General features: G+C 39.1%; 3 protein-coding genes and 1 long non-coding RNA gene across 7 annotated transcripts; 2 read left to right on the forward strand and 2 right to left on the reverse strand.

The window, feature by feature from the left end:
- Positions 1–529: 529 nt before the first annotated feature.
- Positions 530–8,768, forward strand: LOC124407366. Its single transcript, XR_006929307.1, has 3 exons — positions 530–790; positions 2,005–2,010; positions 8,757–8,768. It is a non-coding gene; the product is annotated as an uncharacterized LOC124407366 (long non-coding RNA).
- Positions 2,911–25,645, reverse strand: LOC124407363 (protein unc-93 homolog A). Of its 2 annotated transcripts, XM_046883437.1 has the most exons (8): positions 10,224–10,680; positions 9,518–9,829; positions 8,214–8,847; positions 7,728–8,122; positions 5,870–6,002; positions 5,292–5,549; positions 4,545–4,682; positions 2,911–4,079 (listed from the first exon to the last, which is right to left on the reverse strand). In XM_046883437.1, exons 2-8 carry the CDS (start codon positions 9,710–9,712, stop codon positions 3,859–3,861), a joined length of 1,974 nt encoding a protein of 657 aa, XP_046739393.1. In that variant the 5' UTR covers positions 9,713–9,829; positions 10,224–10,680; the 3' UTR covers positions 2,911–3,858. The 2 variants fall into 2 exon arrangements, with proteins under 2 accessions (XP_046739393.1, XP_046739394.1); XM_046883438.1 differs by lacking the exons at positions 5,292–5,549; positions 10,224–10,680 and adding an exon at positions 25,485–25,645.
- Positions 25,646–28,961: 3,316 nt separating this feature from the next.
- On the forward strand, positions 28,962–52,782 carry LOC124407365 (D-xylose transporter). 3 transcript variants are annotated; one of them, XM_046883442.1, is made up of 10 exons: positions 28,962–28,997; positions 44,904–45,015; positions 45,242–45,365; positions 46,100–46,252; positions 46,749–46,859; positions 48,031–48,193; positions 50,034–50,232; positions 50,376–50,654; positions 50,736–50,933; positions 51,816–52,782. In XM_046883442.1, exons 1-10 carry the CDS (start codon positions 28,977–28,979, stop codon positions 51,995–51,997), a joined length of 1,542 nt encoding a protein of 513 aa, XP_046739398.1. In that variant the 5' UTR covers positions 28,962–28,976; the 3' UTR covers positions 51,998–52,782. The 3 variants fall into 3 exon arrangements, with proteins under 3 accessions (XP_046739398.1, XP_046739397.1, XP_046739399.1); XM_046883441.1 differs by lacking the exon at positions 28,962–28,997 and adding an exon at positions 30,756–30,814; XM_046883443.1 differs by lacking the exon at positions 28,962–28,997 and adding an exon at positions 38,073–38,335.
- Positions 52,783–64,756: 11,974 nt separating this feature from the next.
- Positions 64,757–109,072, reverse strand: LOC124407362. Its single transcript, XM_046883435.1, has 3 exons — positions 108,899–109,072; positions 71,142–71,313; positions 64,757–67,516 (listed from the first exon to the last, which is right to left on the reverse strand). Exons 2-3 carry the CDS (start codon positions 71,291–71,293, stop codon positions 65,047–65,049), a joined length of 2,622 nt encoding a protein of 873 aa, XP_046739391.1. The 5' UTR covers positions 71,294–71,313; positions 108,899–109,072; the 3' UTR covers positions 64,757–65,046.
- Between the last annotated feature and the right edge of the window lie 4,742 nt (positions 109,073–113,814).

The raw sequence follows: 113,814 nt of genomic DNA on the forward strand, positions 1-113,814 counted from the left end.
TATAGTCACGGTGGTAATATGGAAATATTGTTTCGTCTTGTTGGAGATATTTGATTTTTCATCACAATTTTAACTATGGCAGTTTTAATTACAGGTCAGGCTGACAGTTACCGATGTATCGATCACTACGAGTCAAAAATTATTTTTTTTCGTGCAAAAAATATATTCGTTATATCTAAGCCTTCTATATGTTATTTAACAGAGATATTTCACGTCGCGTTGTCTCGATCAAGGTCCAATCACTTTCAATTTTTATTAGACGTATCTTGTATATTCCGAAATACATACCAAGTAACTCGAAACGAAATCTACGTATTTGGCATTTGATCAGCATACAATCATTGCACGAATATTTTACTCCTATATCTGGTATAATGTTCCTCCAATGACACAAGTAATCGACAAGTATTATACATACATTTACGGCCCATTGGTATAATAATATATACGTAGAAACATTCAATTAATACAAGAATAATTACCGGTACATATCTACATATTAATGATTTTTTTTACAATCATATTGCAAGCCGCAATCTGAAAGAGTGCTAGAAACAGAATGTGCGAGCTAGTATGACGTTTAGAGCAAAAAGTCATCAATGCCAAGGCTTGTACCCACGCAAATGACAACAGATGTCTGAGGTACCGGTTTGTGATCTGCACTAATTATTATAATTACGTAATAATTCTAGAGCTACATAAACGGCTGTACACAAGGTATTTAAATTGTTGATAATAAACTCGTTCCGACTTGCGAAATGTACGTGTATATATAGGCATTATACATATAGTGTATATTATATAATACGAGTGTATATGTATACGTATCTGAGAGATTGTCACAAAATTTTTTCTTCATTCTCCGTTTATACGCTAACAAGCAATTCGATGTACTAGTTTGAGGGTTTGTCAGAGTTGTTTGGTTGTATTATGTAATGTTGATCGTGCACGTGGATAGCAGGGTATTGAATCGGAAACGGGGAAGCGAACCCAGTAAACCAAAACTAATTGAAAACGGGGAAGTGAAACCAGTAAACCAAAACGAATTAGAAATAATTCATCGCGACATACTCCAATCCCGTTCTGCCGGAAATTCGAACTGGGAATTCTATCAAATTTTTTCTTCAATTTTATGGATACTGGAAAATTAAATGTTGCACTTGCTTTTTTCATTCACGATAAGTTCAGGTAAATTTCAATGGCCTACATTATTATTGGAGTTATTAGGAATAATTATTGATTAAATTCTATTTTTAAAGAAATTTTGTATTCTTATAATAATTTCCATATTCGAATAAAGGAACGGGATTCCTTGGAATGCAGAATTTGTAAATCGTCTCATTTCATTTTGGTTTACTGAGAAATGTTGCAAAAAATCGAAGACTATAATAACACAGGGTTCCAAAAATTGGTAAATGACAGAATGCAAATAAACGCGATGAAACCATTAATCGGACTCGAAATAGAGTCAAGTATATCTAAATGTTTTCTAACTCCGAGCGATATTCTTCGCAAGAGTTAACTATCGCTACTGAGACTATAGATGAAGCAATGATTTAATTTTTTTTATTTATCTTGGGTTCTGACTTTTTCTTTTAATATTAATATCACAGGTCTGTTTGTATTTCGATTATAACAGCGAAACAGAGTCTGGATAATCCGATAACGAGCTCAAGAACGTTTTAATTAATGATACTTTGCTACGTCTCTACATTTTATAAGAAGGCTTATGTGCTTTATTTTCTCACTTTCAATTAGCGATTATTTACATTCTGCTATATACCTGCAGAAAATAAGAGTTAATTAAAAATAGCTCGACCGATTATTTTCAAATTTAATTAAAGTCGGATACTGTAAGTGTCATCGCATGTTCAAACGCTGATGCTGAAATGATTACAGGGTTTACCGGACGAGGCAACTGGCAGAAAGTTTCAATGGCCACAGATTTACGTGCACCGTTGAACAGCCTGTTACTAAATTCGTTTCTTTATCAGAAAAATTCAGAGAAATGTACGAATGTACTGAAAAAGATTGTTGATATCTTGAATTATCTCAACAGTTTTGCCAATCGCCAAGCTTCAGCTGCATACATCCAATATCCTACAACTAAAGCGGTCATTTACAGGATATAATTAAGGATCAGCTGTATTGATGAATTAGTTCCCCTGCCATCTTAAGGTTATCTTCGAATGATACTATAGATTTAAAAAAAAAACTAATAATAATTGTTCTTTTTTTTTCATTATTTTTCATCGAGGCACTGTCGTATTTTGTCTATTCTAATACGAAGTCTATTCCACATGATGCCGTGCTACGGTAAACTTTCATCGTTATTGAGAAGAAGTATATAATTATATAATGTATACCTATTAAATATTTCATTTACAATTCATGACGTTGGGCTCCGTTAATAAAATACTATATTCAATTCCATCTTCACCTTATTGACTAGAGTTTAGATCATGTATAAGTATTAGGGTGGTGGTCCCTGATTTCCAATATATAATTCTAACCCCTGGAAACAATAGATAATGACGAAAAAATAGTATGTGAATTATTTCACATTTTTAGCTTAGTTGGAAAGGGTGCTGAAATCGATTTGTAGTTAAAAATAAAAAAGAATCCTCAATTTTTGAATTAGCAGGAACAATACTATTGGCAAATTCATTTCATTTGATTCGAAAATTTGAAACTGGAAAAAAAATCTGAATCTTCGAGTGAAAAAGAATAAAACTGTTGTTTAATTAATTCTATTCTGAGTTTGCTCGGAAATTCCCCATTTTTTCTAATTGAATAGAACGAATTGAACAATAGCTCACTTTGTTAAATCGAAAAATGTTTATTAAAAATCATTTTTACGTAGATTACAGCACCTTTTTCAATCAAGCAGAGATACTGAATTAATTTTCGGCATTATCTATCGACTCCAGGGGTGAGAAGTATGTGTTGGGGATACCGACCACCCTAATAAGTATACATCCATGAGGGCGTAGCTACTTTGGCTACGACGTATCTGTGTGTAAGATCATCTGGATCATATCTTTGCAAATGTATTCTTCGAAAATGCTACGTGTTCTTGGACGAATCCTCTTACAAGAAATATATCTGCTTACATGTGTGAATATAAACCATTTGAACACGAATTTTGAAAGTCAATCAGAGAGTTTTATATAATTACAGACTGTACTGAAATTGAAATTACATTAATTCTGATTATTTTATTAATTCTTCTTTTCAACCACTGTGCAAGGCTGCAAAAAAACAGAGAGTCAAGGCTGGTAAATTGAATGTCAATTTTTCAGCCATCAACCGAGTTCTCATTAACAACCTTATAGAAATATGTTCACTGCACATGCATATATGGCTGGAACTTAAGATTAGCAATACCATGTAACATATATATGACGTGGTGTACTACAAAAATCGTACAAATGCGTTCTACGTGAAAGAAGTTCGACATTATATTTAGGTGGCTATGTGACTTCGATTTTCTAACGACTTTTCACATGGTACAAATTTTTTCGGCCTCGGTCCATCCGGCATCTCAAGTTTCTCTATACACACATACACCTATGCAGATACAAGTAATTGCCTTTCTGACTTCAGATGTTTCTCAAACAAGTAGATTTCCAGGAGAGCTGCTCCGAGTCACGCATTATGAGAAATTTCCGAATTTCCAGGCTGCTGACTCGAACTCTGAGGTGAGCGTGTGTGGCAGATGAAAATGTTATTGACGTTTCTCGCCGTGTCCCGGATGTTGGTCAAACGTCTTCTCGCTCTGCAGCCGGATGAACCGAGCCCGCCTCAGCCACTGTGCGAATGCTTACCCCTGAATAATTCGGATCCCATTCTGCGCGGTCACAATGGTGCCAAGCTTTTGCCTCTCTTGGCTAGTCGGATTTCCAACCAAGTATACGGGGTCACCGATAACAGCAGCATCGACGCCAAGCCGAGAATGCGAATCCGCGTGCAGACAAGTCCGTGCAAGCCAAGTGCCAGAGCCAATCCCAGCCATCGCCAGAACAGCGAAGTCGAGAGAGGGGCTTGCCACGTGCTGGGATATAGTCTCTGCAGTAGAGCTGGAAGCGACAAAGTTGAGGAAAGTTGGAAAATTATTCGTCGTGCAGAGCTCTTCTGTCGTTGAGGGAAATTTCATTATTTATAGTTACTATAAGATATGAGTAAAATTCACGTTGTTACAATAACGGATGAAAATCTGTTGAACTTACATGAACATGTGACATATTTTCGGCTTATTGCAACATTGAATCTCTGAAGCATTGGATCAACACCAACTTCAAATTATAAAAATATTGCAGCACGAGTCAACATTGTCGAAAAGATTATTTAGTAAGACATACTTATAGATTTTCTGATTACAACTGCAAAACTCATTTTCATTTTGTACTCCGAAGAATTGTATGTCTCGATTGTGGAAACAATGATAATAATCGAGAACTGTGAAGCAGCCACGACATTTCCCTCGATTTGATGATCTCTGAGTGTAGATCATTTTGATAAATCTTGCACGTATAGTCACTTACTGTAAATCAAGGTTTCCCAAATCGCATTGCAGACGCCCCAGGCAGCGGAAATAACGTGAAAAAGAGCCGGATCGTCGCCGGCAGGTCTCCAAGCCACGAGGACGAGAAGCAGGCAAGCATGAAATGCTAATCCGACCACTGTAATGGGAAATGGAAGTCAGTAAACGGGGAAACCGGAGGCAAATCGGTGGAGGGTGATTACCGCGATTTACCTTCGCGGATGGAATTTTTGTGCCGGATCTTACCCAGCTGGTTTAATGAAGCCTGATACTATTAATCGCTCATTTCCCGAAACGGAAATTACCTTCCCTCCAAGAAATTTAATACCCGGGTTATAGAATATAATTTTTATCTGATCCCTCAGACTTTTTAGGAGTTGCCATAAGAATGGCAAATAATTACGATTCATCATTACCCACAGATCACCATCGTTAATTAATATTCATACGGAGCCTCGCAAATTCAGTCAATCAGGGTATTCCAATCCTGAACGCGGTTACTTAGCGTAACAGTGATTTTTTCAGAACGAAGATTGATACCTTTCGTGACAATCTAAGAACCTCCTGGAGATTATACCTGTGTTTATGTACAGAAACAAAAACTGGGAAGCAAGGAAAGAATTAAAAAAGGCTTTCACGTTGATGGCAGATTAGTAAAAAGACCGAAGCTTTACTTTATTTTAACGAATAATTAATACACGGCATTAACTCATTGCTTTCACCATTCAGCCTAGAGAATTTTACTTACTGAAGAACTCGTTTTCAGTGATGAAATTAGAAGTATCCCGGAGTTTGAAAACAATACACCGAGGATTTGAGAACTGCAGATATTTTGTCACAAAAGTAGGTACAAAGCGCCAAGTCTTTGTCTTTTGGTCGGACATTTCATCGTTCTCATTGTTAGATATAAGTATTTGAATTGTTCCGCACAATACACCACAAGCTGTGCAGAAATTAACTCTGCAAAAAAATTTCAAGAGCTTCGGCGCAGCCATGGAAGAAGAGTCTGTTTCAAAGTGCGTGAAACAAATATTATATCTGCAGTTGAAACTTGTGAATCGGTTAAAGCAACTCCATTTCACCAAGAGTATCACATATCGATGAATTCTTGGTAGGAAAAAAACTGGACAGCGTATTTTACGAATGCCCCCAAAATCAAGACTAGCTTCAGAGGGTGCATGAAAATCAGTTTAACAGTAAGTATAAATTATACTTTTGATAAGCCAGACATGTTTTGTCATCGTACCCCATAATTATTACTTACAGTTCAAGCAAGGCGGTGGAAATTTGTGTATGTGAGTATCATAAATAGCTGGAAGCACTTACCAACGACGAAGTATCTTCTAATGTGTCTGAGCAGCATCGAGAGTGTGACCCCAGCAATCGCCTGCAGCAGGGCCAGACTCAAAAAACTGAGAGTGACCGTCCCTGCACCTCCCAGGGCGCAAACGACGTAAGCCTGCCGGTGGAACAAGCGGATTTAACGAGTACTTCGAAAGAGGAAATTGGCAGGAAAGTGCATTAACTTAACGCTTGTAACGTTGCTCGATGTATAGATTCTATATTGGACGAAGGGTTGCAGGAACGCAACCCTTCTGTTGATCCAAATGCGGAAAGCTGTTTGGTTTGATCGGCCGTTAAGAGTGAGAACCATTCAAGCATTATATGCATCTGAAAACCTACGATTCGATTTTTCCTCGCAAGATTTAACTATGTACTGTGACGTGGCATTTTCTACCCCGTCACATGGTTTAAATATCGCACTATTTATTTTCAGAATGTCGCTTAAAAGTAACGAAAAGACGTCTGAGGCCAATACTCCAATAAGAACGACTAATTAATTTCTAAATGAGACCTATTTATTAAGCTAATTCCTATCTTTTTTTATGATCTTTGTATCGCACTACGAGAAATATCTTCAAAAACATCGCTTCGAGGTAACCCTCCCACATATCGCTCGACAGATCGATAATTCAATATATGTCAACGTGGGGGGAGAAGACACTCAGAAATGGATTAACGCTCGTCTATACCTGTTGACCCGTACCACGTGACCCTCTGGCCCAATTATAGATCACCAAATACGGGAAGAGGATCACGTGACAAAATCTCGCCGAAAATTGACCGGGATCGTCAGGATCGCCGCTCGTCTCTTCTCATTCTACGTTCAGCTAGTCGAACCTACAGACGTGCTTTCGTGTATTCTAATATCGCTATTTTTCGCTTATTCTTTCGATTCAGTGCTCTTCTTCTCTCTATCAGCTTTCTTCTATATTGGTAAGTGAAGTTTTCTTTCTATTCTGTGAAACCAGGAATTTACTTGCATTATATCTTTTTCTTTCCTTTTCTTACCTATTATCGATTCTTTCTTATCTCGCAGTTTGCTCTGCGTGAGCCACGTGGGATCATATCGTATTCTCTTATTATCTCACATTTTATTCTCTTTTATTATCTAATATTGCAAGTAATTTCGCAACTGGTTAGTTTAGTATTAAATTGTAGTGACTATTATATATTTCCTAGATTTCATCCTGTTTGGAAGGATTTTCTGATGTCGCTGAGTAGCAGCGCTTTACTTATGCTTGAGTAGAATATCTTTGATTACATTGTGTTATTTGAATTTTTTATCTATTGTTCTCAGTAGTGATTGGTAACTTAATTAGCTTATAAAGACTCTAATTTTGTCTCTTATTCCGTTTCTAGTTATCTGATCACTATTTTCTCTTTATCTCGTTTATAATTTCTCAAAATCGTTTCTTTGATTTCCTAATAGTTTGTCACGTTACAGTACATTTGATGAATATTCATAGAATCCTTATCTCGTAATCGTCTGATATGCCTGTTCCATCTGTAAATTATTAGTATAAAGTGAACTAAATGAGGGAACGAATTACCAAGTTTCATTATTCTACGGCCAATCGGATATCGCCTATCTTTGTTTTGGTCAGTTATCGCACGGCACTTCATATCGACGTGAGGATTTTTGGTCACGTGAATAAATTGGTCCCATTTCGCTGGGATCAATGGTTCAAAAGACATACCCAAAAAAGGAAAAAATCTTTCAGTATAATTTCCTCGACTATTTATCCAATGATATTTTTCCTGCATTTATCTGTCGATCCCAGTTACCGTAGCAATGTAAGTACTCGAGGTTCTTGGTCACAAAGAGCACAAGCATACTCACCTCCATAAAATCAGCGAACATGAAGCCTTGCTCGAGGCCAATAAAAAGTGCCAGGGGGGTGGCCAACTGGAGTCGAGGGTCCTGGAAGGCAGTCTTGATCGCCCGGAGCCAGTGCTCGGTACTCGAGTGTTCGCTGACGGTCTGAGGTTCCTTCATCCGCGAGTCCAAGAGCCCGCAAGAGATGGCCAAGGCAAGTACGCTGAGGCCAAGCCAGACACTGAGCATTATGGTGGAGGTGCTATGCGGCACGGTGGGAACGAGCATCATGCTCTCGTTGTAGAAGTAATTCTCCTCGGGGCAGTACTCGGCCCCGCAAAAGTCCTCGATCTCGCCGTCGATCCCCGCGGGAGGTGTTGGGTCGGTGATCTTTACGAGGATAGCCGCGACCAGGCAGCCTGTTGAAAAATTGTAAGAAAATGGGTGGAGGTGGTAGAAAAAATTAAACTAAAATTGGATTGCAGAAGAGGTTGAAATCCCTGCACCGACCTACGGCGAGGCCCATGTCCTCTGCGAGTCTCAGGCCTCGGCTGAGCCGCCGGAGATGACATTCGCGCCTTGTCTCGTCGGGGTCCTCGGGGTCCGAGCTGACCAGACTCAGTCTCGCCGCTGATATGTTCACCTGAGATGTTCGCGCCAGAAAACAGGGGCTTACCCAGGCCCCGAGCAGCACGTAGCCCGGTACCAGGAGGTACCACTCGGGGTAGAGATGCACCCCGACGAAGATGCTCGTCACCAGGTGCCCCAAGCACAGTGTCAGGTTCGTGTTCACCCGCTGGACGATTATCGGGGCGAAACAGGACGTCAGAGTCGCCGTCGCGAAGAGGAGCGCCAGCAGGACCGGACCCAGATGAGAGTTGAAGGCTCCCAGGCCGGCCTGCAGGGGGAACATCGGCAGCATCGCCGCTGATGCGGCTGCGTGACCGAGGAGGAGTGCGGCGCAGTGTCTGAGCACCGCCTTCCTCGGGGGCCGCGGTCCAGCGGGGGTCGAGCGGACGGCGGCTATCAGCCTCCGGACCGAAGACGCTCCAGCGGAAGAGCTCATCGACTCTCGGCGACGCCAAGCCAGACCGGAAGTCCTCGCCGAGCGGCAAGAGATCGGGGAGTACGTCGCCATGTGCTGCTAAAATGAAGGGGATTTTCTTCATCGTGCGATTACAGGTGTAATAACGTTCTTATGGCTTGTGACTGTGGGGATGGAGACGCGATTTCAACCGTTAACAATGTTGGCTTTCAGCTCCCGAAGCGCACCGTTCAGGCAAGACAAACATCTCGTGTACGTGATATTTTCATCCTAAGAGGCTCAGGGAGCAATCGACTCTCGCCTCTACGCTATAGATCAGAAATTTCCTGTTTTTGTACAGGATTTAACCCCTTTACGCGGAAGACCTCAGCCTGGTTATTTCGGGCAAAATATTTTCCCTCGGTCGAACAGACGACGAAGGTTGTCCTTCGTGAAAAACCAATTATTCGAAACTCTTATTCTTCGCCAATGTACTTTTCAACAATTCCTGCGCGATGCATATTCAACTTTAATATTGAAAATCTCTCGGTATACTTGTGAAAGTGACTTATTTCCAAATAGGTAATGGGTAATACAGGTAGAAACCAAAGAAAGTTCCGTTGCAAAGAGGCTTTTCCCTGGTGATAAAAAAAAGCAGACACCATCCTTGTTTCACGTTGCTTGTTACTTGGTGCTGTCGCAACGGCACGTGACGGTACAACAATAAACCTGAATGGGATGCTGAAAGCGGGTGGGAAACCCTTGTAATTACTTGCGGCGAGAGTCGCACCTCGAGCATCGCGTCGTTGTCCCATAACGCGTTGTGATGGTGGCCGCTGCTCCTCGCCCGTCGGTGGGTATGCATTAAGAGTGGCGGTTGCGGGGGAAGCCTTATGGGTCCGAGGCCTCCAATGGGAGCTGGCCGATGTACGGGACTCTCCAGCTTCTCCCTTGACAGCTCATGAAGATTCGGCAGTGACCCCATGGCGTGATTCGATTAGATTATTATTTTCCTAATGGTCCCGGAAGCATCGTGATCAGACTGGATCGTCGAGGAAAGTAGTTGGATTATTTCGAATATCGTGGCTCGACATTGCCGGACCTGAAACATACAGAAATATCGAGAAACGTTTTTGATTGATTTGAGTGATTCGAAATATCGGCCCGATTCGAAGCACCGCATATTATTTACTATTGCAAAAGGAAAATATGTATGTCTGCAACAAAGCAAACGCTATACGCATATGTACCCAGCGTGGGTGCGGCGAGAACTTCAACGATTCAACCAGTCATGTCGATGAAAAAGGAGGCGTGGAACTTAGTTCAGCGGATACTTGTTCGCTCGGCATGCAAATCGGTTTCACGAAGACATGAATAATATCGGGGCTGAAAGAGGAATTAATTGACCTAAGAGATAAAGGGAAATATTTTTCATAATGACCATTCGCATTTTCCTTTTGTTTTTTGTATAGTATAAAAAATGTATAAAAATTTACGCGAAGGTTACTAGTTGACTAATATTTTACGCAATCAATGCAATTCTGGTGCTCTTAGAAAATGGGATTCCTTATATAGCGATTGGTTGATTCAAAATTGATCAACCAGGCTTCTGGCTTACAGCGTAGGTGCTACCAAGCCTTAAAAATTGCCAGCTCCGGGAAACCCTTCGTGATATAACATGTTCGACGTGGGTTTTTTCCACGTAACACACAGGAAAGACACGAACCCAATAAATAAATGCAATGGAGTATAGCTGTTGCCGCGATAAATCAGATCACGCGGGTGAGAACCTTGGCAGAGATCTTGTTGTTAGGCGATCGTTGCAGCTGTACTGTCGGGTTTTTATCAGAAGTTGTAAAACATCTCGCAGCGAATGGAAAACTGCGGATAGCCTTGCTTTTAAACATTAGCGGCACTACTTGCATAGACCATTTGCAAATTGCGATATATAGGTATCTGCAGGAGTTACAGTTTCGATGCTCGGTAATCCGTATACACAAGGGTGGCGCAAAAAAACCGAATTTTTTTTTTTTTTTGAGTCTCGTGTGACAAAATGTTAGTTTTTGATGTTTTGAGAGCCCACTTCAAAGGACAGCTCAAAAAAAAATTTTAAGAGGTCGCTCTAAGTTTTTTAAAATGTCAAAACTCGTAAAAAAAGTAAATTAAAAAAATTATATTTTCAGTATTTTGTTTGATTTTTAATTCATGTCGTGGTGTATTGTTATCGATTCTTTCTTAATAAATTAAAGAAAAAAAATTTATGAAATTTTAATATGAATATTAAAAGGTCGCTCGAAAAGATCTAAAGAAATGCACTAAAAAATTGAAAAAAAACTTATGAGCGACCTTTCAAAATTCAAATTTCGAACTGAAACTGTCGGAAACTTTTTTTTTTTGTCTTTAAAAGTATACCGTAACGAGAAAAAATTTAAAAAAAAAATCGATTTTTCACGATTTCTGACGTTTTAGAAAATGTGGAGCGACTTCTAAAAAAATTTTTTTGAATTGTCCTTTGCAGTGGGTTCTTAAAACATCAAAACACCCTAATATACACACATATCAACAACTCGAATCTCGAGATTTCACGAGGTGAGTGATAAAAATGGTCAGTCGCACGACTTCTTTGTAACACAGCAACAATATCACCGCACAATTGAAAGCAAATAAAAATACGCATAGACATCATCTTCCACCATTCTCTGAACCAGCTTACACGTATAATAGTCGGATTCACCAAATTATTGACGCCTGTTACAGGCTGTTGACCAGGACAACGCAAAGCAGACAATAACGAGCACGTTTTCAAAAGTTTTTGCGCACAGTAAGTCGGAAAAAAGGGTCTAGCAGGCTATACGGGGGCGCGTGTAAAATGATGAAAGCTACTGGCTGACAGCATCAAACAATTTCATAGGTGATTGCTTTGCCTGAAGCGAGACTGCGTTGAGGTATGCAAAATTTTTTAACTTGGGGCGCAATCCAGTCAAGGTAGCTGCGGTGTAGACTGATATTTTCTCAACTTGATATATTAATTATTATTCCAACCATATTCAGAGGCGTTTTTGAGCGGTCGGTCAGTTTGAAAGGATTTTTTCATCTGCAATTCGCTTTTATTTAGCATGCTGAAGTCTTGTTCGAAGAATGGAAATTTGGTTATCAAACTGAGACTTATATACAGAAATGCCAGAAGTAAGAGTATATCAGAGTTTTTTCAACTCTCTTTGAAGAACTTAATTTTCGGAGCTTGATTATCCAGAACATGTACCGGTAAATATCCTTACTTATTTCAATACAGACTTTAATTTCTTCTCTACAAAATAATATCAAATTCGCATCTTTGCGCCCGCTTTTATCCAAGTCGTTCGAGCGGCGACGTACTTCCAATCCTGATTAAATTTTGAAATACCGGTGAACCGGGGTAATAAAACAGAGATATTAGAATATCTTCCGGAGCCTTTCGTTCGGGTAAAGCAAAATTGGGCGAGGAACATTCACGTCATTCAATGTGAAGTGAAGCGATATTACACCCCCACTTGTCTGTCATATTTCTCATCTCCCATGAAAATCGTATCGTCGAGGACAAGTAAAATGGTCCCAACGCTTCGCCTTAAAAACTTGTTTGCCCTACCCACTGAGCCAGGAACAGGATGCATAATTGATTTGTTACGGTTGAACGACACGTTATGATCTCATTAAATACCGTCGGATCAACTTGCGAATATTATGCAATAGAAAAGAAACATTTATTTGCTCAAAACAGACCATATTTCGCAATGAATAATTTTCAACAACGTTATAACCTTTTCATAAATTGATTCATAATGTATGAGTATGTGAATAAAAAATAGGTGCCACTACCGAAGTTTCGATTGACTAATTTCCGTGACTGTGTGCTCTGATAAATATTACCGTGAGATCGTTAATTACATGCTTATAAATCATCAGTGACGCGAGCGCAAAATACACGGTAGTGTTAAAGGAACGATTACACCGCGCGGTGACAAGTAATCGCAGTAAATCACCAATCTATATCCCACCTCGTGACAATGCGACCTTGACTCTCAACTGTGAGCTTCTCACGGGAACATGTCGATCCGCGCTTTAGTCACGCAATTTTGTCAGCGGAACATTTAAGCTCGATATTAATTTCCTACCCCTTGACTGATGTGGATACCCTACTTGAGCCCCTGCCTACCAGAATCGGTATGTGCAAAGGTATATATAGGCGGTGGTCACATATGAGAATATCTTTTCAGAAATGGTAATACCTACATTGCAGACGTGAAACGTAACTTCGGTTACCTGTCTGCTGGCGTTGAGCCACCAGTTTCACAGAAAGCTCCCGGGATCGTCTGTTCAAGGTACGACTGATTCCCGGGAACAAGCCGCACCCACATTGATTCTGATTTAGAACCGAGCAAGCGTTACGCAGGGCCCACGCAACGTCGTTTACTGTGAAAATATCACCCTCACGTCCCGCTTGAAAAGCACCCTTTGGAGGGACCTGGGGGTACGTCGCTACCGCGTACGAGGAAACTTGTCAGATTCTTTTTATCTCGTATTTCTCCTCTCACGGAGGTACGTGATGCTTCTAGGTTGAGATCGAACATCTGAAAAATATGGACAAAGGTAGAAGCTTTTTTTTTCAAAGTTATTGCCTTGCAGTGTCACTTATTGTCTGTATGTGACAAGTTATCCGATCACTTGAACAGAAGAAGATTATCGCATCATGGACAAAAGTCCTGTAACTAAACCGCGAACAATTTTGACAGTGTTTGGAGATATGCTTGGCCTGGGAAAACTGGTGTATTCCATAAGGGTGAGTTTGACTCTCTCATATCACTGACGGAACTATCTGCTTGGCATTTTTCATACATTACCACAATCCGAGGAATACCCAACAAAATATCGAGGACGTCATTGCCAGACAAGAATGCTATGGACTGCCCTTATAAAATAGAGATACGAACCGCGTAATTTCGCCACGGACTTCCGGACTCGTAGGATCTTCCGGAGAAAAAGCAAACAACGTCTGATCTCTGTAGTGCGAAACAGTTTTTTCCTCGTTCAAAATTCCACCGGCTGTTCCGGTTCCGAATGAATTCCTTGCCTCCGGCTGTTACACGTATCTCCTAACGACGAATACGACTCGGATCGTGCGACCATGAACGTGGACTACCGGGTGACAGGCGTGAAATAAAAGGCCCGAAGCCGGCGTCGACGTGGAGTAAAGGCACGTGCAGACGCTGGAGCTGATCATCGCCGCGGTTGCGCAACACCTCGTGTTCGGGGTTCTGCTTCGGCTGCCGGCCAATCAGGATCACCCGATTTGAATCGAGCACTTTGAAGTGCTCTTTTTAGGTGAATGAGGACGGCGGAATGCTTTATTCGCCCTTTCCGGCTCATCAAGCGATCCGGCAGTTTTCGAGGATCTTCGAAGGCTGAGTGCCTGTAGTTTCATTCGACGCCGGGTCTGAAGCCGTTCTTCTGAGGAGCAATGAGTTCAACGCTTTTCAGAACTTTCAATAAAAATTCCGGCTGATTGACGTTCCTCCCAAACTGCTGCGGCAGCTGAATTGATATAACCAATTCATCGCACGATCACCAGGATAGCTTTTAGGACCTGAGAGTCAGCTTTTGTCGCCATCGTGTCATCCATTGTCGGAATCCACTATGACATTCGTTATAACGCGTGTTGATTAATTGAATTCGCCATGTTTTCAAACAAAGCACCTGCCGGGCTAGAGTGACAGTCCAATCCGTTGTTCCAGACTCGATAACCGCTGTGTTTTTCGATCCAGTAGCCGTAATAGCTGCGAATACCAAGGTTGTAATTGGAAAAAAAAAGTATTGCATTGTCATCCGATAATCAGTATAAACAAAAGGTGAACAGCGGTTATCGCGATAAATGAAGCGGTACAAAACGTACAGCTTGAAACAACACGGTGTTGTGTTATACACGATAATTGTAAATACGTAACACTTTTTCTTGACGTTTTTATACCGCTCTCATCATTACTATAACAGTCTACACCAGCGACAAACGCATTGGAGCGAGCGATTCGTAATTGGTCTGATCCCGCAAAAGTCGGTATTAATATCGCCACGGAATCCACCACCAGCTGCTGTGCACCCTCTCGAAAATCATGACCCGCACGTCGTAAAGATTCCCGGGATTCCCGAGCAATTTAATACACTTCGAGGCGAATGGCGGGCTCGAATCCCCCCTTAGGGAGCGTTCCGAAGACCTCTGAATCTTCGAGGACCTTCAGGGTATACCTACGTATATCGATTGGGGGGGGGGGGGGGGGGGGGGGGGGGGGGGGTGAAACGAGCGTTAAGTTTCTAGGTAGGTAATTTGTTCTCCGCTTTGGCCTCGCTCATCACGAGGGCGAAGGAACCCTAATACAAGTCTCCTTGCCCTCAGACTAGCTTTTTCCTTATACTTACCGGATATGAGAGAGGGTGACTCCAGAATATTTAAAGAGGGCGTGAGCAGACGTATCTCCTTATAATCAAACGATTTGCTCTCGTCGAAGCGTAGCGCGTCTTTTCCGACACGTACCGAGGTGGTGATTTGCCTTTATTGAAGAATGGGTTCCTCAGATTTTGTTTAGTGTATGTGTGTTAATATGTTTGTTAATGTGTGTGTGTAATTGTAATTGCATAGACAATGGATGTGTGACTGGTCACCTGGAACGAGACACCGCGGGCTATGTCCTCAGTCACGCATCAGCTTAGATATAGATCCGACGTATTAGATCATCAATAAGACTAACGATCGTTTATTCATAACGTGAATTTCAAATATTACAAATTGGCTTTCACTACTTTTTTTTTTTTTGCCCTCTCAATTGCCTTAATATCCCCTTCGTTGGCATTTTATAACGTAGTCTAGTAACATTATACCGACTGTTTTGTAGAATAATGTGATAGGATCTAACTTGTTGACGAGTATTCGTTCGGGAACAATTATCGCGTGCAGGTATTGCGTTATGGGCGTGGCAAGTTTGTTCCGCTTGATGCATTCGAGTGGTAATCAATTGTAAATTATTTAAATTGAGGAAATTTTTCTTCCGAAGTAAAGTTGTTTGCTGAGATCGGTTTGGCGCGAAACAACGTCGGGCATACTTCATCTGCCATTTCTTTTAAACAAACTGAAGAAATGAGACACGGGATTTATCGCCGAAGCGTATGACGTGCCGTGAGGTTTGAAAAAAGATTCTTGAGGGGTGTTTCAAGAACCGTATAAACAGTTTGACAAACGGCACCTTAATAATTGCCTAAAACTTCTTAGGTGATTGCGTAGTCTACAACCCCGACTATTTTGCAGACTTTAATCCGATTACCGAGGCGACATCTTCGTTACAACTAATGGCACAAAGTTCTGGTGTAGCTGCTTGATTCATTATAACTTTGAACAAATACGTGTACGAGAAAAACAAGAGTCAAGTACAAATCGATTGCTCACAACGTCACACGAGCAAAGTGGCAGTTCTCGCTTGTATTTACGGCTCAGACAATTTGATACAACCTCGGGCAAATTTTTCTTCTTGATTAGCATCAACGCTGGCTTGACATTCCGCCTCAGGTATATACACCGCTATTGTTCCTCCTACTCCTAATGTACAGCTGAAATGTGAACGAGTAATGGCGGACATAACAGGCGCCACAACAGTACATGATATAATAAATGTATCACGTGATACTTTTGCTCGAGAAATCTTGATCCTTCCGCATACCGCAACGAGGCGGCAACGGAACTCTATGTAATATAATTAATTCTTAGTATAATGAAGCGTGAAATTCGCATGCGGCTAGAGAAAATTTACTTTGTCGGTTTATAGGGGAAGTATTTGACCTTGTTTGGTCGAGTTTCGACTGTATTCTAAATTGTATCAACCCACCAATTGCACGTTCTAAATTGTGATTATTTGCCTTTGAAAATTACACCTTGAGCAACCATCGTCCCGTCGATGTATAGTTACGATAATTCAGAATGGCCATGGCTTGGCTGTACGAGATAAGTTCATAAAATTTTTCCATTGTAGATCAAAACAGCATAAGTATCAGTCGTGATATATCGAGAAATGCAGGAAATAAGACAATGTCTTTATTGAATGATCCCTGAGGTCGCCCTATTTTCAAAACATGCTAAACTCAATTTTGCCACCTCATCCACGAAGTCAACAAAGTTATCCATCTCAATTTACTGCAATTTACTTCAATTTCTTCCATCGGCTGTTTTTAGCTATAAACCAACTTCGTGACTCGCATCGGTCTGAAATTGAACGACATTCAGGGTTTATTACATATACACGCGAACTGATGAAAAAGAGCTCACATTCCTGTTGCAACGCCTCTTTGAAGTCGCACGACAATTCCACGCGTTTATTTTTTCATTCTCTGTAATTTCATTTTTATCTCACAATTCAACAGTTCATGGCTGCCTCCGTATTTCTCACACGCAATGCTCATGTGACTAGAGCTCTGTCATCTCATCGTGGATTACGTGATAAATTGTTCGTGATTCGGCAACGGCCAAGTCTCACCCGAAACTCCATTTCAGTTGCCTGACTTGATCTAAGGAAACCGTCAAACGTATGAGTTATTTCTTCTTTTCCGGTGAGACTCAATTTTTGAAATCATCTTTTCGCCCGTCTAAACAAAGTATATCATACCCAGTGTCTCGTTTTAACTATATGACTTCGTTTCTTATCATACGCTTATAGCCGAACAATGCTCTCTCCTATTATAAAGTTGTCGTTTTGTAGACAGTTGAAATGATCGTTAAGAGTAACACGTTTTTTCTTTTCTCAGCTAAGGCAATGTAACTTTATTACATTCTGGCTCACAGCCGGTTACTTTGCTCATGTAAGTATCTACGCCAAGCACCTCAGCGGTATCTTTTGATGATGAGAGACTCACCCAGCTATGAGATTTTACTCGTAAATGAGGCTGCGAGCTTGTTCGCACAATGAATGTGGTTCAAAGCCAGCGAGCTGTGGGTGGTATACAAATTGTGCCACACCTCTAAGTACGACGTGTTAATTTTATGCGCAAATTTTGTTCATTGTCACCATTTTTTTCCCTCTTTCTTCTTCAGGATGAAATGTCAAGGACTTAGTGACATTGCGAATTGAATCAAATACGTGTACCAGGTCGAAATTCACTTAATAAAATGTAATACGGTAATTCAACGTAATAGTGTTGAAATTTTGTTTACAAATCACGAGCTGCTATCGCGATTAGCAGTCTTATCGTCAACTCCGGAGGGCTAGCTAATGACGCGATTGCATACTCGACTCTTCCGGGCTTCAAATGTCAAGAGAAAAGAACAAAACTAATCCCAATTAATCAAGCAGAAAACCTCCGATATCACATCCGGAAATTCAAGGTTGGTGAATTTAAAGAGAATGAAACAGCGAAGCACTGATAGGACTCCGCTGTTGTGGGTGTAGCTGGAGCCAAGGTGGACCAGTTTTCATTTTCAGAAGGAGATATCGAGTGGACCAGCGGGTTTATTCATGACGGAACGTGGCGGATATTGATTGTAGTAGGTACGTGTAGCAGTAACGGAAGTGCTAACAACCGCAGCACCGGAATAGCTTCGGGCGATTAAACAATACGGCGCACGATCCGTCCATGGATCACAGGTTTATACCGAGATAACCGACGTGCCGTTGCTCGGACACGAATCCTGGTCAGTCTCAATTTGCTCACTTAAAGTCCGGACGGTGTGCTAAATCCTGGAGACGACCTCCTCAATTGTTGTTCGGAATTTATTGGGGACCATCCCCATGGTCTGGAGAATTTCCAGCGCGTTATTCAGTTCTAAAGACACTTTGTGTGTCCGAACAACGCTCTGTTCGGGGTGAAACTATAAGTAAGTTTAGAAACAGCGTGAAAATTCTTGCAACGATTTGGTGTGGAAGCCGGCTGGCTAAGTCGTCATAAAGTTTTCTGGAGATGGCTAAAGTTGAACGGACTAACAGGAGCTTGGGTTATTCGGTGCAATTTCTGTTGGGAAATTCTTCTTTGTCTAACTCCATAATTTAATGTACCTACAGCAATTTTTCTTTCAGATGACCGATGTCACGGTGCAGAGATGAGAAGGGAAGTTGCTGCTGTGACGGCAATGTTTCACTGAAGATTTAAGACACAAGATGACCCCGTACTATATAGGACTTTGTCTGCTTTTATAGAATCACATTTTATCACCGACTACCCGCATCTTTCCCAAGACTAATTGCGAATATCAACAAAAGCTTTCAGTTTCATCGAGCAAAAAGACTTGCTATACAACCCTATTAATTATACATATATTCACCGTTGCTGTATAATCAAGCTAATGTGAACAAACAACGAATTAATTACCAAACGTGATTACGAACCGTTTGAAACTCTACATTTCCAGAAACCCAATATCACGATTATTTCACTGTCTCTCCACCTCTCTTGATCTCTCAACAGTTCGTGTAGTAATAATTATTTACCTAGGTACTTACTCGTTGCGTGAAAATTATAATAAATATGTAAAGATTAATGGTTTTACTCGCTCTTTACAGCGTGCGGTGTGTAAGTAGTTTATGATCGTAACCCCGCAGTGTTAACGTGCGTAAATCTTGATTGATTCATGTGTTAAACGATCGCGTAGCCGCAGTAAAATCATTGTCATGCATGACTGGAGAACGAAGGCTATCCGTCGATGAGCAACTTCTAGGATGAGATAGATAATGTTGTTTGTTTGTATCAAGTGCGAACGATCGAGAAGAAACAATGTTATTAAGCACTGACTAGAACATCCACAGCCCCGCAGTGAAGCCATCATGCCGAGAGTGGTGGAGGTGGGTGGGCTAATGCATTTCCCCCATTCTTATTCCTACCCTTATATTGACCACTCAAACCTCATTGCTGAGGCCGTTGATATTCGCCATTAACGAACAGCTAGTTTACAAATAAGTCAGGCAGCTCAGTGTCAGCCGAAGTATGCAAAGGACAAACAGCATCGTTATAATAAAAATCGAAGTGTCTGCAGATGCAGGGTGAGAATTTTTAAGATATAACCAGTATTTTATACGCAATAACAAATCAATTACAATTTTCGTGAATTCGACAGATTACTCACAGTTCGTTAAGGAATTAAATGTCTTTTTCGTAATGTGTAATCAGTTGTGATTGCAAAGTGAGAATTGATGCTTATACTTTTGGCCCTCACGCCTTGAAAATAAAAATTGTTCTTCCGATCGAAAAATATTGAATATCCTCGAAGGTTCGATCAGACCGAATACCCGATGCCTTTTACTCCGTCTATTTTTTTTAAGTATTCGTAACACTCGAATGATGCCTGGACGATCGCGTATTTCGTTTGGACGCGGTCAATAACTTTGTTTGAAAAAGTCATTCATTCTGGCGTCGCTTTTTTTTATCCTGATAGGAAATACATTTAACTTCGTATTTGTTCGGTGCATCGGCTTCCGTCAATTACGAGCGGAATACTGATTCGGGGTAAAAACGCATCCATTTATCTCTGCGTTATTCAAACGACACAGCGAATCCCATCCATATTAATCCATATTCTTGACTCGGAATAAGCAGAGCTGAACGCTGCGGTCAATATGCTTCATCGTAATTCAGGATGAATAATTTTTGCAACATCACTAATATTTCTCGAGATTCTAGCATTCGCAATTTTATTCTATTTCCGATCCCAGCAACGATTCTTCTCGAGATAAACGGTTTACTGACAAAGATTCACAATTCTAATCAGGACTTGAAGTAGAATAAACAAAATTAGAAGCAATCGTAGAAGCATTTCCTTATTTTCAAAAAACTCTGCGTATCGGCAGAGGTAGCTTAAATTAAAAAAAAAAAAGAGAACTGCAAACAACATTGATGGCTGATCTCCGAATATTTTTAAACACATGCAACAATTGAAAAATTTTAATGCCTACGCAGTCGATTAAAAAGTAAAAAAATTAAACATATCTAGGATCGGATAAAAAGTATAATTAATGTAATAACAATATCACTTTTCTTCCCTCTAAGCGTGGGTGAAAAATTAAATCCTCGGGGTGTAAAAATTGACGGAGATTCAGGTTACATTTTTTATACTTAAATATAAGCTCACTCGACGCATCAAGATTAGGTATAATCTCCTCGAATTACATGGAACAAATTTCGTCCAAAACGTGTTTCCGCGCTCCTCAGTGAGATCAGTAGCTCTATATGTATAATATACATTAGGCCTTAAAATTTTCGCGGTATCTTAAGTCAATAATCCCAGCATCTTGTACTATATAAAACCGCGTCCATTTCAATGAATATTTTGCACTCATAAATGAGTAAGTGGGCTTAATACATTTGCAAGTCAGTCGACCTCCGCTAATGATTCTTTTCGTGAGAGACCTTAAAAGCAAGCACCGAAATTTGCATTCGTCGTTACTTGTTTGTTGATGGTTTTAACCACTCAATCCAATTTTTACCCAAAATATGAAATATATGAAAAATGACCATTTTTTCACAAATTTCATTTTTTCATGAATATAAAAATTTTAAGGAATTTTTTTTGATAATTCAATATTTCTGAAGAGGAATTTGAACTGCGGGAATTGATTTTACAATTTTAAGGAATATTTAAAAATACGCCTTTAAAAAAAAATATCGATTCTATTTATTCAGTTCTAAAAATTCATGTCCACCCTTGAAAGCCTAAAGATCTATTTTAAAATCTCGCCTACAGAAATTTCTATTCAACACTGCGTGCTTCACGTCGATGTAACCAATTGCTACTATCTAGAAATATTAAGTAAAAATCACTTACATCACGGATGATTTAGTTTATGGATAACAAGGTCATGAAGCCGCGGCCTCGAACCAACGACCACGTGACAGTTCAAGTCGCGTCGTTTACCAGTTTCCGATTATTTTTTTTTTTTATCATATATGACTATACTTGTACCTGTACCTAATCTTCTGACCGTTTTCGTGTAAACATCAACAATGCAAGTCAGGAAGAAAAAATCCAATCTTAGAATAACATAATAGCGAAAGAAATGAGCAGAATGCGTGACCGTTTCCGCGCATTGCAGGTGCGATATTTGCGCTCAGCAACCGCGACGGGATCCCGGATAAGACGTTTTGCGGAAAGGGAAAACGACGATCGAACAAATTAGTCACGAAGGATTATAACGCAGATTCAGACGACGAACCTTCGCTCATTGTCGCTCACTCGTGAACTGGATTATCGAATGATTTCCTTCCGCGTGTAATAATTATATTTAAGGGGGAGTAAAAAAGTTCATATTAATCCAATAATGAATCAGCAAAATTTAGAATCGGTAAATTAATGCCAGAGATAAAGCGGATCCTGTGCTGCACGATGGACTTTCTTACTTTCCGCAACTTTTTACACGAAATTAAGAGAAGAAACTAATTAATAACTTTTTCAGTGAAACTTTGTCGCGGGAAGCGTCAAAGTTTGTCGGGTGAACAGGATTAGCTGATCATGTTCTCGTTATGTTTTACGAGCCTTAAACACCTTTTCCACCCAATGATCACTCTGCTTTGGGAACTTTTTTTTATGAGAACATAAAATGAAATGGAAAAAAAATATATATATTATCCGCAGATAGGTAAACTAAAAACCGGCTAGTCTATCGAGAGCAACTTCAAAACCACGAGAAAATTTGTATACATCAAAGCATCTTAGGAAGTATAATTATTGGATCATAGAACTTTTTGGACGTTCCGTCTCTCCCAGTTATACGTGATAAAAATGTAAAACACATTTTCCCGTGATCAATGGCTGCCAGAGTTAATTATTGGGGACTGGCTGGTGACTTGTAGGCGAAAAATTTAGCTGTTGAATCTGTAAAGTGGAAATTTATTCGACTCTGTGAGAATTAATCTTGTTAATCGCGGTTCTTGCTACTTCTACGGAATTTTAAAACGAATAATTTTCAATCGTTCATTTATCGACGTTCTTTTATTTGATAAAATCAACCTCTTTGTAAAAATAGAGCCAACGAAAATACAATTCCACACAATGAGCCTTTTTGATTGTAAATCCTGCCTAATGAAGAAAAAAAAGAAGAAAAACTCAAAAAGGAAGAAGAGAATTGAGTATCATTAAGCATAATGAATGTGCAGAAAATTGGGAAGTTTTTGTAATCCTTAGGCACAATTTATCCCAGTTTGAGGATGTTGATTGATTGTGTGAACCGTTGATGTAGTAACAGTGGACCGATTCTGCGCTCAAGATTTCGTCGACTTTGTCGAGTAGAATGAATTGTGAATTGATCGCCGGCAGCGTGCAGGGACAATAACAATTCCTTGTCAAACGCACGTCCGCAGTTGTCAGAGCCAGGTTATATTCCGTAATTCGCAAAGCAAATTATAACGGGTATTATATAAATTTTCACTCCGTTATACGAATCGCGGTAAGACTAGGCGCAGCTTAACGTTAAACCCGCGTTGTACGATGACAATTCCTCATTAAAAAGCTGTCCGTAGTTGCCACTTCCGGTTTATCACATCCACAAAGAAAATGGTCGACGCGTAGCCTCGAGAGCGAAGTGGACGAGGCCGCGAATATGATACCAGAAATTGTTCACTCGAAAAAGGGAGCTAAAATGAAAGCTGGATTTATTCCGCCACAGTTCTGCCGCTACTGGGACAGTCAAGAAACGTATTTTAGCACGAATTCTTTCTTCAAGCATATAATAATTTCTATTCAACTGTAATAATAAAGCCAAATAATTCAGGGAGGAAGCCCTCGAGGATTGTTGTTCTGAATTAACTCAAGCCACGAGGGCGATTTGCTTGGGTGGAAATATTGCGAGTTGAATATTTATAAATTGTGAAACGAATTCTGAGCTTTCCGCATGTCGTTGGAGGTCGATTTTTTATACTCATTATTCTTCACGTTGAATAAAATTAGATTTCCGAATCATTTGAGAATTTTGATACGAACTCTGAAGGAACGGCAGAATATTCAATGCCGTGCGATTGCTTTCATTTTGATTTATACCTTCATGGCATCGAAATACGAAACTGTTGATCGTCAACAACGATAAATGCGGGGTAAAGATATTGTCGTAACTCAAGCTCCGTCGTTCGTCCACTGAACGCTCCATTAACCAGCACTATCGTATATTCACTCTATAGTGTAAAAGAGTTAAACCATGGGTAAATCGTGCAGCTGAAGTCCAGCAGTGAGGATGAAAGAAAAATCTATTACCCACGTATAATATCGCGACTATACAATCCAAATTTAAATTCAATCTGTAGCCGGTTTTCCTGAAATTCGAATTGAACTGATCCACCTTGCGCGTAAAGTATTCTCCGAATGAACTGCAATCATTGCAGGTTTCGCGACTTCGTCCAATTAAGCCAATTAAATTTTGCGTATCTATACAGCTCGAGTTACCGATGAAGTAAACACGCGTTTTCATTACATACTTCAAGTAAGTACATAGATACTCGACATCTATCAACCTCGTTAATCTCTTTCTAATTGCGAAGTATCTCAAGGACCTGTTGAATTAAATTTTCAAGAAAGAAACAAATTCGGTTACTTTCGAAGGACGCATCGCGCAGTTAGGATCATGCTTAAACCGAACACGCAGTATTTCTAATTGGTGTTCGACCTAAAAGATAAACTTCAGGATGTGCCCGGAAATGGAAGGATCAGATTTTAGGAATGAGAAACATCGGATCACCGAATTGCCCATTCCGTCCAGCCGTAATTGTAAATAATCTGTGTCTGAGTTGAGGGATAGTGACTGCTTGCCTAGAGGCTGGGTCAAGGATTTTCACGAGCAATTTCGTTAATCCAATCTCACTGTCACACCAATACTACGTGCTGCAAAGGTCCCGGCGCCAATACACAACTGCTATAGAAGCAAATGTGAAATATAGACGGAACACTGAAGCGAGGTTTGCCTATCGATTGCGTCTACAGGTGTGTCCTGCTCCTTGCTTGCCCTTGTAAATACGGAGTATCGTGGACCAGCCGACTACAAGTAAAGATAATTATCCCGCCGTACAAGTGAATCATTGAATATCATCGCCGTGCTGGACGTATGCTAAAAATTTTCAAAGTTTTACAGTTTTACTGCTCGAAAAGATTTGATATGTCTTTTTTTTTGTTTTTTTTTTTTTATCAGTACCAAATTCGTCAAGTTGATTGTTTTTTCTTTTGATATTCAATGTTTCAGACATCGTTTTTATCGCGGCATTTATCTTCATGCTTTGTTACAATAATATTACAAACACACCATATCGCCAATTTCTTCTCGCAGTTGTATCCTGAAACGTCGCAGAATTTCGAAGACAATTTACCGATTCCCTCTTATTGGTAGAATCAGTTGAAACCAAGTGCATGCAAAACTGTTTCTGTGATACAACCAGTCACGTGGTGTAAGTATTCGACAGGGCATACATGCTGCATAAACGTCCGTTCATTCGATGACGTAGCCGACGTGGGACAAACCAATTACCTAATTAACTGCAAAAGTTATCGATGCGGATTTTTGACTAACAAGCATGTTGACTTATGCAAATTGGAAGGTAAAAGGTAGAGAAAAAGTAACTAATGATTAAACCATGCTGTGCTAGATGTTCCTAGAACATTTATTGCAATAGAATTGCAACGTGCAATCAAGTGAGTTGAAAGCCATCGAATTGCATGCTGAAACTGTTGAAAAAAAAAAAAAAAAATTGTAGATGATGTGATAATGCTGCCTTTTATAACTCACTCTGATCCTACGCGGTCTGCAAACTTTCAAACCACTTGGCTTCTGTCAAACTTCGGAAGAGTTTCAAGATTTATGGTTGAAACTGGGATGAACATTTCATCGCAGAATCTGCTCAGCGATGTCGCTTAACCCTTCTTCGCCACCTCCTCGATCAGATTTACGCTCGAGATTTAAATAAATTTTTTCTTTTTTCTTTCTTTTTCCGTCTCGCGTTAAAAAGTAGCTCCCTAGCGTATTTCCGTTTTGATTTTCTACGAAAGGCGAGCTACCGCCATAGAAAAAACTGCGGTTATTCCGAAGAGAGACAAAAATAAGTAATACGACACATAATGTAGCAGGTAATTCGAAGTTTGAAAAAAAAATATCACAACGAGACACAAGGCTGAATTTCTTTTGAACAATTTTTACGGAAATACTTGCTTTACGTAAGAGTGTTGTTCGCCTCAAGGTAAATCTGTCCAGTTTCACGTTCACCGTTGATGTTCTGGACGCTGTATATCAGGTCCTCGGAAAAAAATTTATGACAAGAAAAAAATAAAAAGTGATAAAAAAAAAAAAAAAAAAAAATACCCGTCAGGCAAGACGGTATGCGAATTTTGAAATCTTCACCGTCGCCACGCCGCGTTCCACGCTGAAGAGTAAGAATCAACACATCGACCCCTGCAGACTCGGGTAAAAAATAAAGTTGGGACTTTGATAGCGATTAATCTCTATACGCACCGACGATGTGCTTGGAATTACCGGCGTGTACCGGAGGTCTCACCAGCACTCGCGGTGCCGAAACAAGACCAGTTTACCCGCGACCGCGACGAGAGCGAACAGCACGGAGCGCAGACCGAGAATCCGCGTGTTAACTGGGTGAGGGTAGTTTCCAAACAGAAGAGGAAGAGAGGGCTGAAGGCCAGCTGGCCCAGGGGTGGCTAAGGGAGGCTGCGGGTGGTCGTTGGGTTCGTTCGGCAGCCCCCGTCCTCCCCTCTTTGCCGCCTCTCGGCTTCTCCTACTGTGCCTGCTGTCCTCTGCCTCCACCACCACCACCATCTCCACCTCCTCCCACGGGTCGATATCGACGAGAGTGCGTACTCCCGTCCCGATCCTTAAGGCTCTGTCGCGCTCAATGAAATCGAGCCGTCCGGGTACATAGGTGCATATTCTGTTCCCCAGAAACGGCGAGATCCAATGAGTTCCGATACGCCTATGCTGCGGTAATCCGACATGGTAATTTTCCCCCCGGCTATTCGTGCGTGCAAAGCCTGCGGGCTTTGTTACATACATGCGGAAAATCAGCAGCTGACGACACGGTAAGCCGAATTTAAAAAAAAAAAATTTTACAGCGATTATATGGTCGTATAAATTGCAGGATATTCATTGTGGGTCGCGTCATGGGTTTGAAGATGTATAAAAATAGAGGATCATAGAAATTGTTGTGTGGACGGACAAACATCGTTGATGACCAATCACCGAAAAAACACTGCAGAAATAGATCCCGCAGGATTATTCGTGGATGGTGTAAATTATGATCCGTCTTATGATCCACCTTAAGCTCCTTAATTTAGACCGATATTATAAATATAGCATAGACCGCAAACTTTGGTGGGATGTGAAAAAAATTTCATGCAATTTTTGTTCGCCGATATATTTATTACAATATATTTGCAAGGATGGAGTACTTTTTAAACTCCTCTCGAAATTAAAATTTTGCAGTTTCAGCTGATTTTCAAACAGCAACAATCTTTGAAATTTTTTTTCTCAATGTTTATAAGTTCTTTAACTTATAACTGCCGGTATACTTATTATCGTGATAAAACTTTTACATTTCATCAATCGCAGAATTTTTCATTCGGCTATGCTTGGATGATATTTGTAGAAAAGAATCCGATGGATTGAAAACGCTCGCTGTGAAACTCATAGCCTTATGAATTTTGAAGCCGTCTCTTGGATATCTTGAATTCGTTCCTCGTAGTTATTCGGACAAGCGAACGAATTGGTTTCTGCATATTTGATTCTTTTCTGGCAATAAAAGCGATGAAAGTTGACGTCGCTGATATATGGACATGAGGGACATGCTCGTTGACAAGATTCACTAAATAAACTATGACTACTCCCTCTTAGAAGAGTTTTTCGCAATACTTAAACGGAATTTGCAGCCTGACCATCAAGTATGGAGAAACTAGAGAATATTAAACTTTGTCGCAAAGCACCGAAGAGGACGAGTGCCGTAATAATTCAACAGCTCAAGGTGCTGTGTACTTGAAGACAAGATTTATTTGAAAAAATTGTACATTTTTCACCACCGTGTTTAGAGCCGAGACTAATAAATTAAAGAAATGAATTTTTTTACCTAAGGTGTTTTTGTCCCGCGAGAACAGGGTTTACGGGAAAAAGTGAAAAGTACACAAAATGGCAAAAATTTGCAATGTCGTAAGCACGTGACTTTGTTCCCTGTCTTGAGTGCAGAGGCGGACGTCGCCTTTCGTCAAACAAATTAAGTTAAAAAAGTGCAAGAACCTAAAAGCATCAGGGAAGTAGCGCTGCGGTCATCCCTTCGTCGAGAGTCGTCGATACTGAAGGCGAGGAAATAAAAAGCGTCCGGTGATGCGGATCTTCTGCACGAAGTAACTTTTGGTAATTGGCAGTTGGCGTGTTTCGACATTTCAAAGTGAACGAAACAAAGCTGCTTGGGAAGTGAAGTCGCGGGTACAGGACTGGCAACTTTGGCGCAGAATTTTTTCGCCGCCAGCTGATTTCGTTAGCGGAAAGTTTGAGCTCTCGTGGGCTGCACAACAGTGGCACAAAGTTGGTGATTCGTTAGCGAAGGGTTTGCGGACTATCCTCTTTCGCTTGGTTGACTCTTGTTTTATTAAGGCCGAGAGAGCGGCTCTTTGTGGCTCTATACGGCTCGTCGCAGATCGTTATACGTTTAAAAGTGGGCCCAGCGAACTTCGAGTAATGAATAGTAAACATAGGCATGTAAGTTTACTCGCTGCTCTTGGATCTTCCATCCCGAATCCGTTGCACCAACTTTTACGTGATCGATGACTCCCGCCTTCATGCTGCCATGGAAACAGTACGGAATAGGTATGTATATTATATAACTAGTTTTTGCGAAGGGATGGATTCACCCCTTGCGACGCGTGATCGTGATGCACGCGTAACAGTATCGGTGACTTGAGTTGTTTAAAAGTCTGTTGCAGTATTGTAAAAAGAGTCTCTGGAGGGAAAAAGTTTAACGATAGCAATTAAGAGGCAATGAGAGTGGTGAATTTCACGCAGTGAATTCTCAGCCTTTAAGATTTTATCGGGGGTAAAGTGATGACTGATCAATTCTTGCCATCAATGTACTTGGCGTTAAATAGCATTTTCCAAATGGTCAGTGTTAGAAACTGTTTTACAGTCGAAATAAAATTGCAGGTGGTGAACGGCAGCCATGTTGATCCCGTCGAAGTGTTCGCTAAATCTAACCTCGTATGGGATACGTTAAAGTTACCATGATGAATGATCATTACGGAACCAAAGGTAAGAAAGATTCTATAGTGGTTTAATCCAAGCGTACCGTTTATAAATTTATCACCAGCTCTGCAGACGTGAAAAACTTTTTTTAAGCTTATAATGAAATATCGACGGGTTAATATTCGTATTATATGCCAAACTGCGCCCGCATCATGATAATGATGTACTTTATACGAGCGCTGAGTTATTTCGGTAAGCATATTGTCACGGGAGTTTATTGAAAAAATTTTAACCAAGAGTTGCTGAATTAATGTTGTCTCGGTTTCTCGGTACAGAGTTGGCTAGAGCCTTTCCCAACAATTGAATTACCGTCAAAGTCAAACGAGCGCGGTACAGATTAAATCACGTAATCCAATCTCAACCCCGGAGCTTAACACTGCGATTAAACCTAACCTAAGAACGTTATTCGAACGCGTTTCGAATTCATCATATATCTGATTTAGTGCCTCAATGTGTATTCACGCGTATCGTTGAAAAGGCATTTTTAACATCAAAAGAAACTGATTCCCTTTATCCCCCCGTTTTATGAATAATTGATTTCTATCTTTGAATATATAACCTGAATACGTCTACTTTCCCATGCAGCGATGGTGCGGTGGTTTGATTACGGAAATTGTTCAGCTACAAAAACAAATTGACCACATTATATCTAGAATAGGAATGCAGCTTAAAAATATTTGCCATGAAGTTTGCGTTGCAGTTGATCAAAATTTCTGGAGGATATAATAGAACGGGTATTGTATGAAATCCTTGACTGGTGATTACCTGTAATGCAAATTGGGACTCAGACAATAATTGGATTTGAGATGACGTGCAGCTAGATATAGTTTTGCTGACAGTATAATCGGTAAACAAAATAGGTTCCTTTGAATATATTATCCGAGTCATCTTCCCACATCCAAATTATTGCAGCAAGTTGTTTATGTGCGGTCTTGAGCAGATATTTCTCAACACCTATATACGTATGTATACTCGTATATCGTGTACTCTAGGGCCCATGTATACTATCACTTTGGAGTCCTTCGCGTTTGACATCTTTACTATACGTATTCTGTATACACACGACATAATTAGAGGTGGAATATAGGATGTAGGTGGCAGCATGAATGTCAATTTCAAATTATTTACCAAATCGATTTAACCTTCGTCTGAAACTCCGTTATACCGATCAGATTTCCATCGACTATCGCTCTTAAGCGAGAAAACAATCAAGGCCAGGTTACAGGCTGCTGTAGCGGATTAAGCATTCTTACTCATGCGCATTAAAGCTCGCCTCAGCAACTTGCACTACGTAATACGCTGTCTCTTCGCAAAGGGGTTAGTTCGCTGGACCGTGAAGAGATATATTTCGTACCCAATTTACGTCACTGACCAGAGTCAACAGCTTGCTGAATATCTTCACACGTTAATCACAGCCCATTAGTGTCATATGCTCCAGAAGAATTTGCACAGTTGTTATATTACGAGTCGCTGTTCATGAATCTCCCGTACCAAAGTCATCGAAATTTCAAATGCGGAATCCTCCAATGATTAAATCGATATACTCGTAGAATCCATACACAGTAGTACCAAGATTTATAGCATAATAAAGCTGGCAACTGGTACAGTGCTTTTTCATCCTTTAGTAAGAATGTCGTCATATATACCAATCTGGATAAGACGAAGACCTGCAGCCTTATTTTATAGTAATTTATATCGTTTTAGAATTATTTTACAAAAATTTCGTGCTGCAACAGTAAAATCTTGAAGAAAAGAATTGCTATGCTTCGTTCATGGATTTAAGCTTGGTGACATTTCTATCGAAGTCATCATCGCATAGTCAGGTAAAGTAGAACAAAATTTAAATTATATTTTCCAAACCGAAACACTCATCGGAGTTATTATTTAAACGGATGATGTGAAATCAATGCCATCATCTCACAAGCATTCCACGCAGTCTAGGAACTGCGTAATAGTTTATAATATACCTACGAATACCTACGAGTCTGGCTTCTTTACACAAAAGTATTTCATCGATATCGCCACTTGAGCGTATGCGTACATATCGCGCGTAATACCTTCGGATGACCCAATTTGAAACCTGATCTGACACTAACGTGCTCATGTATATGAAACGTACAGCTCATAAAGATGAGGGTTTACACGAATCTTCAAATACTCCAACAGCGATTAATTTAAGTGATTCAGTTTGCCAAAGCTGGCGCAATAGTTATGAAATTTTTTACTGTGGATCAGTTGCTTAGGTAATGAAATTTACATGATACTACCGACTACTTTTGGAGCAATAAAATCACAAAAAACTCGAACAATTTCAATAGTGTCAAAGTATTCGCTTCTATCCTGTATTTCGTTTTTCTTTTTTTCATCCTTTGCGAAAGTACAGTATGTATAATTCAAAATTGCTTCAACAGAACAAAGCTTATGCTAATTCTTCTCGCCTCAAAACTTTTCATAGAATCACAATAGGAAGGTTGTATGTGAGAAATTGTTTTTTTTTACTACCTTGCAAAGGGAAATTATGTAAAAATATAAAGAAAAATACTTTTTCTTTCATCGTGACGAAGAAATCTTGTGGTTACATGGAATTTCTTGTTCATAAAATCGTTATTCATTCGGTGAGCGTTCTTCGTGTTGAGCTTTGTTATTGAACCGTGCAAAAATTGGACCAACTTTTTTTTTCGAATGAGCAGCCAACTTAATTACCAGCAGCCAAATTAATGTACGCAGTGTCTAAAACTTGAATTTCCAAGAACATAGGGAATCTGAATACTTTGTTTACTCCAGGTTTGTGTTACACATTTTACGATGATGAATTATAACTTATTTCTGCAGAGGAAGATACAGAACCAGAGTTGGAGAAATGCGAAAGTTGGGGGCATACAGCAGTTCTTACGTTTATGTAATTAATGGAGAGAAGGTTTAAACAGCGGAAGTTAGATAGACGTGATTCCGAGTCGCATCTGGAAATTATATAATAATAAAAAAATTTATTCTACCTCATTTATTCAAACTTCAGTTATGAACAACGATAAAATTTGAGGAGTAACCATGCTTATGGAACACGAACGCTATTTGAAGATTTTAGAATTAGCCTAATGCTGTGAAGTACTATTCGGACGAGTTAATTGATTTGCTAATAACAGTAATAATCATTATTACGTTCAATTCGCGTTAGAATTTAATGAGTGTTAGTAGCGTGTCGTGTGTAAAATTTGCTAAACCATAATATTACGACCAACTGGAAAGTTAAGAGGACCGGTCTTAATGATGAATGAAAAGTAGCACCTTCATCTGGGTGAAAAAAAACCTTGGACTTTATATTACGGATCAAACAGTGTTATTCTTTACTTTTTGCGGGTTGAGTGCAAAAAGCATTCGGTGTCTGCATGCCAAGGGATTCAAATCTTTGATCTCGAATACAGAAGCGTCGGTATCGGCGAGGTTTGAAAGCGAGGAAAATAATTTGAAACTGACGGACCCTCGTGAAAAAAACACAGCTATGAGTATTCCTTACCACGGGATGAAAACTCACGACTTCGCAGAAAAAGACTTTTCGACCCGGGTTCAATATACGGACGACCTCGAGTTAATAGACTTGGCGTATCGCCGCACGCACCGAATCATACGCAACTCTCGCAGCTGTCGCGAGAGTGGTTCATTCGACCGTGAAGAATGAAACGAAATGGTTTAACAGCTTCTCTTCTGCAACCGACGGCAATGCGTTCCAGGACCACATACATGGCCAATACCAGCAACGACGAAAGTGGATGTATGCGGTTTTTTTACGATTTTACTAACGATGGCACAAAAAGATTACAGAAACCGGTTGATCGGTTACACCAAACTTATACCGAAAAAAGCAATTATTATAAGATGAGAATGATTTTTTCAACTGATAAAACGAGTTATAGCCACGCGAATACAGGCTGTACCGTTCTGAAACTCATTTACGATTATTGGTCATCGGTAATTGATGACCTTAGCATAGAACTGCGTTAGTAAGCATATTTCACGATAACGTTAAGCCGATTTCTTGTAGTCTTTGACCTTATTCTTATCGTCTGCAGATTGCTGATGATCGATAAACCAAAATCTGCATCAAATGTAGATTTTTTCTTCGACTTGACCATTAATCAGGGAAAACGAATAAAAAAGTATTTGTAAAAATCCTACGCTTTGCTTCTTGCGTTGCACTTTCACTCGGCTAACTCTTGAATCACCAGCTGACTCGAGGTTACACTATCTATACAGTTTCGTTACGTTGTTCGATAATTTGAAAGCGGTGATTGAAGAAGCGAGAAAGGAATGCGTAATGGTTATAAAGTATAATCCTACAGCCGTTTATTACCCGCTTATATAGCAGGTTCGTAATCGTGTATGGGACTTGGCTCCCAGTTCAGGAACATCGAAGTTATCCTTACGGTGTAATGATCGTCGGTCAATTAGCCGAGAAAACCTTGGGGCTCGCGACTTGGTGGTCCAGCGTGGGGCGGCTATGACGCGACCTTGAAAAAACGGAGGACCGTAAAAGAGCCGGCAATGCGGAGATCGAGAGTAGATGGTGTCAGCTGTGGGTCCATCATCCCCACCACGATCAAACGCAAGTCAAGACACGTTCCCGGGACTTTAATTAAGGCTCGAGTAGTGGGGAGACCGAGGAGAGTTGTGACAATTTTTACTTTAATTATTATATCTCAGTCAAGAAAGATTGTAAATCTATCAGTTGTATGAGTTAATGTAGCTCAATCCATGCTCTTTTAGAAATAATAATAAAAATTAATGAAAGTATTAAGGTTTCTCAGAAAATTAAAAAAAATTGAGACTACTTCCCGTGTCACAACTCTCCTAATACCGAGGTAAGTTGTGACACCCATGTATTTAAACTATTTGATAGTAAAAAATAATACTATCATCTTATCGATAAATAAATAAATCATTTCTTTCGAACAGAACACTATAATTATTATTTGGCATATTTGGACGTATTAAAATAACATAATAATTAGTCATAAAAATAAAATTTAATTTGATAAACAATTATGGCAGACGTATTGAAACTCGCCCTCAGTGCAAGCTTTGTAAGCCCAGCCTTTGCATTCAAGGCACTAAACCCACTTTTCTTTGGATTTGCTATTGGAAAAGGTCTCAAGGCAACACAAACAAAAACAATCATTTTCCGCTTCTTCTTCGGCTTCGTCCTCTTCATCATCAACTTTACCCTTTTTAATAGCCTTCTTTAATTTTTAAGGGTTCTTCTTTTTTTCGCTTCAAACACGTTTTTTTTTACATTTTTAATTTTTTTACTCGCTTCTATGGCAGCAATTTTGTCCTTGGTAGGTGTGTCAGTTAGCACAGCAGATTTGATCTTGCGTCTATTCGGTTCGTTTTTTTTTCTTGGTGGAGCTTTGGGCAGCGGCCTAAGTGACTCTGGTAAAAACACGTTAGAAGTTGTGGCAAGAGGACTACGGGCTGCAGATGTGGAGGCAACGGGCTCTTCGATGTTAATGCTCATAATACATGAACTGCTAGAAGATGTCATGTTTTGATCTGTAGAGAGACTTGGAACAACGGTCCTTGCGCCTGTATTATATTCACTGATAGCAGTTCCATCGTTTTTAGCTGTACCGATAGTTGGATTAGGAGTTCTTTCTTCTGGGTTTCCCGTGATTTGTAGAACACTTGATGATTGCTCCGTTTCTGGATTGGGCAAAATACGATCAGTGACTTGACTAGGCAGAAAATCAGCTTCTCCAAAGATATTTGTATTAACAGGCCATATTCCTGTTGCAGAAAAACCAGCACTGATATTTTTTGCAGTGATCGCCACGTCAAATGCTGATTTAGTTATAGATGGAATATCATAAATGCTCATAACTTTCCCAGCATTTGAGCGCATCCAATTAGGGGCCATTCATTAATTACGTAAGGATGATTTTGACGATTTTTGACCCCCCCTACCTCCATCTAAGCATACATAAGATGTCTCGAACCCCCCCTCCCTTTTCTTACGTAAGATTCAATCTCGTTTTTCTGAATAATAAAACGTTGTTAGAAAAGGATCAGTTACACTAAAACACACAGTTTGACGTAAATCAAAGATTTTTATTTTTTCGCAGATAATTTAGGTTATGCTTTTTCATTGCTATCAGATACAGATTATCTTTATATTATTAGATAACTATCTAGTCTTTGGAATATTATTATTATAATTAAAAGTAAATAATCTTAAAGTGAACAAACATAATCAGTTAAACAATCTTTAAACGAATAACACAAGAATCATTTTTTATTTTCCAAATGATTAAAATAAAATTAATACGCAGGAAGAATTCACTATAATATAATTATTATTTATGACATTTAAAATGGATGAAAATGAACATATTTAAGATTTTTAAATTTTAATAAACAATAAAAATTTATAAAATAAGATGTAAATCGAAGTGCACATTATGGAATGAAGAAAATCATTCAGCATCCGTAATAGAAATAGATTTTTAATAATAAATTTCGACTTGTAAAATATTACGTAAGAATAGGTTTTACCCCCCTCCCCCCGAGATAAGGGCATGTATAGATTTTCTTAACCCCCCCTCCCCCTGGGGACCCTTACGTAATTAATGAATGGTCCATTATCACAAGCTGTGTTAATAGCTTTCTTTAGAGGCCCAAAGATAGCATGATCCATTGGTTGTAGCTTGTGGGTGCAATGTGGAGGGAATGTAAGCAAAATTATGCCGTTGTCTCTGCAGAACTTAATATTTTTTAAGGCCATGTGGGAAGAATGATTATCCAAGAGCAACAGGGCTCTTTGCTCTTTTGATGGCCTAACATGATTTTCGAAATGCTCAAGGAATAAGTGAAAATCATCCTCCTGCATCCATTCAGATCCGTTAGCTGTTCCTACTGAACCAACTTGGCCATCACGAATGAAATGTTCTAGGAATCTTTTTCGTTGAAATATAAACATAAGCGGTACGTAATTACCAACAGCGTTTCCAGCCAAAGCCAATGTCACTAATGTTCCTGTAATGTACCTGTAATGTTCCTGTAATGGTAATGACCTGTTTTTCTCCACGTCACGCTATTATTCTATCAGGCTTCTGAACAGTAGTTATGCCCGTCTCATCGATGTTCCAAATATCTTTTGCGTTAAGATTATATTTGCTTAAGACGCCCATATAATTATCAAAAAAAGCAGCCACATTCGTTTCATTAAAGCTCGTGGCGCGAGCTATGCTTGTAGCTTGTGGCAATCTTAAAGATAAATCGGGATTTATCTTTTATATGTCGTTGCATAAATAGTTTAAGCCACACTTCTCCTGCTTTCTTATTTTCTTCCTATGACTGCGGAAATTTTTGGTTATATTTTTTCCCTAATAAATACGCCAAACTTCTTGTCTCCTTTGTTGTAAGCCCATAATTAGTTGCTGCACATGTCAACAAATACTCACATAATATATTTTCTTCTTCTTTTGTGAAAACCGTTGGGCTAACATAACCAACAGATGGAGCTTCGCTTGTTAAATTAGCTTGATATGAGTTTTTCTTCTTAATATATCTTTGCAAGATAGATAGATAGATATATAGATAGATAGATAGATAGATAGATAGATAGATAGATAGATAGATAATGCTTTTTATTAAGCGCTTTGGGAAAACCCCCTTACAGCGCGACAGTCTAGTACATTGGTCACAAAAAATAAATAAAAAGAAATTATAGGTAGTGTTTGGAAACGTAATACCGAGCTCCTTTAGAGTTAGAATTAAAATAAAATAAAATAAAATAAAATAACTAAAATAAAATAAGATAGAAAAAAAAAGTAAAATAAAAATAGGATGAAATAAAGTAAGATAAGTAAAATGAAATAGAGTAAGATGAAATGAGGTATAATTAAATAAAATGAAATGAGTGCATGTGTCGTGGAGATATAATATGTGGATTGACTAGAGGCATTGAGAAAATGTATGCTGACCGTTCCCGTATTTACTCAGATTTGCCTCCAGCGACAGAAACCCCGCAGGTGAAAACCGTGTCAGGAAAAACAAACCCGAGTCAGGAACGGTCAGAAGCTCAGGAAAAACAACTTTACAAATTTCCAGATGTTATCTACGCGTCGTAGGCCAACAGGCCTGACCTAATATTTAGCCCAGCCTGTGTTGTTTACCATGAAAAGTTACCAGGTAGAATTTAAGTTCCCGTGGAACTGAGTAAATAAGCAAATAAATTCTTTTTGAAAGAAACCGCTGTCTTGGATGTCCGAATTTGTGCAGGGAGGTTATTCCAAAAAATAGGCCCTATACTGTGTTTTTTTAGACAACTCAGTGCGACAGTTAGGGACGAAAAGATTGGTTGGATCGGCACGGCTACAACGTTCAGGAGGACATATAGTTGAGATTTTAAGAAGATGCGGCATCTCTAAGACTTTTACCTCTCAATGAGACTTCTTCAAAGGCAAATTCAAAAACTTCGGCACTACTCATTAATACCCCAATCAGTTTTTCGTTTGTATTTATTTGGCATTCTGAAACGAAAAAATAACAATTTACTATGCAATATTACAACACAGAGCAAATAACATAACCTTGCTACAAATACTAAGAATAGTAGGTGTAAAAAATAATTTTTAATTCCAAAACAAGATGTCAATACAAAAAAAATAATACTACACTAGAAACTTGGAAGACCAAAGCATGTAAGAAAAAATATCACAACAATACAAACATAATACGTGTAACGGTATATATGCAATCAAAATTTTTATAAAAAACTTACTTTTTGCACTTTTTTGTGTACGAATGTTGTACACTCACAGCCGCTTCCCGTGTACTGTTTTCGCGTACTGCACCACATAGCGAGTCTCGAAAACAACAAACGTGTACGCTGTTGCGGGCTAGCTGGCAGTTATCAGTACCGAGAAATCGACTGTGTCACAACTCTCCTCTGTCACAACTCTCCTCGGTCTCCCTACCATACGGCGAACCCCTTCTTTTTCTCTCCCGGTTCTCCGGTGGTCCCAGTGAAGGACTTGCTTCGAAATTTGTTATAAGTAGAGGCTGCCACTCGGTAGATCCCATTTAATTTTGCACCCCCGATCTCGAAGGGGCCTTTCTACATTATCCATCTGCAACCGCGTCTCTGCAGTACCGCGTTCAGTAGTGATTGTGTACCCGGGAAATGTGTCTTGCAACGAACGACGATCGTCACACGTGATTTTCAGACAGATTTTGGGCTGATCATTTTCATATTTTTTTTTCACTCCTAGATAGGCGTAAAAAAATTGTTTATCGATTATCAATAATTTCGACACAGTTGCAGTTCGCACGGATCGTGCAACTTATCTGTAAGTACAAGTCAGCTGTATATATCGTTTGCATGCGTTGATATAAGATTGAAAAAGTAGTTTGATATTTCAATGGAACGATTGAACGTGTTTATCTATATACATACGTACGTTAGTTACAGTTCTACACACCATACGCGTGATTACATAGTCGGGTAAACGGTTGTTTTTACCACGTGAATTCTCACACGATTTCCTGCGGTAAACCTCACGATCATCGGATTGATTCATAAAAACGATTGAATATATAAATAGAGATACTTCTAATGAAGTTGTCATCGTAACAAAAACAAAATTACATAAAACGTTTGGACGTGAAGATATGACCGTAGTATGTGTATCGTAAAGGTGAATAACACCGGTATATCGGCGCGAATCGACCATGCCAACGAGACTTGCAGGTTAATAATAGATTCATTCAAGATTCACGGTCAGGACTTGTTTCATACTGTATATATTTTTACTTTTGGTAGTGCGTAAATAATTGCAAATGAATATTCATGTGTGCCAAAATCTAGGATCGGTGCACCTTCCTTTCAGACTTGAATGTATCCAGCATGTCTATATACATATATATTCATAATACAATTCCTGCTCTAATAAGAATAATTTCACATAGTAAAGATTCGAAAATGACTCTTTTACTCAACGAATTTTTATATATATATATATACAAACATATATATTTTATAAATAAAAAAGTTGGAAGTGGATTTTGAGAGAAAGCTCGACTGCAGCAACGAAATCGGCACGGAAGCAAAGTGTACCAAAGAAACAAAGGTTATAAAGGATATAACAATAAGATAGAATGGGAATAAACGCAAATGGTATTTGATATATCGGAATATATAGGCTGAACCAGCGTGGGTGTGGTCTGGCTTTTACTTGATCCGCGTGCTATAGCTAGTATGGCCTATTTGTGCAGTGGCTGTGTCAGAAGCAATGTAAATGCTGCACGCAGAAAACCAGGATGTCGATTTTTTTTCTTCATCCATTTTTTCCCCCACATTTTTTTTTTCCAATCCAACCGATTATTTTTTTCTCGTCGCGTCCAGATCATTATGTCTCTGCGTATTATAAATGAATGTTCAGCTGCTCCACAACCAATGTCGCATTGCGGGCTATCTCGACTTTTTCTCGGTCCACGTACGTTCTCAAATAAGCCCGAATTCCGTCCTCTGCTTCTCTGATACCTCATCCTCAAATCGCCCTGATCTGGTCATCGTTAAATCTTATAATAATAATGGTACAATGGGAAAATTGTCTCGGGTATATGGCGCTGGTACACTTGAGACGTCGATCGATCTTTCGGGCAGTTGTATATACACCCGAATTATTGTTATTGTTATTTATGATTGCCCACCGATGTTATTCCGCGAGTGTATAAATCAGATCTTTGATCTTCGATAGTCTCGTTCTTATACGTAGGTTCCATGGTAGGAGTACATCATAAACCTCGGTTTTACTTCTTCTGAACGCAAGAAATGGCCTGTCCAAATAACGAGAAAAATCACTCGAGAGAGGTAGAGCATACTTGTGAGGTTCGCCCAACGCATAAAAATAAGGCAGGTCACCTTTGAGTGCTTGCAAAAAGCAAAAAAGAAAAGAAAAAAAATATGAAATTCATATCAGAAAAAAATATATCACGACACGTAAATTGTGCTGCTCTGTTGCAGTAACGTTTTCCCAAAAACTGGTTAAACATTTGGCGAGTTATTCCAATGCGAAATCTCATCTAATCATATTTTCTTTATACTCAACTTGTTTCACGTAGGTATACGATTGTTTGCAAGGTCCTGAAATTTTTTTAAAAGACAATTTCTTTTATTACCTCCAATAGTCTGTGAGAAAAATTTGCTCAAGTTATTGCGCGTATTGTTTTTTTTTTCTCTCTTTCTTTTTTACTAAGAACAAAACGCTTTCTTGATACGTAGATGAAAAACCCTGTAAAATTATGTCTAGGTCATTTTCAGAGCTTGCCGGCACCGTCAAATGATATATGAGAGTATATAATTTAATGCCTTGGGACAAAAATATGTGCACCGCGATGTATGAATAACTCGTGATTTATTTTAGTTATGGATGGATAAATTTTGTTGCAATGCACGCAAAAGAGGACTAATCATTCTTCACTTGTACTTGACATCCACAAATCTTGTCGATTTCTTTGGAAATTCAAATGTACAGTAGTGGCCTCCAAAGGTAATTCGGTTGAAACAGCGGCGTTTTTTACCAGTTCTTTTTTTCACGGGTCAAAAGAAACCTACTGACATGTAGGTACGCGGACTAATTAATCTTTATTAAGTCCAGACCACCCACTTGGGCATATCCACTCAAATGAAATTAAAATGTAATAACAATATTATATCCAACCAATCGAGAAGTCAATTATGCTTATTCATTGTCACTAGAGCATTCGAATCTCAGATGCGGCAAGAACGGGACTTTGCATAAATATCGAAGTAATCTCTGCGATTCCCAAAGAAAAAAGTACCATCAGGAATTGCACCGTCCGCGTAGAAGATTCTTAATTCCACCAGCAATCGTATAACATGAAAACTTTTACTGCTGTTCTGGTCGAATAATTATGTCCAGCCGGTACTTCAGCAGATTCAAGGATAGCTACTAGACATACAGATCAGTCTTACTACATTATTTGACAGATTTTAATGACCGGCAATTTATTCATAGACATTTTCATATAATGAATAATATATGATGTGAGACATCGGTGCCATTTCTCCGACGATATCCGACGACTTGGGTAATTGTTAACAGCGGGTGTCGTTTTATTTTTTATTTATTTATTTATTTATTTTTTTAGTTTCTTTTCTTAGCCCCGAATATCTTGAATAAATTTGTCAGCTCACGCATTTCTGAGTATAAGGTATAAAAAAGGATCACCTTGGTGCCTTTTATTTTATCGAGTAAAGCCAGCCGCTTCCTTTATCACGAGTCACATCGCGTCGGAAGTTATATTCCAAGTTGTAATATGTGCGTACAAGATGTAGTGACGTTATAAATTGGTCTCATTAGGGCATATTATTTCGAGAAGCAATGCGATTGTGATTCAATCCTTCGTATACACGATGCATGCGAAAGGTATAACAACTGCGGGATACAGGGTAAAAAATCGAAGGCTACCAAGGTGATACAGCTGATCGGACTCGGGTGGTGGAAAGGTGCCGCCTGCCTATCGAGAGGAAATTATACAATTCTAATCAACGTGATTTATTATACATGCTCTATATTTGCAAAGGAATGCGTCATACGTCGTGTATCATTGCAGCCGCAGGGTCTTCCAGGTATCAGATAAACACCTGTTAACTACTTCCGACACACAATTAGATCATAATGAACTTCTTGGGGGGCGATATAACAATTTCCGGTATGCACACTGCGCGCTAACAGAAAAGCGAGTTTTTCCTCCCATTTTGAACGAGGCCAACGACACCCGCGGTGAAGCTAAGAAAGCACCTTATCTCGGCCTTGCAGCGAACGATATCTTGTGCAGACTCCGCAAAGTGGTTCGTGTCCCCAACTTTTAAAAACTGTATGCAAAATACACGCAATACGTGTACCTACCTTTCACAGTTGTGAAACATGTCTTTACTCCGGTTTAAATAAACATTTTATATGCACACATGTGCATGGTATGGGAATGACAAAATTTGAAAATCAACGACGATACATGTGAGGAAGAAAAATATCAACGCAAAGAGAAAAACGGTCTATTGTACTGATAAATTTCCGAGTTAATTAACCAGGCAAAGTCTTTGTTTGAACAGATTCCCGCTAACAATAAATGTAGCGGGCAACCGTTTCGGCTATTAAATTATAGTTACTTGCTTTATATTTCTAGGGTGTTACGGCAGCTCGTGTTTGTGTGTCGGTTACGGGTACCTACACCTGCTACTCGCATTGTCGCTTTTTATATCAATTTTTTCACTGTCAAGTTCACGTCTGCTGCTGCTACTGCCGCTGCAATGAGTTGCCGATTTATATCTTTGTTTTTTTCTTGCCGACTTGGCCTCGTCCGGGATCGACGCCCGTTTGCTGAAGGAACGAATCAAGCATGGAATCGTGCACGCACGGATACAACAGTACAATATTTTACAGTCACGGTTCCATGCAGTGGCCAGCTCCACCATGTAAAGCACGATTTTATTCTGTTTTTTCGCCAGCGTATAAACATATTACGGAACAAATTATTTGGGAATAAATCGGTATCATATCAATTAATTTCAGTCAGAAATTTGCAGCTTTAGGTTTCAGTATTTTTGCGAATCGTTGATAATATTGTTAGCTATTTTTTTTTTTTGTAAAATTTTTTTGTAAAAAGGATCGAGTTTATACTTCTAAGTATGTTAGAAGGTATAATTAGTCAATTATTTCGGAGGTCGGGAGGCGTCGTAGTGATCATATCTGTGTGAATTTATTACATTATGAATTTATTACATTATGAATTTATTACATTAATAGTTAGATAGAAACTTTTCTGTGCCGGTAACTCGAGGTAGGCGTTAAAAAATGAATGAGATTCGAGAAATTAACATTGAAACTGAGCGTTGCACGCGCAATATTTACACACACATTTATAATTATTCAATGAAATCTCAGAAACCATGATTACAACAGCGGACAAGGTTGAACAGGCGATAAAAAAAAATATTGAAGAAGAAGAAGAAGGTATGATCTAACGTCAAGAAGACGAAACGCACCTGGCTATATGGCTTTGCAAACCAGTCTGTAAATAGGTCAAGTCCGTCCCTCATCTGCAGTGATGCGGACCACACTGTCCCTTTCGTTTCCATCACGGCGTGGCATCTTCTGTAAACTTAGGTTGATCACGCAATGACTGCTAGATGCTAGATATACGTCGGTGTGTATTTCGCATTCTCTTTCTGCAAGCAGACAATGCATAGGTCTGTGTACGTGTGGATTTTAGGCACTTATCTCAACGCTTTCGCGAAGCATAAGGTGAAGTAATTGTCGATGATACGCGGTTTGTGGTATTAATTATAATAGTCGTTACCATAGGCTGTTATTATTATCATCATCGTTGATATCATGCACACACGTTCAGTTCCGCCTGAGCGCTTTGGGCTCAAGGTGGGCGACCCTAGTCGTCAATCTGTACGCCAACTCTGGAACTGGGATTGCGATTCGTGTTGTTGATATACAGCTGGTAATGTGGGTAATGAAGTTGGTCTCATAATCAGATCCTGTTTTGCCATATAATCAAGTTGGGAATTTGCAATGATTTATTGTACCGCTATGAAAAGATTGGTCAAATCTTTCCTTCCCTGTCCACTGGACTGCCCTCTGATTTTTGCCGTTCCCCGCATCCCATTTCGGAGGTATTATTATTACACGTTCGCATGGTACAAAGAATTCTTAAGAAACAGCCGCATAAAGTTGCAAATAGCTATGTTAAGTGTGTGTTCTGCCTAACAAGTAGTTGGATTAATTGTAAGCCACACAAGGAACAAATAAATAGTGACGTTTTATGGAGAAAAAGGTCACATGGTTTCCACTGTAACTGAAATCAGAACAAACACTAGATTCCTCTTTAGATTCTCGCTAATTGACCTGTAAATGCTTCCCGCAGTTCCGTCTCAATTCTCACCAGTCTCTAAGTAATCTCTGCATATTAACTCGTCATACTTGATTCGAAATGTTATATATGTGCTGGAAACACGGGAGCGTCACGTTTGCTGTTCGCTGATGATCAATCAACGGAAATGCGCGGATTGTCCAACGCATTCAACATTATGCAAATTCGCAAGTCCTTGAGAGATCGATGTGTAATTTATGTAATCAGATAGACGAATCCTGATGTCAACTCGTTGCGTGGATCGATGGAGGCTCGGCACCTGATCCGGCATTCCTGTATTCCTTATTGCTCGATGTTTTAAACGACTGCTGCAGTGTATAATTATGTACAATAAATTACCTTCCTAGTTTCTGAGTCAAGCCGGTATACAATTTACTAATTTTACGGCTCTCCGACTGCAACGTTGCTTCGAAGATGCTGTTGGTTATGTGAAATAAACACAAATACGGAAGGAATCTGGTCAGATATCCGTGAATAGCTGCAGAGCAACCCTTTCCAGGTTTATTTCCTTACTCTCTCAAACTAATAACACACGGATAGACACAAGCGATGGAAGGTCGTTTTTCAATTAGCATGAGTCTGCTGCTGCCTCTTATCGCAAGGGTTCCTCTAATTTCCGGATCCATACGTCATTCCGCGGGCCACGAAATGTACACCGTGACGGCGACACGATTTATCCGATCGAATAACCGGTTCTATACGTACCAAGAATTCGCGACCGTTTAAACGAGCCTTTGCAAAGCAGGAAGAAAGAACCAGTGTGTGTATTCAAGGTCCTTCTCTCGATCCTGCCAAGGTGTGCCGAGACCTTGGCAAGGGTACGTTAAACGTGTATAGGTTCGAACATTAGTTTGGTATACGCTGATGACGTTAGCCCTCATAGATTTAAAGATCAACTCTGATGTTTGAGATTCACGGATGATTAATTTGGGTGTTCGTTCTTTGTTTCAGGCCACGATGTTCAGCACCGTTTTCCAGAAATTAAAATTTCTCTACAAACCATATGCTCTTGCGATAGTCTCACTCGGCTACGTTCTTGGGGAGCTGGGACATTATATGATAGGTAAAAGTTGATGAACTTGTTATACTGGCTGATTGATTCAGAGGTAAGGAGTCGCTGAATGTCTACGGAGGCCTTTTCTTCCAACAGTTTTCACATCATGCCACTAGTGTTATTTGCAGAATAATGTGTAACAAATACACATACATGTTACGCCGTATTGCGTTATGTGTATAATATATACCAGCACTGAAAGCTGCTCACCTCGGATTTTTTAAATTCATTTCAGGTGTGACCAGCAAAGCGACTGCAATAGATCTACACTATGGTGACATCTCGTGTCAATTAAACTCCACTGAATATGCGTTGACTGATTTACCTGTTCAATGTGAATCCGCAAACAATACTGAATAGTAAGTGCTGTATAAAGCTATATATATATATATATATGTAAATGCGTGTATATGATACTTGCCATTTTAGTTCTAGGTGCTCTATTTCCAACAAAAAATTTATCCGTACCATTCCCGCTTCTAAAATTAAAATCCAGGAAACGGATGACTTTGATTACCGCCGGGAGGCACTAATTTAAACGTGCGCTCCAAAGTAGTTCAGGTGTAGTGGCACGTATAAACATATGCGTAGTTGAATACTAGAAACAGACAGTGGTAGTAATTGGACTTCTTTCTTGAGCCGGTGGAGTGTGACAATCTTAAGTTAGCGAGAGTCGCAACAAGCGGAGAATAACTATTAACTAAGTGTTATGCAAGCTACTAGTCCCAGTTCTCTCGTCACTATCAATGACTATAATAAGGCGTTTTTTCACTTGCTCGTCACGGCTCACTAATTGCATGAAAGAATTGAAGAATTAGCCGGTTCAAGGATTGTGAGAACGGTGTGCGTATCCACTCAAGAATTATTCAACCAAGCAGTTCACGTGTTCTTCAAGTACCGTTAATTATTATATCATTATTTATTCAAGCTCACAATGTAGCTTCGAGTTCAATTCCTCTCCGGGAAATTTCCATAAAGTATAGATTCATACAAACATCAACCGATGCGATTCGAAAGCAATAACACCAAAAAATCCGTTTCATTCAACCCTAAACGTTAATTAATCCGAAACGATGATCATTTGCTTCCACAGCTGCCTGTCACTCGATCTGAATGGCACCAATTACTGCGAGTGGAATTACAATGGATTGGGTTTGGATTACCAAATATTGGCTGGACCAAGCTTCATCGCTGTATTCACCGTTGTCGGTGTAATTCTGGGTGTAGCGGCCGACAGATTCAACAGGTAATTAAGAATACAATGGAATTATTCTTGAAGAAGAATCCTTACCCACCGAGAGCCTGATCAATTCTAATCAAGAATAACGATTCAAATTGAAAATATGTAGAGTTGATATTATAATATTTACTTTCCGATGAAAGCATATGGAAACGAGTCCACTTAAAATAATCTGCACGTGTGTCTGTCGTCGGTTTTGGCGAGACGAACTTTTACTACTGTGCGCCTGAAACTCGGCAACCACAGCGCGTTTCGGACAACCGGTTGCAGTGTATAAGGCGCTTTAACTAATTTTTGTTCTGTATGAAGTAAAAATAATTTTGAACGCATAAGATGTGTGATAATGAACATCTGTTGAATGTAACGGGATACTCTGAATCATTAAAATTTAACACGATACTCCTGTAAATGATATTACTTTATATAAGAACTGTTGAGAGCACCGCATGCTACTTATAAATTTGTTTAAAAAATTCACAATTTAAGGTACATTCATTTTCAGAATCAAGATGTTGGCCATATGTACATTGATATTCAGCATAGCGATCATCTTGATGGGAGCCGTCAAAGAGTACTGGCAGCTCGTGCTTCTGCGAATGGTTCTCGCCGCAGGGTAAGCATGACCCTTGATACTTAGAAACAACTCAAAGGTGTTAATCTTGTTACAAAGATAGTCTGGCTGACGACCTTGGTCGGATCGAATATCTCAGATAATAAAATATTTCTGTGCCGGTATGAGAGATTGTTTCTTATTATCAGCCGCAATATCATTGATGAGAAGTTAACAATCGAATGCCAGCTTCAAAAAATCGAGTAACTGAACGGTGTGAAGTCAGTATGAGCGTTACAATAAATGGAATTACGAATGAAATGTGATATTTTTGCACGGAATTTATAACCATTGAAAATTGGTTCTTTCACTCTCTATTCCCTGCACAAATACTTAAATCATTTCTTTCTTCACGAAGATAAGTAGAATCCACTTGTTCGTACAGCGTCTGAAATTGACTATGAGATCTGACTCACAGTCAGAGTATAATTAGAATTTATCCAAACTTGGATTCTCCAATAATTCGAAGTGCTATTACTATGCGAATGCAGAACATCGTTCTTTATTAAATTCTAGTGGACAATTGCATAGAATCACTGACGAAAACAAAACCAGTGCTTGGCATCCAAATGCACTTAAATGGATAATATAGATAGCTCAAGAATAAAATATTAAATACTCACCAAGCGTCATAGACGTGTAAATTATTACTATGAAAGACGTACCCGCTCATTAATAGTGATTATGCTCAAGGGCCGTGTACAACCTTGAGCAGGACAACTTGAAAGATGATGAAAATTCCTAACGGCTTAGAGAATCTTTTTTCATCATAAATTCTTTGTACAATAGCTTATCAGTATTTCGGAGTAAATAATTATCCCAGAGATTGCAGCTAAGCATGCCATGGAATTCAATATCTTGGAGACGCGGAATTACACGGATCGTAGCAGATCTGAAAGAGGGTAAACTTGCGTAAGCAAGTACCGTTATTAAAAAATTCACTTGAGATATTCTACATGCCATTCCTTCAAAGTCGTCATTCGTTAATCCGCATCCATCATAGTGTATGAACTTCTAGTACAGACAAGTGCAGATAATTTGCAAAAAAGAATGAATACGAATAAGAAATCATAAAATAAGGAATAGAACGAACAGATATGATTGTACAAATTTTTAAATCTGATTTTCGCCGGTGCAGTCGCCGCACAGATCTTAATTCGCTTAAATTTTGCAGAGAGGCCGCATGCAACCCAATGGCAACGGGATTACTTTCGGATTGGTTCGACGAAGATCAGCGAGGTTTGGTTATGTCGGTCTTCAATTGGGGAATCTATGGGGGTTACGGAATTGCCTTTCCCATTGGTCGATATGTGCCTGAAATGAACGCCTGGGACCTGGTGAGCCTTCCTCTACCTTTTCTTTCACCAGCAAAGCACCACTTTTATTACGTTGTTTCCATGATACCGCGACCTTGTCCTCCCTGATTCCCTGCCAGCCCCTGTCCCTGGCACTTGTCTCCCGGAAACGAGGCTCGTCCAGGGATTTTCCGGATTACAAGACAAGTGATTTGTATACGCTGGGCTAATACGTGTAGGGTGGAAAAATTCGTGACCAAATACCGTCCAAGGTCTGACAAACACTTAGTTTTCATAACTGTGCGAGAACGATATAGCTATAGGCAGCCTAAATCACTGGTGAAGAATTCTTCAGCAAGGAAAATGCAGCTGACGTTTGTTTGTTACGGCGAGATTTGAGTGCAGTTCAGAAGATCTGTCAAACGGCTTGTGTCTGTCACTCTGAGGCCTGGCTTTCGGAGACTCATCTTTGTTTGAAATTGTGTTCGATTTACTGCAGACCAAAGATGTCAGGAATTGAACGGCTTTGCTTGAAAATCACTTCATGCCAAATTGTGTTTACTTTAAAGCTGCGGTGCTCTTCTTTTTCCACGTAACGTCCATTCACTTCAACCATAGATTTAGAACTTTAGCCTACTTCTTTTTACCGTTCTTCCTTGTACTCGAAGTTGTTTTTACAGGCAAAAAAGATTGAAGCTCTAATTATGTCGATTTCAAACTAAGCCGGACATCGTCAGATTCGAACTACGTCAATTTCCAGCCGTAGAATGCGGATTTTTTTAATTAACCCATGTACGTCGATTGTTATCTGTGCTGATTCGCCATTTATCATCATACGCCCGTATGTGTCTAGAGCGCGAAAGAATTACGAATATTCAGTCTGGCTTAAGCATGATAAAATTGATGCTCAGCCAAACTCCAATTCAAATAAAATAATACCACGACATCTGTGATATCCTGGCTGAAAATCAGCGGATCCAAGCTCATTTCGTCGATCTACTGTACGTAATCTATTTCGATTCGCGACTCAATATTCCCTTGAATATTGCCACATCAAACCACTCGAATTCTCACCACAAAATAGTCTGGCGTGAACTGAATCCAGAAGACTGGGTACTAAACGCTGTTTCTAGTACACCTTGTTTTGAAATGAACGAATACATATGTCGAATAAAAATTCTATTTGGGAGGTAAGCAAACAGCTGGATTAATTTCACACTTATTTCAATTTTATCTGACAGATTCTCCAATTTATTTGAGCAGATTTTTGCTCCTTAAATCTTTTTCAGTTTCTATTTAATACATTCACATTTCGCACTGATCAACGTTGGTCTCATTCGAATGAAACCGTTTCAATAAAGTTAAAAAATTGCTGGAAGTTGCTTTTTCATTAAAATTACCGTGGTAATATAACGAATGAAAACGTGGATAAAGGGGCGAAATATCTACTTATCGACTTGTTTTATACAAAAAAGAATTACGAGGAGAATATCGGAGTTATTTTTACTGTGAAAATAATCACTAGAACAGGCTCCAACTGCAGTTATAGTCAGAAAAGGGGGGGAAATTTTTACAGGCGAAATGATAAACAAAGAAAACTTCAGTCGCTGAATATAGTGAGCGCACTATTTTCGTACGGATAGCCACCCGCGTCATACTTGCGTACGATACATTCGCATAGTTGTCTCGTATACTCGAAAGTTGTGAATTGCTGGCGTCATTACGCGACACTTACAACAGAATGTCCTCGGAGTCCGATTCAGTGGTTAGACGTTAACCGGACAGATTATCAGTCGGAGACGGCATTATTTGTTCCCGCCAATGCAAACGAATTGGCTTGATAATCGTAAAACTCTGACCCAATTCTTCACAATTTGTCCAGGGTTGGCGAGTATGCTACTACGGAGCCGGTATCGTCGGGGTGATAATAGCCATTCTGACGGGATTCACCCTCAAGGAACCGGAGCGAACGACGATCGGAGAGGAGAGCGCGGCATCGGGGAAAAAAGTGTCTTTATGGAAAGTCATTCTGCAGCCGAGAATCGTTCTCCTGTGTCTAGCCGCCAGTATACGGCACTGTGGTAAGTAATATCGTATTTCAAAACTAACGACCCTGAGACTATTGCTAGTCGAGTTATTCATTCGATGATTACTCCAGCCGTCGCACGAACGAATGTCTGTACCACTTGATTTACTAAAACCAAACACTGTGTTCGAATTTCAGGTGGCATGTGCTTCGCCTACAACTGCGACCTCTACTACAGGGACTACTTCCCGGACTATGATCTTGGCTGGTGGCTGTTCGCCGTGACAATCGTCGTTGGAAGTATCGGTGTCGTTGTCGGAGGTGTCGTGAGTGACAAATTCGTCGCTAAGATGGGAATCAGATCCCGCGTGGCCGTCCTGGCGATCAGTCAACTGGTGGCAACGCCTTTCGCCTTTGGATCGGTGTACTTCGATCCACTGTGGGCTATAATAACTCTCGGAATATCTTACTTCTTCGGTAAGCCCACATGACAGTTATGACTCGCTTTATTACTTCAGCTGTAACGCGATGTGTGGCATAAAACTATCGTTTTTCCAGCCGAGATGTGGTTCGGCATCGTATTCGCCATCCTCGTCGAGATCGTACCCTTGAGCTTGAGGTCCACCACCGTTGGAATCTTCCTCTTTGTGATGAACAACATTGGCGGAAATTTGCCCATACTGGTTGAACCCCTTCGAAAAATGATCGGCTTCCGAGAATCGCTGTACATTTTGTACGCTGGATTCTACGGGATAAGTAAGTGGCAGGTTCCTCGATCAGCCTGATAATTACATACATTATAGCTCTTGTTGCGTCAGGTCGGCGAGAGGGCACGAGATGGGTAGCTTGTTAAGTTTACGCTCTGAAAGCAAGACACGGTACACGACCGAGTAGAATTCATTGGGATAAAAGCAACGCAACGTGTTCAGCTTCACGCCTCGCTTTGTATGCACCTTGAACCACATTTCTCGAATTTTTTCACCGCGTTAAGAGTTCGTTTATTTGAATGAGACCGGAATAGAATTGAATGCTCGAGAATGAGTATCTAAAGCGCAACGGGGAATTTCGTGCACCAAAAATATTATGTTCACAATAATGAATAATCCTCGAGTTAGTCAGACTCGTTTGATTATAGAATAGACGTATATAAAATTTACAGTCCAAACGAACCACACCTCTCCATGTACCTATACACATAACGATCCTTTCACTTGGTTACGGGGAAGGAACTGTAATTTCAAAAACGCCAAAGTTTGAATCAAGTATTTTCCAGCATTTTGACAAGCGAAAGGTTGCATGTAATTCACTTGAGAAAGAGAGCAGAAACGACCGCTAGACAATTAACATTCCATCTATGACAGTCTTTCTTATCTCGCAAGTAAAATCCCTTGGCAACATGAACGACCTAAATTCTTCGAGTTCAGCTAACGCCGAGCTGCTCTGCAGGAATTCAAATAAACTGTAGCATTCGTTTGGTCGAGTGTGATTCTAGAATCAGTTTGCCACGTTCAAGTGTCAACGACAAGGCAGGCGAAGATGACGCCTATGCTGCTTTCAGAGACCCATATTTCAGATGAGATATGTACATATATACAAAAGAAACTACCTAGAACCTGAGACCACGTGTTTCATTTACAGGCTCCATTATGTTCCTCTTGACGACGCTTGTGATGGGCGGACCCACTGCCAAGGGAGAAAAAGATATAAGCGAAAACGGCGTCGACAACACCACCTTCACCAACGACGATGGACGTCTCTCCACTTTGGAACTTCCAAGACTTCCGGCCAGGCCTCACAGCCACGAGAACTCTAGATTATAAATCGGTGCGAAAACGAGCTACCGAGTGTACAAAGTTTAAGCAATAATTTTAGTAAATATTTAGTGTACCCCAAATGCGTGGTTGAGCATGCAAATCAGCTGCGAGAAGCCAGTCAGATATAAAAATTGTCTTTCTGGCAGTTTACTTTTAGCCCCTCTTAACTCCGTTCTGTAAAAGTTGTGAGTATCCGAAACTGCTTCTGCGTCCTGAAATCTTCAATATGACGGGATGTTTGAGTTTTATTTTTAGTCGGATTCCTCCTAAAGATACAATTGAATATTTTCAATAGAAGCAAGGTAAAATTGTATTTATCTGGGACAGGCCAAGACTCCTTAACTAACACTCCAGACGAGCATTCGTCAAATCAACGCAAATGGCGCTAGATATCAGGGTTCTCTCGCAGGTCGAACAGATACTTTGACATGGACGCTACCACCAGGTTGTTATAATTCAGTGATTTTCTCCTCGCATTGTTGAATTCCGTTATCGCAGCTGCAGATCCGCGCACAGCGAATCAATCACGTTTCTATAGCATAGTAATGCGACGCACTGGATAGAGGTATTAGTTTTTTCTATATAGTACACTCTAAAATGTTAGACTCGTAGAGCCTATTAGTTTTTGTGATAATTGAAGCTCACTGTGACTGACCTGTACATATAATACGTTATTTGAAATTTATTATATTATATATTATTGAAAGCTTAGGTTTATACGTTAAGTTAGGTTTCTGTGTGACAATAAATTGTAAATTATACGTATCTTCACTGTACATAGTCCGATCCTTCATGTTGGGAAAATCCTTTTTGTACTCAATGCTCGGGATATATTACGTGCATTAGCAGGTACAAATAATCCTCGACGTAAATCAGGTAAGAATTCACAACCAGCGAGCGTAGTAGACACAATTACTAATTAAGTTTCCATTTTTGCGTTTAAGCATATGCGGCAGTGTCAGATGGCGAAGAGACGTTATTCGCACTACAGCGGATACTTCCGTTGAAAGGATCGTGATATTGGACGTCGAAAGCGATCATTAAAATCAGAGTGAATTAAGATAGAGGTACTTAACTGCGCCAAAGCAAATATTATCCTCTCTATCGTTACTGCATGGACCTAAAATAGTATATGTTACGCGGAAGTTATGCTGCAGCTTTACGGTAACCCTGAAGATATTCTCACACCCATTTCGACCTGGTCCATTAGCTCTGAAGTATTCATCTCACGTGCGAAATGCTTTTGAATTTTCGAATCCCCAGCTCGGTTTGGGCCTCGAATCCTTGACGCAGTTTGAACTTTCGATCAACCGACCATTTTAAGCGGATAAAAATAATAGTGAAATAATAAAGATATTTGCAATGTTTTTTTGGCATACCTGCCTATGTTAAAAATACGACGTACCCAAACCAAAACAGATCAACTGACGTGCAAGATTCATCATTGCTATTAAATTTCAGATAACGGAACAGCTCACGTTACCTTTAGTGAAACCTATCTACAATAAGTATGACTGCACCATGATTTAACTCATTCCTATAACCATCTCGTGTTTTCTTTTATTCGGCATTGTGGTACGAAAATAATGACTTATTTACCGGATGAACTGCGACTTTATTTATCAATTCTTAAAATTTCCAATTTAATTTCTTAACACTTTCCAGGACAGCATACAGAAATTATTGTGCGAACATCGATCTTCACAAATCCACATATTTTAAGGTCGTAGTTTTGTATACAGTAAGTTTTAAATTTGAAATAATGCTCTAAACTGAGCATATCGAAGAGACAGTATATAGCTGAAAGGATCGCTAAGATTTATGAGTGATTCTATAGTGCGTGTGTGTGGAACTAGCATGCACAGGTGTGCAAAAATATCGCTAATCATATCTTCTGGGCGGGGGCCAAAGTGAAATACGATGTTGTGCAATTAGTGACAATTATTACGTTAGTAAAGTGAATTTCGGACAAAGTTTTGCTTGACCGCATCCATATTCGTTTACATGAACTGATAGTCATTCGGTACTTCGGCAACTATGCCCTGACAGACTTTCCTTCCAAAAAACAATTTTGTCTTTTGAATATGTCGTTGGATTCCTAGCTCGGTTTTTATGACTCTATCGAATACCGTTGATTATCGGAAAAATACAGTGGGTGCAAGATATTCTCCGGGTGCTTTAACCGAAAAAATACGTATTTGTCTCAAAATGCACTAACCTTCGATTTTAGCAATTTTGTGCAAAATGCCGGGTATGTACTGTTAAGGATTACAGAATCCGTGTGATCGATGCACAATTGTTATAAGTTGTAAATAAAATTCTCGCCATATTTGCAAAACAATTGACCTTGCGAAGTGTTCAGTCAATCAGAGCTGGATTTAAATAAAAATTGACAATCACCAAGTGTGCCACTCAGATTACTCTGCAGACGCAATGTGAGATTGTTTTTTTTATTTTTTTTTTTATTTTTAACATATTACGACCTTTTGTCCTTTAGAAATCAAGAGAAAACTACGCTGTTCTTCTACGACATTGCAACATTTCTGGATTAGAGTTACACAGTTATATCTTAGCTGAATTTCGATCCTAGATCATATTGTAATACGAAATGCGGTAGATGATTGATTTCATACTTTTGGTAAAAACTTACGCATTTTAATGCTAAAGGGAGGGCTAAAAGTAAACTGCCATAAAGACGATTTTTCTATCTTGTTACATGATCAAGACGATTAAAAAAGATGATATAAGGCTGAAGCTTCTGAATAGTTGACGGTTGGCGTCGTTCTAAATGCTTAAGCGGTTCTCAAGGTTCTTCTGCATCTTATTTTGCAATTTTTCATATATCGTTCTGGGGGATTTAGTTGTCACCTTATCGTGACAACGAAATGTTCGTGGTTCCTGAAATTGTGCCAAAGTTAAAATTCATAACGAAATGCTGACAGCTCCCCCCAGTTACGCAATAATATACGGTATACTCATTGTATTTTTACACCACCGAAGTTTAGAGACAGCTGCGATCAAACGCTTATTTTTCACACGTTCCCCCGATCACGCAGGGCGACCATAAACGCAAAGCAAAATAAAGCGAAGCTTAGGTTTGAGCAAAGCTTCGTCGTGGTACAGAAAACTGCGTCAACGCCGCTCTCGATATTTTTTGGAATCTGACAAGGGAATCTGACAAGTTGCGCAACTTCACGATCTCTGGATTGAAATGAAAACAGAGCACCCATCACCGCTGCACCGTTTTCGTCGATTACAACTACGCAAACCTTGACCAGCGAATCCCATTTCTTTTCTGCGTGTCATCGCATATTTCTCTGTCATTTACAGGAGTTCTAATAGCACTTTAAAATATATAATATATTATGTTTATTCTACTGTGACGTCAAATCTCTGGCCAGTATTTAGAATCAGTTCTCATTTCCAACTGCGACAAAAAAAACGCAGTTACGAAAAGCGTGCGCTCAAGTGCAGCAATATGCAGCCAATCGTAAATGGTGTAGTCCAAACGCGAAACGTTGAGTACTTTCCGTTTTCACGACTTCCATTACGCATTGACGATGAGTCGTTATTCCGTTTACATATTTCAACTATTCTGATCATTCTCTATTTCTATCAGCTAGTTCTTACTTTCAACTCGCGGAAAGACTTCGAGGACTGTGTCTTGGTGAAATCGCCTGGCGCTCCAAACATCTCCGCCTCTTATTTTCACTGTCACTGTCACGGAACCGGGATGTCTGCAATTGTTCACAACACTTCCGAGGTCATGCAAGACAAGTGCAAGTCGAAACGTCGCTAAAAATAGCCTGCGGCATTTCGTTTTCCGTTGCGATATCAGAGACTCAACGATTATTCCCGGCTTTATTCCAGTATCATGAGTGCTGGTGTTGTGGAAAAAAATGGGACAAGAAGAGGAGGGTTACGTGAACGGGTACTTAGAGGATTACTTCAAGAATTTACGTTATGAACAATTTAATAGAAAGAGAAGCGACCAAAGAGGAGCGGTCTGATTCCATCTAGAAATAGCATCATCCTATTCCTAAAGGTAATTTTCCCTCCTTCGTTGTTTTGCTTGATGGCCTCCCCTGCTGCGTACGTTAAAATGTGGAACGCTCGAGTCTTTGCCCGCTTAAGTCACTGCAGCAAAGTCTCCGACGTGGCATGATGCCAGAAGAACTCGAGTCAACCGCCACGTGTTCGTATATGTATATCGCTGGATGGTAGTTTTGCTTTTTTTCTGAGGGAGGGTCTTTGGTATGGCGCCAACTCGATATCGGACTTCTAGACTGGGTCTGGACCTCTAGTTCGTCAAGTATTCTGACTATTTTGTTTAATATTTTTCTTTGTAATATTATCTATATGTGCAGTAATATGCAAAAAATACGCAGCACGAATCATCCGACTCGTCACCTGTCTCTCGAGCAAGAAATTACCATCCCTGTAGAACTGCAGACTGCTTGTAGTATCGCTAGTGCAGCAGAGCATCATTCGGTGAGTCAGTTAAAAGACTTTTGAAATGAGGTAGGTACCTAATACAGAAATAAAGTGGAATTACGATGCCAACAGAACATTCCTGTACCTACGTTGGACAAGCAAGACGTTGAATAACCTCCGAGCTCCAACAAGCTCAGAAATCGTTATATTATGATGTATGAAAACTTCTGTAATTAAACTGTTTGATTTATACGATTTTCCTGGATAAATTCTGATTCCGGAACAGGCGGAATCGATTCTTCGCGTATTTACGTCCATTAAGTGCACCAAAGAATCGATTCCAGTATTATTCAAAATAGGCCAAATTTTTACCAAAGAAATTCGAAGGGCTAATCTTTTTGTTTTTTTGTTGTAATTTTTGAAGCCACAAACATTTTGTTTTATAGTTGATCTACGTGACCCTTTCGAAACTAATTGGACGTCAAGGATTACTAAAAGGCATTTAGGACATCGGAGGACCACCAGCTGAGGAAATAACAAGAAAATATTAATATATTCATTCATTTATTTAATTTAATCCAGAGTACATAACATAACAATATTAGAACATCGTAAATAACACATCGATCATGCAGGAGTGCGTTGCACCTGTATACAGGCTGCAACATGATCTATACTTATGAGCTACAATGATAACTATTCCATCTGACATTTTTTACATTCCGCTTAGGACAACGCTCATTGCACTTCTTTCTCCTTTGATAATGATCAAGTTTCTTACGTTAACTTCAACCTTATTTTTATATTTCTTTTTGTCTTTGACTTTTAAACTGTTTGACAACTCGTAAAATTAACGTACACTGACACCCAAACACTTGTACTAGTATTAGGGCATATTGAATAAACAGATACTGAATTACTGTAGTTATGCATTTCTGATTGTTCTTTCCTTCCTCTCCAAAACCTCAATTTTATCTGTTGTGTGCAGCTAGTCCAGACTGCTTCGTATTTTATTCGATAAAGTCCAAGTGGAAAGCCTTACTTTTTATTGAGCAATCATGCATTCAGTCATACAGCATCAACATAACAAACGATCCGTCAGTCGGTCCTTGTTTTCGTACGACTTTCTCGGCTCAGATATTCTCCTGATACCAAAAGTAATTTTACACTGAAATTTTTCCAATCCACTTCATTCTAAATGTTCGTAGCACATGTAAGCAAGCGATCACAAGCCCTCTCAAGCAAACAGGCAAGCCTTCAGACACACAGCATCGATCTCACATGCAATCAATCAGTCAGTCCCTGTTTTTGGTTGACCTCCTCGGCTGAGATGTTCTCCTGATACCAGGAGTAATTTTACGCTAAAATTTCTCCGAATCGCCTTATTCTAAGCGAACGTAGCATGTAAGCAAGCGATCACAAGCCCTCTCAAGCAAACAGGCAAGCCTTCAGACACACAGTATCGATCTCACATGCAATCAATCAGTCAGTCCCTGTTTTTGATCGACCTCCTCGGCTGAGATGTTCTCCTGATACCAGGAGTAATTTTACGCTGAAATTTCTCCGATCCACTCAATTCTAAATGTTCGTAGCATGTAAGCAAGCGATTACAAGCTATCTTAAGCAAGCAGTCATGCCTTTAGACACACAGTATCGATATCACAAGCAGTCAATCAATCAGTCCCTGTTTTTGATCGACCTCCTCGGCTGAGATGTTCTCCTGATACCAGGAGTAATTTTACGCTAAAATTTCTCCGATCCACTTAATTCTAAATGTTCGTAGCATGTAAGCAAGCGATGACAAGCTCTCTTAAGCAAGTAGTCATGCCTTTAGACACACAGTATCGATATCACAAGCAGTCAATCAATCAGTCCCTGTTTTTGATCGACCTCTTCGGCTGAGATGTTCTCCTGATACCAGGAGTAATTTTACGCCGAAATTTTTCCGATTCGCCTTATTCTAAGCGGACGTAGCATGTAAGCAAGCGATCACAAGCTCTCTCAAGCAAGCAGTCATGCCTTTAGACACACAGCATCGATATCAGAAGCAATCAATCAATCAGTCCCTGTTTTTGATCGACCTCCTCGACTGAGATGATCTCCTGATACCAGGAGTAATTTTACGCTGAAATTTCTCCGATTTGCTTAATTCTACATGTTCGTAGCATGTAAGCAAGCGATCACAAGCTCTCTCAAGCAAGCAGTCATGCCTTTAGACACACAGTATCGATATCACAAGCAGTCAATCAATCAGTCCCTGTTTTTGATCGACCTCCTCGGCTGAGATGTTCTCCTGATACCAGGAGTAATTTTACGCTAAAATTTCTCCGATCCACTTAATTCTAAATGTTCGTAGCATGTAAGCAAGCGATGACAAGCTCTCTTAAGCAAGTAGTCATGCCTTTAGACACACAGTATCGATATCACAAGCAGTCAATCAATCAGTCCCTGTTTTTGATCGACCTCTTCGGCTGAGATGTTCTCCTGATACCAGGAGTAATTTTACGCCGAAATTTTTCCGATTCGCCTTATTCTAAGCGGACGTAGCATGTAAGCAAGCGATCACAAGCTCTCTCAAGCAAGCAGTCATGCCTTTAGACACACAGCATCGATATCAGAAGCAATCAATCAATCAGTCCCTGTTTTTGATCGACCTCCTCGACTGAGATGATCTCCTGATACCAGGAGTAATTTTACGCTGAAATTTCTCCGATTTGCTTAATTCTACATGTTCGTAGCATGTAAGCAAGCGATCACAAGCTCTCTCAAGCAAGCAGTCATGCCTTTAGACACACAGTATCGATATCACAAGCAGTCAATCAATCAGTCCCTGTTTTTGATCGACCTCCTCGGCTGAGATGTTCTCCTGATACCAGGAGTAATTTTACGCCGAAATTTCTCCGATTCGCCTTATTCTAAGCGGACGTAGCATGTAAGCAAGCGATCACAAGCTCTCTCAAGCAAGCAGTCATGCCTTTAGACACACAGCATCGATATCAGAAGCAATCAATCAATCAGTCCCTGTTTTTGATCGACCTCCTCGGCTGAGATGTTCTCCTGATACCAGGAGTAATTTTACGCTGAAATTTCTCCGATTCGCCTTATTCTAAGCGGACGTAGCATGTAAGCAAGCGATCACAAGCCCTCTCAAGCAAACAGGCAAGCCTTCAGACACACAGCATCGATCTCACATGCAATCAATCAGTCAGTCCCTGTTTTTGATCGACCTCCTCGGCTGAGATGTTCTCCTGATACCAGGAGTAATTTTACGCTGAAATTTCTCCGATCCACTTAATTATAAATGTTCGTAGCATGTAAGCAAGCGATTACAAGCTCTCTCAAGCAAGCAGTCATGCCTTTAGACACACAGTATCGATATCACAAGCAGTCAATCAATCAGTCCCTGTTTTTGATCGACCTCCTCGGCTGAGATGTTCTCCTGATACCAGGAGTAATTTTACGCCGAAATTTCTCCGATTCGCCTTATTCTAAGCGGACGTAGCATGTAAGCAAGCGATCACAAGCTCTCTCAAGCAAGCAGTCATGCCTTTAGACACACAGCATCGATATCAGAAGCAATCAATCAATCAGTCCCTGTTTTTGATCGACCTCCTCGGCTGAGATGTTCTCCTGATACCAGGAGTAATTTTACGCTGAAATTTCTCCGATTCGCCTTATTCTAAGCGGACGTAGCATGTAAGCAAGCGATCACAAGCCCTCTCAAGCAAACAGGCAAGCCTTCAGACACACAGCATCGATCTCACATGCAATCAATCAGTCAGTCCCTGTTTTTGATCGACCTCCTCGGCTGAGATGTTCTCCTGATACCAGGAGTAATTTTACGCTGAAATTTCTCCGATCCACTTAATTATAAATGTTCGTAGCATGTAAGCAAGCGATTACAAGCTCTCTTAAGCAAGCAGTCATGCCTTTAGACATACAGTATCGATATCACAAGCAGTCAATCAATCAGTCCCTATTTTTAATCGACCTCTTCGGCTGAGATGTTCTCCTGATACCAGGAGTAATTTTACGCTGAAATTTCTCCGATCCACTTAATTCTAAATGTTCGTAGCATGTAAGCAAGCGATTACAAGCTTTCTTAAGCAAACAGGCAAGCCTTCAGACACACAGCATCGATCTCACATGCAATCAATCAATCAGTCCCTGTTTTTGATCGACCTCCTCGACTGAGATGTTCTCCTGATACCAGGAGTAATTTTACGCTGAAATTTCTCCGATTTGCTTAATTCTACATGTTCGTAGCATGTAAGCAAGCGATCACAAGCTCTCTCAAGCAAGCAGTCATGCCTTTAGACACACAGTATCGATATCACAAGCAGTCAATCAATCAGTCCCTGTTTTTGATCGACCTCCTCGGCTGAGATGTTCTCCTGATACCAGGAGTAATTTTACGCTGAAATTTCTCCGATCCACTTAATTCTAAATGTTCGTAGCATGTAAGCAAGCGATTACAAGCTCTCCTAAGCAAGCAGTCATGCCTTTAGACACACAGTATCGATATCACAAGCAGTCAATCAATCAGTCCCTGTTTTTGATCGACCTCCTCGGCTGAGATGTTCTCCTGATACCAGGAGTAATTTTACGCTGAAATTTCTCCGATTTGCTTAATTCTAAATGTTCGTAGCATGTAAGCAAGCGATCACAAGCTCTCTCAAGCAAGCAGTCATGCCTTTAGACACACAGTATCGATATCACAAGCAGTCAATCAATCAGTCCCTGTTGTTGATCGACCTCCTCGGCTGAGATGTTCTCCTGATACCAGGAGTAATTTTACGCTGAAATTTCTCCGATCCACTTAATTCTAAATGTTCGTAGCATGTAAGCAAGCGATTACAAGCTCTCCTAAGCAAGCAGTCATGCCTTTAGACACACAGTATCGATATCACAAGCAGTCAATCAATCAGTCCCTGTTTTTGATCGACCTCCTCGGCTGAGATGTTCTCCTGATACCAGGAGTAATTTTACGCTGAAATTTCTCCGATTTGCTTAATTCTAAATGTTCGTAGCATGTAAGCAAGCGATCACAAGCTCTCTCAAGCAAGCAGTCATGCCTTTAGACACACAGTATCGATATCACAAGCAGTCAATCAATCAGTCCCTGTTTTTGATCGACCTCCTCGGCTGAGATGTTCTCCTGATACCAGGAGTAATTTTACGCTGAAATTTCTCCGATCCACTTAATTCTAAATGTTCGTAGCATGTAAGCAAGCGATTACAAGCTCTCTCAAGCAAGCAGTCATGCCTTTAGACACACAGTATCGATATCACAAGCAGTCAATCAATCAGTCCCTGTTTTTGATCGACCTCCTCGGCTGAGATGTTCTCCTGATACCAGGAGTAATTTTACGCTGAAATTTCTCCGATTTGCTTAATTCTAAATGTTCGTAGCATGTAAGCAAGCGATCACAAGCTCTCTCAAGCAAGCAGTCATGCCTTTAGACACACAGTATCGATATCACAAGCAGTCAATCAATCAGTCCCTGTTTTTGATCGACCTCCTCGGCTGAGATGTTCTCCTGATACCAGGAGTAATTTTACGCTGAAATTTCTCCGATCCGCCTTATTCTAAGCGGACGTAGCATGTAAGCAAGCGATCACAAGCCCTCTCAAGCAAACAGGCAAGCCTTCAGACACACAGCATCGATCTCACATGCAATCAATCAATCAGTCCCTGTCTTTGATCGACCTCCTCGACTGAGATGTTCTCCTGATACCAGGAGTAATTTTACGCTGAAATTTCTCCGATTTGCTTAATTCTACATGTTCGTAGCATGTAAGCAAGCGATCACAAGCTCTTTCAAGCAAGCAGTCATGCCTTTAGACACACAGTATCGATATCACAAGCAGTTAATCAATCAGTCCCTGTTTTTGATCGACCTCCTCGGCTGTGATGTTCTCCTGATACCAGGAGTAATTTTACGCTGAAATTTCTCGGATCCACTTAATTCTAAATGTTCGTAGCATGTAAGCAAGCGATTACAAGCTCTCCTAAGCAAGCAGTCATGCCTTTAGACACACAGTATCGATATCACAAGCAGTCAATCAATCAGTCCCTGTTTTTGATCGACCTCCTCGGCTGAGATGTTCTCCTGATACCAGGAGTAATTTTACGCTGAAATTTCTCCGATCCGCCTTATTCTAAGCGGACGTAGCATGTAAGCAAGCGATCACAAGCCCTCTCAAGCAAACAGGCAAGCCTTCAGACACACAGCATCGATCTCACATGCAATCAATCAATCAGTCCCTGTTTTTGATCGACCTCCTCGACTGAGATGTTCTCCTGATACCAGGAGTAATTTTACGCTGAAATTTCTCCGATTTGCTTAATTCTACATGTTCGTAGCATGTAAGCAAGCGATCACAAGCTCTTTCAAGCAAGCAGTCATGCCTTTAGACACACAGTATCGATATCACAAGCAGTTAATCAATCAGTCCCTGTTTTTGATCGACCTCCTCGGCTGTGATGTTCTCCTGATACCAGGAGTAATTTTACGCTGAAATTTCTCGGATCCACTTAATTCTAAATGTTCGTAGCATGTAAGCAAGCGATTACAAGCTCTCCTAAGCAAGCAGTCATGCCTTTAGACACACAGTATCGATATCACAAGCAGTCAATCAATCAGTCCCTGTTTTTGATCGACCTCCTCGGCTGAGATGTTCTCCTGATACCAGGAGTAATTTTACGCTGAAATTTCTCCGATCCGCCTTATTCTAAGCGGACGTAGCATGTAAGCAAGCGATCACAAGCCCTCTCAAGCAAACAGGCAAGCCTTCAGACACACAGCATCGATCTCACATGCAATCAATCAATCAGTCCCTGTTTTTGATCGACCTCCTCGACTGAGATGTTCTCCTGATACCAGGAGTAATTTTACGCTGAAATTTCTCCGATTTGCTTAATTCTACATGTTCGTAGCATGTAAGCAAGCGATTACAAGCTCTCTCAAGCAAGCAGTCATGCCTTTAGACACACAGTATCGATATCACAAGCAGTCAATCAATCAGTCCCTGTTTTTGATCGACCTCCTCGGCTGAGATATTCTCCTGATACCAGGAGTAATTTTACGCTGAAATCTCTCCGATCCGCTGAATCTTAAGTACAAGTAGTATACAAGTAACCGATCCAAAAAGATCGTGCGATCAACAACACAAAAATTCCGAATGAAATGTTCAATGCAATGTATTCAGACTGCGTGATTTTTAAGCCTGTGACTACACAATTTCTCAGATTTTTGGTATATTCAACACTACTTTGGTAAATGGAAGCAGTCCGTAATACTGCGTTGCTCAATTCGAATGTCCTTGTGTAAATCAAATTAAGAAGATTAATTAGCTGCGTCCGGTGTCACGACGAGGTTCAAGTTGTAGAATTTGTAGATAAGCCCATTCTCGAGGTGGATGTATACGGGAAAACAAGAGAAATATTGTCAAAACAAATTTCATTCTGTAATGAATGAAACGCTGAGTAAAATGTAGATAAGAAAAACAAAGCAGCAATGGAATCTTGCGTATATACAGCGATTGAAAGTTTATTCATTTTTGACAATCATGGCGTATTCTCATCGCAGCATCAGTATGTGTGTACATGTGTGAACAAAGAAGGGTTGAAAAGAACAAGGAAGGAAGGACACAAAGCAATTGTTTGGTGTTCAAAAAGTGATTTTTATTGTTGAATTTTCATAAGTTAAATATTTATTAAGATTAGGACTGACAGTTGGTTGATTTTCAGTTATCACAAGTTAAAGACTCCTCGCGCTGCACATAAAGGCTATGAGTACAAAATATAATATTTAATGTTTTATGATGCTAAATACCCTAAATCTGTGAAGATCTACTTAATAAGTATTAGTTGTCAAGTTTATGTACAAATTATTTAATATAAATAAACGGAACCATTTGTAATGTACAAAATAATCAGAAAATTATACAAGGTATTTTGTTTTTTACTTAGGTCACAACGTGTCATGAAATGCTGTACAATATATACAATGTAATGTACGTATACCTATTTGATATTAATTAATTGTATTGTAATTACTCTGCTCGGAAGTAGCTATGCTCAGACAGAGTAGGAAATGACTTTTATTTTCATATTTGTATTACTTTTCTCTTACGCTATACAGACAGCACATTCATACTCCCACAAATTACACACACACACACACACACACACGCAACAATAATTTTACATTTCAACTCACATTCAGCTACTCGTGAAACAGCAACGTGTTCGTACATTACGTCAATAATCAGTACCAAGGTTTACTTACTTCTATATATTCAATGACTTGGGTAGTTTATTTTTCCTTCTTTTTTGTTCAATTATACACGAAGTCATCATTTAATCAATAAAAACGAGGTTCTTGGACATACATTCTGTGACTTATCTTACATTGATAAACTAAACTTATGCTTCATCTTACAATTCCTTACAACTATAACGTATGGTGATTTAATTACCCCAGGCAAATCGGCGCTTTCATTTCGAAAATTCAGACTATCGTATACCTTCCCCGAACTATTTATCTCCGATCAAGATCATGTACCGGACGCGAAAATCGTCCTTTCTCATCTTTGAACAGAGAATAATAGCACTTTCAGGATTCTTCGGTGGATGTTGTTGATATTTGAGTACTAGCACCACTGGAAAAGCTGCTTCTACAAGTTTCAACGGCAAACGCGGTTTCTGGCACTTGCATGAACTGCACTTTATCTTTCGGGCATCGATTCCTTCCGTAAACGCAGCTAAAAATATTATATTTTGAATCCATTTCCAGATGGCTAAGATTGCTGCTGGGCCTTCGTTTCAGTACCTTTTTTGCCATCAAACTTCTGTTGTTCTTGTACGATAGTTCTCTCTTGGGGCAGAAAACTTTTCTAAGCTCCCTTTTGACGCGGCGCGATCTGTACCCGAAAAGCAGCGGACTAACGTATGCCGCCAGTATCAAAAAGCTGAGCGCCATCACGTCGTAGCTGTGCGGAAGTTGGTCAGCCTCAGTAAGATGTAGCGGCTCGATGTTCCTGACGATCGATAGAACTACGTATGGCGTCCAGCATATCAGACCCATCACTATAACGAGCGCACTAATTCTGGCCGCACGCGTTTCTTCCCGATATCTGAACACCGAAGCATTGCTGATTCTGTACTTCAACGAGTTTATGTAGCTTGAAGTACTTTTCACGCTGGAAACACGATGAAGAGGAATTTTATGCGGAGGCGTAATCGTCACTGTTGGTGCTGCGCCTCCATTAGCTGAAGTGCCCAATAGAGAAGACTCAGCATCGAGGAAATTGTGACCAGACAAGCTTTTGTGGAGAATATCTTCCGGCTGGTCCATTGCGCCGTCTGATCGATGAAACCCGCCGTTTAAGTAGCGAGCATTTATTGCCGATCTGCCATTGGTGTGAAGACTATTCTGCAGTCTTGACTTGGCGTTGTGATTTTCGAGGGCTGCACGTGACAAAATACCACTACATGTCATTCTACTATTACTACTACTACTACTTTGTACTGTGTCGATCATTTTTGATGATGCGCCATTTACGTTGGAGTGAATCTCCGGACTGGCCAGGACCTCGGGTAACTGCTGCTGCTGCTGCTGCTGCTGTTGACTCGTTGACACCGAAATGTCCGGCTGGAAATGATCGGAATCGTCAAATTCTTTGAACTTATTTGGTCGCCTGCTAGCCGATGAGAGCTCCGTGTCCAAGATGAGAGGTATTCGATTGCATTCCGATCGATCCTCAATCGAGTTTTGGCACTTGGCAACTTCTATGTCCTCGAGTCGTCGGTTTTTCGAAAACGTCAGCATCTCCTCTTCATCCTGGTCCCCCTCCTCCTCCTCCTCATTGGCGCTGCTTTCGCCGCTCGAGTCCTCTGGTATCCTCAAACGATCGAGGTCCTTTCTCAGAATTTCCTCACAGAGGATATCGTGAGAAGACTTACGTCTGTTATCGGGACGATCGCGGAACTTGCTCCGTACAATGTTATCGTCCATAAGACGATTATCTTCTCTTTTAGTAAGGAATTCCGCTTTTAGCGCGGATATAGGAACTTTGGAGGTTTCTTTGGTAGCGTCGATTGTCTTCGCCGGCTTTTTCGGCGACACGTCAACCTTCTGTAAACCAACGGTGAAGACAACGCCACTCGATGGTTCTTCTTCAATTGCCGACGAGCAAAGCATCATCTCGGATCTTCCCCGCGGTATGTGACTAGGGCTAGTTTCGATGCTTTCGTCGATCGATGACAGACTCGATATTTTTGGGATACGACGAAAATCATCGGTGGAAAAGTCATGCCTGACGTTCCCGTATTCCTCGCAGAAACTTGGCGAGGACAACATCGGTCCGGATCCGGTGCGTCTGGCACGTTCCGAATTTTTATGGGCTGCCGAATAGATGCTAACATAAATCCAACAAACGCCAACAAATGGCATTAGGTAAACGAAGAGGGTGTAAAAAGTGGCGTAAGCCAAGCCGTAGGTAACATAATCGAACGTATCGTTTCCCAGTATCGTGTTATTCGTGTCCTCGAAACTCTCTCGAAACGTTTCATCAAGAAACATTGTAGAGTTTTCAGTGAACCTCAGATCCTCCTCAATGAAGGAGCTGCCGTTACTTTCCGTGACCTTCACCTCACTCTTGAAGTCATACTTCTCCGTCCCATTGCCGATGGAAATTGTCGAATCAAGGCTTAAGTCCAGCCTGGGTTCCACGATGAGTTGATGATCGCTTGAACAAGCCAACCAGAGGCTGTGAGGGTGCGGATTGAAAGCTGCGAGAAGAGCCAGGAGCACGGAAACCAGCCAGACAGAAACGATGAGGACGGCACACTTCAGCTTGTCGATTCTCGTGTGATATCGAAGGGGATCAACGACCGCAAAGTACTGATCAATCGCGATTAGAAGCACCGAAAGTATCGATGATGCCGTCACAAAAGCCCCGGCACCTTCCGATATGGAGCAGAGGCTGGATCCAAACGAATCTGTCGGCGGGGTGTCCAGCATCAGAAGAGGCGTCAGGATCACGCACGTCAACAGGTTCGATGCGATCAAGTTCATCACAAATCTGCGGAAGAAGAAAAGAAGACGGTAAAAAAAATTATGTCTAGTTACCACTGCTATTTCAGTGTTAAGAATATTTTCAATGGTATCAAGGCGAGGCGAGTGTTCCTTTTCGTTTTTCATCGAAAGATTGTATTTGAACACAAGGGATGAAAGAAGGTTTGTTACGATGTGTTTGGCCTCGGTCCTCGAGATTTTTATATGAGTTTATGGATTATGATCATCGCTACCGCAAGTTTTATGAGCCGAAATCTTTTTATGGTTTCATCTGACCTAGCCCAATTCGGTACTCAAATAAACACTGCCATTCTTCCATGCAGATATAAATAGCAGCCTTTCTGCAGATCCGTCCAAATTCATTGCATGAACAACAGCGATGGTAGAAGTATAACCTGCACGGCCGTCTTTACGACGGTTGCAAAATTAAACCCCGGGATAAAACGGCCCAGCAGAAAGAGTTATAGCCGATATGTTTGAAACGGCATACCGATCTTAGTTTCTGTATAAACATCGATCTAATTGTATTTGACCAAGGGATTAACGAGACGACGTTTGCGGGTGTGTTCAAAACGATCGGTTATAAAGTAGCGACAGATGTCAGTGAATGTAACACGTGACCTGCATCTCTCTGACAGGATCGAATGTTGAGCTTGGCAATGCGGAGATGCATGAGCTTGCGCTTAATTCTCCCAATACTAAAGTAAGATAGTCGGCGGTCAAGTTTGTTGTTTTATGTATATACTGCAATATAATGCAATATTGTACGAGGACGAGTAGCCGAAAGCTCAGATCGAACGCTGAGCGTATCTGCATCTACTTGCAGTCGAGGACGACTAGCGTATTTATGGTGTCTCGACGCAATATCGGCCGGCAGTCTCTTGACCGATTCCAGCTGTGCTAACGAGTTTAGTAAGCCAGGGGTGCGAACTCGTTCCCTACAATAAACATGTGTCCATATTTTCGTCACTTCAACTTCTGCTGTTTTGTATACTAGAAAATAGGCATAAAAGCGAACGACCTCAACCTTAATTCCTAATGCTTAGTCTGACCCAAAATTTGATGAGATTTATAAAAAAATCTTACGTATAATTGATTGATTAGATGGATTCGTCGGTTAGAAAGTACAGTTTTATGTACTAATTTCAACTGCATCGAACAATTATTGGCGAATTTCAATTGATTTCTTGCAGTCCATTAACCAGCTCGTATTTTGGTGATGCGAAAAGGTTTGCACGTCGAATGATTATCAAGTTGTTTAATGCGCGTTAATGAACTCTGAGGTTTTTAAATATCAAGTATGAACGGACCGATGAAGTGGCATAAGAATATAATATGTTGCTTTTTTCGGAGTGAAATATTAATGTAACTACTTGTACCTGTCGTACATTACCGCAGCTCTTTACCGCACGATACAAGTTTATATTCACGAGTGGACTAATTTTAAGATCAATAACAAACTGTAACGACGCTCGTGGTAGTAATGAATGATTTTTACTAATTGAGAAGCACAATTTGTTTCAATATAACCATCTACTGAAAGTACGTGGGAAAAGGAGAAAAAAAATATTACATCACGCATGGATACCAGAGTTATATCATCCCGGCAGTGAATAATACCAACGAATGGAAGTTTTTGACTTCGTGAGACATTTTAACGAGACACATTTATCGATTGTTGAGCCTTAGACGCGATGACGGGTGAAAAACATGCTTTTATATTGTGTCGGTCTTTGGAGGAGTGGCAGGCGTGTAATCGACCGAGTCGTCAAGTTAAACATGCAGTCTTCAATTTGACCACTTGAACGAACGTACGTACGTACGTAGGCATATATTTAGTTTTTCGTTAACGTGGGCGATACATAGAAATCAAATAAATTATTCTGAGCTTTGACGTCATTGACATCATTCACATTTTTCAATGCCATGCTCTCTTCATTGTTTCTGGCGGGTATCAAAAACAAAACTTAGCAAAAACGTGATACACTGACATATATTTTTCCAACGGCATTTTACAATGTTATGCATAACTATTTTTTTTAATTATGGACTCCAGTCTGAAACATTTCTACTTTCTTTCTATATATAATTCGTTCGTTTCTGCGTAGTTTTCATCGGAATTGGAATTGAAATATTGAGAGAATTTTCCTATCCAGATCAATGTTTGCTATATTTTTAAACGGTCATTTATCTAGATGATAGAACGAGAGAGTCGAAGAGAAATATCGGTTTCGAAAATACACGCCTGTAACAGAGTCGTTTGAAAAACGGAATTAGCAAAAGACAGGTGGTGAAAATAAACGGAACGAAAGTTAGAGATACTTATAACGTTTGGCACTGGGTAAAATTTGGAAAAAGAAAGACGGAACAAAAATTTTTCAAATGACAAGGTGACCGAGCTGCATTGAATTGGAATGATTCCGGAACAACTCCTTCGAAACAATCACAAGATTTCTGATTTTTTTTTTCATAAATTTTAATCATTTCAATCGCATGAAAGTATCCTCTTCAATTTTCAATAAAAATTTCCGACTAGAGATGGAAGTGAGGAAAAATTAAGTATTTGATCTACGTGAATTTGAAACGTGGCGCAAAATTAACATAACTTGATTTGAGATACTAGTTATTTTCTTGCGCCTTGAGTCATTTTCAGCACTCTGTATATAGATACCAAGCAGTATTTCACGCCAAGTAAAATAATGGCAAGATGAACTGCAATATAAGTTAGAAAACAACTAAAAAATTTTTACGTTAGAGACTTTACTTTTGCAATTTTTTTTTTCCCAAGTAGCAGCCAAAGCTCTTCATAATCTGCTCCTGATTAGGTATTAAATCGATTGATTATCTGACGAAGAGTGAGTACAAAACAGGCAGGTTTATATAATTTAAACCACTGAATGACGAGCTTACTGAGAAAAGTGTATTATATAGACGTGACAATGCAAAAGCACAAATTTTACCGCCTGAGCTGCGCGCCAAGAGTTGCAACACTTTGCCAATCTTGCTAACCTTCCGGAAGCGGTTGGCTGCGAAAGCAGAACTTCTCTCCTATTCAAAAATATCACAAATTTTCCCATGCGTAACGCACTGTCCAGCCTACTATATATACATGATATCATTCTCCAACGACACATGAGATCCAACATCGAAAATTTATCGCAGAACCGAATGTATTAGTTGGCAAGAAAATAAATCTTGACTTGAGAGTGCACTTTAATTTACTCTCAAGATATGAATTACCACACGGGTGAACGAAAACGCGAAGATTTGTTGTCTCGAGAAACGGAAAAAACAGAAAGATGTTGATAGCTGGGTAGAAAAAATGAGGCTAGAAGTTAAATTCGTAAAATTAGAATATAAGCAAATATTTGCGCGCATATAGATTTCCTTTCAACGTGCAGTAGGTATAATCTCGCTTGAATTTATTACGACATATAATATGTATGCGGAGGGGAAGGGGGAGGGGGACGAATGGCGTGACCTTCGATTTTACGATCCAGCGAATTTAATCCTCTGGGCGGAAATAATAATAGTACGAAAAAAGAAGAAAAAAAAAATAAAGAGAATAAAAATTGAAAAAGATAAAAAAAAAAATGCTTCGTATGATTAAGTAGACGACGATTGAGCCTCACCTGTTCGATATCGTGCGTAGGCCGGGTCGCTTGAGGAAGGCGAAGAGGAGGGTCCCGTTGAGGAGGAAGGACCCGAAGAGGACGATCGTCCAAAGCACCATCGTGACCCACCATCCTCCACCTTCGGAACTCTCCGGCGCACCTCCATCCATTCATAAATAATTGTCCAACCCTGAAATCATAGAAAGACGATGCTGATTGTAGCTAAAGTCGATGAGCCAAAGAAACTATGTACGTAAGGATATTATGACAAGTGGAAGGAACGTATCAATGCGAGAGGAAAAATACGACACGTTTTTAACGTGATTTATCTTTCAAAGCATTTCTTTTAGTTGAAAAAAAAAAAGAAAACAAAAGAAATGGCTGGAGTGTGACGTGTTTATGCGTCACCGGAAACCATATCGCAATTTACGTTGGAGCGCGGTTCATTCGATTTGCACGAGAGTCATAACGGCACGGCGGAGCAAAATTTATAGGGATATGGTTTCGGAATTCGGTCTCATTTCCAACATTGTGAAATGGAATCGGTAGGTAGAATACATAACCGACTAATTTCCAATGCGTCCGGTTTATAGTCGGGGCAATCGTCAATATTTTGTATAAATTCCAGCCAATTTCCGGTGCCGGTTGGCACGGCCTCGCGCATATTGGAGCCCCATGCATGCGACCGTGTCAGCTTGAGGTGTCTTCGAATTTGATAAATGTAAATCTGAATCGGTAATTCTTGTATGAATATGACAATGAAAAGCAATGCAGGTCAAGATTCAACGATTACAATGGAATCGAAACATCGCGAGGCTTCGTTTGAACGCGGTATTTACGTATATAAAACGACGTCGATGGCGGTGTTTTTCCACCAATTAAAACGTCCAAAAAGCGGTATATATGTGTTAAGACAAATCGATCTCTCAGAAAAATGTATAGCATCTGGGACAAAGAATGAAACAATTAAATATATTATAATCGATCATTGATTTATGAGCTTAGCAATTAATTCTCTACCGCTAATTGACGAAGAAAATTTTCGTATACTATACCTATGCGACTTCTACACCTACGCGAAAGTTTGGCAAAGTTCCAATTTAACAATTTTTATTTTTTTTTTTTTTTATTTCATTCTATGAGATATAACAACCAAGAAATGACTTTCCATTTTCGTCATTATCACGTGATAAAACAAAAACAAAAATACCGCATTTCGCGTTGGCAAACTGTCGCTGCGAAACATAAACTCGATATCGGATGTGGTCATCGATTCCAGGAATGAATAAGTATCGAGCGAATGAAATTTTAAGCTTACGCACTAGCAGCCATGATGGATTCGATTTATCGCACCCGACACCTGTCCGATGATATTTTTCATTATAACTCATATTTTCGCACGATGTCACATTTCGGTTATAAAAATTATTACCGGCCGCTGTAGCACTAATTTTACTCGTTTACGTAAACCAGACTCTTTACAGATATGATAAGTGTTGCACATATGAAGCCAAGTTGAAAATAACGCTCTTTTTTGTCTATGACTAGACAAATTCACTCGACAGATAAATACATATACCTACACTAATTGCGTTCGATTCCAATTGATGAAAATCAATGACATGTTCACACCGGTGAGTGCAGAAAAAAAGTGAAATATTATCAAGTTTGGCGTAACTCATGTTGGAATACACTCAAATTTTGGTTGAAAAATACAAGGGATCTCTAATTTGAAATTGCAAATAAACCAATTCTGTTGGCCTGTCACGATTTATACTTCTCGCATTATTGTACCGCTGACATGCTGCAAGGCGGAAGTTTCGACTCAAACGATTCCAAAGACCGAGACATCGTTTGGGCAATAGCGGTAGAGACGTGAAAATTTGCTTGGCGGGATCCAGAAAACAAAATTATTCACGTCGTGTTTGTTGCGCGGCTGGTATAGAGTGGGAGTATGAAAAATGAGAGAGATTTGAGTCGAACCGAGAGTACCTTACCTAGTTATTATATTTAGAATACAGCATATAAGAAGAGGAAAAAAGGTGCGTCCACGTTTGAATAAAATGACAATTTTTCTTGAAATTTTGAGTCCCATCAACGAATAAGAAACACGCCTACGTTACGGCCTAAGGTGATATATTACATTCAAATGCTGGTTCCGTTGCGACCAGGAAATCTGGGGGCGCGATTCTCACACCAGAGTGGGCAGCGGTGGAAATTATACCAAGAAATTAAGATAAATAAATAAACGATTCAAGTCCACCAAAGAAGGCCTCGTTAGAAAATCAAGTTGTCTAAGTTGAATTGGTGGGAATTTCATAAACCCGAATGACCGCGAGACCACAGAGACCATCGGTGGATCGTATTTTTAAACGTTGTCACAGCAAGGAGTTGTTGATCTAAATAAATCTGCTCCTAGAGAAGCACCGTAAGGCTCCCGACATCGTTACACGTGGAAAAAGCTCTAAGTCTAGCCCAGACGGAAGGTTTCTGATAATTTTCGGTTGTTCAAGGAACACCGGGTTGAACAAACGTTTGACAATGAGCCAAATATAATAACGATGTAGGTACAGTTTTTCCCCGGCGTCGCTGATCCGTTGGACGCGTAACGAGTCCTGGACCATCTAGCGAAATACTTGTTTTCCCATCAAATTTATTTTTACGAATGAGACGTACCCAAGAAGACAGTCCGATTTCCGTGTCGTAACAAATCACCATCACTCCTTGGAACAGGATGACGAGTGGAAACGTCTTGAGCGGTTCGCTCTTCGTCTATTCGTAATAATAACGCGCTGCCCTAATCGAATTCTGTCTCGTTCATTAAACCGCTGACGGTGTCATAAAAGTAGAGATAGATGAGAAGATAGACTAGATTTCAGTCAATTCGTTGCGGCAAACTTTGCAAGCAAATATTTGAGTGGTTCCAATTTCAGTTAATTAAACAAGTCGCTTTAGCGGGTCAGAATACGTTTCTATTTAAGTTCCAGAAGGATGATTCGCCTCGAACGATCTCAACTGTTGACGATAATTAGCATGAAAATGTTCGGAAAATTTGCACATTCATGATTTTCCACGAGACTAGATATACAAGTTAAGAAACACAAGCGATTGACGGACAATGCTAGCAATTCTCTTCATCACCAGCGTTCCAAGAATAATTGAATCGAATGGCCGACGAATCGGCATCTCAAATCAGTTTCTCATCCGCGTAAGATGATTTCTGACTTGAAGATGCGGTTAGGAAAATAGCACTGCGCAAGCTCCCACAGCTTATACCTACATTAAAATCTATTATTCAAAAGAACTTGAAATCGATTCGAGTGAAAACGATGATGTAAATGTGCGAAGCATGAAGGTAGGTACCATTCAAAGCGTGCCTACGCATCCGGTGAAGCCTTTGCCACGACGATCGACGTCGTGACTTGAACGTGTGTCGGTTATTCATTAAATCCTGGCAGCGACAGCCGGCGGCTCCAGATTGTCTGCAATCCCTCTCATCAATATCTATATAACACTACTCTCGTAGTCGGTGCGGGTACCGACTTCAAGTGTCTTCCAATGGTCTCGTCATCCCACTCATAAGTATCACCGAAGCAAATGAACGGTGCCGTTCACCCGACTTCAGCCAATATTTCACTCGTAGGTGTGAGAATTTTTTCTTCTTTCACAATTCTTGCGTTACGAGTGACCAACGCATACCTAATGTGGTGTACAGTAATTACCTACTCACATCTTACCGCTGCACCGTAGCGCAGTCGCGATAATCTTTTTCTCTTATTTCTCAACGTTCAAAAAGTCGACGAATAGGTAGGTATATGCTTCCGATGCTTTGGTCGCCATTATAAAGAGCCATTCGCATTTCACGTGCTTTTTACGTGTTCAGCATCAGTTATAGTTAGCCTGTGCGTAATATTTCACATGTACATACAACTATACGTAAACGTGGTGGTAAAGGTAATTTTTAAACCAACGGAAGAGAGGAGAACAAGGTTATAAAAACAACTGATGCGGGTTGGTGGCTGTTGTCTACGTATGAATATACGTACATATAGGTATATACGATGCATGGTTAATATAAGTAGGTATAATGGGCATAAATGTTGTTGTGGAATACGACATTTGTATAACAACAAAGATGACTAATTGTGAAACGCGACCGCGGGTTACTGGCCAAATAATATTCGACAATGGATAAATTTCTACGAATGAAATTTTTAATAATTACCCGCGGGTATTCAAAGTCGCAATATTATATAAGATGCATGATACTAGACTTACCGCGAAAGTTTTATGTGTAACTTATATATTACCATGAACGGTGAGGAATCCATTTCGCAAGAACACACCGGTTAATCTACTCCTGTAAAACGATAAATAACAAACTCGGTGGAATAATGATTGATAAGATTAATCGATCATGCGATATTTTAATTACTACCTTAAACTCCGCCGCATAACGGGAAAAGTTGTGGCATATCATAACCGCTCTGTCATTCTGCACCGATCGAAGTTCAGCAAAGGTTTTTTTTTTTTCAAATATAAAACTAACTCGATGCAGCGTTATGGAATATTTAGACAAAAGGCTGAGACAGCAGCGGAAATATTCCACGAAATCTGTGTTCTAATAAAAATTTAAAACGATACTATTACACGCATAGAGTTTGATGGGAAAAAATGAACCCACTTCGTTCTATACAATACACCCAAAATATATCGCCTGCTAAATTGTGACTTGATAATTCGCCGACGGTTCGTTTTTCGCCAAGAAGAAATAACAATTTAAAACAATAAACATAACTAAATGGAAACTTTATACTGTGATATTAGGCATGTCGTTATAAAGGGAGGGGCGTTTCGTCGTGACGATTTATGAACCGATTTGCGGTATTGTTCCTCTTAAGAATCGTCACCTCATTCCATTATTATAAATTTCAAAATTTCCGAGAAAACAAATACTTTGAGATGGTAATCGGTGTATTTTTAGTTCCAACAACCGCAGGAACGAAGTATAATTAAGTAAAAGTACAGAATTCCAAGTGTGGTGTAAGCGTCGACGAAAAGAAGACCGATGAAGTTATATTGATTTCCTGATCGATGAACATACTGATAATTATTTCAATCAACGTCGATTTCTTTGTTCGTCAATAAACAGTGACAGCGCGATCATAATTGGCGGACGCTGAAAATCAAATGATTTCCCAAAGCGCTGAAACCCAGGCTGATTGTGATGTTGCGCCATAAACACCGTATGCTACCTACGTCTGTTACACACCATACGATCAATGCTACACGACGTAACGACCAGGGTTTCGGTTCAGCATTGAAAAACAGTCGATCCATTAGTCACCGTTACTGTTACCGCAGGTTTTCGTGTTATTTTCGGCTCTACGGAGTTATTTCAAGAGCTATATTCACTTCCGTTATACCATACAGCCAACCGGAAGGTCAGGACAAATATCTATAGTCGAATGTCGTCACGCGGGGACAATCAAGCCTTGACTGTTCTGCCTGAAAACAATCGGCTGCACGGTTTTTGATCACCGCATTAAGGAAAAACCTTTTGTTATATCCAACCGACATTCGTGCGCAATGATTGGAAATGTAAGAATAATTTCATTTGCGAACTGAAATGAAATAGCAAAGCCTTCTGTATATGAGTAACACATCGAACCTGTGTGTATAATTAAAGGTGATTAAATCGCGAGAAAATTGACGAACAGTTGTAAAATTTAAATATATTATAACGAGGTACGTAAAAGACTGTACAGAGCGTGAGTTTCATTAGTTTATTTGATTTCTTGTTACATGTTCGTTTATTCTTTCATCGGCTGTCCAATAGACCGGGACGGTGAAAATTGTCGTATAGTCGGTTTTTTTTTTCTTTTTTTTTTCGCGTAATTATAACAACTCGAGCCGCTTCCGTTTCCGTCACGTAACACCGAGCTTCGACCTTATTCGGATCACTGCATGCCAGCGGCGAATCAATCGCGAAGAAAAGAATAATTAGAGAGAATTAGAGATTAGAGGATACTGTGGGATAAACCGATCAATATAGTTCCGGGAAAATTATATACTGGAACAACGACTGTAAAGTTTATTACACCCCGCAACTGTGTCTTTAAGTTATGCAGCAGCATTGCTTTAGTTGCACAGAGAAATAAACAGAGTCAAGGATCGATTATAACTAGTGTCTTGCGTAAGTCGGAGTAGGCATATCGAATTATTATATGCACGGTGGTGAACACTTATGCGGATAAACTGCGTCTGCGATGTAATAATAATTACGTACCTACCTACAGCGCAACTCGAAAGCAAGAAGATTTTTTAGTTTTTATTTTCTCTCTGCGATGTTAGGCGAAAAAAATAATTCCGCAGCTGATTTCCTCCAGTCCGGTAAAATAATGAAAATTGCGGTCCGATTATTCGCGGGAGTTTAAGAGAAGCTGGAAATTACTCTAACGACTTAAGTCATTCGACAAGAAGGTCATGTTGATACCTATACACCTCGCGCACGTAAATCCGGTCACAGGTGAAGAATTGGGTCGCTTATGGTATACATATATAGTTAACCGTGAATAACAAAGCCAGGAGTTTAACTTTCGTTCGGTATAATATCAGCTGAATACAAAATCCAAGTACAACAACCGTAACGAACGAGAATCGCAAAAAGGCAGCTGAGCGATTTACGTCATAGCGTTGAAAATTGCTTTACCATGCGAACTTCGTACGCAGAAGAAGAATAAGAAGCCACTCGAGTCGAACAATGAATAAATATATATATATATATATATATACATATAGAATATATGTATAATTACAGTAGACGTCGATTATTATTGCTGTATAGGGAACGGAAAGAAGGGCGTAAAAAAAAAAAAATTCATTTTTACTTTAATACTATCACGAAATTTTGTGAAAAACATATTTTTTTTATGGCAATATGCCAACATGGCTAAATCTATTACGTAGATAACAATTATTATTCTTCTTCCCTTTGTTAATCGGGAATATCTAACTATTTGCTGAGTTCAAAATAGACATACGAGAAGCATATTTATACACTGCATTCTGTTATGATCACATAAAGGTCGCGATGTGTCAGTGAGTGACCGGCGTTGATTCGAAACTCTTCGATGATTGATTTCCACGTTATGGGCAAGATGCAGGGCAGATGCACTATGTGTTCGCAATTATTGCGCAGATCTGCATCACGCGTTGAACGGTATGGCGAAATAGCGCGACACTGATGTTTTCAATATGCAGAAAGACTCGGTACGAAAAATATGTTTTTGGAAAACAGCTTTTTCTATTCAAAATGAGTCTGTCAGAAACCTTTTAAACAATTTTCACACTGCGAAAACGGGTGTCAGCTTACAGCAATCGCGATTCACGCTTTCTTGCAAATAACAACTTTGGCAATAATTATGAAATACTTTTCGACTCTGTGTAGCAGTTCCGGTTTCTTTTCTTTTTTTTCTTTTTCTTTCCTTTTTCTTCGTCTTGATCTCAGTTTTACAGATTTATCATGAAAATCACTGTAAATCAATCGACGCAACATTCATTTCTAATGCTAAAAGAACAAATTTATTTATTACCCATTGCGAACCGCAAATCGTGTCGCGAGATTTCTTTCTCTGGGTTTAGTCCAATTTTTTCGGCTCAAATATAAATATACTATATATATATATATATACAATCATTGTGGAATATAATATATATAATCATGTACAAAAATAGAAGAATACGATAAGGAAAAATAAGATCTTAGAACACGATTAATAAAACAGTGAAATGACGTACGCGCAAAAATCTCTCGTCCAACTAGCGGAAATCAATGGACATTATTGAACAGGTATCGCCGTGCATTCTATTGAGCATAAGTATATTATAAATCGATAATAGCTCAAGCATCTGTGTATAAATCCTACCGCATTGTGTATCAAATTTCGTGACTCAGTATTTTTAACTCGCTTCTGGTTTAAACCCCGAGGTCAAATTTCTGCACTGCCGGTACAATGTAGGTATAATATGATTACATGCACGGTGTGCAGTATGGCAATTGAAGAATTTCAATAAATTCTTCCGGCACGTGTTACGCACAGGAATCAATAACCAAATATCAAACCATCGTGAATGTTAAAGTCGGAATAAAATCTCGAAAATCGCGCTAAACAGCGTACCTACGAATAATAATTAATTAGTTCGCTTTTTTAGCTAGTTTTTCGGTAAAAATTAACGACAAGACCTCGTTTTTAGCAATGCCAACCCCAATGGTAAGAAAAAATAAACAAAAAAAAAACACAGATTAAAAAACCTGAATGTTCCAGTTAGGTACATTATGAATAGATAAAGATCTCGGTTAGAAAAAAAATCTCTGAAAACTATCACTTAAAATTCCATCCTTTTTGCAGAAATTGTTTTTTCCGACGAGTGCAACTGTCGTCTCTATAATATATACATGTAGTATATTATAGGCACATATGATATACATATATAACAAATTATTTAGACTCAAAATGAATTCAATAGACGCGATGACAAGAATTACGCCTGCATATCCACTGAAACTGCGTTGAAATTCTGCCACGTGGCATAAGTATGTACAATGGAAATGTATGTATATATATATATATATATATGCAGATACACATAATACATGTATAGGTATATACCTAGGCATGATTTAGAGACGTCCACGTGTCTCGATGCAATGCGTGGAAAATATCCAGCGGCGCATAAAGTGGGCAGAATCATCATCATCGTCTCTTTATCTCCGCGCGTGTATATCTAAGAAATTATATTTATAGATACATACATTCATACGCGAAGGCAAGAAGATCGAAGGAAGTAATTGGAGTTAAATTTAGTGGAAAATATGGGATGAGCTCTACGTACCTACGGCCTGATACGAAAGCTGCCTCATGACCGCCAATTATCCCACTGGCCTAAATCTTCTCGACCCATTTAATCCCCCCACCCCCCGCCGCCACCACTTCCTTTCCCACAGGCTGATCCCGTTCGATTTATGCAACTGCAGCTTTTTCTTCTTTTTCCATCGTAACGCCACGTGTTTATAACAATTCCTCAACAGAGGTGAGTGAAGATTTTTACCAAATAAAATGCAAAGTAACGATGAAACTAAATGAAAAAGTAATGATAACGATGTATAATTTAATTTTAAACTAAGTTACGTTAACGATAGGACTCTGTCACGATGTTGAAGTAAGTGACGTTAACGTCACGAAACATGAGTCAATTTTCGAATGACTTTCTGAAAGTCGGCTTTTGAAAAATATCGGTGTTTTTGGTTCAGTTAGATTTGATTAATTGCATACAATTCAAAGTAAAGACTTTTACCTGAACGTGTATCGTTACAGTAACGTTACTAACTAATGGATAAATTAGTTGTTGTTTTCTTCAGTATCGTAACGTCTTCCGCAATACCGATAGAATCTAACTATTATATTTTAATAAACCTCTACGATACCTGTATATGCATAGAATAATCCAATCCGTATCACTCACACGTATATGGAGGGGGGAGAAAAAAAAAATGCAAGACTCGGCGTTTTATTGCGCAGAGTCGAAATTTTACTACCGGGTCTATTACGCCTGCGGAATGGACAATCTTGCATGCGATACCTGATGTATTATACTTACATGATATTATACATAGTGTAAGGTATAGGCTGGAAGTGAAGCGAGAGAAGGTCAGATCGTAATATCGATCAAAGTATAAACGCCGTTTGAAAAGCCTTTCTCCTGGTACTTAACATTAATATGTACTGGACGAATTTTTTAACAGAATATATTATATATTTTATTGCAGAAATATTGCAAAAAGTTTTCGAAAAAATTGGCGAACGGCCCGTGAAATCGAATGTGATAGAAATTACACGATTCATTAGTTTCATACACTTCGGAGAGAATTGGATTTGTAAAAGTCAGGGCTGAATGCAGCAGGGCGCTGAAGAAGAAACGGAAACACGAGAAGAACAAGAATAAGAAAAAGAAGAAAGCCACGATTTATAAAGAGACGAAGACTAAACACAGAAGGTGATATCGATCCAATATCTCCGATTCAACTCTAGACGTTTCGCGCTCCGCGGTTAGAATATACTGAAAACGTTACAAAAGCGAATCCAGTTTTGTAACAAATTAACTTAAATGTAAAATTAACATTCAATTGTGGTAAAAATTCACGATTCGATTAGTTAAAACCTGCAATTCGCGAATAAAACCTTCAACAGCATATACGCTGCATTTTTGTTTCTATATAAATTCATATTCAACAATCAGCGTTCAAAACTTTGGATTAATAGTGACAATCTGGCTTATACTAATGACCGTTAATTCACATTCCTCGCTTAACGTATCGCTTTGTTTTCTACCGCGTTCTAATGTGTAATATAATGTAGGCATATTAAAAAGAAAGAACAAGATAAACAAACACAAAAAAAAAAAAACACCGAGTTTCCCGTTAGGCGTATCGTCCAGAAATTGCGTCTGTCTAAATCTGCTTTGTATGAAACGCTCGTCAATAGACAGTGAAGAAAATTCTGAAAGACGAAAAGGACGATCCTGCGATTTTCAGAATGTCAGAAGCCTCGATCATCTGTTAATTGTATAATAAGAAAAAAAAAGTGAAATCACTGAGATCGTTTTTCTTAATCAAAAATCATGGATTTAAAAACGATTGAAGAAGACGACTTAGTACTGTGCAGTAAAAAAATCGTTCCACGTGTTTCAACATCCTTTTTTAAAATTCTGAATATTGAAACGAAAAAAAAGGTACGTCACAATTTTTAACGGCATGACCTGAAAAGCTTCGACACACTGCGGTGAGAGTGGAAGTGGGTGAAAATTACGTGACACATAATATTATACATTCAACAAGTGAAACTGTTTCGAGTTCCGTTGAAGTTACATTGATTGCTCAATTTCTTTGCCAAAAATAGCAGGCGACCTGATACGTATTTGCGTAGTGATCGTATAATGCAAGACATAATTTGTGAAAAATTGGTCAAACAAGTAGTAGGTATAATGTCTAAAAAACGATAAACAGAAAGAAAAGTCTATAATAATAAATCGCGTCGACTCAATAGTGCTGCATGCATGAGATGAAGCTGTAAAAAGGCATTGGCTTTGATTTCTTCAAGTGTAGACAGCCTACCTCTGTATTCCATTGACGAGCAGATAGGCGCCAAATTTAAATTCGTATACAACGCATAACGATGGTTAAAATCGACGAAGATACGAGATCCTTCAATGGCCATTCGCAACTGAAGAATTTGTGCCAGGGACTGATTATAGAAAGTTAAATATTTCCAACTCATGAAGCATGTGCTTGCAATACGTAATCAGAAAATAACACTCGCTACTTGTGCGCAAAAATAATTTTCGTTTCATTGCTGATGTTTGCTGTTTTCATTTTTATCTTTTCTTTCTTTTTTTAGTCGTTTTTTTCTTCTTCTATTTCATAGAGCCTTCGCAGACCTTTACGCAATTCATATCTCCGCGATTCCGAAGGACTTTTATTTTTTAAGGTCAGACTATGTATGTACGTAGGTACGTGGATGACATAAGTTTTCGCGGAAAAATATAAATAAAACACTTTGATCTAAATCTGTATACTGTAAATTTTTGTTCTGTGTTCGTCTCTTATAATTTGTTATTCTTTATTTTTCCGTTCCTTATTGTCTACTCTCATTGATTATTCAAGTATTCTACGTACTGCATAATTGTCGAATAAATAACACGTGCAGATTTTCTACAGATACGGTGTTAAGCACGACTCACTGATCATTGTCCGCAACTTGCGTACGGAAATTGTTTACATTTAATACGCAACAGCTGATCCACATCAAGCGCATAATTAACATTGCTGTGTGTAGAAACTTGTTCGTTACATACACTACGCAATTTCGTTTTAGAGTCGATACAAGGCATGTAGTCGAAACGTCGAAGGAAAGTTTTCACTTATTCTTCACGCGTGAAAGAAACAATTATGTAGGTATTTTATTACAAGATGAAATCCAAGATAAATTGCTACGTTTCATTTTCCGTCCATTCGTACGATGGGCATCCAAAAAATAGTAAATTCAATTATTCAAATTATGAATGATGGGAAGAATTATGTTAAAAAAAGTTTTTACAGACTTTGTACCTCACAAAATGTGAAGCTATGTCCTAATTTGAACGATATTATGCACAAGATCGTTACATTATTTCAACTTCGATTGGGGGTTGAGAATACAAAAAAAAAAAAGAAAGAGAAACCTTCCAGTGAAAATAAAAAAAAAACAAGATTTTTCAGGAATGATTGCACTCCTTGCAGTCGTGTGAAAAAAGCACGGCACATGTCGAGAACCGCGTTATAAAAATGGATGGGAATAAAAATAAAAATAAAATTATGAAATTGGAACACTGAACGAGGTCAAAATCGTTTATAACTTAACTGCAGAGAACACGGGGTTGTCTGATCTCCATTCGTTGGTACCTCATTTAATGACTAAGAATTTCCGGTCGATACGATAACGTTACAATCAGCTGCAGCGAAAGGTGCACCGTAACTTCTACAAAGAATAAGTACGTCGTTATTAACCGAGTCCTTCGAAGGAGGTGTAGATAGATATGTGGTGGGGTTGAAGTTCTGAATTTCAAAAGTTCCGGAAGCGGCAAAAACGGCTCAAATTTCCGAAATACAAGATTCGTAAGATTCGAGTATAGACAGATCAAAATTCCGAAGAAAAATGTTTCGATGAAGTGAAATTCCGAACGTTAGAATCTCCTCACACAGCGTAGTTTACTCAACGAGAGGATGTAAAAAATCAGAACAAACCGAAAATCAAAATGGCCAGGATCGTAAAAGTAAAAATATCAAAAATCCCAAAGGAAGAAAGATCAAAGTGGCGATGTATCCGCAAGCCAGAAATTCACAGAACTGAAAATCTTCCATCATTCAGATTTTTAAAGTTCCTTATTTTCGAGCCATTATTTAGTTTCGGACCATTTGAAACTTTGATGGTTCGTCACTGAAAAATTCGGAATTTGGCGCTTTCAGAACTTTTCAAATTCGGATTTTCAACCCCGCCCCGTACATACTTAAAATAAACGTTTTAGACACGATATGTAATAAAATGTAATGGTGGCTAATTTTGAGAAAGAAAATCCAGAATTTGTTTACTCCCAGCAGCGAAGACCAAATCATTACAGAATAATACTCGAAAAACCGCAAATATCTCTCACTGCGAAATACGAGTGGAATCCATTCAAATTGATGCTTAACCCACCGACACGCGCGGATTGCTCCCACGCGTGCCGCCAATTTATCGCGTATAATTTACATATTTATATGGGGTATTACGTGCCAATTTAACCTGGCTCCGACCCTTGACCACTCTGACTTGGCTCATGATTTTTTATACGATTGCTTTCACTCTCAGAAATTTTTGAAATCGATGTGAAATATGTAAAATTTTTGAAAACGAATATATTGATCAACACAGTTCAAAATTCTGAAAAATTCTGTGTCACGTATAAAAATTTTTAAACTTCAAGCCGGGGTGAGTCGACGTTTCTTGCATTTTTCTCTCTTTTTTCGAAAAAAAAACTAAGTGCGTTCGAAAGTCAAAACTTTCTTTATAAATTATACGATTTATACAAACTAGTCTTTATAAATTTCGAATTTGTCAATTCCGTTGTCACGAGTCAATCACTTCTCAAATTTCGCGAGTTTTGATTTATCCCTCTTTCCGAAATCAAATACGTCTGTGCAGTCTTCTTGTTTTACTGTAACAACCACGCGATTTAAAGATTCAGTAATAAACATATATTAGGCACACCAAGAGGCCTTCCGTTGTCTCAGTTCTTTAAACAGCCGGCAGAATTTATTTATGAAACGGTCGATTGACGTGTATTTTAAAATCCCACTTTAACCGGTTTATTATTTTTTCTTCGCCCGTCATTCGACATGCTTTTACAATCTAGACTCTACGTATAATACAATATATATATAACGATCGAAGATGAATCGCCAAGTCGAAGCGGAAAAATCGGTGCAGATGTGCGACAGTGATCGTGGCCACGAATCAACGATGAAACGAATTAATTATTACTAGCAAAATATTGATCAAAGAATCTGCGCACTTGCTCACATATTTGTAATGTTGAAATAATTTTTGGAGACGACTTGGATCCACACTTAATCATTTTTTTATTCCCATAAGTACATAAGAATTTACTGCCCGACCGTTGAATGAAATTTTTCTTCTCTCCTGAGTGAATAAAAAAAGAAAACCGTGAATGTAGTTGCTAAAAAAATTTTTCGCGACGAGCCCGATCCATTGAAATTAGGAATAACGCAAAATCCATATATTATTCCAATGCTGGTTATCTCGGTGGCCTCGAGGCTTAGGTAGGTACACAGAACCCCGAACGAAAGGCACTCACTCTGCGGAGTCAACTTCCGGGTATCGATTAGGAAAGTCTGGCAAATGCGTAATATTTCACTTGTCCATCCAATCTGCAACTTTATGGGTGATTTTTTCCACCCATAAATCAAAATTTCAAATTTATTGATACCAGATAATTTACAAATGTAGGAACAACAGCAAGTGAAATCCTATATAGACTGATATGATATCTTACATTAAACTTAAAAACTAAATAACAAAATAACGATTGACGATAGTCCCGAGCGAATAACTTGTCAATCAGAAAATTACCCACTAATTAAGCTTCGGGAATGAAGAACCCGGAATTCCTTGATTGGTATCAATTTTTCATTCCTGATAAATCCTTGATTCTACACCGGCCCCTCGTCTGATTATCCGTATTTCACGGTGAAATGTTTTTTGTCGCATTTTTTTTGTAAAGGTCGCGTATAAATTTTATCACAGACGCGGTAGTTACAGCTAGAATCATATAATGACCGACTAGTCTGGTTGTAAGCGAGCCAGATATCGAATGATGCGGAACCGCGAAACAACTCGCCAGAGTAAACAATATTATTCCTTCCCGTCGCGTCAACTTTTTAATATTCAACATTGAAATTTTCCTCAACATAGTCAAGAAATTTATCACGAACAAAATCCGAAATTCAAACAATGATAAAGAAATGAACGTAAAAACCATACATCGACGAAGTCGTCTTCAACTTCATCGCAATTATTATTATTATACATCCGTGACGACTTTTAATAAAAATTGAAAAATGAATCCATCAATTACACGCGCGCGTATATCTTCTTCGTTTTATAAATCAAATACCACATAATCGTTGCAAAATTTTTCCATACGAGATAAATGGTTTAAAAAAAAAAAACCAATAAATAAAGAGAAAAAGCTTTGTCTGATTACAAGAGAAAAAAATGGTAGATATTCTCACCGTTTTTCCAGTCTGTTGCCAAGTATTCGTATGTATATGTATACCTATAAGATGCCATGCAGTTGAATTCCTGGCACGATACGCACCTTGATATTACACAGACAAGCCAGTGTATACATAATACAATGATTCACGAGGCACATGACGTGTATATACAAGTAGATGCTTCAAGGTATGCGAGCTTATAACTACACGGCTAATTGCCGTGGAGAAATGGCCCAATTGTCCTGGTCGATAGGGCGTAAAAATGGTCATTGCCGTCTGATCGTACAAGTATATAGACTAGAAAATTTTCCACTCTCCTCTATTATACGTATAGATCAGAAGGTATGAGTTAAACTTTCACAGTTTAGCCAAGATTTTGTCTAGGCGAATTGTAACGTAGTCGTATTAATGGATCCGTTGTAAAAAATGGATTATTCTTCGTTTAACTTTAAGGAAATTTGTATACTTAATCAATGCTAACATTATATTACAAAAGTATTAATGAAAGTTAGTAATTAAATGCGTCAATGTTTTGGTTCTTTCACAGAATTTTTTTCACCCGTATATAGTATTATGTATACGTACGTATATTATGAATAATTCTAAACAAATGACACACGATATAACATACAAATGTATTTACTTATTCTTTCAAATTTACTCAAGTTTCTATATCGCATCGATTATACACCCAACGCCTCTAAACACTGATTGAGAGAAAACCGGTTAATATTTGTCGCGGGAAAAATCGGCATGTCATCGAGTGGGAGAAAAAAAAAACAACAACAACAAATAAACGAAAAAAACAAAATTTATGTTACGAGGAATATTGGGTATAATACAAACTAGATATCTCTAGAAAAATTGGAAAGAAAAAGAAACCAAATGGAAAGAGTGGCTCCTCAGAAAAAATTCTACTTCAATTTTTTTCTTTTTTAACGCATGGTTTATCAAAAGGATCAACGAAATATTTGGCCTTCCATTATCACGTGTATGCTCAATTGTTTACAATGCATGAGAAAAGCACCGGCTTTACAAGCCTTTCCGATATGGAGTAAACAGGTATAACAATACACGCTTGATTGAACAATTTTCCCTCTCTCAGCATATGTGTATAATATACATGTTATACATGCATAGCCGAACCGAACACGCTTCATTGGATAATAATAATTGGGGCAAAATTTTTTTTTTCTTTTTTTTTTTAACTATCGAAATTGATTGAACGATGAAACGCAACGTGTTGTGCAAAATCGCAAAAAATGGATAGAATAAATAATGAAAAAAAAAATATCCATATTTAAAATACAGGATCGTGTAATTCCCAAGGAATTTTTACTTCGGTGTGGTATTTTTATTGTGAAAATACTGGTGTGAGATATAACGAAAACGAAGAAGAAAAAAAAGAAAGGATATTCAAACTGTAAACGGGTAAAGTAATTCGGTCGGTTAATTACATCAGCGCGAAGAAGCACTCGTAGGTTATTTTCCGCATAACGTTGGCTGCGAACTAACAAAAATGAATATGCTTTTACTGTATTGTCGCGACGACGCTGCTGACGGTAGTGACGTAATTTACCTCTGCAAAGTGGCATTGATGGCAAAATGCCATGATCACATATCCCAAGACCTCCTCCTTCCTCGGTGGGCCTCGACATTCGTTCACGCAAAAATGGAAGAAATGAAGATGAGAAGAAAAAAAAAGAAAAAGAAAAAAAAAAAACGACGCAGCAATATCAGTTTATTTTTCGGTTTAGAGCGTAATATTTCCTCGTGTCGATAAATCTGAACAAATTTCTGTATGATGCTTAAATTTTTTCTTTTAAACTTGAACATTATTTTCACATTCTGTTTCTTGTAGACGGTTCACAAGTTTCCCTGCAATATCTGCTCAAAGATATTTGTCAATGGCGAACAATATTACGCGTTACGAATTGTAAAGTAATTATTTCTCAATAAAATTATATTATTATATTATAAATATATAGAGTATATATACGTGTACTAAATATCAAAGTTCTCACTGACAAATTGATGAAATTAATCATGACAAGAAGAAAAAAAAAAATATATCGAATAGATGGTGCGTATGAATATTAAACGGACGTTGAAATTAGTGTTTCGTTCGTATAAAACTTTTGCACCTCTGTGACAGCTGCGGGGGAGATCTAGCCGTTGTTGTAATCATCACAAACAATTTAAATAATAAGAGAGAAAAAGTTATTGAATAAATTTTGTATTAGGCGGTATAATTCAAGCAGCATACCTCGTACCTGGATGAAGGTTGACTGCAAGGTATGCGAATAAAAACGCGAATTAGTCATCAATCAGACAATTGCGTTACGATAAAATGTGATCGGAACGTCTTTCTCCATATAAGACCGTTTATAAGCGAATAGGTATATCGAGGATGAACCGACTGGAGTGAAAGCAATGTTACACCGCAAAAGAATGCTGAAAATATTTAATAAAAGCAGTGACACGTGGCCACGTATAAGGCATTCAAAAAACAAGCTTAAAAAGAAATAGAGAAAGAGAAAGAAAAAGAAAAAGAAAAAGAAAAACGAAGGTTACCGCCACACTTGACATATTTGAGAATTTCCGAGGCAAAGTCGTAGGTATGCACACATACACACACATATATACGTATAATTATACATATTTAAGTAGGAAAAGGAAAATTCGAAATTTTTGAAAACATGTCGTTAAAAATATTGTGTAGCGTATATATGGACATTTGACGAAAACAATGTGCCGACTGTGATCTATAAATGTCTACAAAAAAAAACCTGGAGTATAATAAAGTTCCTTGATAATTGCAGCCGTTCAAAACACTGAACCGAGAAAATAACATTATAGGGAACTTTTCGCTTCGGTTTTGGACGAATTTGGTAATTCGTTTAAACAAGAATCGTGCGGTTGAAGCTTGGCGCACGAAAAGGGGTTGAAAACGACGCAAAAACACGACGTCGCCTTGGTTATACACGTATAATAAACCAGGTGTGGTTTCTGTAATAGTTTGCGGTGACATCGAGCACGTGCACTGCGCGTGTATTATTGAACGAGAAACTCTGAGTCTTTCAATATTCATTTGAAACCTACTTACATGTAAACTCCGCCAAAAGTAACAAAATTTTCCTCCTTCTGCGGTCTACAGATAATTGACAAATAAATTAGCTCATATATTCATAATCTACACCATACGGGTGTATAAAATTTGGGTTATACAAAAATCTAATATAATGTCGTAATTTATTTCTCTATTTTTAAGTTAGACATAAGACGACGATCTCTTTACAAAATTCTCTGAGAAGTTTGAGCTGCCGTTAGATTCCCACTTTAGCCGAAAAATTTTCCGTACAAAATATAATATAAACAATCAGCCTCAAATAATGCTTATTTGTTTATTCCTGTTCAAGTTTACCGCCACTTTGTTTTCCATGAATCACCAAAATCAGCGCCATATATCTCAAATTTATATTAAAAATTGCTTTGCACAATACACACGCAATTCGAACCGCGTTAAAAAATTACAGTCTTTTTCAAAATGAAAATAATCATTCACATAAGAAAAGTAGGGATAAAACGCGAGGTGAATTTATCGTTTAAACTGATTGCGAGCTGACCGCGCGAACTTGGGCTGATAAATTTTCCATTCATTGATCGCCGGGAACACCTTGGAAAATTTTACTTTACAATATACCTACCTATAACAATCATTATACCCTTCAAGTGAGAGCCAGTCGTCCACCTATAATGTTTGCCTAACGTATTCCTGCCGGTCGTAAAGCCTGCAACATAACCGATATAGTACGTTCTATTCTACGCGTTGAATCCAAGATCGATCAATCGGAGCATAACTCTCTTCTTCGTCACCGTTATACGTACCACGTGCAAAAACTACTCATCCCAGATAAGAATGAACGGAACGAAGAGATAGAAGCGAAAGACGAGTCAGCGCAGAACGCGATTTTGGTCTTCTCAATTCTTTTCTTTGCTGTGTTTTGGTATTTATTTTTCAATTTTTTCTTTTCACACAATTCTTGCAACATCGCATTTTCGTGAGAATTAGAAATTAAGGCTTTCTAAACTTACGTTGGCAACTTATTGTTAGCCTCTATTCAACAAGGTATTTTCGTTTTTACACACACACACACACAGGCATTTATGCCCGACCTTTCGCTCGCAAAAAACGTATATATGTACATATATGTATATTCGCGATGAAAAAATAAAAAAAAAAAAATATCACGGTTGAACCGGTGTTAATTTTCATACGGTTGAATATTGAACGACTAGTGTACCTATTTGAAACGAATACCCATACATAGGTATATTGTGCATATATTTAAAGCTTCGCTAAGGCTTTATTCTAGTTTCCATTTATAGCGCGTGCATAAAACATAACGATATCCACCGACCACGTAAAAAAATTCAAGCAGGTTTCTCGAAAAAAGTGTGATGAAAAAAAAAAAGAAAAGAAAAGAAAATATGAAATTATTTTTGGCAAACGAAACGAATTCGCGAGACGTGCGAGCCAAAATAATGACAATATAAAACTATAGATATTTATTGTTAGCCGATCTGTCGCTGCTTTACGCGGCTGCTCAGTCGACTTTAGAAAATCTAATCGTATTTTCAAATCTATCCTCGTTCAGCACAGCGCAAATTTATATATACGCGGGATACGATTATACATTTTCTGCGCGAGGCAAAGCCGCTGCATGTATAATATATACAACGTACCTAGATCGCATTTTGACACAGGTGCGAATGTAATAGACCTCAGCCATGAGATATTAGCCTTGGTGGCTCGGAACGCCCTCGCAATAATTTACTTTATATATATATATATATATATAATCGGATCGAAGTCGAAAGTAACAGAGAGAGAGAAAGATAAAAAGAAAAGTAAAAAAACAAAAGAAAATCAAGCAAGTCATCGTTACTGATAAAGTTTCACCTACTTTTACCAATATAAGAGTGAAAAAATATTTGTACCAAAGAAAAGATTTAATCAATAACATTCTCCGCAAATAATTTAATTAAAATGAAATTTTATCGGGTATTTGGAACTCGGGGAATCGATTAGATCGACAATCTCGACGATCGCGGTTGCGTCCATTTCTGTCATTCAACATTCCAATCTGTATAGTGTTTTTAAAATTTAATTCAGTAGGTACTCTTCGACTTATGCCATATCGACACGCGATCAAAATCATCGCATACCCTGTACGATTTCCGGTTTGCAGTCTATGGCATATCCATTCGACAATTATTCTCGTCGTTCGAAATGCTACGTATAATCGTAGCATTATAGAATGAATTATATTATCGGTAATTGGTATGGCCCGAAGATTAAGAAAGATGGTTAATTTATCGCGAGTCTGATTTATTTTTCATCACGGTATACTAATGAGCCTGTCTGTAAAGCCACGTTTATTTATAGCGAGATACCGAATTTAAACTCAAGGACTTACCGTAGGCAGCTAAGTTTCAAAATTCAAGCCTACGCATTTTTAACGCTCAAGCCATCCATGCAGTGCAATGTTCCCACTCGTGTAAGAAGTAGGTGGGATTTCAGGCTCGCATTGTTTTCCGTATCTTTGTTATCTGAACAGGAATATTCATGTGCGCCTGAATCTCGGCTGATTAGCAACAGGTTTATTATTTTTTATCACTTGAAATTAATCGGTCAAGATGTCTAACGCTGCCTTCATTCAACAGCTTTGTTTATATCTCAATGCGTGGTATTCACGTATCGAGAGACGGTTTATACAACATCGGTTGAAGCGATATCTCATTCGCGACGAGATTAGGCATCGAAAGCGGTTCTGTAACTCGAACGTCTCTTTATGCCTGTACTGGAAACTCTCTGAGAAAGAAAGAAAGAAAGAAAGAAAGAAAGAAATAAACTGAGGAATGGACGACAATAAAATAAACAAAATCGAAACCCATACGAGTTTCTTTCCAGTCTGGTTATTTCCTTAGGGATATCATCATAGCTCTTGGGTAAATATTTATCAGTAATAGATTGTTGTCATGCCGATGTATCACATACCCAATTCTTTTCTCATTGTTCTCTACGGTTTTTTCTACTTGTTTTGATAACAAAACTCGACCCAAACCACTATTCTACGGTATAATCAACGACAAAAATCAGTTGAAAAAGTTTCCTTTACACACTAAATTCCGATGAACTTGATTTATTCTGGTGGGTGTCAAAGTATATATGACGAAATAAAAAAAATAGAAGGGCCAAAATATCGAATTTTTAAAGAAGCGAAAACTTAGTTTATTCAATTTAAAAATTGGAAAAGTCGAAGCATTAAGAAGTAGAAAAATATGAATATCAGAATACAGAATTTCAAAATTTAGAATCGTCAGAATTCGTCTTGATAATATGAAGTCGTATACAGATTTTACATTTTGCCGTTCTATGTTTTGACCTTCCTATTTTTTCTGTCTTCCAGTATTTCGATTCTCTACATTTTCGATTTTCTACGCTTGGACTTTTTCCATTTTAATAATTCTGCGAATTAGATTTTATCGTCTTTGAAAATCCAACATTTGGGTCCTCCTATCAATCGGTCAATCTAGTGTTTAACCTCCACAAATTAATTCTCCGTTGTCTTTCATATCTTTTTTTTTTTTTTTCTTCTATTCTTTTTTCTCTTTCCATTCTCTCGAGATCCAGAAGGCAGGTGCATAACGCTGATCGTGAAACTAGAGAAGTTTAGACGTAAAGTGTTCACGGTCAAAGATATACGGCAGCGCCTTATACCGGCCGCATTATACCAGCCTGTAACACTAAACACGGAGTGAGAATTTCGAGCCTGTAACACTACACAACCGTTCTCGTGGCAGAGATTCCTACTTCCGGTATAGGCAGGTACCCAAGTCGTCGTCTTCGAAGATCCTGACCACGTGCTCGTTGCCGTCTCGCGTTACCTCAAAGAACTAGTGGCGTAAGATAATACTCTCGAGTACCTTCTCGATCACACTTTTGAGCATGCAGCTGCGCACGTTCCAAAGACCAGATTCATACAAGATATAACGAAACGCGTGAATGTTTCGAGCAGATGAAAAAATCATCGTCATTTATCAAAAACCCGTTTATTAGCATCTTGAGATTCGAAGTTAGTAATGACGTTATTCTAACGATTCATGCTGAGTGTAAAAAGAAAAAAGAAAAAAAAAAAACCATTGTCTTGAGATTTTTGAATTGTTTGAAATGCGGTGAAACCGTTGCAAAAAAAAAAAAAAAAAAACAGATTTAATTATAAAAATAAGAAAATAGTGATTTTTGAACTCCAATCTCGGGAAATTCAAACAGATGCACGCCATCGTCTGGAATGGTCCATTCGTTAGGTGACTCATCGTGAAACGCATCCCTGAGTCGCGATCTCTTGCCCCATTCGTCCCTGTTACAGATTTTGCCAAATAACCTTCGTGCTATTCTCTTCCATAGTTTGATATTCTGATTCTCCGAGTTTATTTCTCTTGATTCGAGAAATCATAAGCTCCTCAAGTCCTCGGTAGTTTCTATATTACGTATATTGGAGCGTATGAAGTAACGGGCTTCTGTCAGCACCGGCTATTCAGGGGATACATCGATATTAGAATTTATGCATATACATTTATGTCGGATGTTCTGAATATAGAAATCGGTGTTGGTTCTCTTCAGATTTCGTATCGCACCCTTCAACCGTCGCCGCTTCATTCAGGCAGTTGCAAAACATCTCAAAACCTTGGTTCCGGCAAAAACGATGATTTATAATGTGATGATTTGAGAATACGAAACGAAGAGAGGGGGAAAAGAAAAAAAAGTTTGTCATCTTCTTTGAAGTTATTTGAAATGGTGAAAACAAATCAATTTCAATGGAAAAATATACACGAGAGATTTCTTGACACTGATATGTGGTTTGAAAATATGCAAAAGAATACGTATATAATATACGATTATACATAGCGATTTTACAGAATATTGCCAGCTTAACGATGCATTGCGAAACGATAATTCGACGACATTTCTAACGTCCTTAAAATATTTCGCTAAATCTCCGGATTGAATATCACAGTTACGGTCAAGTACAGTAAAGTGGAAAATTAAAAGCGCTGAAAATATATGTGTATATACATATATATATATATCGAACCTCAAACATAATTTTGTGAAAAATGATTACCGCGTAACGAAAAACATTACGTAAAAAAAAAAACATGATACTGCAATAATTGTATGAAATATTTCCCCCTGCGCTCAAGAGGCACATCTCTACTCGAGATGAAAAATAATGATAAAAAAATAAACGAATTAGGTGAGAATGGCGATAGAATGAGTCACGGGTATCTGCTCTGGGACTATCGTCGAATATTTCCCCACCAAGAGGATGTGCAGACCGCACTGTGTGATATTTTGAATACAGAGAAGAAACAGCACGGCGTGTATAGAATTATACACATGGGTAGAAACGGCGATGCACCTCGAGTGACTCACCGTTAAATAACGTGGGAGGAAGATCCGGCTTATACGTGTGAAAAAAGAAAAGAAATTGAAATGTAACTCCCCGCATTATCGACCGTGTCTTTGACCCCTCGAATCATAATCGGACAATGGATAGGTACGTTGGGGTGTCAGTATCGTTATTGATTGTCGGAAGCCGAGAACTTCGGGGTTCGAGAACGACTCAAACGAGTCCCATTTTATCGCTAATAAATCCCAAGACATTGTCGAGATATAATATCCGATAAATCGGGGATAATCCGTTTGATCTTTCGATCCATCCATTCATCCATCCGTCTATCTATTAGCCAGCCAGCGCCCTCCGAGAGTAGCAAAATACCTCCGAAGATCCGCGGGGAGAGACTTCCAAAGATCGTCAGCGTGTGCGGATGATAATCGTGCAGCAGGTTGTTGTGCCGGGTTAGGAATGCAGTCTGGCTGTCCGTTGCAGCAGCGGCGGGATTAAGTATACGGAGAGAGGCAACGACCTGAACCGAGAGAAGCCCAGAAATATCCACCGGCTGCATCGTCGTCGATTTGCAGCTGCCACCTGCCACCTCGATCGATATCAATTGCAATTTATCTCGAATCCAGATCACTCAGCGATTTTCGTGGATTTTGAAAAGGTGAGATGAATAAACGATACACGGGAATACGGACACGAGGATGAAGTCAAGGTCGGATTGCACGAATGGATGCTGGGAGATTACAGTCGGTGCAAATCCCGTGAAATGAACGGTGCGAATCGACGAGGCTGAAGTTGCATCGTTGACGTGTGTCGAAAAAATGATATATACACGCAAAAAAATTCAACCGTAGGGTAGATTTACCGGTTCTGAACACCTTAGCATACATGACCAGTATGCGGTGCGGATTGTAGATATTCGTTGCACGAGATCTGAGAGGTTAAGGCCGCAAGTGGTAAATACAAGTGGTGCTTCGACCTGTGCGAAGACTAGTTTCTCAAGCGATAAAGCGAGCAGGTACCAAGTGTATAGAGAACTGCTAGCCTGCGAGACTTGTTCAAAGTCGAATTTTATTTTATTAATTTAAGATGCAGATTATATTTTATGAAGATGATCGCAAAAGATGATTTTATCAGTTTACAAGTTTGGCAAACTGTATAGTTACAATAACTCGAGCAAGGTCAACCTCGTCCTGATCGCAACTGCATCTTGACTCCTCAAAAAGGTTTTCGAGCTGCAATATCACAGGTAGACGCGTTACGGCGCAGGTATAAGCCGGGATGGTTGGAAACTTGGAAGACAGAACTGACTGCAGAGCCGTTGACAGCGCGGAGATCGACTTCTCAGAGTCCGGTTTGCAGATTTTGAAGCGCCCTGTATACAAGCGTGTTGAATGCACCCTGCGTCCTGTGGGAATCCGGGATGGTGCAGCGGGAAAATCGATACAGCGTCCCTTTGCCACGTGGCCTTGACTGCCTAGTCGTACTGCCTTTCAGGCCAGGAAAATCGCCGGGGAAACGTTTACTCGAAACGGAAGCTTAAGTTAGCAGTCAGACGTGTAAAAATTTTTAGAAATAGAAAAAAGGAGTCCAGTTTTATCCTCAAAATTCTATAAAAATATTGCTGGATTAGGATATTTCACAAAATTTTTATTTTCTAACTTCGCTGCCTTATTCGCGACACACGACTCTGCGGAAAGACGTCAGACAAGGAAGTCCAACAGATTTCTAATTACATAATGTTTAATACCATGCATCAACAGTCGTACAATTTCGTAATCCAAGTGTGTGATTTGATATATATAAATATGTATAATATACGAATATATTATATATGTATATTTATACATTCGTACACCGCCAGAGTTGATTAGTAATGTAAACATTTCGGGTGTAATTTATACGAACGACGTGTCCGCGGATGTAAATGTTATCTGAAATCGTTTTTTTGTAGAGTTGTAGAAAATTAAATTAAATTTTTTGAGCCGGTATAGTATATAGCTGTATACAGTATAGTGCATTATACGATTCGTCGACGTGCCCTGCGTTTGATGCAAATTTCCTTGTAATTAGACCAGCAAGTATTCATAACGAGGCTTAAATACTGCACTGATTAGATGATTAATTAGTAATCTGTCGCTCGCTTGATTTACACGCGATGATCGAGTGATGCGTTTGGATAGATTTTTTATATTGACTCAGCGAGACTAACCGAATTTTCCGAAGACATCGTTGTTCGAGAAATACCCAGAACCGATGACGAAAAAGAAAGAAAACAACGCATCGGGAAAATTCTTCTCACGCATATATTATTCCGCACATTACGAACACGGATAACTAAAATCGTTACGAACTTGTGATTTGGAAAATTTCTTGTTATAAATCAATGATTCAGTCCATTAAATCCTCGATCTAGAATTTCGAATACATTATTATGCAACGTGGTTATCTCTACGAGAGACTTGATGTTGCATAAGTAATCGAGAAAATTGATCGGCACATTAAGAGCAAGAAAAATAACTCCGGAGACATATTCTCTGTCAGATATCAGCCGCAAGGATCAAACCGAGTTTTGAACATCCTTTTCGTCCGTCACTCGTCGACTAAAAATTTCAGGGAATGTAAACGATTTTACTCAGTTACGATAACAACGAGGATGTACGCTTTTCTCACACTGATTTTGAAATCTAAAGAATTGAAGAAAAGAAAAACCATTGTCGATCCATCACGTGGGATCATTTAATTTAATGTGAAATCCACCTCGAGGCATTACCTTGTTACTTTAGAACACCTGTTAACGACTGTTTAAATATCTTATTCCGGTCAACTGTATTTTTTTTATATGTATATAATATATATGGATACCCATATCGAGAGTATAATATAATATACTTGTATATAGTTAGTCTATACGAACAATAATGTAAACTACGAAAACTTCTAATGGCCGTCAAGTCTATGTGATAAAAAAGATCCCCGCAGAGTAAAGTAAACGTTTAAACAACACATCCAAAGTGTATCCACTAATCGAAAGGCATAAAACAAACTCGCTTTTGGTAAGTAATTCTTTATAGACCGATAAATACCAAACACAGGAAAATCGTTGTATAATAGAATCGACATTTCGATGTTAGGCAATATACTTGCAGCCGGCGGTAATACCTATAACGTCTCTTCTTCTCTGATCTTTGAACTATAATAAAATAACCGGTGTATAATAAATCCATGCTCCTTATTATAATACGAAAAATGAATATGGAGGATAAAAGGAAAAACAGCACAAAAACCTGCGCTGACGAACTAGCTGTAAAAACGGGATTTCAAAAAACAAACAAATAAGTAAAAATAAAAATAAAAAAAATAAAAAGGGAACGTGAGAGAATTTCGGAAAAAACAAGGCGTTATCTGGATCGAAGTGTCAACTTCCAATCAGCAGATATATTGTAAAACGTAAACTGAAGTGATCGCATTATACATATTTTCCGCGACAGCTTCAATACATATATACCACCATCGTCATATCTCGCGGGCTTATGACTGGAATTGAAAAAAGATAATGCGATCGCGCAGGTTTATTGCCTGTCGAGAATGCAGATAAGCAGCGGGGGGTTACGATACGAATATTTATATATATGTATACATGTATATATCATATCCGTGTACAGCTATATGAGTATTTTCATTGTCAAGCGTGAAAATATAAAGACGATGAAAATTTTCCTCGCCATAATGCGACACTCACACATAACGCATGAGAATGAAGTTAGCAACGTTACTCTAACGATGCATGTTTAGGAAAAATCGTTACTTCGCACCTTTAGAAATGTGCGAGATTTAGTAAACCATGACAAAAAAAAAAAATTGAAAAGCCAATTCCATCGAAATCATTCCGAAATTGTGCAATAATTATTTTTTTTTTCTCCTTGACGTATCGTTATACGTTAACGTTTAAGAATAGCCAAAAATAATGAATTATTTTTTTCCCAATTAATCGAGGATAATCGATTATTTTTCAAACTCGACTAATCGACCGACTCGATGCAATATCAATTTATGTAATTAAAGTATCAATTATTATCATTGTTCTACTTACTAAGTGCCTATTTGATATAGTAAGTAAAAGATGAGTGAATATTTTCACCTAAAATAGAAAAATATTTTGAAAGAAACTATAAATCATCAACAAAATTTTCCGCTTTTAAGCCTATGTACTGAAATTTAAAAAATTTTAGTTTCACATGCACCGTTTGAAAAAAATAATAATAATAATAATAATAATAACAAACCATTACTTGATTAATTTTTATCGATTCAATCACGTGTAGAGGAGAACCGAGGTTCGCCTGCTGCTGTGCACTGCACAAATCAATCGAGTCTCTCTAAGCGTGCAGGGGTCAAGACACTCGCAATCAGCCGTTTTACGGCGTCTCCGTGAAGTCGACTCGAGTTCGCTCTCGGGAAAGGAATACGAACCTATTACCATGGGGCAGCAAGCGCATAAGCTCTGTTGATGGGGTTATCGCTGTGGGGGTGGAAGACGGAGAACTGGTGTCGTTAAAAATAGCCGGTTAATGAGCCCAGCGACGAGTGACTGAAAAGCCTGCAAGTTTTCGAGCCGCCGTTGATGCACTGGGGATGGTGCAAACGCGGGACGTCATTCTCAGTCACTACGTGCGAAAAGCAACACCTGGAGTTGCAATTTTTCAATATCATTTTAAAAAAAATTTTCAAAAGCAAAGTTGTAGAGAATTAAATTTTTTAGAGGTTTATTTACGATCATGTTTATGACGAGCATTTTTAGTCAAAGGTTGAAAATGGCGGAGTTATTTAACCAACACGAAATCCCCCATAAATTTGAGACGTAGGCAGATGCTATTTCAGGATTTGGACTACCGATGACTCGCCCCCATCGATTAGAAAAAGAGAAGATAACGTGATAAATAAACGACGCAATATTTTTAGTTCACGTATAAGGCAGCAACAATCAACGACGTTTCGTTCCCTCTAAAATTGGGCAAAGATTGTTGTTCAATAAATATGTACAGAGGGCATAAACGCGTGTTATGTAAATTTTTCCTACGTCTCATTTAGTGCATAAATTGTTAGCGTAATATGAAATTGCGGTTGTAAAATTTGTTCCGAATATAAATCTCTCCCTGCTTTTCAACCGAGCACTTTTCGAGGCGTATATTACAGCCCGAAATTTGTACCGAAAGTTTTTCAACCCGAATGCGTATGAATGAATGTTTATATAATACGCTTTATTTATAAACACACATGCGTCAACTCGGTATTATAATACACTTTCCCACGTTTTTTAATGCGCTAACTTACATTCACGTCACGGAACGCTCCCGCGGATGATCGACGTTGAAAACAAGTCACTTCATAAAATTTCCCAACTTTTGACGGAAGAATACCACATAAATGTGTAATGAGCAACGTCAATGTCCACTGGATAACAGGGTGGACTAGAACAAGGTTTTTCCAATCGCTACTTAACGATTTTTGTACGTCGTTTTTTGCAACAGTTTTTTTTCCCCTTTCTTCCTCCAAATTGCTCTAACTTTCCGTTAACAGTAATTTGAAATTAGAATTTATACGGAAGTGATTGGGAATTCGTCAGTTTATTCTCGGTGATTTATTTTCTGCAGGATCGAAGAATCGAGACAGAATATTCGGGTTCAATTATCTTTTATCTAGATAATAATAACGGTTTGTAAAAGTCGACAAAGATTCTTGGTACGATTTTTAATCCCCTCGTTCCATCTGCCCGTTTAATTGTAAAGAATAAATAAACCCCGATGAATATTGATAACTGCAGTTACAACACCGTTCGTTAACCGCGGTGATTATAGCAGCACGTATCGACAGTTGATAATTGAATGAAATAATCAATCGATGCCTGCAATTGCGATCGATCATGGCGAGGTGGATGAAGGGTGATTAATAAGCTGTGTTGTGCTTTCGAGCGAATCGATATATTTCGTATAATATCTAGGAACGATGACACTGAGAATAAACGCAAGGTCGTCATCATCATCATCATCATCATGGCGGTCGCGGCCTCCTTAGGGTTATAAAAACTTGTCGTAGTCACGTTTTAAATACTGCACGAATTTGTGCCAAATACACATACTTTAATCGCCGCCACGGTGCTAAAAGGAGAATTGTATTATTTAACCTGGGCAATTTATTTCTTTTCTTAAATAAAATACAGTATCATCATATAATTGTGTACTCAGATGTTATATTATATAGACAGATATAATGCGAGATCTAATATCGAGTCGCGCCAGCCATTAATATACACCGGTGGCGCCAGTTTAAAAATTCATTTCACTGATAAAATTTCACTTCTTTTACACGCGTTTCATGTGTTATTTGCATTATAGAGACCGCATTTTACCGTGCCATTCCTTTGTATAAATAATTAAGCATATAACGAAGCGAGAGGCGAGAGGCGAGAGGCGAGAGGATTGACACGCGGAATGTATTATTTAAAAAAGTGTTATAAGGTAAACGCCGAAGTAAATAAATGTTATTATAAAAAATTATGTCTACGAAAAAAACAAATATCATCCTGTTGCTTGGAAATGAATCAATAAATAAATACATTTAAATGAATAAATAAATACCGAATAAAACAATAGCGGATAAGAGAGAATCGGCAGAAATTCCAGCACAGATATATGACCGTCAGCCGAGGGTCAGAGGTTAATAATATTATGGCATTCGAGCGCAAGTTGCGCGAGAGAAAATGTTTTTTATTTCTTCTTCTTCTTCATCTTCTTCTTCCCCTTCCTCCAGCTCTCCGTGCTAGTTATCGCTGTAATTTTTTGTTTATTCGAACTCGTATCAAGACCCCCCTTGAATGTGCGATATAAATTTTCTATTCTCGTCGTTATCTTCAGTGTATTAAAAAAAAAAAAAAAAACATTAATGCATATTACACACACATCAAGCTTTGAAGAAATGTGTAATAAACATCGTATAAATATATTTATATTTTATATCCGATTCTCTGTTAAACACGACGGAATTTACCAAGGAGTAACAATTTCCCCAGACGTATGAGATTACACAGGAGTAGCTTAAAATAGGCATAAAAAATCTGTCCTACGAATTATTAACCTGCAGCAGGTGAACGTCAAACACCGCAGTATTTACATTGTAAATGAAACATCACAACAACAATTTTTCGATTCGCGTTTACCCATTTAATTAGCGAAAAATTCGTGCGAGATGCTTATCTGCGCGTGGCGTAATATTTGCATACTATTTGTACCATCATGTGTATAATTGTATCAACAAATGCTAAGCTCTGTCGTGATTCAGCTCAACTTGCATCGAGCATGGTGCACGTATTGGTGACTTATAATTACAACTTGCAGGCGTTGCAGTTTCTCGATTAAAATAAAAAAATTTCGTAGCTCCTTTATAAATATATATATATATATACAAAAAAATTTTCAGTCGATTTTAACAGAATGAAGTAAAAGTACACAAAAGTACGTAAAATATTCTACGCAATAAATGATCATTATTTCAATTCTGAAATCGAATTATCGACATGATCCCGGGGTTACAAATCACTAGATTAAACCTACAGCCGCAACGCACGTGATATCGAGACTACGGAATTTACCCAAGTTGAAAATTCATCGAGACCTTTGCCTTCTAAAGCATTACCACTCACAGTGTTAATCTAGAACTTGTCATCGATAAACAACTTTCTTCGATCATTTTCCTCTGTCGTTGTTTGACTGTTTCGTTCATGAGTGATACTGCAAAAAATCTATAAAGCGTAACAAAGATCTTGAGATATATAATAAATCCGCGGAGGTGGTGGTGGAAATTTCTAAACAACACGATATACTGATTCACGATTGCTTTTAACTACTCATACCGTATGTGACATTATTGACTTGTAATTAGTTGCACAAGGAAAATGGAGGAAAAGTAGTCGCTACTAGGTACTGGAAAATTGTTTACTAAAACAAACACGACACTTTAATTTACCCCACTTCGATTACACGCCGCCACAAGTAGACGTAGGTACCGGGTATAACTTCTAAACATTTCATAAGTCGACTCCTTTCACTTTCAAGTGTAGTAGTACGTAGGTATACGTCGAGATAAAATATGCCGAGGAAACAGAGGATATTTCAACCAAAGAAGCGGGAAGAAAATGACTTGCAATATAGTTCAAGAGTACCTATAATACGCTAAAATTAATTTCCGGTAAGACTAAATGATAATAAATACCGTCATTCTCTACCGTGTATAAACGGATTATTTTTACAAATTGAGTATATTTTTTCTGGCATCGATCACACTCTTGTTTCTTTGATCCGGAGAACTCGAAACTCAGTTTTTTCAAAACGGAAAATGATTGGTGGAAAACTAATTCGAGTTTCGACTATAGCTCACTTAAATGGACGACTTCGGCACTTCTACAATCCGCCGTAGATACCTGATTGAATAACTGAAAATTGCTTCTAGACACAAGTTACACGATTTTACAGTTCAATTATAAGCAAAGGTGTGCTGCTGTACGCTTTTTGCTATTTGCCAACTACTTTCCCCTGTGAAACACTAATTGTAAGTTGTACATGCGCGCATAACATAATTCCGATAAAATAGAAACATATTTCATACAGGATGACTGAAGTATATGCAGTAAAATACGTTTTACCGTTATCGCGTCGCACGTTAAAAGGAATACCTGTAACGTTTCCTTCCGGCACGGCGCCTCGAGCTGCACTTGCACTGTGCATTTACGGCGTAGAATAGAATCTCAAAACTGTGTTCGTGTTATTATAAGAGAGTGCCGCAACATTCAAGGGGTCAACAAAATGACCCTTCTGGGCATTCCGGATACGACTGTGTACCATTCGCAACAGGCGTTGTCGTATATTGTTATTATATGATTGATTGTAGGATGCAAAAGAGAGCCATCGTTGATTCTTTTGTCTTGCATTAATGTTGCGAAAAAATTTTTCACCCCTAAAAATGAATTTGGAAGTAAAAATTTCCTTGTCAGAAATTTTGTGCGTTGGAAATGAGAAAAACCTTTCGATCCGACGAAACTCTTCAGAGTAAAATTCGCACAATAATTCGCGATTAGGGGGCATAAGTAAATAAAAAGGTTTGCAGGTATAATAAACATACGCGAATGATTGACCCTGATTTTCATTCAAGCAATTACGTGAACTATCAAGCTCAAGATCTCTAAGCCGGATACTTTGACTTCTTGCTCTCCGTTTCTGTTCCCTCCGTCCTTATTTCGATTTTTTCCCCGCGCAATATCCACGCGACTGAAGATCAGCTTCTTGAGCGGAAACTTGACCTGTCTGAGCCAAATATAGAAGCTATCTTTTCCTTCGCAGCTCGGTCTGCATAGGTGCAGAAGGCATTGCTTGTACGCAGTGTCACGACTCGAGCGTCGTGTGACGTAAATACTTTAACGGACAGTAGCCTATATGTAAAAAGGAATATAGAAGTAATTTTTAAATGTGGCTACAACAAATCATTTAAAACTTGTAGAAAAAAATTGTATGCAGAGAAAAATTGAATGAAATAATTTCATTTGTACGTACATACATACATACGTATGTGTACAAGTACATGAGTAGGAGTGATTCGATGAAAACACTCTTGTCGAAAACATACGATAACGTATATTTGAAAGTAAACAAATCGACTGCACGAGTGGTGCGATACATGATCCAACAAAATTGACACGTTCGTGACAGTCACAGCGAAGAACCGTATTTATTATATATTATTTACGTTTCGAAACAATATTTGCGATAAGATGAGATAACCAAAGAGATCTTTTTTTTCCCCGTTTCAGATATATTACGAGCACCGTTCGAATAGAGGAAACGACATTTTCCTGTTACTGTAGGGCATGTACCAGGAACGACGACCAGAGACGCCCCTCTCCTATTATTGTACGGACGTAATGCTGCAGCATCAGCATCAGCATCACCGCCATGGTGTTGTATAATCTGGGTTAGTTGACTTGCCGCTTAACCCGTATATGTATATAGGTATATTATATTGTTATACCAACGAACCGCGACTCTTTCTCTCTCTCTCTCTCTCTCTCTCTTTCTCTACGTAATTTCCCATGAGTGGAATAAACGGTTCTTCGCGTATGCAGAAGGCATTCGCAATTGTAAATTATAATATATTACACAGGGTAGTCTACAAGAATATTTCAGTTAACGAGTGGCGGGAATTGAAATACGCGAAGCCGAACCAGATGGATTCGTTAATTAATTCCACACGTGGTTTTTTATTTTCATACAAACTGCAGGGAATTTGTTTCACGTTTCTGATAAGATGCATGATATATTGGGCACAATCCGTTGCGGCTTCGACCGGGAATATTTTCAAATGCTTCTTCTGGCAAGACTATTACTTAAAGACGTATGCTTGAGAGGACTGTTTTGAGCTCGTAGAGAGCTTAAAAACTCTTCGACATAGCTTTTCTCCATCTGTAAGCGTTTAGCCAGAGTTCGCATATGTGCAGTATGAGTGCGTTCCGACTTGGACTTATAAAAAAATCATTATATCTCCAAAACCATTAATCTAGTTGTAACAAAATGTAGCCTAGAATTTGGCCAAACGTTGCAGTTATCCACAGAAAAAAAATAATCAAAATCAGTTCGGTAGTTTTGAAGTTATAAACGAAGGTACGTAAAGACGGGCAGAAAAACGTCAATTTTTATAAACGTAGAGAGAAGAAAAGAAGAGACGTTGATATTATTCCTACGACGCATGCGTGATCTGTAATGAGTTAACGACCGTTATCGCATAATGCGTGCACGTTTGATCGAGAAAAAAAATTTAGTGCACCGAAATAACGTGTACGAGACGGAGAAGAGAATAATTATAAATGAAAGAATAAAAAAAAAGAAAATACAATACGTTTTGGTAGGTAAATAATACTCGTAAGTAAATATTTTCGAACGGTCTGGACACAATTTCGCGCGGCGTGCAGACGAATGTCGAACAATCTTTTTCGCAGTGAATTGCGCGCTTATTCGAACGCTTCGCGCCCGCGTGTATCGCTCACTCATTCATTTATTCATTCATTCGTCTACTTCATGTCTGCTGCTGCTGCTGCTGCTGCTGTTGCTGCTGCTTCTGTTACTACCGAATCCAAACGTTTTTTTTAACATCCACTTATCTACATATTTGTTATTCAAATAGGCAGATTCGAGTAGATGAACCTGAAATATATTTCTAGTGGAGTCATTACGTATGAACAAAATAGATTTTTGTAGTTCAGACAATATCTACGTATGTGCCCGAGGTTGTATATTATTATTATTATTATCATTTTGCCTTATAATCAAGATCAACTCACAACCTTTTTCTATTAGAAAGATAAATTTAAAAAATCCAAAGCAGCATATTATTATAGTCAGTCAAACTTCCGGTCACCGCGGATTACGAGTGCAGCGAATAAATATTTCTGCAAATTTTTTTGCTCGATCGATTGTAAGGAACAATGCATTTATCTACACCAATTATTTCACCTTTGTTTTGTTCGCCATCAAGGTAGACTTTACTAACAATGAATATTCTAATTCCCTAAGTTACTCTGACGGATTTTTATTTTTCATCTCAAACCGATAATCGTTATCAAGAATAACAATTTCAAATTCCTTCAAAGAATCTTTTCTTTGTCGATAAAAATATGGCCTAGTAATAAATAAATCTCATCAGTTCTCCGGGGTGGATTGGCTTAAGTTTTCTGAAAATTGATAAAGAAAAGGGCTCGTTTCGCGCTAACAAAAAAAGTGTCGTAAATCGTAAAGAACTGTTACATGTACATGGTGGATGTCCATATCGATCCAACGGTATAATATTATATCATTGATAAATATTCGTGTCACGTTTGGTTTAGCGCTACAGCACACGCACGCAACGCCGCTGCTTTCACCCAATCCCCGTTCATGTACGGAAAGATTACATACCTACATCCAACACGAGTGGAGTGAAAAAACTTAACGAAAAGGAAGAGCAGAGAAGAGAAGAGAAGAGAAAAAAAGCAGCGAGAAATTATTAAAAAAATTTCCGCCCACCAGCCTTCCACTTCATCAACCTGCGAGAACCCAAATCGAAAGTATGAGGTGAAGATGAGGAAAGTCAATCTACGTTATATATTACGAAATAGCAAAGACCTGCCAAGAGAAGAATGGATATGAATCGCAATTATCCTTGTCTGGTCGAAATGTACGCTTGAAATTGCAATTTATCCATATCATTATTTAATTTTTCTAATCATGGGGGGTAAAGGGGTGGAGGGGTAGTTATCGGTAGTTTAAACCTAGAATTTTGGACCAGATTCTCGCAGTGGCTTTGGCCGCCATTTTGAATTTATGGGGTAATTTGGTTTTGTCAATTACTAAACTCGTAGTAAATTTGATTCTCCACCACTTTTGATTGTGAAAATTTTTTTACTGTCGTCGATACTTTCCTACCTAAACCAAAATGCTCTCCCAAGGATTCGGAAGAAAGAATTATGCTTCCTAAGCTTCCTAAAATCTTGAATTTCAGGTGATCTTTCTTGTACATAGCGACCGAGGTATGCAACGAGTTTTGGGTCGAAGCAAATCGGAAAGATTGTCGGAAGGCGTTCATCTCGAGGCTTCGGACCCCAGCTGCAGGTCCGTCTCGCTGTGGGAGGGAGTCGCGTTAACGTTGACGGATAGATCAGGGGCAGCAACGTAAAGGAGCTGAATTATCGTCGTCGAAATAACTCGTGTATGCGCAGCGGTAATGGAAGGAAAACTAGCAACGGGAGAGCGAAACGAAAAGAAGAAAATTAAAATATTTACGACGATGCGCTGCTTCGTCGCTTCAGTAGGAAGTTTAAGTTAGTAACGTTTCGTAATGAAACATTAGGAAAAAGTCACTATGTCTGTATTTTGACAATCATTTTAGGAACTAAGATTGTAAAATACGAGCATTTTTTGTTTTATTACGCTTTCGGGAATTCAAAAAGTTCCAAGATCCCGAAATAACGGGTTTTCCCGCTGATATACTGACGTTACTATAATTTCAGCATGATGCTTCAGTCGTGTTGTTCAATTATGTACGTACCGAAGAAGTAAATGTTTCTATAACGTATTTACCATTTATAACCAGATTGTTCGGTCTCCTCCTCTGTTACAAAATCATACCCACACACACACACACACACACACACACATGAATTTGTCGTGTATCGTGTATAACGCGCAGCAGGATAATTTACGTCTACCCTCCGAAAAGTTTTTACACTACGGCACGCGCGCCTAATGCAATAATACACATCCAGTGGTGTTATGTTATACAGACATATATACCGTACGTATATAGTGTGTATATTTTTGGTCCGAGTTACCAAAGCACTCGGTATTATTTGCGATGAAAAATGCTGCCCATGTAGCAGACTGCAGAGGTCTCTCTAAATTGTAATCACAGTTCACGTCCGAGTCTAAAAGGCAATTAGTGAGCGACGTTTAGCGCCCGCGGATGTGTGACGCGTAACGCGGTTTTTTTTTCTGGTATCTTTCCCAACTTCAGAGCGTACAGTTTCCTCATTCCCATGATGCACCGGGCAAACAATCAAAAACAAAACACTATCGTGAACCCGAACGAAGTGATATCGGATTAGATATTATCAGTATCAATATTAATGATCATAGTGGAAAAATGAGTCAATATACGGTGACTTAAAAATCAGTTTCACTCGCAAGTTGAAAGTTCGAATATACCGTATATATACCGATATAGCGATCAGCTGTGCGAAGTCCCTCTCGTCGAACGGATTGCGCGTTTGCAGGCGCAACACGGAAACAAGATACGATCGTCGAGAGTGGCTTTGAGCCTACTGGAAGAAATGGATTGTAGTTTGTTCAACTCACCGTCACAGTATCCTCAGGAGCCGCTAAACCACAGCGTGGATCGATCAAGCACCCACTATATAAAAACTGGCGAACCAAGTAAACCCGACATATCACCAACGGTAATAATTGCGTGCCTCCGCGTAGCGTGTGAAGCCGAATGAAAGGTGATGTTCTCTTGTCTTGTTCAGGACCGTCTGCTCCGCCAGGGAATCACAAAACTCTCTGTCTCTGTTTCTTCTTACGTACAGCACGGGCTAGTTTTTCTCTCGCTCTCAAGACGAGACTAACGGATTATTATTTATCGGGACTGACCGTCCAGTCGCTCAATTACCCGGATATAAAGATTCTCCAATTATCGATCGAATCGTCGCACCCGCGACGATGTGTTCTCCCATAGTTCCGTCCTCCCGATAATTCTACGACACTTTTGTCAAACGTTAAACCTCCGACGAGTGACAATATTCGCCTGAAATTTCACGTCCAATATTCTAGCGCTTTTTGTCACCGCGTCTCGCTCACCCTCCGCTGCCTATAAGCGTGTACACTGCAGCGATTGCTCGACGCTCCGCCGAGTAACTCGGTTCGTGTCTCTGTGGGAACTGAATTCGACTTGTGAGACTCGACGCGGCGAGCCGGCTCAGCACCGCTGCCACGGGATTCCCCCTTCGTCTCGGCCCGAGGCGACGTCGTCGCAGCGAGTCCCGCCGCCGAGACCAGAAGGCCTCGATGCACGCCGTGTGCCTATTACATTTATCTCGCATCCTCCTCTTCCCCATCTTTTCATAGGCGATAGTATTCTCAATGGGACTCGTCCATGCGACGCCGATCGTTGTACCGATTTTTTTTTTCATTAACCTCAACCCCCTACCACTCTTCCCCTTCAAGCCACCGGAGGTTGGCAAAAATGTGGTTAGGTTGGAAAATGGAAATTTTTTTCAGGATGGGTTACATAAAGCAATTTTTATCGAGTTTCAAAGTATAGAAAACTACAATTTAGAACCATGCAGAGTGAATGAGAATATTAGACAAAACGAGGCAATACATTGCCGATTCTATTCACTTTGGAATATTGTAATATAGATTTTAACATTTTTGAGAATCTGATATATATATATATATATACACTTTTAATCTACTATTGCACGCCAACTCGACAAATGACTTTCCCTCACCATTTTTTAATTTTTCCATCATTTTTTATACAATAGTCCTAACTCTAAATAGCACTTCTGAATTATTTCAGGTCCTTCGCTCCAGTTGTTATTTGTTAATAATTTCACGAGTTAAGAATTTCACGAGAATTATTCAAAAATTTCCAAAATAGCTTCTACTTTGATTTCAAAAATCTACAAAAAATTATGGTTGGACGCAAAAATCTGAAATCACGTAAAAGATTATGGACAAAATCAGGAATGCTAAGGGAAAATCATTTGCCGAGTTGACATGGAATAGAGCATATAATATAATAACATAACTATACATTTTCACACCTATCCAAAATTATACGTAGTTTACATTTTGAAGTTCGTAACTAAAATTTGAGTCGATTTTTATCGTTGAATGAAACCCGGTACGGTGCAGGGAGGTATGCGCTGTAAAATTACTAATATTTCGATCAAATTAATGACTTTAAAACATCTACTTGGCTTAACCACTTTGACAGTATAATCAAAAACAGTGTTCAAAGTAAAAAACGATACTGAATTCAAACTTGGGTACTAAAAATTCAGAAATGCATTAACTAGCTCAGTTTACTGACATTTGGTTTAACCCTATAAATCCGAAATTTAAAAGTTTCCCTTGCGTCACGATCGTAAGACTGTTCGGTAGAGAGAATTTTGTTTTTTCTTCTCATTCAACCAGTTACTAATCCGTAGCTACCGCAACTTTCGCGGTAATGAAACCGCAAAATCTGTTCACAGGATGGAAAATCACCAGAATATGATCCACGAAAACATGAGGATTTCCGTGACTCAGATGAGTTTATAATTCGAAAGTGGGATAGCAGTGTTGGGTTCAACAAGTTCACTCCGTGCGGATAGATTAATTCTGTTCGTCCGATATTCAATCAGCGGCTCATACGAACGTTTAGTGACATGATTACGTCATCGACCTATCGTACGAACCGTGTAATAATATGCATATGCATCCACGTAGTGCGTAGAGAGAAACTTGAAAGTTCCTATGAGAAACTATGCAGCACCGATCGTTCCCCACTTTCAGCCCCGGTTAACCTTGATTTCGTTAAATACTAATATCGTAGTAAACATTTAGTCCTCGCGGAGCGGCTCATCAGCAAAATGACCATAGTTCCCATGACTGCGTGCCAGTCGACATACCGCGAGGTTTTTCCCATCCTACACAGAACGCGGTAGTTTTCCTCGGGTTCTATAACCGGAATATCTGGTGTGATTTGATCAGTAAAATCAATTAAGGACAGTGGCATGGCGTAACTGTGCGAGGTACGGTATGCAGTGATTAGGCAGCATAATTCAGTCGTTTAATAATATTCTTTCAGAATATCCATAGAGAACGTTACATCTTTTTTTTCGCTAACGGACGACTAAATTTAACGATAGATTTTGCACCCCGAGTAATGAGTTTTAGTTACAGTTTCAGCTCTTGGTGTTTTAGTTTTAATTAATGGGAACACGTGTCTAGATAACCGCAAATTCATCCTGCACGTTAAATTCATTCTACGATAACTTGCAGAGTTTGCGAGAGGTCAGTTTCAAGAGTGACTTCTCCGACGGAGAAAGCTCTCTGGGTTTTTTCTGTACGCTTCGATTATATTACCTTGTATCATTATGTCTTGCTCTCGCTAGAGAAGTATTGGAAATCTTTTCCAATGGCGTTGGCGTACTTCAGCTAATGAAGCACAGAACGAACCTTCCGATTGGTGGAGGGTACGATTATGGAAAGGCACACGACACTCCTCGGCGATTTTATCTGGAATCAAGATTTCCAAGAATCAGCTCTACGTTCGTATAATTTGAGCAATAGTGCGTGGAAACGAGAAGCTTGTATGGGAACGAAACGTTCGCTCCTTAGGGGGCAAATTACTCTTAAGATTGGAAGGTGGGTGCTAATAGAGGTTCGGTAAAGGCGGTTCCATTCATCGGCTATTTGCCACTTGTGTGTCGAAGAAGGCATCGATTTCTCGATTCTGGGAGAGCCGGTAGAAGAAAAAGAATAGAACGTTATTCGAGATGCCGTGTTTAAGAAAAAACACCACTCAATACAAATGTTAGCAAACCGTCGGTCATGTGAGCCGAGATCGGGGCACGTGAGTCTAGTTATAACGATACGGTCTTGTGACAAACACGAGGCTTTACTTGCAAAGCGTCAGAAGTTATACTAATCACTTGACAAGTAACAACGACTTAATCTTCTTTTGCAAATCTCATTCTCATGCGCAAGTTGCCATATTACCTTATATAGCATATACCTACAGAGAATGTGTATACACACATATATCAACAGTGTACGCAGCTCATCAAATACCACAAATTGTATCTCTTTGTCAGCTAGTCGCGTCCCTGAAAACAGTCATTCATTTTAGTAAGTATTAAGGCACACAGGCCAAAGAAAGACAAACTATTTTCAACATCCTGGCAAACAATTATAGCTATGTTTGTGAGTACAATTGATTCTGGCCTGCAATTCGGCGAAACATATTCGTGATTGGTTTATTATTAGATCTGGTATGCAACAGCTGAACCATTGACATCGAAAAGCGTACAGAAGAGAATTTTATCTCGATATTAAAAATTGATTTTTTTCTTTCCTCGAGCAAGGCTAATTGAAGAGCTCGTCAATTTTTTGATTTCAAGTTTTTCAACCACGTCCACTCACTGTCTCAAGTAATGGTATAAAAACGTATAAAACTATGTTTAAGGACCGCCGTGGTGAAAGGGCGTAATTGAATTTTGCGGAGAGACGATGCCCAGGGCAATGCCTTATATATTATATCATACTTTTCGACCGGAGAAATAAAAAAAAGAACGATCTTCACAAGACGTTGTATTAAATTCAGAAAATTGGAAGTTACGAAAACCAAAAAAAGGTTCATGGTTGAACAGTGGTGTACCGTACGTCTCAAGTCAATTGGAAAACTGGTCGTATAAAGGAATTATGACGTGTAGAATGAATTTCGCACATCACAGTGTGCATTTGACTACCTTCTATAAGTTGATTCGGACTACCAAGGAATCAACATCTCGTTGTTCCACTGCCGATGCTTCATCACGTTGAAGTGATTCTTCCTGTTCCGAGATTCACACGGTGGTCAAAACCTGCAAGGCATTCGAGTTTTTCTACATTATCCTTGTAACTGAGCCGGAAATAATTTCCGGTTTCGGAACCAGACTTTATATCTTAAGCCGCACGTTAAGCATCCTGGGGGACCTTGAACCCCCCGAAACGTGGGTTTTCGGTGATTGCGGGAGCCTGGCGCGAAGGTCATTGACTCGGTTCGATCGATAGCATTCTCGACTCACGATTAAGCCTGGAAAAATCTCTCAGGATTTATAGTTAGATATGAGGCGTCCCGGGAAATTGGCCGCGTCATGGCCGCCTCCTCTTCATCATCTCGTTACTTGTGAAATCGTGCAGAAGTTACAAATAAGAAAAATGTCGACGACTGTGGAAGGGTCGCGCGGTTCAAGGACGTTGAACTCTGACCTGTCAGAGCAGGCTACACCATCTGGTGCGAAAAAAGAGAGACAAAAAATCACAAAACCGTACTCAAGATCCGAACAAAGTAAAAACGTAGAAACTGAAAGAAATCACGTGACAAGCTCTATAGTCAAAAAAAATCTGCAAATGACGCTGGTACCGGTCCTTCAATTTTCACTGAATATTCTGATGTATCGAATATTCCACAAATTGAAACTCCTGACTCGTATGTAATATGCCGCAGGAAGTATTTAATG

The sequence above is a fragment of the Diprion similis genome, chromosome 6, assembly GCF_021155765.1.
Source record: "Diprion similis isolate iyDipSimi1 chromosome 6, iyDipSimi1.1, whole genome shotgun sequence".
Lineage (NCBI taxonomy): Eukaryota > Metazoa > Arthropoda > Insecta > Hymenoptera > Diprionidae > Diprion > Diprion similis.

What these genes read in the sequence shown, in the direction of transcription:
- LOC124407365 (XM_046883441.1), top strand. Translation starts at nt 30,764, where the DNA reads ATGGATTTAAGCTTGGTGACATTTCTATCGAAGTCATCATCGCATAGT. An exon ending in GCTGGGACATTATATGATAG is followed by an intron (nt 45,016 to 45,241) that starts GTAAAAGTTGAT and finishes AATTCATTTCAG; the next exon opens with GTGTGACCAGCAAAGCGACT. An exon ending in AAATGAACGCCTGGGACCTG is followed by an intron (nt 48,194 to 50,033) that starts GTGAGCCTTCCT and finishes CAATTTGTCCAG; the next exon opens with GGTTGGCGAGTATGCTACTA.
- LOC124407362 (XM_046883435.1), bottom strand. Translation starts at nt 71,293, where the DNA reads ATGGATGGAGGTGCGCCGGAGAGTTCCGAAGGTGGAGGATGGTGGGTC. An exon ending in CTACGCACGATATCGAACAG is followed by an intron (nt 67,517 to 71,141) that starts GTGAGGCTCAAT and finishes CTTCTTCCGCAG; the next exon opens with ATTTGTGATGAACTTGATCG.
- LOC124407363 (XM_046883437.1), bottom strand. Translation starts at nt 9,712, where the DNA reads ATGGGGTCACTGCCGAATCTTCATGAGCTGTCAAGGGAGAAGCTGGAG. An exon ending in TAGAAGATACTTCGTCGTTG is followed by an intron (nt 5,550 to 5,869) that starts GTAAGTGCTTCC and finishes ACTTTGAAACAG; the next exon opens with ACTCTTCTTCCATGGCTGCG. An exon ending in CACTGAAAACGAGTTCTTCA is followed by an intron (nt 4,683 to 5,291) that starts GTAAGTAAAATT and finishes TTCCCATTACAG; the next exon opens with TGGTCGGATTAGCATTTCAT.